At 39.6% G+C, this 144,179-nt stretch overlaps 1 protein-coding gene and 2 long non-coding RNA genes across 4 annotated transcripts in view; 2 read left to right on the forward strand and 1 right to left on the reverse strand.

The window, feature by feature from the left end:
• Nucleotides 1-43,851: 43,851 nt before the first annotated feature.
• Nucleotides 43,852-117,205, forward strand: klf7b (Kruppel like factor 7b). Its single transcript, XM_032529691.1, has 4 exons — nt 43,852-44,334; nt 93,351-94,002; nt 102,867-102,990; nt 108,822-117,205. Exons 1-4 carry the CDS (start codon nt 44,233-44,235, stop codon nt 108,871-108,873), a joined length of 930 nt encoding a protein of 309 aa, XP_032385582.1. The 5' UTR covers nt 43,852-44,232; the 3' UTR covers nt 108,874-117,205.
• Nucleotides 117,206-127,950: 10,745 nt separating this feature from the next.
• LOC116698352 (uncharacterized) lies at nt 127,951-135,211 on the reverse strand. Its single transcript, XR_004334195.1, has 3 exons — nt 135,200-135,211; nt 130,636-130,638; nt 127,951-128,205 (listed from the first exon to the last, which is right to left on the reverse strand). It is a non-coding gene; the product is annotated as an uncharacterized LOC116698352 (long non-coding RNA).
• A 5,804-nt stretch (nt 135,212-141,015) lies between these two features.
• The window catches only part of LOC116698354 (uncharacterized), a 7,756-nt gene continuing 4,592 nt past the window's right edge, over nt 141,016-144,179 (forward strand). Inside the window, exon 1 of one of the 2 annotated variants that reach the window (XR_004334198.1) lies at nt 141,016-141,038. This is a non-coding gene — a long non-coding RNA (uncharacterized LOC116698354). Of the gene's footprint in view, nt 141,039-142,611; nt 142,625-144,179 lie in introns of those variants that run through there. The other variant, XR_004334197.1, reaches the window with a different exon arrangement.

Consider the following 144,179-nt stretch of genomic DNA (forward strand, 5'->3'; position numbering starts at 1 on the left):
TCTTGCCATCGCTCTGCTTCCTCCAGACTTGTGTGTGTGTGTGTGTGTGTGTGTGTGTGTGTGTGTGTGTGTGTGTGTGTGTGTGTGTGTGTGTGTGTGTGTGTGTGTGTGTGTGTGTGTGTGTGTGTGTGTGTGCGTGTGTGTGTGTTTTGGTGTGGGCAAACTCACCTTCACCCATTTCCTTGACCCAGTTTCAGTGTTGTGTCTCCGCTGCACCTTTTTAAAGCTGAAGGAAAAGAAATCCCATTTAAATCCCCCCAACATGTCTGACCTTCTCTGCTGCCCCTCCATGCACACACACACACACACAGACACAGACACAGACACACACACACACACACACACACGCACGCACACAGCATGTTGTCCTCTTTCTGCCTGGCTTCACCACAGAATTTGGGAAGAACAGTTGAATTATTCAGTTTTACCGCTCCCGCCAAAACACACACACACACACACACACACACACACGCACACACACACACACTGTGTGACTGGAGTAGATTAAAGAAGAGGTGAAAATTACGTATCACCTCACAGATATTAGTACGTTCACTTCTTTTTCTTTCTTTTCGACCATACCAATATGTCTGTTTTAAGGATAACTCTTTATAAAACTAAAAGTAGCCTATATTATGTTTAATGGGTTAAAATGTGTTGTTGTGCTTACAGTAATACTATACTGTAATATTACAGTAGTACTATAGACAGAAGTAATTTTATACGTATTTATATGTATGCGTGTATACAAACTGTATATATACTGTGTATATATATATATTTGCATATTTTACTGGAACGCTAAATCCAATACAATGAATATTTAAGGTAAAAGGGGTTAATCATTGTGACGGCAGCTCCACCTGGCTGCGCTTGTTTTGGTTTGACAGGACATTTGTTTGGTTCAGTTTCAGTTCAGCATTTACTCTTGTATAAAGTACAGCTATGTATAAGCTTTGCTAAAGTAAAAGGTTCATATAATTAAGACCATGAATGAAAATTTAAAGTTTAAATCTCTCATAAAGTGATGCAAAATTATAGAGGGAGTGCAAACAATGTTTGTGTCTCCAATCTATAAAGCTGGATTTCTGAAGACTATGGTTACCTGCTCCTCAGGTCTCTGCAGGGTAAAACTAGAAAGCTAGCTAAACTCTCTGTCCAATCTGAGTTTTCTCTTGCACGACTAAAACAGCTTTTGAGCGTACATGTTCCACCAAAAAATGTTCCTTCTTAAGGCTATGTTGCAGCACCGTGCCTCCGTCCTCAAATGCAATCCTCTATGGAGGAAGATCTGGCAAAACTGGTCTTCCACTATTTTAGGTACCGAAGCATCAGAATGCATTACTGAGCAATAGTTGCGCCATTTCAGGCTTTTTTTTAGGTTTCTGATTGGGCAACATGGGTTTATGATTAGGGTTACATCACCGCCTGTTGGTTTGTCATGCTCTTGACAGCAGGTGTTTTATTTAGATAGAGATTTTAGAAACAAACTTTGACACGGTGTACTTTTGTTATATTTTTAGTGCTGTCAGTTAAACATGTTACTAACGGCGTTAACGCAAACCCAGTTGAATTTCTATTTTTTTTATCGCGAGATTAACGTTCTTTTTGGCCTGGCAACCTTTTTAGTTTTTTTCACATGCTGTTAAACCTAATCAACCCTTAACTATAGCGTTGGAAAATCTTAAACGATAATCTGCCTTTAGGGGGTTCGGATCAGAAAATGTGTATTTTCATATCATTTGGAAAACCTGTTGTCCAGGTGTGTTACAGCAGCCAGAGGCAATACGGTGTGCCAATGTCCACTTTGCATGTGAGTTTAGCCTCTCTCTCAAAGTTCATAAATTCACTGCAAATGTGTCTTAAATATGCTTGAAAAACACAAACAATGTTGGAAAACAGTTAAAATCACAAGGGAAATGTGAATAATGAAGAGCAGTCTTGAATATGTTTGAACATTTTTCAAATTCTCGAAATTCTTTTTTTGTTCAGAATTGAAATTCTTTTTATTTTTGTATGCATGACAATAAAAGCAAAATTATCTGAGCACTTCTGGACCTAACCTTCCTTCCACTGTTGTGCGGCCTTGTCATCTTTGTCCCTCGACTTGCTTTTTCTTTCTTGACAATGAAGCTCTCTCCATCTGCGGGTTGGTATTTTGGTTTGGTTTCTCCCCTGAGGCCAAGATTATCAGACAGACCCTGAAGTATTGACGCCAAAATCCCAGTCTAGTTTCTTGGCACTTCTCAGCAGGTGGCCACACACATACACACACACACATGTGTATATATATATATATATATACATATATACATATACACACACACACACACACACACACACACACACACATCAATGTGGATGTCCTGAGGGACAACAGCAAGGGAAAAATAATACCACTCCATGGAATTAAAGAGCATTCTGTCTACTGCTTCAGATTCTTCTTTAACCTCCAGCTATCCTTCCAACAAGACAGATTTTGTAGCCTGTGGTTCATCACAGCACACACACGCACACACACACACACACACACACACACACACACACACAAACACACACCTAATGGATGAATCTTTACCAAACACTGCAGGTGTCAACACTGGGCTGATGACATCCGGTCTGCCAGCTTAAAGCTCAAATATAATTACATTCACTGTATGACTATATATGTTGTTATCGTACTGTTGTACTGTAATTCTTAACACCTTTAGAGTAGCAAAACAACAGTAAAAAATGTAAATGCGAATATAATTACGTAAGTTGCATCTAAAGATACCACCTTTGTTGTACCTGCTGAACCAGAAACAACATGAGACACTATATAAATAAAATGTTTATCCAAGTGTGACGATATCTCAAAAGCAGATCAGAATCAGACTCAGCTTTATTTGCCAAGTATGAGGACACATACAAGGAATTTTGGTTTGGATCATATTTCTCACGATGTGCTTACTCATACAAAGCAAACAACAAATACAAACAATATATACACACTATAAACAGAAACAATGTAGACAGGTTGAGACAATAGTGCATTGAAGAGTGCAAAGAATGCAGGAGTAAATTACAATTATGTTATTATTTTATTTATGGTGCATAGTGGAAAGGGTGCTGGAATAAATAGTATGATGTTATTATTTAAGTATTATATTACAGTATGAACAGCTCTGAAATAGATATTGGGAATGATGAATAAATAATAAGTTGAACCGGTAAAAAGACTGATTAGAGACAGTGTTGCTGGGTTATTGCACCTGGCACTGTGAGTCAGAAGTGAGCTGTTCATCAGAGTAATGGCTTGGGGAAAGAAACTGTTCCTGAGTCTGTTGATTTTGGCGTATAGTGCTCTGTGGCGCAGAGGGGAGAAGCTGGAACAGGTTGTGTCTGGGGTGAGATGGGTCTGCAGTGAAGTTTCCTGCCCGTTTCCTGACTCTGGAGGAGTATAAGTCATGAACGGAGGGCAGGTTGCCACCGATGCTCTTTTCAGCAATCCTAACTGTCCGTTGTAGCCTGCTCCTGTCCTTTTTGGAGGTAGATCCAAACCAGACAGGGATTGACGTGCAGAGGACAGACTGGATGATTGCTGAGTGGAAGTGGATCAGCAGATACTTGTGATGATGGTGTCAGTCTTGGGCTCCCACTTTAGGTCCTGGGATACAGTGGATCCCAGAAACCTGAAGGATTCCACAGCAGACACAGGGCTGTTGAGTATAGTGATGGAGGGAAGAGTGGGAGGGCTCCTCCTGAAGTCCACGATTTGCCCTTTGACGACAATTCACCACTAATTCAAAAGGCTTTATAATTTTTACTGACTTGTATACGTCTTTGGTATTAGTAATCATAAAATGAAATGCAAGAAAATAAACCAATGCTGCCACACATGTTTGTGATGTACATGTGTGGCTACATGCATCAGAGTCAGAACAGCAGATGGTCATTTTATGACATGATAGAGTGTTCACACCTGAAGACAAAATCTAAAGACCTGTGGCAGATATTTAGGCAGGGACATAAAATATAAAAGCTAACTACCTGTGGCATTTATTCAAATGAACGACAGATGGTACAGAGCAGATAAAGGAGCAGCTGAAAGGAGAGATAAGGAAACTCCATGTGGAGTCTGTTTGGTGTCCTGATCTAAACAACCAGTGTGTTGGTGGACGGTTCAGAGGACATGAGCCACTGTCAATTTTCAGTACTGACAGAGTAGAGGAAAGAGTAACATCAATTTTTCTTTCTTTCTCTTTTTTTTTAAGGTATTATAACATTTTCATTATTTATTTACAATTAACAAAACAGCTCATACAGAAGAGTATTAAGCAGATAAATATCTTAAGATAAAATTTCAAAACTGAACTAAAACTTTACTGAACAAAGCAAGGAAGCTGAAGTGTTTGAAATGGCAAACATCTAATTACACAAGTTATGTTTTTTTCATTCAAGTACCACTATAGTCAGTGAAAAAAACACTTCCATCCAGCACAGAAAAAAATCACTGTTGTAATTTAAGATTTGCTTTTTAATCATGTATTGATAAAAAGTTAGATGAGTTTAAACATTTTAATAAGGATTTACCTAACCAAAGATGTACAAAATGAAGAAGAACAAAAAATATAAACGCAACACTTTTGTTTTTGCCCCCATTTTTCATGAGCTGAACAATCTGTACACAAAAGGCTTATTCCTCTCAAATATTGTTCACAAATCTGTCTATATTTGTGTTAGTGAGCACTTTTCCTTCTAATTCTAATCTATCTACCTCACAGGTGTGGCAAATCAAGATGCTGATTAAACAGCATGATTATTGCACTGGTGTGCCTTAGGCTGGCCACAATAAAAGGCCACTCCAAAATGTGCAGTTTTATTACACAGCACAGTGCCACAGATGTCGCAAGTTTGGAGGGAGTGTTTAATTTGCATGCTGACTGCGGGAATGTCCACCAGAACTGTTGCCCGTGAATCGAACGTTCATTTCTCTACCATAATCCGTCTCCAAAGGCGTTACAGAGAATTTGGCAGTACTTCCAACCGGCCTCACAACCGAAGACCACGTGTAACCACACCAGCCCAGGACCTCCACATCCAGCATCTGAGAGCAGCCACCCGGACAGCTGCTGCAACAATCTGTATGCATAACCAAAGAGCATGGGTGAAATGCTCTGGATCGGTGTATAAGACAGCGTGTTCCAGTTCCTGCCAGTATCCAGCAACTTTGCACAGCCATTGAAGAGGAGTGGACCAACATTCCACAGCCACAATCAACAACCTGGTCAACTCTATGCAAAGATGCACTGCGTGAGACAAATGATGGTCACACCAGGTACTGACTTGTTTTTGGACCCACCCCACATTTTTAGAGTAGCCTTTTATTGTGGCCAGCCTAATACACACCTGTCCAATAATCATGCATATGCATGCATATGGTTGTGAGGCCGGTTGGAAGTACTGCCAAATTCATTGAAATGCCTTTGGAGACGGATTATGGTAGAGAAATGAACGTTCAATTCACAGACACCAGCTGTGGTGGACATTCCTGCAGTCAACATGCCAATTAAACACTCCCTCAAAACTTCTGACATCCGTGGCACTGGGATAAAACTGCACATTTTCGAGTGGCCTTTCATTGTGGCCAGTATAAGGCACACATGTGCTATACTCATGTTGTGTAATCAGCATCTTGATGTGCCACACCTGTGAGGTGGATGGATTATCTCGGCAAAGGAGAAGTTCTCACTAATACAGATTTGTGAATAATTTTCGAGAGAAATAAGCCTTTTGTGTACATAAATAAAGTCTAAAATCTTTGAGTTCAGCTCATGAAAAACGGGGGCAAAATCACATTTATAATGTTACATGTATGTATAATATAATGTGTTAAATTTATAATTTTGGTCAGTATATTGTGATGGGTGCCAATAGGTGGTGAAAATGCTCCACATGTTTTTAAAAGTAAAAAGATAAAGAAGAATCATTTCTAGACAGTGCATAACGGCCAATCGCGTTTTAAGACAACACTACCCTTTTGAAATGTACGCAAGTGAGTACATAGGGTACAGTGTACTGCATGTAAGTGTACACAAAGAAGTATCCAAATTGAGACACAGCATTAGTCTTGTTAAGTGTGTGCGTGTATGGCTTGCTAACCACACTTTTAAGTAGCATTAATGTTTGCCACCCTCAAACTCTTTTACAACTAGACTCCTTCCTTTTCTCTTTACTTCCACATTTACCAAAAAGATGTACTAAAAGGCCACAACAGAGCTTTTAACAAAAAGTTAATCCCAAGGGAGACTCTCATGCACATCCCTCACAAAGCAACAGAAGAGACTATGTAAAAAGAGGAGGACAGATGAGAGATGGGTGGATTGAAAGACAGAAGGGAAGATGGAAGCATAGATGGAGATGGAATTCAGACAGGAGGTGAGGAGGCGGAAAGCAGTCTGAGAACTTTCCGCACAGCGTAGAGTTTCAGAGGGGCAACTAGGCATGTGTGTTCATGTCATGTCTGTTCATTTGGAAAACTCATAACTGGTGTGCGTCTGTGTGTGTGTGTTTGGGGGGGTGGAAACAGTATGCTACGATAAGGTTTCTGCTTCACAGAAGTTTGGAGAAAACCACCAGAAGCACAAATTACAAAAAACTGCAGTTTAGAGGATTTTGAAACTAAAATGTATGCTGTTTTTCACAACCACACACTCTCTGCTCTCTGCTTGCTTTCTGCTTCACATGACCTTCATTAAAGAGGGACGCAAAGTCTTCCAGTAACATGATGTCATCTCTGAATAAAACATGCAGTAGAGCAGGAGTTCTCTGTTGGAGGAATGATCTCATCCTTTTACAGGAAGTATCTTCTCCTGAGCACAAAACACTGAAATACCAGTGTCATCACCATATCACATCAGATTTAAAAATATACTGTGACGTCAAATAAATGGATGGGTATGTGAACTTGCACACCACACACACACACACACACACACACACACACACACACACACACACACCACACACACACACACACACGACTCACAACACATCATGAAATCTTAAAGATACACTCCCTGATTGTGTCAGATTGTTTAAGAGTTCTCAATAGCTGCACTCAATCCCTAAATTTCCTCTTACTGGTTAAGTTTCAAACCTGGCCATGCTGTTTTTTTCCACCTGTGTTTGCAGTCTTCATGCTAGGCCAAGCTAATGGCCGCCTGACTCCAGCTTCATATTGAACAGACAAAATTGAGAATGGTATTGATCATCTTATCTCACAAAGAAAGTGATTGTGCATATTTCCAATAATGTTGATCTATTCCTTTAGGGCACATTTTTAGATTGCATTCCTCTGTCCCCCCACTCCTAACGCTTTCTTCCATGGTTTGAAAATATCAACATTGAGCTGGGAGAAAATTTTGGATGCTGAAAATAAATCTATTTTGTTCCATGTAGTGTGAACTGAAATACAAAAAGCATGCAAAAAGCATGCTTTTTGCCTGCTTTTTGCATGCTTTGTGCTGGAAGAACTTTGAAAGTTGTTTGTTTGTTTGCCAGTGCCAAACACACACACACACACATACACACACACACAGGGAAATGCAATAATGACCATGGAAGCATAATGTTCAGCCAGCTCACTCATTTCGGTTTGGCACAAGAATAGCACCGTACAATTACAGAGTGATGTGAAATCACAGTCAAGGCCAAGCTGTGCAGGTGCAAAAGGATTGAAATGCTAACACCGCGTCATCAAAACAACCAAATGAGTTAAAGAAATATGGAAAAAATAAGAAGAAAAAAAGCCACTCAATCCTGGCAAACTGAGATCTGAACCTGCACAATCCATTTCACTGCTGTTTTAGTCAAGCAATCAAACTAATGAGAGCAAAGAGGAGAATTTGAACACGTAGTAATTACAGGAGTACATCACAACCTCCTGCTTACGTACAAGGCCTGCCCAAGAAGTGACACGTAAGAGAGCAGCCACTGGTTAATTACTATTGACCCTCCGCTGTTGTCCCACTGGGCGTCAGCCTCAGTCGCTCCTGATGCTAAAATAAAATAATTAATGCTGTCGCCGTCGTCCCCGGTCCCTGTAGCCATGGTGATGAGAAGACCCCCCTGGGTACCCCCGTGGTTGTCAAGCAGCAGTTAACCAATTAGAGTCTGTGTATGTGTGTGTGTGTGTGTGTGTGTGTGTGTTTGTGTGTGTGTGTGTGTGTGTGTGTGTGTTAAACAAAATGAAAATTAAAGTTAAATCAAATCATACTGTGGTTTTCAAGACTCAGGGATTTTCTTTTGACAACAGACGTTATTTGTGCTCCACACATTAACAAGCCTGTATTACTGTAACAAAAAAAAGTGCATTTAAATGTGCTAAAATATTCAATTAATTTTGGATGTATTCTGCAAAAGGGATGGTCATCAATAATACAGATAACATTTGAATTCATCCACAACATGTTCAAGGCTAATTTCCTTCAAAGTTTGGTTCTTTTGATGCAACCCGGTGCCCTAAAAATATTTTGAAGGAAACGTAATTGTTGCTTGGATTTTCTTAAGCGGATGTTGTAATAAATGAAGTTGTCAATGCACAATATGCAGATCATTTTTGCAATAATGACCTTGGAAGCATGATGTGCAGCCAGCTCACTCATTTCAGTTTGTGCTGTTGATATCCAGGAGACAGTGTGTTTCTTCAAAAATAAGAAGTAGAATACAAACCTAATTTTCAGGAGACAGGGTTTTTGGTGAAGTGTGTAAGCTGATGGTAAACTCAGGTGAGCTTCAGAAATATCTCCACCTTGAACACTGGTCTGGGTTTTCCACTCCACAAAAGGCTGAGCAACATGATAGGTGAAATGTGTCACAATATTGCCATCAGGATTTTCAAGGATAATTGGGACAACCAGAATCTAAACCAGAGGGCAAAGCTAGTCGAATATAACGAGATGCTTTTATTTTCTGTTTTCTATTAAAAAAAACAAACATGGGAAACTTAAGGTGTCTAAAGCTTCAATGATTGAATTTCCAAAACCTCCACAAATGTGTTTGTGCACCGTGAACACCTTGAACACTTTAAGTGCCACTCAGCACAAGTAGGTTTAAAGCTGCTGTGTGTGTGTGTGTGTGTGTGTGTGTGTGTGTGTGTGTGTGTGTGTGTGTGTGTGTGTGTGTGTGTGTGTGTGTGTGTGTGTGTGTGTGTGGCTTTCCTTTCTTAGTGGCTGCAGTCACCGTGAAGGTCCTGAAGCAGCTTTTGTGTCACTGCAACAGGCAGCTGAAATCAGAGTTCCAGTCTAGAGATGACAAATAGAATCAGATATAACAAAATCCTTTATTTTGTTCACAGCGGCCAATTAGTAGTTGTTATAAAATTACCTAAAATTAGAAATCTTTTCTGTGCTTCAGCCTTTTGGAAAGTATGAGTCTTACCCGGAGTCAGATGAGAATATCTTTTTAATCTTTGTGCATTCAGTAAAGAGTTGGGTCCACAATGTCTGTAACCTTTCCATAAAGAGAGTACTACACAAGTGAAATGTAGTTTGTTGCTGTAGTCCGGAAGGGACACACACAAGCACACTTCAGTATAGTCTAAAATATCTCTGTATCCTGTAGCATAAAGATTTTTTAGCAGCAGTTGTGTTCTGCCTGTGATCATCTTGCACTGTTTCATGTCACATTAATTTTTGTCACAGTAATTTCTTGCACTCTCCACATGTCTGTTGTCCTCTTCTTCCTTTGATTTCATATCTGTCAACTGAACTGGCTTTTGAGATTTTATCTAAATAAATGTGGGGGCCAAACAATTTGTGACTTGAAATGCACTTGAAAAGGATTATGGGATACTTGACAATTGTACGTGCCCGTGTGTGTTATGTGTGCATTCCCATTTGGATCCAAAGGTGTCCTGGTGGTCCTCGGTTTCCTGTTGGAGCTTCTAATCCTTTTAAATCAGCTTGGTTAATCCCACTTTCTTCTCACAGCTGCTGTGGCTTCATGCAGGCACATACAAGCATGCTTACTACTGTGCATGCGGGCTGTGTTTTCTGCCTGCTTTAAAGGAACACTGATATAAATTTGATTTAAATAGGCTTGTTTGCTTGCTTGCAAAGACAGAGTAAGATTATGAGATCAATATCAGTTTCCTCTGTGTGCATCCAGAGAGTTCAGAAACATTAAGTCCATTACCATTTGTCAAGAGGCAGTGTACACTTTGGACAGGTCAGGACAAGATAATGATCTTGTTATTCTGATTTTTATGAAAGTGGAAAACCTGTGGTGTGGTGCCTGATTTGACTTGAAAGTGTCTTTAAAAATACATAAGGTCTGTTGAATGAATACACTCCTCTTAAATACTTGATGAAGTGTAAAATCCCTAAATGTAAAAACAATGATTAAAGGGTAACTACCTTTTTTTTCAACTGGGACCAATTTCCCCATGCATTTGGGTCTAATAGACTAATGTGACCAAAAATATTTGCAATTGGTCAAGTATTGAGCGATATCGCAATGGGCCAGCGCGAACTGAGCTGCAATATAACCTAATGGGGCAAGCCTTGCTTTTTATCCACTAAAAGTAATTTTGTTGTTGTTGCTACTGACAGGCTCAGATTGTTACTAAAAGTATCTGACAACATCATCGATCCCAGGACGTGACTTTTTGTTGGAAGACAGCGGTGTGAAGAGTAAACGCCAGTCAAGACCTGGGGTCCAGGTTGAAAAAAAAGCGGTTACCCTTAAACTAAAGAAATGGAGAGAAAAGGAAGGATAAGTAGATGAGAGATATGAAAGCAAAGCAGCCACTTCTCTGCGCTACCACTGGGATTTCTTTTATGTTTTGCAACTTTGCCCTTTTTCTCCTTCACCTAATCTCTTTCAAATATTCTCTCCAACTCTCCCACCGCCCCACTTCCCAAAGATCTGTTTACGGAGGCAAAGGCTTTGAACCCTGACAGTCTTTATAGTTCAGAGGCTGTGAGGTGGCAGTTGCTAATGTCAATGCTAATGACTGTTCGCCAACCTGGTGAATGTTCAAAACACCTCTGCACCTCCAGCTTATAAAGGCCAAGGTGCCAAGAGCCCTGAATTCTAATTTCAAGTCAGATGCGATGATGGTTTTTGCAGAAGGGTGGTACTAAAAATGTTTTTTTCAATATAAGTGGCTCTATGAATGAAGTAATTGAAAACAAAGATAAATGGGACAAGCAACCCAGAATTGCTAAGCTTTCAAGTTATTGCAGAAGGGACTAGAGTGGCTGCATTCTTCAGCTATAGCATGTCAACACCAAATTAGCATCTGGAGTCCCCAGGGACAGAAACACTGGGAAGCCCCTGTTTCACCGCTACGGAAAACCTAAGGAGTGACACAAATGTGCAGGGAGAAAGACAAAGAGACAGATCATAATGAGGACTGCTCTTATACAGAGTGTCTGCAGCTGTGTCCCATTTCAAGCTCCTCCTCCCTTTACTCTCCGTCTTGCAAAGGATACAGCCTGTCCTTAAGAAGGCTGAAGGTCAGCGGGCTGAACCTGCACGTCCTCCCAAATTAAACAGTCTACAGAGGATTCAATGCCACCGTCAGATCATGCCATGAGCCCTCTAGACATAATCAGCGATGTGAGCGGTGCTCACCACAGGGTGGGGCACAGAGCACAGAGCAGACATAGGATTAGACTAGGTTTAAATCACCAATATGTTAAGGGCAGCAGGAAAGCACCTTTTGTAATCATTAATAAAAAAGCCGCTAGCCCAGTCTGACTGTTACGTTATATAGATCTGCTTGAAAGATCATGGTGCAGTATGATGTTAGGGTGGTTTTGTACCATTCTGTCGATAAAGTTGCTGAAACAAAGATAATTTGTTTTTGGTTTTATCATGGGTCACATTCAGACTGTATTGTACTGATTGTGCATTAATAGGTCAGCGTCGCCACTCTTTGCATCGGAAAACAATCACTTGAACCAAATCTGATCATCGGTGAGGGCTTCATGGTACTTTCACAGCACAGGTGGGCTATACTAGTTACTATCAAGTCAAGTCAACAAAGGATGCAGGCCTTGAACCACTCATCTACAGCAGCATCATCTACCTCAACTGGATGGTTGTGGCGGCCCAGCAGCCTTTTGCATTGCACTGGTTACTGAGCTCTGCGTTTGTTTCATTTCATTTTGGTGAACAAAGAACTGCAAACCACACCAAAATACTTCAGGAATGAGGGTTCTCATTCTCATTTACCCAGCCAGCTCATATTAGTAAAGACCCACCTTAATGTGATCATTTCCTATTGGTATACTTAACGAGATATGTTGCTGATTTAAATCCAGCTCTGTGTCATCTTTGTGTGGGCAGTGGGTTTAGATCAACGTTGTTTGGCTTCTCTCGCCTGGAAGGTCCAGGTTCCATACAAACACTGTTCATCTACACACTACCCACACAAAGATGACACAGAACTGGATTAAAATCAACAAAGTATTCCTTAATAAAATTATTTGGAAGTGCCTGAAACTATAGATGATTCATGTCAGCCAAAGTCCATTGTCCAAGTCTCAACCTACTGCTCTGATCGAAGGTAACATTGGTCCTTTATAGCATTCCAAAGATTAGTGAGACATTATTTCTTCTTCTTCTTCTTTATTTAATAGCTTAGAAATAGCTGTACTGTAGCTTTACTGTATAAATTAGTTGTAAACTAACATTGTTTAGTGGCTAAAAGGAGAATTGTACTATCCAGCCATCTTACTGCTGTGTCCTCTTCGTTGTAAACCTTTATTAATTAGAATCTCTGCATAATCCATGTCTTTTCACAGCTAACAAATAAAACACACGTTTACCACTTTTCTGTGTCATGCTGTTATTTCTTCCTCACACAGTGTCATTGTATTCCTCTCTTTTCAGCTGACTCAGTGATATGTTCACGGAGTTTTCCACCAAAACCTTTTTCTTAATGCCACTGTATAATTGGTGTCTTTTTATTTCAGGTTTCTAAATTCAACTCAACCACCCTGTGTGCATTTCTCACTCGTATTTATCTTCAGTCAATTTATGCCCAGATTTAACCTAGTTTTCAATTCCCCTGTTAGCTCTACTGTTCTTCACAATTAGCGTCCAACACTAACTGGCTCTTAGTTAGCAATTACTGTCCTCTCCCACAATAAAACACTTCAGTAATAACTGTAGGTCTCTTTCCTCCCATCGGAAAAATACATAAATACATCAAAGCAATTCAATTAGATGCCCACAAAACACAAATTATAATAGCAAATGAGGATGCATTGAGCAGCTAAACACAGATGAGTTCATTAGGAACAATCTGGATGTGCTGAAGGATTTGCCAGGAGAGGGCGCTGACTATGAATTGTAAGCTTTGATTAGGTGGCACCATAGTTAAAAAGTGTTTTAAAGAGAAACACTAAGATACAGTGCGGTATGTTAAACATAATGTAACACAGTAGCTACAAACTGTAAACATGTCATTTTAGAAGAAAAACCTTTTTTGAAAGTAATCATTGTAGGTAACCTTCCCTGTGAGCGAAACATTCACTGTTTCTCAGTTAAACACATTATGTGTATTATTGAGGTCTAACAAATGAAAAGCTGTGTTGTTTGACCACCAGTAGTGATATGGACTAATGCTTTTATGAGTTGGCCCTTGTTTTGTCTTTATCATGCAGCATGTGCAGCGAAGCAAAACAAATTCCTGCTCATGGTTTCAAATTATTGACAGTTGGTGGTGGTAAAGTGTAGCCCTGCAGCCACAAAGGCAGGAATTAAAGAACACTGGTAGCTAGGATACAATTGCGCGAGTTAAATGATAAAACATCAGTTGTACCAATGTGTCATGAGGAAGAAAAGCTTTTCAATGTGTCTTCAAAGGCTCAACATAGCAGACCAGTTGGACCGACTACTGGAACAAATGAACAAGGGATTATATTTTCCAAATAAGGAATGGATCATGAATGATTTTAACAAATGGTTACGATAAAAAAGGTTTTGCTCGTTTGTTTTTTTTGCAGTGTTTCTTACAAGAGTGGTCCTACTGAAACAGCAATTTTAAATTCAAAGTCAAAGTCAAAGAATAGACTCTTGCACATGTTCACATAGCCCACAGGCCATGTATTTTTCAGACAACACTGGCACTTGTGTGTGCACCACGCCTTAACAGATCTCACCCAGGAATTAACATGGAAAAGGAAAGTTACGGGTTATAACAGTGTTTGAAGGCTGGGTAACTAAGAAGAAAATGTCAACAGATTCACAGCCTCGGGGCGAAAAACCCAAATCAAAAACTACCATCTTTTTATCCTCCAGTGCAAAACTCAAGCACTGAAGCAGTTGGCAGTTGCATAGCAATTAGAGCTAGGATGAATCAATACCTCCCAGGATGTGACACAGTGAAAAGGCTTCCTTTCACACAAGCAATGAACTATTAAGCTCAGTAAATAAATATTTAAAAAAGTAATTGGAGATGGGAAAGAGATGAGAACTCTGACTTGGCTATGATGCTCTATAGGCAGCTCAGAGCCAATGATCACTGTCAATGCACTCAGCTGTATTTTTCAGTGTCAACATTCTGTTTGGATTCTTTTTAGTGACACTTTTCCTTTACCTGCCTGTAACTCTATGTATCTTCACTTGTTTAATTGTAATTGTATATACACTGTATTAATAATCCAATCCAATGATAGATAGATAGATTCGATGTAGAACAATAATTTACAAGTTGGGAATAAAAATAAACTATTATTGATAAATCTGTAGATAATGTAAATATTGTATTTAAATATTGTGCAAGGTGCACTTAGTGCAATCATGATGTCTGTGAGTCTTATCTACCACTCAGTGATGAAGTGTTAAAAAGTTGTATTGCCTTTGGTAGGAATGATTTCTTGTGGCGGTCTGTGCGACATCAAAGCTTATGGAGCCTCTTAGAGAAGCTGCTCCTCTGTTGGACCAGTGTGAGGTGGAGAGGGTGGTCAGGGTGATCCATGATAGACAACAGTTTGTTCAGTGACCTCCTCTCCATCCCAGCTTCAAAAGTGTCCTGTTTGCCGCCAATCATGGAACCAGCCTTTCTGATCAGTTTGTTCAGTCTGTTTGTGTCGCTGGCTCCGATGCTGCGGCCCCAGCAGATGGCGGAGGAGAACAGAGCGCCGGCCAAAAACAGACTGGTAGAAGATCTCCAACATTCTGCTGCACACATTAAAGGATCTCAGCTTCCACAAGAAATAGAGTCTGCTCATCCCTTTCTTGTAACTGCGGTGCTGTAGATCTTCCAGTTCAGCCTGTTGTCAATGTTGACACCCAGGTATCTGTACTCCTCAACAATGTCCACATCTTCTACCAGGATGCAAAGGGGCTGTGGAGCCGTTCCCTTCCTCCTAAAGTCAATCACCATCTCTCTGGTCTTATCCACATTCAGCAGCAGGTGATTCTAACCAGACCACTTCACAAAGTTGTCCACCAGCGCTCTGTACTTTCCTCCTGTCCATCCCTTATACACCCAACAACTGCAGAGTCATCAGAAAACATCTGTAGGTGACATGACTCTGAGTTGTATTGGAAGGTCTTTGTCTGTCTTCTTTTCTGTTCACCTCATACACCATGAGGTGAACAGAAAAGAAGACGGTACAGTCCCCTGTGGAGCCCCCGTGCCACTCACCACCACATCAGACAGAACACCATCCAGACGGACAAACTGTGGTCTGTCTGTCAGTAGTCAGTGATCCAGGAGACTGTGGACGCACAACACCCATCACCCGCAGCTTCTCACCTAGTAGCAGTGGCTGGATGGTGTTGAATGCACTGGAGAAATCAAAACGTGTGATTCTCACAGTGCCGCCACTGCCATCCATAGATGAAAGCATCGTTCACTCCCAGACGAGGTTGGTAGACAAACTGTGGAGGGTCCAGAGAAGATCTCACCTGCAGCCTCAGGCCAAGACCAGCCTTCCGCTCATACATGGGAGTAGAGCCACGGCGTATCCTTAAAGCCAGATGGGTCCACTCTTGGGCCGGACAGGCAGGACGTCTTTCACAACAAATCTCAAACACACAAAGTCTCCACAATGAGAGTAGTTGAAGTGATTTAATAACTTTAGATGAAATTAACTTTAAACTTCACTCAATGTATGTTAAACCTAATTGTTTTTTAATACAATTTGACCACACTAATTCTATGTCTCTTTTGGAAATGGTTACTTTCTGTTTTTCAGTGTAATGGTAAACAAACCGATCCACAACTCTGGCAAACTGTGAGCGTGTTCTCATCTTGCTTTTATCTAAACGTGGGGCATAAATGTGACAATCCGGGTGAAAATTGCTGCTTTTATCTCGTTGTCAAAGTCGCAGCCTCATTATAGGTATTTTTGCAAAAATTTGGCAACAGTTTGTCAATTAATGTGACTGAAAGCATAGCCTATAAATTGGGTGTTTGTGATGGAAGTAAGCGTGCAGATGTTTAGATCTTTCCACTGACTTTTTGGAGCCACATAAAAAGTCTGCACCTGGATGGAAAAGAAATTCCCATGTGGATCACGTTACCGCCCAGCCTTTATAAAACATTACATGACACAGACAACTGTGGAAAATGTGGGATTGAAGCAACACTATAAGGCAGCAATACAAGTGTTGTTGCCTTTCTTTAAGTTGGTCATCTGTGCCAGTAGAAATTCATTGATTCCATTAAACCAGAAGATGCGGTTTGATGTAAGCTGCATCCTTTGAAGCCAAATCCCTTTTTAACACACACCTGAGACATGCACACAGGCATGGCCTCATACATTGAAGACACTTAAAATAAAAACGTGGGCAAAAAAGATCTGTTGATCTTCACAATTTAATTCATTAAAATGAAAGACTACATGTTTATTTGTTCAACCTCACTTTCCTCATTTGCTGCACTTCACTTTTCATAATTTGTGAAACACTAATTAACATTATATGTTATCATAATTCTCATAGTAAGTGTTTTTTACTTCATTGCACTGATTTGTCAGTGTGGATTGACTGATTTTACTTAGCTCACCATATTGCAAGTGCTGGTTGTTGTTTATGTGGAGATATTTACCTACTACATAAACATTTAATTAGAACATCATGTTGATTAGTGGCAACCTAAAATGTCCTCTTACTTGCATATTGATTATTTTATGTAATTATGATGCCTATGAAAGAAGCAGTGACCTTCAAGTTACCGATACTGTATAGCCAGTAAAAACAATACAACATATTTACACAAAACTAGATAAAGCAATTAAGTTCACTGGCAACATTTACTGCCAGTGGAGAAGTAGTTTAACATTCATACAGTTATATGAACTTAATAATTAAAAAAAAAACTCATTCAAACACATCAAGCCATACCATTGCTCAAGGTCTGCATACTGTAATCAACATGGCCAGGTCAGTTTATTCTGAGTCAACTCTGCAACTAAACATTCAGTGTCTGGACAGTAGCTCTAAGTGAGCATGCTCTGGCATGTCATCCATATGTCACCCACCAGGGGCGTCGGACTGGGGGGGAAAATGGGACTAAGTACCTAGAGCCCTCATGTAAAGAGGGCCCCAAAAGAGTGGCCCATAGAAAATGCCATTCTACAGGGCCCAGAATTTTGTGCTATGTCCCTGTCACCCACTGCACATGTTTGGAATATTTTGTTTGGACAACAAGACGTTTATATGGCACTGAGAAATAAGATTATTCAGGATTTGGCTACACAGATGATACTTAGTATAATTAATTTATTGATGGTTTTAGTTTTTTCATGTGATTTGTTGACAGTTAGAAAAAGATATATTGAAGAATATTAAAATCCACTTTGCTTTTTTGACGTGAACGTCACTTCTTCTTCTTCTTCTTGATACTTAAAATTACATTTTGATGCTAAAAGTTGGATAATTTGCTTCTAATTTAGCATTTTTGCATTGCCATGTTGCTACTTTTTGGTGGGTGAAGGATGTGAACACTTGTTCAAATAGTCTCTCCTCTGCAAATAGTTTTTATACAACGTTGACCGTAAAGGTCTGAAAATAATGATCACCCTCTAAACATAGGCCAAATTAGCATCACATTAACCTTTGAGAATGTGTGTGTGTGTGTGTGTGTGTGTGTGTGTGGTGTGTGTGTGTGTGTGTGTGTGTGTGTGTGTGAGAGCCAGGGTTAGAGGAGAAAACGGTCAAGTTCTTTCTCTCCTCCCTCCATCTCTCTCGCTCTCTCTCACTCTCTGTAATTCCCTTGAAGTGGGTGTCATGTCCTCTCCCTCTTCTTCTGCTCCTCTCCTTCCTCATCTGTCTATCTTCTTTCATTTATCCGTCTTCTGGCACAAAAACACAATGGAAGAATATGACACTAGAAAACACTCTTCTCTGTCCGTCCTGTTTTCTTCTCTTTTCTTTCCTGCATTTATGTTGCATGTGTAGTTATGTTTTTTTCTCTTAAATGAAACTCATGCCATTCTGACATAATATTTGATATCACTTATGGTGGGTAACACTTTATAATAACCATCATTATAGATGGTAAATTGATAGGTAATTAATCTTTAGTTAATTATAATATAACTGTTAAGAAAACAGTCAGTTTACTGTTAACAAACAATTAAATTATAATAAAATGTTAATAATTGTAAATTAACAGTTTATTAATACCATTTAACTGTTGTTAACAGTAAACTGACTGTTTCCTAACAATTAAATTATAATTAATAATAAATTAATAATAAATAGTATTATTAATTAATAATAAATAAACCGTCTATAAACAGTGTCTGGATGTTATTATAAAGTTGCAACAGATAACTATAATACCTTGTTAAATGTTAATAAATACTTTATAAACCATCTATAAACATTATTTAGATAGATAATTATACTTTATTAAGGGTTTCTAGTTGTTCTGTAAACCGTCTATAAACAGTGTCTGGATGGTTATTATAAAGTTGCAACAGATGACTATAATACCTTGTTAAATAGTTAATAAATACTTTATAAACAGACTACAAACTTATTAGATAGATAATTAATATTTTATTAAGGGTTACTAGTTGTTCTGTAAACGTCTATAAACAGTGTCTGGATGGTTATTATAAAGTTGCAACAGATAACTATAATACCTTGTTAAATAGTTAATACTCTGTAAAACATCAATAAGAATTAGTTAATTATAAATAAGTGTATAAAGCATCAAGTAACTTTATTTAGTACACTTAAATCTTTTATTAGTGGTCCATAAAATAGTGATTATTTGTGCACTGATAATATAGTCTGATCAGTAAATTGAACAAATTTGTGAAGTATTTGTCATGCAACAATGTACAGCAGATGAACACGGGGAGACAATAACAAAGTTAGTACAAAAGATTTGCATACAAAACACAATCATCTATATACTGGGGTAGGGGTACTTTAGAGACCACAATAACAATAAAAGACACAAAGCGATTAACATTACAAGCTCCAGAAACCTGACACAATTTATTTCTATTTATATTGCTTAGCAATATCGTGGAGCAGTGTCCTAGTGGACCATTATGGTGTTTTTACCAACCATTCATTCCACTCGATCACAATAAAAATGGTCTCTGAGCAGATCCTCGTGCGATTCCCTCGGAGTCTACCAATTGTCTCCTTGTAGCTCCTCCAGGCCTCTCAATGTGTTGAGTGTGGCAGCCCGTTTCAGCATTGAAATATGCCACATGTGGTAACTGTGTAATGCCTGTATCCAAAGCCGGCAGAGCCTGACGGTAGGCCGCCACTCATCACTTAATATTGTGGATCCAGTACGAACGTGGTGGAGAATCAATGGGACCAGTTCTCGTTTGGTCCGTCTTGCCACCAGGCGGAGAACAGGCATGGTCCTCTGTGCTTCACGCCAAGCATCCCAAACACCCACTTCTTCCTTTTCCACCACAGCCATTCTTCCACGCCCGTACTGTCAAAATATAAAAATTGGACACATATTAGAAATGGCAATTATTCACATGGTGATGTATTACTCATATTTACTGTAATTATTTGACCATTGAAACACAGAATGCTGACAATTGATTAAATTTTTCTGAGTTATAAAATTATTGTATCCCCATAAGTATGGATTGATTTCAATACAGTCCTTTATAATTTGCTGTGACCATTTGTGACCCCTGGAGGAATAACTTTTGATATGTGGTAGGAATTACTGCATCTCCTTACAGCTATGCAGTGACGAAACCTAAAGATAAATCTATTCATGGACTATAGACTTGTCATGATGACCTAGTCGGAAATTTGAATTTTTTTCTTTTCTTTTGTTATGTTGTTCAACTGTATATCTGTAATCCATGACAGTTACAGGGAACAAAATGTAGGTAAATTACATTACTATTACTATGAAATCAAAAGGTTTGTAATTCTAAAGTTATAACACCCTGCCACACAAGTTGTGATTAATAAAAAAGTATAAAACTAATAATTGTACATTTATAATGCCGGAATGAATGCTGAGTAACCTTACAGCTGGCATGTAGGTAAGTAGCATGTAATTGTTTATGTTTTGTAACTGTTTCATTCATTCTGATTCCTTAATCTATTGTTATTACTTTGTGGGTCAAAGCAAAGCCTATAGTAATCAAATCATTCAGTATATACAAGAGGACATAAAAAATCCTCCTCCTGATAGAAGAATAAGTCACTATCAAAGCCAAGTCAAGCAAAAGAAAAAAAACAAATACACTGACATACCTTGAAACGGCTAGAGTTGCAAGTTCTGTCATAAATTAATTAATAGAATGGCTGGAAAGTATTGGCTTGGTGTGAGAATTCCCATAGAATGTTTAGCTGTATGGTTTTATATTAACCTTTCTTTTGTGTCTGAAGTGGCTTTCATCGATAACCACAAACTCTTTTCTGCCCTCCCAGCCTCTGTCTTTCTTCTTTTCTTCTCTCCATTGCCTCAACACGGGAATCTCGCAGCTTTTGCCATCTTTGACAGTGTGTTGTGCTGCAGCAATGTCATCAGTTATCATGTCAATTTGTCTTAATCGTAGGCCTTGTGCAAACCTGGAAATACACAAAATTAATGGTGAAAATGTTGTGGCCTTATGCAAACATTACTTCAGTAATTACACCTGCCACAGCATTGTTATGGGCATAAGAGTGATTCAAGATATCTAAAATTGGAGTAATACTAATAAAGTAGACATACTGTCCATTCACTGCCTAAAACAACAATTAACATGTGCTTTGCCATTTGCCACTAACTTGCACTTGTGCAAGCTATTGTGAAAAGCTATTACCATATGCACTATAAAGTAGCTTAGATTAATGGAACCCAGAAGGTGTGTTCAATTTATCCAATGCATATAAAAAGTGCCAGTATCTCTTTGGATGCAGCAACTCACTGTGATTTTCAAAGAGATGTCACTTGCCTTTAGAATCTTGCAGCAATAAAATTATGTATATTGACCTTCTATATTCTGTAGCCTACCACTGGTTTTAGTGTAATATATTATCTAAATTACAGGCACTTTGATTTATGTAGGTGTATAGCATGTTATTCTTGAACTTAAATTTGATTTCCATACCTGTACACAAATCGCATCCAGTTGAAAAGGGATATCTTGGATTGGCTAAATATTGACTGGTGTCGGATGGATTTTCTGACAACGGCTCTATGTTTGGCCCTCTGTTGACATACCCTATGGAACATGGCACAACTTGAGATCCAATGGAATTCAAAGATATACCATAATTGTTATGATCTCTGTTTAAATTGTTTTGCTTCAACGCAAGACCTTTTTTTTAAGAACAACAAATGTTTGAGATTGAACAAATGGCAAACATTTATATTGTCATTGTTTTGTTCAGTCTTTTGTCGGTGCGTCCTAAACCATGGACTGGAACCTTTGGGGTACTTCAGGGGTAACAAGTAAAATGAAGAATGCTTTTACTATTATACTCACCTAAATGCTACCATTGAAGTCTACCAGAGTTATGTAAGCTACACAGTCTTGTAACGTTATCTTTGCTATTTTTCCATTTACAACATTTTAGCGGTAAATGAAAGGTCTTATGGCCACTATTCATCTTGTAGTTGGTTGACTTGGTTCCAGGCTTAAAACTATGTAGGCTTCGGATTTACTGAAACCTTAATGGAGTAAATTAAATAGGGGAAATCACGTAGAAAAGTGGCCAGTCACTCTAAAAGCATCAGTAAAGAAATTTACCTAAGTAAACAGTAAAACATATACTAAATATACTGTTAAATAAATGCTATATATACAGTAAAAAATAAGAAAACTAGGCATATAGCTACAGTAACAAAACAAAAAATGATTTAGTAATATCAGACCTTTAGGCCATATATGCCCATATTAGTTAAGCCTACCACGACTGCAGGGCTTCATCTTCATTTTGTGGTGGCAAATGTTGCATTTCATTTCTGTTTCAGAAGTTGTCTTTTCTTTAGCCATTGTTTTAGGTGCTTATGGTGTTTTCTTTTCAATCGGCTACCTTCAATTAACTCCCTTAGTTCACTTGCTAAACCAGGCATTTTCCATCAAATGGGCTACACACGGAAAAGTTATGTAGACCAGACCTGTTAGAGCCAAAAGTGCGCCCAAACGCCCAAGCCCGCCCGCCACCGGTATGGCTGTAACCCGCCCCTACTGTGCCTCTGATTGGCTCTGACCGTACCAAACTATTTCACTTCTCATGCATATCGGACTCTGAAAATACCCAACCCAGAGTGACAGCTAGAGAAAGACACCCAACCTAACAAACCGAAGGTAATGACTACTAGCCAATCAGAGGCAGAGTAGGGCGGGTCTTAGTGTAACCAGAGAGCCTTAGCAACATTGCTAAAATCAGAGGTTTCAAACTAGCTAGCTACAGACTATCTGTACTGATATTTCTAACTGACCATGTCGCCAAAGAAAAGACATTTTACAAGATCTGGCAAAGCATTAAAAATGGATAACAAATTAGGGACACCAACGCGGTCGACGAAAGAAACAGCTGCACCTGATGTTACCATCAGCAGCATTGAGGATGCTAACATCGGTGAAGGGGCACATGGACCGCAAAACCTGGAGAACACCGCCGTTAGCAAAAACATTAATGCCAAAGTTACCAGCGATGAGGATTACCCCGCAAACAAGAAGTGTCAAGGTTTTGAGAGGGATAAATGCAGTATTTTATTTGAAACCAGCGATGACACAGACTGTGAACACCAATCTCTGAGTACAGGTGAGTTTGATAACGTTAACCTGTTGGCATGTAGCCTTCTTTAGTTATAGCTAGCCCCAGCTGCTAACAAAGATTTCTTAACAGTAACATTTTGGAAAAATATGGAATTTTATTTTAGTAATTTAAATGTCTGGATAGCATTGAACAATATTTGTGCTTCCAGGCTATTTCCCGTATTCTGTTTTCTTAAATATACAATTCTTAAATGTCTATATATAGATCATATAACATTAAGCACAGCTCATGGCGTTTTGTGTTAGAGTTCTGCTAACTTTTAATCTGTAACGTTACTACCTAGTGAGAGTGCGCGTTACCACTTAGTGAGTGCGCAGGGCAAGGCAAGAAGCGCATGCTTCCTAACACACACTCCTACGCAGAGCTGGCTCCGTGCCTGTTTGTCACAGTTCTGCTCCAAGTGACTTATAATTGATAACTACCAAATCTAGACATCCAAAACTAGATAACTGTGAAAAAATGTGGCAAATATTGTATCACTTATAACAAAATACCAAATATTAAGATTGTCTGAGTTATGTAGTGAAATAGTTATCATAAAATTAAATGGACTGTGTTTTTCTGGAAGGAAAGCATGAATTTATGTCTGCATAATCATGTAGACTGAATGGTTAAAATAAGTCAATGCTGTTTTTCTGAGGGCAAACTATTATAAATAAATAAATATGGTCTAAAATGATCTACTGAGAAGTTTAACATTTCTGAATTGTTCAGTGGAAATTGTGTTGGAACATTTATATTCACACAGACCTTGTTAAAAATCACCAGGTTTATTAACCAGCAGTTCACATAAAGAGGACATGTATTTAATGTTTGATTTTTAGATGCACTTAAGTTTGTTTCTCTTATTTCCAGCCATCGATATGTCTCCAACAGCATCAGTGCTGCTCCAAAAGGCGAAGATAAAAGAAGGCTTGCTGAAAAGACAAATCACGCAGTTGAAAAAGGACATGGACTTCCTTCACCAACAATTAGCAGGTGTTTTTCTTTCTATGCTGCATATTATATTTTGCTGTAGTGAGTAATTGCACACTAAAAAGATAATATTTTTTGAATTATTAAACTTTTGAAGCATTTGGCAGACTACATTAAAATATATCTGATCTCACAATAGCATTTTCACTTTCCTCCAAATTTAAATTTCTAATGCAACTTTTACTACTAGAATGGGCATTTTGTAGTTAACCCTAGTTAAGCTGTGAATGAATTTTGTTTTTTTTGTGTATGCTATTTGATGTAAACATTAACCCTATTATTTTAATTATACTATTTCCTTTTGGTTTAGCCAAGAATACTGCTGTAGGGACGGAGTCTAACCAAACTACATCGTCATCTGCATCTGCATCTGCCTCCTCATCCACCACCTCCTCTTCATCTGCCTCCCCCTCTTCATCTTCCTCCTCATCTTCATCTTCCTCCTCATCTTCAGAGGACAAGAAAAAGAGAAAACGGCAAAAAAAGAAGCATAACAAAAAGCAAACAAAAAAGAGATACATCCAAAAGGACAGAAAGAAAAGAAGACAAAAGAAGAAGGTGGCAAAACGAAGGACACCACTTGGCAAAAGAGGTGAATTAAGGGGCCGAAGTGTAATTACATTTATATAAATTGTGGTGAAACTTACAAATCTTAAACATTTCTACTTAGGTTTGAATTTTAGATTGGTTGCAAACCATTTTTATGTCCAAAGTGGTTTTACACAAAAAGATAAACATTTAAAATAAAGTTACCAAAACAAAAATACAACTAGATTGTTTTTACTCTTGGAGATTTAACCATAGAGAAATGGCATTTGGTTTGTTGCATAAAACATATTTTGGAAAACTCAACAGCAATGTTTCTTTCCAGAAATCATGACCGGTTAACACAGGATGCTATCAGATCTGGTTTGAGCAGTTGTATTGGGACATATTTTCCAATAAGCCAGCCATAATAGTTTTACATTAAACTATTCACAAGAGGTTATGGTATGTTAGTTATGTCATCTTTGAAAATAGGTTGGACAGACCTTACTAGAGTGCTGAACTGCAACTGTGAGATGGTCTGTCAGTCAGAATTACACAAACATTACCGGATTAACTCGTTGGAGGAGCTTTTATTTTCTATTCAGATTTGTGTAAGATTCACCTTGGAGCACATACTTTACCTAAATTACACCAAAGAAGGGCAGGAGTAAAGTTAATTTGATTTGCTTTAAAAGTGAAACGTACCCAATACTTGAGATGGTTTAAGACATCAGTCACATCTGTGAAGGAGAATTTCATATGGCAAGTTATTTGTTGTGTCATTATTTATGTTAAGGTTTGTGCCATATTTAGGTTTTATAGTATAATCTATCAAATCAGGGTTAACTGTTTTCGTTTGTCATAGAGATACATACCCCAATTATGTTGTATACTTATTTTAAGTTGTCAAATGATTGAAAAGTTTATCTTTATGAATTGTGTCTACTTTTGCAGTCAGAAGCCCAATAGGATCATCAAAAAATACAAGAGGGTGTTGAGGGCATACAACCATGGCATGAAATTTGGGAGAAGCATGTGCACATGTGGAGTGACGGAGTGACAGTAAGGTCAAAGCGGCGATTGCAGAGCTTGCCATATCTTCCCTCAAAAGTTTGAAGAACTAATGGCAGGATCAAACAAATACAAAGATAGCGATTCTCAGCAGATGTGAAGACTCATTAACAAGATCCACAAGTAAGGGCCACATAGCTAAAAATAAAGCGGGGGGTAAGCTCATACCCTACAATAAGAGGGAGCTAAGTAATCGTTTGGGAAGCTGACTGAAGGATGTTGAAATTTTAATGTTCAAAAGGACTGTGCAATGTAAAGGTTTGCATGTTCATTTATTTTTTATGTATGGTCATTGTTCGTTTTAAATTTTTGACCACACTGTAAAATTAGAGGAGCACCAATACCACTTTTTTTCAGTACAAGCATGGAAAACATACGGATAGCCCTTTGTTTGATGTTTAAAAAAATGTAAAGTTTCAGTAAGTAACTTTGATTACAATTTTTGTAATAAAGGTTTATTATGTAATTTTGTGTTTTTTTTAATATCCCACTCTGACTTGCAGGTACATTTTTCATTTATAGATTTGTTTTTTTGTATATAATGTAATGAAGGGCAAAACATTTCTCATTGCTTTACCAAGCACTTGCTAATAACTATGAAAAAAATCAGTCGCAAACTTATAATAACCTTCCAGACAACCCTTAACAAAGTATTAATTGCTAAATAATGTTTATAGATGGTTTATAAAGTATTATTAACTATTTAAACAAGGTATTATAGTTATCTGTTGCAACTTTAATAACCATCGACACTGTTTAGACAGTTTACAGAACAACTAGTAACCCTTAAAAGTATTAATTATCTATTAATATGTTTGTGTATGTTATAAAGTATTTATTAACTATTAACAAGGTATTATAGTATCTGTTGCAACTTATAATAACCTCCAGACAGTTATAGACGGTTACAGAACAACTAGTAACCTTAATAAGCACTTCTAATAATTAGTAATCATTATTAATTATAAATTAATTGTTAGGAAAAGTCAGTTTACTGTTAACAACAGTTAATGGTAATTAATAACTGTTAATTTACAATTATTAACATTATTATTATAATTTAAGTGTTTGTTAACATTTAACTAACTGTTCCTACAGTATATTTAAGTAACAAAGAATATTAACTATCAATTTACCATCTATAATGATGGGTTATTATAAAGTGTTACCAACTATCCCTTTGGGATGGGCATATTTTTTGTCTCACTCAAACCCCTCTTTATACACCCTCCCAGAAACTAATTGGAGTGGACCAAACCACTGAGGTGGAAGTTCCCAATATAGGTACTCAAAAACAGACACAATCAACGAACAGATATTTACAATTTGTCCAATTCTGTTCACAAATCACCCAGCAATTATAGAGCAAATGTAAATCTGATCACCAACTTCAGGAAAACATGTTTTATCTAAAACAGACAAAAAGTATGTCCCCCTCCTCTCCGCAAACATGGGGGAACCAGGAAGTATAAATACACAAGAGAACCTTTGCAGAACTTTTGCCTTAGGACCAGAAAACAGGCAAATAACAAGGTGAGATGACAATATTACAAATGTGTTAGCAGCCATGAAAATGTAGCTTTATTTGTATGCTTAGCATCGATCAAACAGAAGACAGTTTGTGGTACTGGCCTTACTGTTTTTCATGTTTTAGGCTGAGCTGTACATTGAATCCTCCCACGTTCAAATATGTATCAGTATAATAAGTATTTTAAGAACATATCCTAATTGTACAATACGCCCACATCATAGACTTAGGCATTGGACCAATAACTATCTAGTGTTGGAGGCTACTGTACATTCATGTAACAGGGAGAGGGAGAGGACACCCCAATGGTTTGACCTTATGTTTTGCTGGGGAGGAAATACCTAAAGAATATACCTCTGATTCATGGTTATAGTGTGCATGGACTTTATCACTTAATTATCTTTTATAGTTTAGAGTCCAATTTCTTCATTGTCTTTCTTTTCTATGTCCATATATATGAGGAAGCAAAGCATATAATATGTACAGATGGAAACTCCTCTATATTAAAAAAAAAAAAAACACGTGAGAAAAAGCGTGGCAGATAATAGCGTACCGACTGAATTATATGTCTAGAAATATACATTTATGAACTACGGCTCTCAACTTATACCATTCAATCAGTCACTTGTCATTTGAAAAAACAAACAATTTTACACTTTGCATTAAAAGCGAGCAGTGGAAGTTAATGACTCAGGAAATTTATATTTTAGCCCATGAGGGAGAGGGAGAAACGGAGTAAAAGAGATGTATGCGTCATATTCTAGCGTTGAAGAAAATTGATCTTCACTGAAAATTTCCTGAGTAACATTAGCCTCTGCTTACTTTTAAGGCAACGAGTATAACTGTTAATTTGTGCAAATGATTAGTAGCCCAATCCTTGAGTTGTATGATTATGATGGTTTCAGAGCAATGGTCATTAAATGTGTATTTTTAGGCTGATTACGCATTCAGTCGGTCCGCGATTGTCTGACACGTTTCCTCTCGTTTTATTACAGTTCTGCTTCTTTTTTACAAATAGTGTTTCACTTTATCATAGTTCCACAAGAAGCTGCTACTCACTCTGTATGAAGTATGTACAATGCATATTCTCCATTTTAGCATCAGTAAATCTGGGATTGACCTCGCGGCCTGTTAAAGAAAGCCGTGAACACGCATCAATCCAAATTACTTCAGCCCGGCTCGACCTAGTCGCTCCTCCTCAGCGAGGCTTGGCCTTTGTGAAATGCACCCAGCCTGGCTGCACAGATTAACCCTCATGTTGTCCTCGGGTCAAATTGACCAGTTTTCCTGTATCAATGTTTTTTGTAATTACCCAAAATAACATGATTTATTCCACACAACAACTTTGGCAAGTACAAATCTCTACTTTTATTAAATTTGGGGTGTCTTATTCAATTTTATAGCATTTGGAGAATAAAATGTAAGTGGTTTTGCGTAAAAGTTGACATATTCCAGTCTGTGATTATCCATCAACATACTTTCCTTTGATTTTCTTCTAAATAATTCCTAATCTCTGCTTTTCTAACTCAAACTTTAGGTATAATTTCCTAAAATATTAGGTCTATTGACCATAAATTCAAAAAAGAACTGTAAGACTAAAGTTGATAAATTTGTGTTACATAGTGTTGAAAATGTCTAAAAAAAGTGACAAACATCGGAAAAAAGCGTCAAAAGTGTTGAAAAAAGGGACAAAAACGTAAGAAAAAGTTAAAAACATCAATATGCAAAATGACAAAATAATGAACCAAAATGCTTCCCGAAAGTTGCTCCTACGCTCATGGATAGCTCCCACTCACGCTCTCCGTCTCTACACGATTCAGAATTATTGAGATTTCTTTTGGCACAGCTACCAGAAGACTTACAAATTTCAGACAGGCTGCCCACGACACATCTACGTCATCAAGCTCAGTTTGAGGCTGCGCAGTACGCTCAGCCATCACTGGAAAAGTGCTTCTAAGGGACGTCACTGGTCTCCGTTGAAGTCTGTGACGTCGCTGTGTCCATTTCTCATACTGTCTAGTCCAGCAACAGACGGGGTGTCCTGAACAAACCCGCCGTTTTTTTTCTGCCTCCACCTTCTTTAGAAACAAAACGTGTCCAGCCACATGCCAAGAATCAAAGACACACCTTCGATGTTCTGTGTGTGTGTTGCGTTTCCTGCGGCGTCGCTATGACGACCACCCATGCTTGCTTCACGCATGAAGCGGTACTAAATCTGCAATGGAAAATGAAGGACGGGGAACCACAGCCAAGTAGAGCTGGTACTAGAAGTGGGTAAGCACCAACAGAGGCGTGCCAGAGCAAGAGGAGGAGAGAGAGATCAAAGGGGGGAGAGAGCGCGATAAAATCAGCGGATGATTAATCTAATGTTACTGATCGGGCCGGTCAGATCTTACAAATTATTATTATGAATTAATAGTGGGCGGTTGAATTAATACGGGCCCTGGTCTGAACTAGTACTTTCTGGGGTGGCGTCATTTTAAAGGGGATTTTGTGGTTCAGGGAAAGGATGGGGGGAGGACTACTTGTGAAAAGAAGGGATGCAATGTAGATGGAGTCACATATTGTTTTGTGTCATTTTATGGATTTTAATTAATTGATGTAGTATGAGCGTTTGAAATATTGCTCATTTGTTTCTCTGCAGCTAAACAAACTTGTAACTCCATCCCAATTATTTTATGACTAAATCATAATGAACATGCAACTACCACTACTTGTCTTCATAGAATGACATGACATGTTTGTTGTCCCTCGTGCATGAGGTAAGGAACACTGCAAACAGGAAAAAAAAAACAATAACTGCAAACGCTCAACTGCAGTGAGCTCCAATGGCCCAATCTCCTCTTAAAGCTTAACCAAGCAGAAGTGTGTGTGTGTGTGGTGTGTGTGTGTGTGGTGTGTGTGTGTGTGTGTGTGTGTGTGTGTGGTGTGTGTGTGTGTGTGGTGTGTGTGTGTGGTGTGTGTGGTGTGTGTGTGTGTGTGTGTGTGTGTGTGTGTGTGTGGTGTGTGTGTGTACTCTCTCCTCCCTCCCAGTTTAAGCCAGTGCTGAGCCACTAATGGAGGACAAGCCTGTTAGAGCAACACGCTACGCTTTACTAGCGACACACACAAGAAAAACTGACACCTGCGTTCATGCAAAAGATGATACACAGAAATGCTCCAAAATCGAAGCACACACACACAGATGAATACTTGGGGAAACAACAAGCATTCAGTTCCATTATGGGCAATACACACACACTAAACACACCCTCACACACATCCCAGTAGAGTCCACCACCATAGCAACAGCCTGCAAACAGCTAATCTATTCAGTGATGCAGCAGTTGTCTCTCAGCGTGAGCAGAGCTTCCAATTATACCTTCATTTGTTTGTCAGTTGTTTTGAAGTCAAGATGAAAACCAGCAAAACGGCAGTGGATCAGACCTCAGTACCACATCTCAGACATCAGACAACATGGCTTTTATTCTTGGGTACAACAAAAGGCCAGTGGGATGGTATTATTGGGTCAGTGTTGGATCAAGAATACTTAAGGTGCCTACACACTGTATGATAAAAGTAATCCTGCAGCAGATTTATTGAATATGCGAGATGGGACTGATCAAATCTTTATCTGTGTCATACCGTGTGACATCAGTTTTGAAGCCTGCATGCCACATTGTGCTATGCTATGTAAATAAATGGAGCTACACATCATCAGCTGGCATCACATCAGCATCACCCTCATATTTAAAAAATTCATCAAAACAAAAACAAGCTTTGCCTTTTAATTTTAATCACAAATGTCACCTACAGTGTCACATAAAATGTTTTTCTTAAATGATTCTCCTCGCATTTCAATCATCTCTGCTAACATCCCCATTGACAAGCAGTTAAAATATTTAGGCATTGAGGTTTTCCCTTGCTTAAACCAGATAGTTAAGCATAACTATTCTGTTGCTCTGAACGTTTTTAAAAATATGGAAAGATGGATGGATGGGTCTTCCCATGTCTAGATGATCCGTCAGCCCTCCAGCTCTCTAAACCTCAAAAACGTGCTGTTTTTCTGAACTTACTGCGGCCAAGAGTAATCGCCCGTCCAAATACCCGTTGGAAACCACCTCATGACTTCTTTCCTTTTTGAATGTTTTTTATATATATATATATAATATATATATGGAACTCTCCATGGCTCTCATAAATGGACAGACTTGCTGAATCCTTGAAGTCCATGCTGTAGCCTTTTCTCTTCTATATGTGCGTGTATTTGGTTCATTTTTTCTTATACCAGTCTCCCTGTCAAGGCCTCTTGTTTGTTTGTGTGTTTGTCTGTTTCTGTGTATCTTGTTTTTGAGCTCCAGACATCGTTCTTGCTGTTGTTTTTGTTGTCTCTCTCCTTCTCTTTTTGTTTTGGTGTGGAAACATTTTGAATTGATTTGATTTAAGGAAGGAATGTGGAAAAAAGGCACTGTCTTCTTTGGTATGTGTAGGGTTCTTTTCTGTATTTTGTCATCTAGACCAATGTTTTGCACTTTTGCTTATTTGTTTGAATAAAAAATTGATCGCAAAAAGAAAAATGTTTTGTCACTGACAGGCTCAAATTCGTTTAAATTTCATCCATCCCTTTATCGTCCTTTGCTTATTCACGGGTGCAGCAGTTCCCACAGGGGACCCCAAACTTCCCTTTTCAAAGCCCCATTAGCCAACTCTGACTTGGGGATCCCGAGGTGTTTTCAGGCCAGGGTGACCTGGGAGCTGTATTTGAATTTCAGTTCAAAAATAAATTCCAAGTTTACTGATGCCAGGTCAACACAGTTACTTTAGCTAATAGCGTTAGCTTTCCTCTGCTCTGTCTGCAGCTCTCTACACTTGGACCAGCATGGTAGGAAAATGTGCTTTGGTAAAGGATTTCTTCTCCTTTTGGCTGGCAGTTGCCATCCATGATCAAAATGGTCACTGCATGCCCAATGGTCTGCAGATCTGTTTAGCACAACTAGTCTCAACTTCCTTCCAAAAGCCTTTCTAGCCTTTATCTTTTAGACAACACTAAGCTACGCTTTCTATAGCCTACTCAGACACAGCATACTCTTCCCACCTCTCTCCAATTCTCAAGCACTCCACACCAGTGTCTTCTGGCAACAAGTCATCTTGGAGATTTTGGAAATATGACATAGGCTGTTTTTGAGGGGGGAAATTAGTTGTTTCCCGCCTGGCCAAAATTTAAACCTGCACATGGCACTAGTTTTAACCATACTTACTTAAAAGTGATAAAGCAGGGCGAAGGAACAGGGTGTGAAGAAGGAAGGAGGGTTGCAGAGACATAGCAGTGTTAATGGGAACCAAGCATGGCAAATTGGACTGAATTATCCGCCTGTGTGATTTAAATACACAAATGCAGGCATACATAACCATTCTTAATAAGTGCCGGGCTAATGCGTTGTATAATCTCCTCTAAATTAATATGTTAGACACAATTGCCTGGTAATTAATTCCTGTCACAGTATATCCAAATGAGAAGATTTATTTGGTTCTGTCAATCACAAAACCCTGGAGCCTGAGGCAGATTATTGCCCAGCGACATGGCAGCGTAAGGATGATGTGCTTATGTGTGGTGGTTGTATGTGTCTGGTTTGTTTAAGTATCTATTTCCCAGCCTTTAAGAGCCAGTGATGAGAGCCAGTCATCAAACAAAGGTCATTGTGATGAAGGGAGAAGCCAGCCTTTTGTTTTACGGCTTCATAAAGAACATAATGTCTCCACGGCCTCTTCAACCATCCAACATCCAACCTCCATTCAGTATCATGGCTTTTCCTTTCCCACCCGTGCCTTTCTCCATCATTGAGTATGTTTACATGCACACCAATATTCCACTATGCTTCCTAATATAGCAAAATTTTGAATTTGATACAAGTCATATAAACAGTATATTCTGGTTGGACATTCCAAATAAGGCCTTTTTCCGAATGTAGCATTGTCCGATTTAAGATGTGGGATATTCCGGTATCATTTGGGTTCTAGAGGCATTCTCTGGACATTTGAAATGTGCGTCTGAATCAGGATTTTAGTCACAGTTTACGCCCAGTTTACCGCCTCTTTCTCTCTCCTACTTTTGGTCATCTCTGTGCGTTGCTATAGTTGATGTAAACAAACAAACCAGTCAATAGTTTGCAATACTGCAGACCCGATAAGAAGGAGAAACGCAGCTACTTTTAAACATTATCAAAAAACTTATCAGACTTGATAGCAACAGGTTTTGGGATATGCGCACACGTCGCTACGGCGACCTTTTCAAAAGCTGTTTGAAGGAATGAAAGAGGGTCGCTGTGTTCGCGTGCTCCAACAAGTCCAACACCTCTTGGAAACTCTGAAGAAATCATATTTTGCAATTTTAGTATGACATTCACTTTCATTAGCCATGTAAACAACTTACAAGGGCAAAAAACAGATTATGTCCAGGTAAGCATAGTCAATAGACTCGTTTGAGATTAGCCAGGTCTGCGCATTATCGATCAGCAGCGATCGCGGCCCAATGCATGCTGGTTAAATTTGTGTCCGACTTGATCCCGACTTGCTCTGATGTCAAGCACACGTAGGCAACGATAATCTCACAAGATGAAGGCAGCCGCAATTCTTAGACACAGGCAGCGCTTTTTTTTTGCTTGCAAGACCGAGGCAGACCTGGAGCATGGTGGGAAACGCCAGCCTCTCAGCTGATTTAACAGCTGATCGGTTCTGAATCGACTCAACAGAATGACGTTGTATATAAACTTTTTATTTATTTTGATTTGGAGGGATTTTAACTGCCAATTGTCTGATTTAAAGGCTAATTCTGTACAAGCCATGTTGTGTGGCTGATAGTTACGTTTAGAAATCAGAGGCTAAATCCATTCAGATTACGGATCATATATAGTCTGTTGTTTATTTAAATCAGAGACAAATTACATGTAGAGCATTTTGAGAGTGACTCTTTCATATTTAAAACAACTAGAGACTGTGTACCAGCTAATATATGGGTCTGTTAACATTTTATTAAATCCGAATTGGACCACAGTGTTTCTGTCACTTCCTGTTTAGCATGAAGGCTGCTGGAAACTGTCCGACTTGACAGCGGACTTTTGTCACCGCCCCCGGCTGCTGCCGCCTGCTCTCATCCACTTTACGGGCGGGGCGCAGTTCATCTCGGACAAGCCTATCGTGTCTCCTTTTTGGTGAAACTGCAGCTACATTCCTACAATCCACACAGTTTTAGGTAACACTTTCTATGAAGCCTATATCTTGATGCATTGTAAACACAGTTATAAGGGGGTGTATTCTGCTTACGATGCCCCATAAGTATAGTCATAGTTACTCCTGAATAATCATAATGCTTTATAACTATAATCACAACACATATTGCGTTTTTATAGTGACTTAAGGTCAAGTATTATAATACTCATTAACTAATTGATGTTCACTTTCTGTCTATAATGCATTATAAAGAATTTGTTATGAGTTTATAGTCTGTTTATAACGATATAGTATAGTATATAAGCACTCGTGAATAGTCATAATTCATTATGATAATAATTATAACATTATGAAGCATTGTATAATGACTTATAAGGTCAGTTATCATAATCTATTATTGTTCATTACTCCCTGACTACCATATTCTTTTCATGATCATAGTGTATTATAATTTTCATAATTTATCACATAATCATTTCATAATGCATAATAATCAGTGCTGTAAGGCATAATGTGTATATAAGTCATTTGTTGCTTTATGTAAAGTTAAAACATATTTAAGTCTATGCAAGAAGAACACAAAAAACTGTCAAATGTACTGTATTCATATGTTTAACTCGTCATAACAGAAATCAAATGCAATTTTAATTTTTGATGAACAACTGAATGAAGGCAATGTAAAGAATACTAGTTTTTCACTTTACTTAAAGCATCCAATGACCACACAGAGTAATTCATATCATATATCAAATCATATATAATGCCTTACAGCAATGATTATTATGAATTATAAAATGATTATAAAGTATTAAAAATAGGATAATTACAATACACAATGATCCTGGAAAGAATATATATAGTCCGTGAGTGATGAGCAATTTTAAAGTATTGTAATAGTTGAAATTGTAAGTCATTATAAAATGGTTTATAATATGTTATGATTATTGATGTTAAGCATTATAATTTCTCATGAGTGCTTAAAACTCTTCTTTGAAAGATCATTAAATGTTAACTAGCATGGAATAGATGGAGTTTACAAACACTGATATGTGCCGTTTTTCATATTATGTGCACATTTAAGAAAATACACACACACACACACACACACACACACACACACACACACAGAGGCCTGCAGGCGTGTTTTTTCTTTATTAAAAACCAGAAAGTGCAATTAGCTGCGGAATATGTTTAACCCCTGTATCGCTCCCTCAGCTCGAGGATATATTGCTTCTTTCTCTCCATTATTAAAAATATCACAGACATGAGAGGAGGAGGGTAGCAGACAGGAAATATCACAGTTACATGTTTACCAGGTGGAGGTTGAGGAAATGTGTTCTATTTAGTGGTGGAAAGACGAGTGTTACATAGTGTGTGTTTTAAGTGTGTTAATGGAAACTGGATTCATATCTGTCCATATGCTGTGTGTGATATTTTGGGATGTTCTTGATGTTGTGGAGGTGGTGCAACCTTTGACTGACTGACACACAACGCCGTAGTGATCAAACATTTTTCAACGTAACGGGGCATCCATGACAGTGGTAGAGGAAGACGTATTAGTAGATTGTGTTTGAATTATAACAAAATAATTTACTTGCATAAAAGTAGCAATACCACTATATACAAATACTCAATTACAAGTGAAAGTCCTGCAATTAAGTATTACTTTCATAAAAAGTACAGAAGTATTTGCAACATGTATTTAAAGTATCAAAAGTACAGAATTGTCCCTGTGAGTGTTAAACTGTATTATTGAATTACAGCAATGTATATGTAAGTGGCACTGTGCTTTTAATGTTGTAACCTTCTTATATTGTTGGAATGTTCTTAATCTGTAAAGTAATTGTAAAATAAATGTGGTGGAGTATAAAGTAAAACCTTTCTCTCTTGAATGTTGTGGAGTAGTAGTCTGGCTGTTACCAGACCAAGACAAGCTCAATAGATTTGAGATTAAGCACTGGTCTGGGAAGTCTGCTCTGTATTTTCTCTGCACAAGAGGCGTGACGGACTCTGGACACAATTGGAAAGTCCTTCAACCAATCAGACGAACCGTGTTACGTACTTTCCAGAACGAGCTTTTACCAAAGCCGGTCTGTAGTAAGGCAAGCACATCCTTCTTTTTCTTTATATTCTTCATTGATGGCCAATCCGTTGCATATATTCCAGGATTTGAAGATTAAAAAATATGTAAATAAACTAAATCAACTGTTATAATGTAATATTGTGTAAAATGTGTTAAGACACAAGCATTCCTTCTGATCAAGCATGAGTTAGTGTTTTTTATGTTTTCAGGAATCTCCAGATGGGCCAAAGACTTGTTACAGTCAGTGGTGTCTGTAAATCTGACCAAAATGTTTTCATCACCCACAAAAGCTTTGACTTCAATTTAATCATTATGTGAAGGTGAAAACTTTTTGCACTCAAAATCAGGACATTGTGAGAATTTTACGATTATAACACCCACTGAACACAATTCTGTTTTTTACACTGTAGATGCACAGTTGTTCCTGGGTTATTTTGAGGACTTTGATCCACCATGTTGCTCATGGTTCACAGCTTGTGGTTTCACCTCTGGTTCTCTCAGGCATACGGAAATGTTCTGCTACATCCTGATGTCCAGCTCAGTGATCCAACTCTGACTCTTGCAGCAGAAAATGGTGTCTGTGTCTTCTCCGCCTGGCCAGAGCAAGAGAGACCGAGGGAGTTTGTGTATTGTTTGTTGGGTTGTCCACCGTGATTGAGGTTTTCGTGCACTCGGTAGGGAGGAGGACTTTGAGTTTGTGATGTTCTCTGGAGGCAGGAGACAGCTCAGACCTTAGGGGTCCCACTCCGTTCAGTTGCTACAGTTTTGTTGTCTAAAAAACTTTTCCTTAGGCCTGCTAAAAGCCTAAAAAAGTCTTGAACTATGATTGCATTCTAGGGATCGAACAATATGGATTTTTTTAGTGCCAATGCCGATACCGATTCTTTTTTTCTTCAGCTTTAGTTGATGACCGATACTGGCTGCAGATTTTCTTGAGCCGATATTTGGAACCAGTACTGTTGTGATTTGGGGTTTTTGTTTGGGTTTATTTTTCCCGTTCTTTGGCCTCCCTGTGTTTTTCGTCTTAGTTTTCTCCCTGGTCTTGTGTTGCTGGTCCGGTCTTGTGTTCCCCGGTAAATGTTTGTTTGTTCTGCTTCCTGTTTTATGTTGATAGTCTGGTTTCCTGTTTTGTCTCGTCTTGCCCAGCTTTACTTTTGCCTGTCTGATTGTCCTGCCACGCCCTAATGTGATTCACCTGATGTCTCACCTGTTCCCCGTTACCTCGTTACCTCAACCCCTGTGTTCCTTTTATCTTGTGTCAGATCGTTTTGCCAGTTTTGTCGCCCTGTGAGTCTTCCAGTTTGCCTTTGTCTTGCTAGTTTGCCCAGCCTGTTGATCCTGTCAGCGCTACCCAGCCTGTGTGTTCCTGTTCGTCGTCCCCCATTTTCCCCAGTGAGTTTCTCTGTGTGGTTTTTGCCCTTTCTTTTCCCCCAGACTTTTTCCCATGTGTAGACGGAGGCTTGGGTTTTGGAGTGTTTTGTTTTGGATGACTCCCTTTGTTTGACGAACTGTTATAATAAACTCCTGTTTACACTCGCCTGCCTGCCGCTCTCATCTCTGCATTTGGGTCCTTCCTCCTCGTCCCATAACACAATACTGCTTTTGTTCTATCAATTTACATCACAAAAATGACACAATGATGACAAATGTTACAAGTCTCAATTTAAAAAGGAATATTTATTGAACTTAAAAAAACTAAAATTTAACATAGTAAAAACGTCTGAGGTAGAACAAGTTTTAAAAAAATAAATAAAAAAAAGTGCTGAAAATAATTATTGGGTTGGTGCAGCACTCTCAAATATTGCTGTGACGCGTTTGTCCCACTGAGTGAGACAGACGCACACATACACACACACACACACACCACACACACACACGTCACATCTACGTCATCAAGCTTAATTGAAGGCTGCGCAGTAACGCTCCGCCATAAATTGGAAATTCGAGGTAGGGAGAAATTTAAATAGGATTTGACCAACAAAACTTACTGTTCCAGTCTTGTTATTGTTAACAGTCTGCAAATAAAATTAGACAGTCTGCATGCTTGTAAGATGCTAATTGTTGGTGTTTTCATTCAGATGCTGCCGGTTTATCCCATTAAGAAACTAAATTTGTATAACTAGGAAAGTCATCACTGAGGATAAGTCTTTATGTGCTTTTATTAATACAAAAAAGAATCTTGAAGTAAATAGTTAATTTGTGTTGGGCATAGCAGTTTCCTTTCAAAAGTTAAATTAGAGCAAGATGTCTTGCTGCCGTCGTCAACATCTGTCACCATCCTGACTACGAAACACTCTGAACACCTCGGATGTCTTCAGTCAGCTCTCGCATATTGTATCTAAACACCCCGTTCCTCCAACTGTTAGCTTTCTTAAGATAGAAATAATTAAAAAAGAATGTGAGTAATTGAAACATTCACAAAGCCCGGAGCTCTGCATCAGCCAGTGGAGCTGAAAAAGGCTTGAGGGTGTGCATATGTGTTGAAGATTAAAAAAACTGATTTGGGTTGCACCTGCATAGATACTGCATCTGACATTGATCAGAACGCTGGATACGATGTTTACGTGCCTGTTTGTTTCTGAGTAACATGAGCCAGCATGTTTTTTTTTAAACGAGCAGAAGGGCTTGTTTGAGTTGCTGAAGCAAGAATATAATGATTATATGTGCAAACACAAATGGTACACTCTAAAAACTATTGTTCCCAGGATGATGTTAAGAGTGGATGGATGACTAGAAGCTTGTTGTAAATAATCATGTCATCCTGTGATTAGTTAACATTTATATGCTCCTAACTTTGTGTTGACTTTCACTGCCACTTTTTTATTTATTTTTCTACCATATGTACATAATTAAATGTGGTTCCATATTAACCAAACAAAAGACAAATAAGGGAATAGTTTTTTTGATGAATATAAAAAAACACATAAGATACAGTGTTCTTGAAAAGTAAAAACTAGAAATGTCCTCCTAATTTCCAGTTTAACATCCTGAAGTTCCAGCCCTGATTAGATGATGAAATAATTTTCCTCTCCTCCACCCTTCCTCTCCTTCTCTCTCCTTCCAGTCCTTCTCAGTGCCAAAACAACACATCACAATAATAAGATTACAACACTGAGTGTGTGTGGAGCTGGTACTGATGCCCAGATTTTAAAAGGTTTTGTGGGAGGTGCACAACCACACACCACACCACACACATAGACACACCACACCACACAAAGCTTTTATATTTTCTCCTCTTATGGTGTTTGGTGGTTTTAGCCAGAAACTGAGACCATGGTGTAATGGAGATATATTTTACTGTAAAATTCTTTTTACTTTCTCTCAATCCTCTTTGTGTTTTCTTAATAATTTCCCTTGCAACAACAGAGGAGACAGAAAGGAAAGAAAATCAGAGTCAAGGGTAAAAGAAAAACAAAGAGTTGATGTAGAATTGGTAATGGTTGTACTAATGGTAGTAGTATTGATGATAATAGCAGCAGAAGTAGTTATAGGGGAAAAAAGAGGACATGTTCATCATTTTACTAGTGATAATGATAGTGTAGCAGTTGTTGTCATTGTCATCTTAGCATTCATAATTTAAGCAGTAACAGCAGCAGAAAAACAGTCAGTTGTAGTGGTAAATGTAGTTTTAGCTGGAGTAGTTGTAGTAGCATTCATATTTGTTGTGTTTTAAGTCTACTTCCGTTCAAATATTGTATGGACTATTTGGTCAATCTTCTTCAAACTTCTTTTTGTCTGTCTGTAAGTGATGTTGTGTATTGTCCCAAACAAGTCTTTCTTGAGAAGGAGACCATTTGTCTGAATGAGATTACCTGTATAAATACAGGTTTAAAAAAAGTAAGGAGAGGTGAGTAGGACTGGGAGAATTATGAGGAGAAAGACTAAGACTAAAAATACTTAGGCGTAGTAGTAGTGGGAGGATACAAGGAGTCAAAGGACAGTTGTGCTACTAAAGGGTCCTCCTGCTTGTCGTAGTAGTGTAATGGTTAGAGTAGCACAATAATTGTTGGTGTAGTGATGTTGTAGTCTCACATTGCCAGACCTTCCTCCACAGTGCTACAAAGGATAGTCTGGCTAGTCCACACAGCATTCCGGTTTAGGAGAAAAACCTGCTCTGGTATTTCTTTAAACCAATCACAGTTGTCTTGGGCAGCGCTCAGCTCCGAGCGGCCACGGTGCCGCTGCAAAATAGCCTCAGGAAGGATCTTGTTTTTGTGGTACATGTGTACGTTCAAAGGTTGTGTTAGTCGTGCAATAGAAAACTCAGATTGGACAGATAGTCTGGCTAGCTGTCTGGTTTTACTCTGCAGAGATCTGAGGAACAGTTTATTCTGTTTTTTTTATAGTCTTCATAAATCGACCGAAGTTCAAAATTAAAACACAAAGATAGTGGAAGGTAACGGGACATCCGAAAACCAACATCTGAAAAAAGTGACATCTGGCAGTATTTCTGGCGGAACGAGAACGATTCGGGAAGTGTAACTTCGTGCATCAACACATTTTCCCTCTCATTGTGTAAAATACGGATACTTGGTCAGGTGCCTTTGGCGTTGTTATTGACGCTGAAACGATTGTGGATGGGCTTATAAAAGGTACGTTTCTGTGACACGTGGAATAAAAATGAAAAGTTGGGTTCAGGAAAAGAAGAACGCAACAGTTGAGTTCAGGAAAAGGACATGCTGAAGTGTGCTTTTTGCGTCGTATCTGAGGCTGACAGCCACCGCCCAAGCGTCCATGTTTTTAGAGTTTGGAGTGAGAATGGGTTGGGTGGATGCAGACTAGTGGTGTTACTACCCTGCCATTGGTAACTGTTGATAATAGTGAGGGTAGAGGCAGATACAGTAGTGATAGTAGGAGTAATGGTGGAGGTAGTAAAGTACTGTAGATAAAATAAGTAGGTGTAATATTAGGAGGGTGTTATGGTGAATAGTACTATTGGTGGGTCATAATGGAACCCACGGCACTTTTAGGCAAGTCCGCCCTTCAATAGCATTCACGTTCTACGATTGGCCAGGCGTCCATGCTCACGCGAGGTAACAGAACCCGATTTGTTCAGGTCCTATCCCCAGATTGATCGGCTATCCTAACCTTAACTACTAGTTAAGACTATTAGTCAATGCCTAACCCCAACCAATCAAGCTGCTTTGTAGGGCGGGTCTTGCCTAGAACTGTCGTGGGATCCATAATTACACAATACTGGTACTGAGTGACCTAAAATTATAAGAATAAAACATGATGATTGTTTTATACTTTAATGTTGAATCTCAAAAAGATGTTGCAAGTGTGTGCTAAGGGCCTCTTATAGGCACTCAGTATTAGTATTGATCCATACTTCTCAACCATCCACCCCCACAACAAACGCACTCACACACACACACACACACACTTTCGCCTTCTCCTTCCTGTCTCCCTCCTTCCTCTTCTCCTATCCTCCTGTTCCTCTAGTGGCAGACTGAGGTGTAAAAATCAATGGGGAAACTGTCGAGAAACAGACAATCTAGAAGCCATCTGGCCCTCGTTTTCCTCAGAGACCAACGGTGTCTCTCCCGGGGGACAAGACACAAGACAAGGGAGAGAGAGCACACACAACACAAAGCAAGTGTTAACTCAGTGACATGCAGATTGTCAGTGTTTTGCTACACATCATGTGGCTTTTAAATAAGAGACAGAAACGTGGAAGCGTACCGTAATTAGACAGGCTGATGGCACATGTTTTTTTGCATCGAGCCAGCTCAGCTTCCTATGGTTTAGATTCATACTTATGTAGATTAAAATAAGTAAGGATATTGAGGGCAGACAAAAACACCTAACAAACAAAGTTATCAACTCTCCAAAAACAAGGTCCTGTGTTCTTCCCCAGAAACTTCATCTCTTAACTATTATGTCTCTTGGATTACATTTTGAGCTTTTAACAAAAACTCCATCAGAAGAAGATTTTTGTTCAATGTTAAATCAAAATGTCAGAACGCATCACTGTCCAGGTTTTAGACAAAATCAAACCAGTGTTGTCTGGGACATCACCTTTTAAATTTCAGATTTTGACCCGCTGGGGTTGAAAAGCTCCACTGGCAGAGCTCGAAAGTATCAGAATAGATGTGTCATGTATTTAGATTAATTGATTAGCTAACTTCATTGTATCCTCATTAATCCAATAATGTAATCTGTAAGAGTGGCTGAATGTGTGGTTTGTGTCAGTCACACTGGTCAGGAGGAGGTAGGTTACAGAAACAAATACAAAATTATGATTAAAAAAAGAGAACTGAACAAAGAACAAAATAGTTTTTTTCTAGCAGACATAAATGAAAATTGAAGACAGAATGGAAAAAGTATACACACTATATAGGCTACAGGCCTAGAAATAATCATGTTTGGAGTGAGTAGCTCTTTGTAAGTTTACCCATTTTAAACTGCACAATTTCACATTGTCATTTCCTGCTATTTTGCTATCGTTATATTTGAAAATTAACGTAAATGTGTAACATTTGTAATTGATTTTACTTAGTGTGGTATATCTTGAGTATCTGTACTCTTCTTCCATCGCTGATGCACACATGGTGTGTTAGTTAACATTTGGCAACAGTGTGAGTTCAAGTTCAGAGAATATATTTTATAGTGAGGCAACAAAATATGCTAATGAATGTGAATGTATTTGTACTCCACAAATGAACAAAAGGAGAATCAAGTCTTATAAACTGAACAGGTGGGAGGATTCCTGTTGAGCTGTTCCCTCAACTGCACCCCTGCTCTCTGCACAGACATCACCACATGGTAACCACATGGAGGAGGCTCTGAGGTGAAGCTGTCACACCTCAGAAAAACAACACAGCATTCTATCTCCGACATCGCTGCTGCTTCTGATGCTCACATACTTTTTCCTGCACATTTATACACTGTTTACGTCTGTTTGTAATGTTTCCTCGCAGCAGCAGCGCTCGTGGTATGCTTCCTCTCTGCATGTGCAGCCTGTAATGACTGAGACATGAATGCTGCTGGTTTTATATAGGCCTCTAAAAATAACTCACCCCTCACTGCCATCTACGGCCGGACTGTCAGCCTCCTGCAGCCAATAGCGTCCCTGCATCCCTGAAAGCTCCGCCTGCTCACTCAGTTTCAGCGCCTCCTTAATTGGACGCCAGTGACATCATCAACCCTATTTACCTTATTAGGTCACGCATGAAATTGACTGGCAGGTGGCTCCTCCCCTGCCTCCCTCCCCTCTCGCGCCGGTCGCCTGGATTGCAGCGCGGTCCAGTCTGCTGCTGGAAGAGCAAACCTGGCAACCTGGCAGCTTGTCCGGACTGGAGACCGTTGGCAATCTGGCAATGCGGAAATAGATCTGGCACCCCCGAGCCCGGACCGAGGAGAGAGGCGTGACTGAGCGAGCAGAGAGGAGAGTGGATTGCATTGGCAAAGATAAAATAATAAACTATTTCTTTCTTGTTGGCTTTTTTCTTTTTAAAATAAAGTGCTCAGGTGCGCTCGTCTGCATCGGCTGGGATTTTTCCAGCACTTGTTTTTCAACCACGACAAGTCTGGGAAGAAGGAAAGAAGAAGTGCGTTTTTATCGTTTGGATTCCGGACTTCTTTACTGACTTTTCCTATTTTTGTATCGAGCATGGATGTGTTGGCGAATTACAGTATTTTCCAGGAACTCCAACTCGTTCATGACACTGGTTATTTCTCTGCGATGCCTTCCCTGGAGGAGAACTGGCAGCAGGTCAGATTCTGCGTTTTCTCTTCTTTTCCGGGAAATTGGGGGGGTTAGAAACTGGGATGAAGTGCCATGTGTGCGCTGGCTGGTGTTTTCGGTGTGTGGTTTTAGTGTTCTGCATCAGTAGAGCGCTCATAGAGCGGCAGCAGCAGCAGCCCCGTGTAGTTGCGTTAGTTTTTTTTGTCGCTCACATGGAGCACGGCGAGGTCCGCTGACAGAAGAACACACACACACACACACACACACACACACACACACATACACATACATACACATACACACACATACACACCCACACACAGAGAGAGAGAGAAAGGAGAAGATATAGACAGCGCATCAAGCACTATGGGCAAACAGCAGTTTAAAATGTGTACAAAAATTCGAAGAATATTTACATTTTCGCACACGCCCCTTTCTATGCACGAATGTTCCCTTAAATACACCTTAAACATACTTAAGGGTTTATTAAACCCCTTAGGCATTAGTGTAAACGCAGGAGCATGTCGCTGTTGTCCTGTGAAACCCCCCATGATGATATTTTGATTTTGACTCTAAACCTAAAAAGCATTTTAAATGCTGCTGGGGGAAGAAAAAAAACTCAGATGTCAAGCTGAAAGTGTTGTTTTTTTCAGAGGTTGGTAGTTTTATGGCTTGACTTTGGTCTGTCAATGATCAAATTCAGCTTGTTTACCACTTACTTATCCCACACATATTCACCCCAATGGTAACATGAAAGGCTGTTGGATAGAACTCTGCAATGGCAGGTACTGAAAATCCTGCTATCCTTTGAGAGAGAGAGAGAGAGAGAGAGAGAGAATCACATGCTTTGCTTTTCCTCTTGATCTACTGGATGAAGATACTGTAGACTTCATGATATATTTAAATAACAGCTGAGAACTGAGTGAGAGCTGACTGAAGATGACAGTGGAGTGATTTAGGTTTTTTTGTCCGACCTGGTGAAGAATGCACCCTTAAGTGTGACTGATTTAACCTATTGACCAGTCTGTCAGCCTGATAGGTTTGAATTATCACACACACACACACACACACACACACACACACACACACACACACACACACACACCACACACACACAGGCCATGAAAGATGGACTCATGCTTAATGGCTAGTGACTTGTTCTTAAATAATATATCCACATCTGCCACTGTTTGTTTGCAGATAATCCTGCTGAATTATACATTATCAACCACTATTGAACATACTGAGCATGAGAGCCCACAGCCTTATAACCTTTGTCTGACGTGTACACTATTAACTGTACTAATTATGGTGATTTTCTGTGTACGGCATACAACCATGTGGACGTTTTGTGGTCTGCGGAGATAAAAAAACATTGACATTGGCCTTTTTGTTTCCACAAATAGAGTAAAGGTTTCAAAATCTGAATGAGGAATAATTTTAGACTCTAAAGAGATAATTTAATAAGAGTATCAGGTGAGACTAATATTTTCCCTAAAGTTTCCCCCCTATGAACTTGAGAAATAAGATGTTAATTGGAAGCGACTTCAGCCTTGTGTGAGTGTGTTTTGCCACCATTATATGCCATTTAATGTTCAGTAAACCAAAGCCTCCCAATAGGTCCCTGTATGGACAAGATCCACTCAAATGGTTCTGGTTTGCTATTTAAAAGGGTTGGACCATGGGTGTTTATTAGGTATGGGCCGGTATGAGATTCTGATGGTTTGATTCAGCAAAAATTGAACACAATGGATTTTAATTTGAAACACACTGCACACTGGCAAGGAGTGGGATTTCTAAACGGCACTTTCTAAAGACTAAAACAGCTCATACCTTAGGAACGGAATGACAGAAAACCGTGACTTTTTCAGACCGCGGTATACCTTGAAACCGGTACCCGGCCCATGCCTAGTGTTTACAATCCTGAATGAGGCCCAGACTTCATCCCTCCTCCCTGACTGTCTTACTGACACAAATTCACTCTGCCTCCTCCTATTTTTAGTCCAAACAGCACGTAGGTTCATCCCCTGTAGCCTATTTTTCCTGTCTGTAATCATATTGTTAAATGATTGAGAGGTTTCATAGAGTTTCAGGTTTTGATGTCATGTCTCATTTTCCACAGAATGGCTGCAAAAGCTTTTAAATCGGTGCAGAGAGACAGGAATGTAGAGCTGGGGGGGGGGGGGGAGTAATTTCCACTCAGTTTATCCACACTTTTATTTGCTGCACATAGCTGCACATATTTTAGCCAAATCCAGTTAAAATAAGAGTACACTGTAAGGTATTGTTGGAAGTGTGACAGCTACTGTATGTGACACCGTGTTTTGGCACTTAAACCAAAAGGGAATGATAGCAGCTGTTTTATGTGATTGGCTGAAATTAGTTGTTTATTTGGATCCTCATTGGTAAATCCTGGACCTGTAAGAAGGCTTTGCTAATAACTAACTGTCAAGTTGTGTGCATCTTCTTCATGTGGAGTTCTTTTGCCCAAAACGGCCAGAAATAAATAAATTATTGTCAGACTTCTGGGTTAATGAGCAAATAGCTAATTTGAGCTGTTTCATGACCATGAACAGTTAGGTTCTTGGATGTATTGGTGGCTGATGCTTCCTAGCTAATAAGATGCAACAGGTAAAGACGAGCTGATGGAGCTTTCTTTGGAAGCTAGCAGTTTCCCCTTGCTTCCAGTCTTTGTGCTAAGCTAGGCTAACAACATTTGGCACTCGACATTTGGACGTATTCCATCATATTTGTAAATGTAGCTTCTAAGAAAATGTCCACATTACTCACACAAACTATTACACAAGTTTTTATACTCTCCAGAAAGGGCGGTTTTGATATAAACTCAGAGTGGAAAAATCTGTTTTTGTAGATGGAAAACTGATTATAAAAAAATATGTTTTGTCAATTTTATCTGCACTAGTGGGGCCAGTCTCAGAGAGAAGAGAGAAACAGACAGACAAACAGGCAGACACACTGGGACCAGGCATATTCACATTTTTTCCAATCTTGTTCCTTCTGTCTCCCTCTATCCCTTATTCACTGAATCACACACGCACACACACGGCTGGCATGCACTAATGGAAAGCTATGGCAGAGTCTGGCAGGACTCATCCCGCCACTTTCGACAGTAATTGGCCGTTTGCTGTCAGACAGACAGAGAAACACACACACACACGCACACACACACACTGAGTCACAAACACAGACAAACAAACAACCAGAATTATGTGTGTCATTTATCTTTCCTCTCTGTCCCTGCATCATGCTTCTTGTCTTTGTTTCCTTGTTCTGGCTTCTTTTATCAGCTGCTTTGCATCATGGCTGAACATGTGGAACAAACACACACACACACACACACACTCACAGACACACACACACAAATACACACACACATACACACACACACACACACACACACACACACACCCACTAGGGGTGGGGGAAAAAATCAATACAGCATAGTATCGCGATATTTTCTGTGACAGTCCCATTTTGCAGCAATAAAATTGAAGTGAGATGAACAAACAGAGAGAAATGTATCTGTTTAGATAAAACAGATGTTAACAAAGTTTCCTTTTGGGGACATCATTTGAAATTGGGGAAAAATTATAAGTATATTGCAGAATATTGCAACATGTTAAAAATTACAATAATATTGCATTGTGGCATAAGTATCTGGATGATATTGTATCGGGAGGCGTTGGGTGATTCCCACCTCTAACACACACACACTCTCTCCTCTCTCTCTCTCTCTCTCTTAGCCTTGTTGCCTCTGACAGTATGAGCCCATATTCTGCATATAATTGCTGCATCTTTACAGGTCAGGACTGATGTGATGGGCTTAAGGGATTTGTGTGTGTGTGTGTGTGTGTGTGTGCGTTTGCATGCGTGCATGGTCCAAGGATAAAATGGCAAACCCAGACTTCCCAATTAGATTTAATCCATTTATTTCAAAGCAGAGCCATGCCAAAGTCTGATGAGCTAAAGGGAAAAATAGACAGTGACTACAAATGGTTGATGGAGATGAAAACTGCAGCAGAGGTTTAGGTTTCATGTTGTTCTTGTGAATACAGTTATATCTGCATTAATAGACTCATAGGCAGCTTTTATTTTATTTGTATACTATACAGTAAATGGACACTGTATGTAGGTAAGCAGCCTCACTCAGAAGCCTAACAATGCTTTAAACCGTCTGAGTCTCTTTCTCATCTTGTCTCTTGGTTTATGTACTCTCTGTGTGTCTGTAGTTTTTTTTGGAGGTGATTGATTTATTTGCTGTGGTGTCGTTACAGCACTATGCTAGACCTACCAGCTCTCTGTTTGTGATATACAGTACAATGTCTCCATTAGGCCTGACAAGCCTACAACCCACAGCCCTGCGTCTTTCTCAAGAGTTCATTCTGGCAGTGTTGCACCTACTGCAGATTCAATCCAGTCGTGGTATGCAGTCCAATCCTCAGAGGTTCTGCAAAAGAAATACTGACAAACCTCACCAATCACTGCTGTTGTTTCAATTCAAATCGTCAAATTCACAACCAATGCTAATAGTCCAGGTCAAATACAGTGATGGTACTGGTTTTGTAATTTTTTACAAATTGATTCTGCTGGCATTCGTACATTTAGAAGTGGGGTGTATTTCATGTATTTAAAGTGGGTTTTGTTTTGTATTCAAACATTAAAAATGAGACCCAGTCCTACACAGAAAATTTTGACTGTCATAACATACTCAGCCAGCTGTGTAGCTTCTCATGTCCATTGTTTCCCCTTCATCTTTTCTCATTGGTAACCTGTTAACCCACTGCAAGGACCACTGCATGAACTTGTTTATTCTCAATGTCTCAGACTCCTTTTCTCTCGCTCTCTCTCTCTCTCTGTCTCTCTCTCTCTCTCTCTTCCCCCCCCCCCCCCCCCCCCCCCATGGCTTGAGGCTGGCCCTTGGAAATTTGACAAGATAATGAATTGCCATGCATGCTGCAGTTTTTCACATTTCACAGCCCAGTAACTCTGCATGTAGGGATGGAAGGGATGGGGGTGGGGGTGAGTGGATAAGTGGAGGAAAGAATGATGCAGAAAGGAAACACCAGTAGACACAATACATGAGGTAAGATGCATAAATGCAGGTAAATGTTAGTCAGGAAAGAGAAGACCTTTTATCACGCAAACTTCCTCTTGTCTATCTTGCCATCCGTTCTGCGTTAAGACAGACACGCACACACAGAGTTATGTAATTGTCTGTGGCGCACAGCTGCTTCCTCATAGTCATAGCGGATGAAAAAAAGAGGACGATGAGGGAGATAAACAAAAGAATGGAGAGAAAAGACGTCAAAAAAGTGAGGGAGCGACACAGAGAAAGAAGTGAAGAGAAGAAGGAATGTAGCTACTGCTTTTATAATCCAAGAAATACCAGAAGATTTGCCTTTTATAAAAAGCCAGATAAAACAGATTCATCATTTTTCTTGAATTCATCAACTGGAACTTTTACTACTTCCATTACTTTATTATTGTATGGCAGTATAACAATATATTTCTAGTGCAAAACAATGAACCAATTAATCAACCAATTTATTTTAATTTAAAAAACTTTTTTAAATTATTAAATTAATTGTAAAAATTGCAATAGGGTGGTTCCTGCTCTTAGGTTGGTTCATAAACAATGACGAAGCCTATTTTGGGCTTGCTATTTTCTCACTGTCCTCCACCTCTTGAGTGTTACCCCTACGTGGTCCCAAAGTTTACATACACATTGCTAATTTGACTAAAAGAGGAATAAAAATCCATGTTGGAATTTATTTAATACCTAATTAAAAAATGAGTAGAATCACCTTAGGGATCGATTGTGCTTTGTGAATGAGAAAAATATGTAAATAAGAAATGTCTATTAAAAATACAGGGGTAAGATCATATCCCGATGTTAAATCCCAGGAAGAGCAGGACTTTTTTATTAGGCAAGTTTTTTTCCTGGCATTCAGTGATAATAAGCATCCTATAAAGTTCCCTTGGCCTTGTGAATTAAATAGCCCCCATTCACATACTTCACCATGCTTGGAGATAGGCAAATGGGATACTTTGTAAAAATCATCTCAATGCAAATCAAAACCAGGATAAGTCTAAGGGAATAAAACCAGCCTATCTTAAGACATGGGAAGAGTATGTGATGATGGGCTATTTTAATCTAAAGCCAAGGAATCTTTATAAGATGCAATAACCGATCCATTTTAATGCCTTTAATAATACAATCTCTTGCCTTATGGGAATTTAAAATAGGGGTATGTATACTATGGCAAACCTGTATTTTAAATAAGAACATTTATTTATTTACAATAAGTTTTCATTCATAAAAAATTGTGTCCATTAAGTTGGATGTTCCTCATTTTTAATTTAGGTCATAAAATAAATTCCAAAACAGCATTTTTTGTTCCTCTTTTTAGTCAATTAGCATGTGTAAACTTTTGAGCACCACGTATAACATGGATTGCTATGAATTTTTTACACAATCGTTCATGTTCTTTATAGAATGAATCGTGTGACTTGATCATCTGTCCTTTGGTCTGGTATCGCCAAAAAACGTCCACTTGTCCAACACTAATGACTTACCGCTGCATCCGCTACAGACTTTAACAGTCACACCCGATTGATATAAATTAAGCAAAGATTAAGGCCCGTCCACACAAACACATTTATTTTCAAAACTGCAGCTCTTTTACGGTTAAGCCATTCGTCCACATGCAAACGCAGTATCAAGTCACTGAAACCAAAACTTTTTGAAAACTCCTGCCAGGTTGAAGATTTTTTGAAACGCCGGTTGCATTGGTACCGTGTAGCCAGTGAAAACAGTGATTTTTGGCTTGTGATTTTGGTCTGTGAAATTGCCAGGATACGGTTCATTAATAGAAACTCTAGTTTATCTTTATGTGTCAGCCCTGTGATTGACTGGCAACTTGTCCAGTGTGACCTGCCTCTTGCCCACTGCATGCTGGGACGAACCACAGCCCGCTGTGACTCTGAACAAGACAAGCTTTATAGAAAATAGATAGATGGAGATCCTAAAGCAAATAATCATGAGGCACTATTTCACTATCATAGCTACATAAAGATATCATAGTCCAGAGACAACCACAAACCAGAGAAAGAATGCAAAGCATTTGAAGCTGTAAAATAAGTTAAACCTGTAAAAACAGAAGCCTTTAGTCACAAACGTGCATCTTCACTTCTTACAGTGTGGGAGGGAGCTGGTGCCAATATTCTCAATATGAGCTAATCACTGCATTCATTCATTTTCTTTTTTATCGTTTTCCCAAACACACACACACACAGTTATTGTCTTCTCCTCATAATTTAAAATCACTCAAGTTAAACGCACACACTCACAAGTTAAACACACACACACTCTCACACACACACACACACACACACACACACTCGCCTGAGAACCCATAATTCAGTAAGTGAATAAGGCACTCAGTCTACGGTGGAAGAGATTAGATAAGAAAGTGAGCAGTCAGACTACAGCAGCAGGAAAGCAGAACAAATGAACTGCACTCGTGATAGAGAGAGCTTATACTGTGAAAGCCATAGCCCTGATCTTTCAAGATGAGTGTTTTTTTTTTTTTTTTATGGAGGGCAACTCTCCAGCTCTATTCACCACGGAGCTTGATTACTACAGTTTACAAGGAGATTTATCCATTCAACTCTCCATGCTTCAAGCACAGTATGGATATCAGCTGTTGAGTTTTTTTTTGTATTTATAAGGAATGTAAAGTCCAACATTTTAGGAAATGTGCTGGTATTACCTGCTGTCAGATGAGAAAACCAATATCAGTTTCCTCTCTGTGGCTTCGATAGAGTAAGGTGTTATACCCTAGCTTACCAAAGACTGTAAGCAGGGGCTGACTGCTGTCACAGCTCCAACAACTGCAGGGCTGTCTAATTTACATGATGCTTAGTTAGCAGTACTCACTGGATAAGGTGCTAGTATTTTTTAAGAGGCTAAGAGTATATTTGTGGTGGTTAAAGCTCCAAGGTGGAATTCCTGAGAGAGAGTAGATTTGCTGGCAGAAGTAACGTAAATCCACATTAAGCGTTCATATAAAGTTCAACTTTGGTGAACTAAGCTACAATGATCGGTCACTTAATCTGCAGGTGTTTTGATGGTTGATTAACCGTTTCAGTCATTCTCCAGATCCAGCTTCTCAAATTTGGATATTTCCTTCCCATTTTTTTCATTTCCCATTTTATATAATTGTAAATTGAATATATTGAAGTTGTGGGCCGCTGCTCGGACAAAGCAAAACAAGGGGTCGCCTTTGGCTCTGAGAAGTATGATGAGCATTTCTTTTCCCGCTGTTTTTTGTGCTAACCAGCTGGAGAGTCCAAGCTGTTTTCTTTCACCTTTTAATTTAATGTTACACTGCTCTGCAAGAGTATAAACTGTTCCACACAAAAAAAGCAACACAACCCGCAGTCAGTCCTTAGTGGTCCAAATAAGTTCCCTTGAATCAAGAGTGCTAGCTTTCCATCTGGTCAGTGACTGAGAGTGTGAGTAAGTACTTCATCACAAAGCGTCCATCATGGATGCTAAGTCATTTTCTTGTGTGACTGGGAACTTAGAGAAGTCCTATTTCAGCACCTGCACGTTAAGGCACACATCTTTCACTTCTTCCATTTATACCAAGTTATGAGACTGCACTTGCTGGTCAAACACACTTTTATTTGACAAGTTATTTCAAAGCGGAAAAGTCGAGAGTTTTTGATTTTATTCTTTTTTTTTAATCAAGAGAAATCCTTTTGGTGATCCCAGGCTAAGCTGTGTTTGCACACACACACACAGACACACACACACACACACACACAGACAGGTGTGTCGGGTACTCTGCGTTTGTGTCACTACATCCTGCTGAGCTGGTGTTTGCAGACCGATTGGCTCAGGGATAAAGACTTGTGACCTGGCATCCATCCAACCCTCCCATTCTCTGCTCACCAGCTCTCTCTCTGTCTGTTTTTCTTTTCTTCTCTCTCTCTCTTCTCCCTGCTTCCCTGCCCCCTGTTCTCCCACTAACATCCTTTTTTGTTTTTGCACATTTTCAGTTTGCTCATAAAACAACTGAAAAGGTAGGAATGGAAGAAAAAAAAGAAGTTTGCTCTGTTCTGAGTTTGAAAAGCTGATTAGTCAGCAAATAAAAGATAAATAATAATAAAAGCTGATGGAAACACATTTTTCAAATAAACAATGACATTGTAGGACCTGCTTCCTTTTATTACTGCTAGAGTAGAGAAAATGAAGGACAAAAAAGAGAAGCTGACAAAATCATGGTGTGTTTGGCCAGAGTAGACAGAATAATTCATTAAAATTACAAATACCAGCAGCATTAAGATGTCACGATGTACCAGAAAAGTTACTTTGGCTCTTTTCCATTAAGTTATGATCTCCTGAGAAAATTCTCACAGCTTAAGTAAAGGAACACACTATCACATTTTAATTTGTAGATTTATATAATATCTGCACATCTGGTTCAGAAATACACACTCTTCCTATCGTTATTAGCTTTTGTGTGTGTGTGTGTGTGTGTGTGGTGTGTGTGTGGTGTGTGTGTGTGTGTGTGTGGTGTGTGTGTGTGTGTGTGTGTGTGTGTGTGTGTGTGTTGTGTGTGTGTGTGTGTGTGTGTGTGTGTGTGTGTGTGGTGTGTGTGTGTGTGTGTGTGTGTGTGTGTGTGTGTGGGTGTGTGTGTGGTGTGGTGTGTGGGTGTGTGTGGTGAGGAGAGGCTTGGCAAGGCCTACAATTGGCAGTATACCATCCAGGATACATACACACACACATTTAACGCTGGTTTCTTAAAGCTGTAGTAGACTATAGTGCGGGAAAGTAATTAGACCTTGCTTAGTTTTTTTTTGTCAGGCTACTCTAAAGTAAGTCAGAAATATTTTAATAGTAATAAGTTCACCACCATGTCCCCAGGCTATCTCAATAACAACCAATGTCCCCTTCTCACAAAACAATAAAAACATGGCTCTATTTGTGGTTAGTTAACTATGTTGTGTCCATAGCTAGCAAAATGAGAAGACAAAGAAGCATGCTTCTGCTTCCCTAATCCCTGTAATTGTGCCAAACGTTTTCAGGTGATTGGTTTGAGGCTTTTCCCTTTATTGGTGACAGTGGGTGGACAGGAAAGAGGGAGAGAGATGGGGGATGCTAGCAGCAAAGGGCCGCAGGTCGGATTCGAGCCGCTGCAGGACTCAGTCTACATGGGCGCATGCTCTTACTGGGTGAGCTAGAGGCCGCCCCAATTGTGCCAAACTTGTGTATTCTGAAATTGATTTCAAAGGCAAACCATCTGTACCGGGGCGACAGGAGCCGAGCCTTTAAATGGAGCTCACAACATTTTCAGCAAGTTAAGACCACAGTATGCTAGCTGTTCCCCTTATAAAGAAATATTGTGAATTATTTCCTGCTGGTGTTCAGGTAGAGGAGAAGGGGAGACAATTAAATATATGAACATGTAAAGTGCATAGGCTTAACATATCTTTGAAAAAAATAACAAAAATGACTACACATATGAAGAACATTGTAAACACAGTCAGCCATGTGGTTTAGTTTGCATATAGTGTTCAAACTAACCATCATAGTTCTTATTAATTCAGTCCTACTTGATCAAAAGTCAAAAACAGTCATCTTTGTGCAGCCTCAGTGACAACTGCTTATTTTATCAGAGCTGTAGTCGGGATATACAGTGGCTTGAGAAAGTTTACACACCCATGCTAAAGTTGATTAAAAAGAGGAATAAAAAACATCTTTTGGAAATTGATCTTAATGCCTTTTTAGGAAAGTCCAACCTTTTAAGGCCACCAATTTTCTTTGTGAATGACTAATGTATTGTAAATATATAAATGTTCTTCCTTAAAATACAGGGGGCATTAGTACACACACCACTATTTAAATTTCCATCAAAGCAGGCAGATTTTTATTTTAAAAGGCCAGTTATTTCATGGATCCAGGTTACTATGCATCCTGATAAAGTTCCCTTGGTCTTTGGAATTAGATTAACCCCACATCATCACATACCCTTCACCATACCTAGAGATTAGCATGGGGAACTTTCCGTAAGATCATCTCTAAAGGCAAATCAAACCAGCTATTAAGCTAACTGAAATATAACTGAAATAACACCATGCCAATCTCTAGGTATGGTGAGGGGAATGTGATGATGTGGGGTTAGCTCTTTTTAATCAAGCATGGGTTAGAATGGGTGTGTAAACTTTCTAAAGCCACTGTATGGCTGAAATCAGTATTACAATGTTAATGTCTTTCCAAAATCTGTGTAAACAAAACCTCATTTTGTTTCTTGTCATGATTTTGCAACAATGTTGAACTGTCACTCAAGAGTCAGTCAAGTGCGTCTGTATTAAAACCAGCTCCTGCTAAGACTTTCATCAAGGATGTCACATTGTTTTGTGTGTGTGTGTGTGTGTGTGTGTGTGTGTGGGTGTGTGTGTGTGTGTGTGTGGGTGTGTGTGTGTGTGTGTGTGTGTGTGTGTGTGTGGTGTGTGTGTGTGTGTGTGGTGTGTGTGTGTGTGTGTGTGTGTGTGTGTGTGTGTGTGTGTGTGTGTGTGTGTGTGTGTGTGTGTGTGGTGTGTGGTGTGTGTGGTGTGTGGTGTGGTGTGTGCGTGTGCGCGCGCTGTGCGCGTCTGCATCTGAAACCCAACAACACACAGTGTGACAATGAGGATGGAGCGTACCAGTGTTGCAGTTTGCCTTTATGCATGTATGCATTGGTGTACGTGCGTGCCCAGAGTGGGACGCAGTAAATGGGTCATATGCAGTGGAGGAGGATGACCTTGGGAATTTGTCCTGTTTTTCTTTACGAGTCTGCAGACACAGTTCTCTGTCTCAGAGAGTAAGAGAGAGAGAGAGAGACAGAGAGAGAGAGAGAAAGGGGTCAATAGAAATACAAAGACCTGAAATTCACACTTACCCAAAGCTAGATTTGTTGACATTAAATGAAATGGTGTCCACCAAACTGTTACCAGACAGTATATATGCAATGTTGGTTGTAAAATTGTTTTTTTTAAATACTTAAAAGAGTAGTTTTTCAAATGTTTTTTTTTTTTTAAAGAGATACATTTAATAACCCTAACCTATTTGTTAGAACTCAGAGATACATTAATGTAAATATAATGTTTTTTATGTTTACAATAAAACTCCACAGGCAACCTTAAATTGTAAATTAGAAAACAAAACCCAGATCAAAAGTACACTGAAGTATGTGCACTTTTAATGTCATCTCTTTCAGCCAGCTGTCTTTGAAGTCATTGCAATAGTATGTGTTTGAAATGTTGAACACAAGCGTATTCTCCCTCCACCGGTTTTCCTTTCAAATTACAACTCCTCACATACGTATTTAGTTTGTTTTTGTTCATGTGAGGTCAAAACCCTTCGTATTTCATAGCTGTTCCATTGCAACTTCAGCTTAGTTGGCCCTGCCACGTTGTCATATTTTGCTTTCATCTTTTCCTCCAGCTCTCATTGGCTGGATCCACCTGATCTGGATATCAAACAGCAAATGACATGACAAAGAATGAACAGCTGCAGGACCAGAAATGTTAAATGTCTGAGTCACTAACTGAATCCACATTATGTAATTTCGTCTAATGTGTTTCCTGCAGCAGCTTTTAGTGATCTGCCTCAGTGTTTTGGATGACACTTAGTAAATTTGGAACTGAAATATCACTGATTGAATCATTAAGTTTTACTTAATAGAATGTTACCTATCTTACCTCTGAATAACTTCCTTGTAGCCGAACTTTCCTAATCCCTAATGTCCGAATACCACCCAATTTTTAATATTTCTCAGTAATTCTATTCATCATGAATGTGTGATGTGCTCACTGGGTCACCATTTTTCAATATTTGAAATAATTGCTAGATTTCTAAATCAGGCCAGCTGTGTGCTGTTGTATGTAGACAATGGTTGTAGTGTCTGGCCCAGCAGAGCCATGCCCACTAAACTGGGATATGTGGGTCGTCAGCTATTTTAATCCACAATGTTGCCAGTAGTACCAGAGGGAATAGTGTGTGTGTGTGTGTGTGTGTGTGTGTGTGTGTGTGTGTGTGTGTGTGTGTGTGTGTGGTGTGTGTGTGTGTGTGTGTGTGTGTGTGTGTGTGTGGTGTGTGTGTGTGTGTGTGTTGTGTGTGTGTGTGTGTGTGTGTGTGTGTGTGTGTGGGGTTTGTGTTGTGTGGTGTGTGGGTGTGTGTGGGTGTGTGTGGTGGGGGGCTTTCGCCCCGGTCCATGTGAACATAGACAAAGATTGTGTGTATCTGAGAAAAAGACAAGGAATTAGAACGTGTAGCCACAATAATGCAAGTTAATTTAATGTTGATTAAGTGTTAAGCAAGGTTGTCCTTTTCTAAAAGGACTGCTTAAACCTTCTCTTTTTCCTCCTTTTTTTAGATGTCAAACAACACCCTTGTGCATTACAGCCTTCATTCTGCTGCGTCTCTCTCTTATTTTAGTTGCATTGCAGCTAAACAAACAGTACATGCATTGTAATTAACATACTGTATATTTCTGCCATTTTATTTGCTAGATGATTGCACAAATATAAAGTAGTGATTAGATTAGGGGTCATAAATGCTACCTGTTAGCCAAGGCTAGTTTCTGGGATGCTGCATTGAGGCACTGGAGCAACTCACTTGTTTATATATTATAGGTGGAGAAGCATAAAAATAGAAATTATACCATTGGTTGTAAAGCAGAGACGGTTACTGTTTTGATAATCGATTAATTGTTTCAGTCATTCTTTAAGCAAAAATGGCAAACACTCTCTGAATTCAGCTTCTCAGATTTGACGATTAGCTGATTTTCTGTGTTTAAAGTAATAATGTGAATTAATTCCATTTTAGAGACATTATAAATCAATGAATAAAGAAAACAGTCGGCAGATTACTTGATCATAAAAATATTATAAATAATAGCCCTATTAATAATAGCCCCTTTGCAGACCTATTTTAAATCATTCAGTTTGCTGTCATGTGGAGTGTCGCCCCAGTCCACGTTACAACATGAGACCAGTGTGTCCACAGAGACACTGGCAGGGAGCACAAGGGAAAGACAAAAAGATGCCTTTTCAGATTGAAGGTGGACATGGCCTCAGTCTCAGCTGAATGAAAAGCCAACTTCATGTCGATGCCAATTCTAGACTGGGTGTGTGTGTGTGTGTGTGTGTGTGTGTGTGTGTGTGTGTGTGTGTGTGTGGGTGTGTGTGTGTGTGTGTGTGTGTGTGTGTGTGTGTGTGTGTGTGTGTGTGTGTGTGTGGTGTGTGTGTGTGTGTGTGTGCTCCGCTGGGGAAGAGGGGAGACATTTGAATTATTTAAGGATGAACTGCAGGACACAGCAAAGTGGGGGGGGGGGAGAGGGTGTTTCTCTTTTACCCTGAAGACAACTTTCTAATACAGAGAGGACTTCTTTTGGCCAGTCACACACACACACACACACACACAGAGGCATGTATGAGGCATGTGTTCACCGATTTGATTTCCAGCAAGGCCAATAAGATCAGTAGCTTCCTAAAAATACAACAAAACTCTGGAGAGAGAAAAGAGAGAATGACCCTAGAATAAAAAGAAAAGGTGTGATGACAGTAGAATACTCCCTGGAGTCACACATAAACACACACACACACCCCACACCACACACACACACAAACACACCACACATTCTTGGACATCTATCCATTAACTCCATTTCATATTGTTTGTCTTTTGTCATGCAGAGTAGCTGTTGTAGAGCAGAAGGTTTATGAGGATATATCCTCAGGTTATTTCTATATTTTCTATTTTCCCTCTCTCTTTCTCTCTCTCTCTCTCTTTCTCTCTCTCTCTCTTTCTCTCTCTCTCTCGTCTTTATTTAAATACAGTAAGTCCCATTAAACACCTATTACGCAAGGGAGACATGGCAAGGAATGTTAACAATAGAAACATAAAAAATAACTCAAAATCCAACAGTTTTACTGAAACAGGCCAAAAAGAGGAGTCATTTACCATTTAACACTTGTTTCAAATTACATGAGAGTTTCCAGCTTTCTTAAATAAGTTTCTTTATGAAGAATATTTCAAGTGGCCTGAGCAGAAAATGAAAACGTATACTAATAAATGTCTTGGTTGGGATGGTTCTGTTCTGGATGTCTGAGCTTCTTGACATCACAACAGTTGACACATCTTAAATTATTCAGTGTGATTAAGTTGGTTTGGAGCACAATGGTGCATTTAGTCTGTTAATTATGTTATTGTATTGTGTTTCCTCAAATAAGATTTGATAGATTAATTTTAACTCATGTGGATCCTAAACAACACGATGAACCACAAACAGACTCATTTTCTGAAAGTTTAAGATTGTATTGATAATTAGAATATACAGTACCAATGATAATCCTGATATGATTTGATGATTTGGCTCTTTTTGTTGAGTTCACATTCGTCTATTACAGACAATGACATTAATGAATTTAAACGAATGGAACATAAAGGAAAGGATCAGCTGGGGTTGGGTCTTAATGGAGTGTGTGTGGTGTGGTGTGTGTGTGTGTGTGTGTGTGTGTGTGTGTGTGTGTGTGTGTTGTGTGTGTGTGTGTGTGTGTGTGGTGTGTGTGTGTGTGTGTGTGTGTGTGTGTGTGTGTTGTGTGGATAAAGGAGGGGTGATGTGAGGGATTAGGTCATCATGTGGTGTGAGCATGCGTGACTCTGTGTGTGCATTTGTGTGAAACTAAGGCGGTTGGGACTGTGTGTATAAGTGATGACTTCACTCATCATGCATTTATTTATGATCATTGTTAAACCTCATGATGTGTGTCTGTCTGTCTGTCTGTCTGTCTGTCTGTCTGTCTGTCATCTTAAAGGAAAAAGACTGAAAAGAGAATTTCATTTTCTGATCTATTGCAGTGATTCTGGACAGTAAAGTCAGTGTCTGTAAACGCAAACAACTGTCTTTTCCATCAGAGCATCACGACTGGACCTCAGTATCTTAAAGGGACAGTCCAACATGTTTTTTACTCTCTGTGTGTGTCCTGTACAAAGATAAAGGACACCCCAGGACATGTTGAGCCTAGTTTATCGAAGCACATGGAAAAGGTAACCTACCATCAATAAATATACCTTCTAGTAACTGCAGTATGTAGTACCCCCATGTGGCCAACCGAAACAACATCTGTTTAAAGTTGAGGTTAATTGGGTAAAATTCCATTAACATACTGTTAATTGGCGTGACATTGTATCCATTGCAAAAGCAGTATGTGACACCAAACTAAGTGGTTGTTGTGATAAGATGGCCACAAATGGCATTTCATTCTTTTATATCTCGGTCTACATGTTGTTTGAGCAACTCTAACACAAAATGCACTCCTGAAAGAAAATTGCGTCAGATGTTTGTATAGTACGAGACAAAACATGTTGCAAGTTCAGGTTTTCTGAACAGCTTTATCAGTATGGTTTCAGCAAAGCTGTCTGAGTAACCTCATATTGTAAAACATTATTATCAAGAGCAATGCAACAGAAAAAAATTAAATTGGAACATAACATTTCTAATCTTTTATTTTTAACAACATACATTTGTTGTGCATTTTTATCAACATGCAACTGTGTGAGTTGATTGGAAAGTCTGTTTTTCCCCTGTTGTTGCAGAAGTCTCATGCATTTCTGCAGTCAGATTAATGCAGTCAGATTCACTGTGTTCCCTCGGAAGGAATCACTTTACATGGGCAGGCACGTATAATTACATTTTGAACATGTTTAGAGGCTAAAAACACATCTAAAACTTGCACTGTTCAAGCCTGTTGGGTGCTAACTCTAGTAGGAGGCTTACACGGTGTAGGCAGCACCGATTGGTTTCATTTTTCCCTCTACTGACAGCACTCCAAATTTACAAGCAACCGAGCTTTGTGTTGAAATCGACCGGGATTCTCCTTTAAGCATCTAGCAGCAGCATGTGTTTACCAGGTGATGTTGTGTAATGAAGCCTTGCACTGAGTCAGGACACAGATTTGTGCACAGTTCTGTTTTGTGGAGTTAGAATAAGTCACAGTTTTGCATACAATGGTAACATTTGCACATACTGAAGTAGTAATACGTGTGTTATGGCATCTAGGTTTTCTTGTTGTTCGTTGCCTCCAGAAATGTCTCCGGTGGTAAGACGTAGCACTGTGTTTGATTCCAATTTCCAGCTGCAAAAGAGCTGCAAACCCAGACCTTACTCTGCTCAAGTGTTGATTTAAAGCTGCTCTCTCTGCTTGTCTTTGGTCTATAAACAGCATCATCGGTCGGTCAGTGGTGTTGTTGACTCTCCGCCTCTGATACACATCAGCAGGTCCTCTGCCCACTCACCTTGTTAGCTCTGCTTTTTTTGTAAGTGGAAGAGAAGCTTTAGCAAGCAATAACAGAGAGAAACACTTTTGGAGCCCCCTGTGCATGCTGGGAAATACGGGTTTTATTGGTCTTTGGCTAGGGAGGAGGTTCTGCACACAAAGAACCCTCCCACAAGAGCATCGTTGATCTCTTTTGGGATCAATGATAGTGATAGATGCTTATGTGAGCACAATACAGGACCAAAGATGTTTCATTTTCTTTTCTTTTTTAAAATTACCTGCACTTAATTGGAGGAATGCCTTTGTGTTGCCTGAAGCGCTGCAGTGCATGCTGAGATACTGAGACACTCCTTAAATTCGAAAACAGTCTTTCGTCGCTCTGACTGCGGGCGGACCTTGTTGATGAACCACAGTTTGCAATTAAACAGTGGTTATACTTTTCCAATCTTGCTTGGAAACATAATTTCAATATTTCTTTGTGTGCTTCTCAGTAAGGGACAGTTTGGAAATCAGCTATAGGAAGCATGATAGAAAAATCAAGATGAGCGCTGGATAAATTGCATGTCATTGTTGCATCCCTGGGAATGCCATGTAGCCTACATTTGAAAACATTGACAGTGAACAACAAACTACAGTGTTAGAGTGCAACTCCCAAAAAGATGAGAGCACAGCTGTATGCACAAAACAATGGTTGTGCACATGAGTGTGCAGGGGAGATGGTGGACAGACAGGTGCAATAGGCATGCAAAAATCATAAATTGTGTATATGCCCGCCTGACATTGAAGTGAATTCTCCTGAACTGTCGCTAAGATGTTTACCTCCTTATATATATATATACCTTATATTGGTATTTTTTTTTTTTAATTTTACTGATGAATGACATTATTACAAAAGTTCCCTTAGACTTCTTCCTGTATGAGGAATAACCTCATCAGGGCTGTGTGCTGAGAAGAGTCATGATGAAACTGTTCTTTACAAAATCAGACATTTTTTTCTATAGTGTGAGATACAAGTTATGATGTTACCTGTTCTGACAGCGCGCCTGCACACACACATACACGCACCCACACTGTAACATACATAGTTGTTGATGTGACCTTGCACAGGAGAAAGGTGACGAGCCTCTACTTCTGCACTGTTATTGTTGGGGAGTGCGTCTGACTCTAACATCTTCTGAGTGTGTGTCTTTTTGTGTGTGTATGTGTGTTTCTCTCTGCCCTCTCTCGTCACTTCTTTGTCTCAGAGTTGTTCACTCTGTTGGCTACTTTTCTTTGGCCCTCTCATCGCCCTGAGCAATGAAGATTAGCTTGGTACATGACACACGGACACACACACGGACACACACACACACACACACACACACACACACTCCAGCATCTTATTGCAAGCTGTTAACCCCCGTTTACAAGTGCTACTTTTGAATCAGATAAGTGAAAGGGAGTGTTATCCCTGCCGGATTTAATGGTAATCTCCACGTCCTGATTAGATTACACACAAACACACACATTGTTGAGCACAACACTTCTAAAGGACTTAATTGATATCAAATTTTATTGAAATGAAGTCCCTTTTTCTCTTTTTACCCACCCATCTGTATTTTAGTTATTTACCTCTCTCTGTGTTTCTGGGTTATTCAGAGTTTTGGGTGTATGTTTTTCTTCTTCATGATCACACGCTGTCAGGATGGTCTACAAAGATTAACATAGATGGTGTCTTTTTATAGCAATTGTGCCTTCATGTTTTGGTAACTTGACAGTACAGAGTAAGCACCATCAATGCCTTTTATAAATTTGACATATTCAGCTTTTATTTTTAGAATTATTTTTAGCTCAATCTAAAATTCACCCACACCTTTTTTTATTTTTACTTTTAGAGTTTACAGTCTCTCTGAATTTGGACTTACAGTAAACCAAAATTGTACTCTCTACATTCACGCGGCCTTAAGGGTCTCCATGCAGCCCATAGATTATGGTTAGGGGACTTAACACGCATGTGGCCCCAAGAAGGCTCCTACAAAAGAAGATTTTTACCACAACACACAGCTTTGGTCAATCAGATAGGTGCAAGCCTACAATCCTGGTAGATAGATGAAAAGTGAACGTTCTACATTTGACCTTAACAATTGTCAAGATGGAGGACAGAATAATTCATATAAATATAAATTAGTTTTTGCGTCTTCAAACTCATGAATTTAAATATCAAACTACAGTTTTACGATTGTGTTAGCTGTAGAACCTGTACTCAACATCAACCCTTTTGAGTTTAGTCTTTTTAGTGTGGTCCAATTTTCGGTTTAATCACAACCTTATACTCGGATGGCTTTTATTCTTATTCTTTAATATACCAGTACTTTAATTTGATAGGTTCTTCCTGTTCATTTATGCAATGTACAAAGCTGCCTCATGCCACAAAAAGTGGAAAGTTTAATTTCTACTACTTAAAAACTAGTGCTGTCAATTAAAGTTGTTATTAACGGTGTTAACGCAAACTCATTTTAACAGCGTCAATTTTTTAACGCGAGATTAACGTTCTTTTTGGCCTAGCAAACTTTGTCATTTTTCACATGCTGTCGCAACAGCTAGTGACGTTAGAAAAACTACAACATCACACCGGATCTAGCTGGACCGGAAACAAAAGAACAGGCACGCCGTGCCCACTAGTCCGTAATCTCCGCCAAAATGACCGGCACCTTGCGGTGCTCAGTCCCCGGCTGAGAGTCTCCTACAGCGTTATCGGATAACTGAACGACCAGCTACCACTGACCTGAAGGAGCACCATGCGGGGCACCAGAGGCGGTGTTGAGGAACTTTTTTGCGACTCAGCACATCTACTAAATGCCGCTGATATGGCCGAGCTGTGACAGAGGTCTGTAGAGGTTTAAACAACTAGCAATCGCCGCTCTGTAACACGGAGCTCCTCTTCGACCTTTGTTTTAGCGCTAGTTACTACGAAGGAGCTTGCTACAGTTATGCTACATTCAAGGGACCATGGGATGTTAATGCACGTTATTCAGCAACAGTTGAAAATAGGGGCACGGTTGCACAATAATGTTAAAATGATTTGAATTTTTTTGTTAGGAACAAGTGAATTACCTGAATGTGTGAAAACAGCTTTATCTCACACATCCGTTTTGTTGTTGTTGAATATAGCCATAACGTTTAGAATAGGTAAATATTTGCGATTAATTGCAGGTTAACTATGACATTAATGCAATTAATTACGATTAAATATTTTATTTGTTTGACAGCACTATTAAAAACTATAATTTCTGAAATCATTCAAATGCCAACATCCAAAATGTTAATTGTTTGGTGGTTAAAGGTCTGTGGTTAAAGGTAAACTGATGTGTTATTATTATTCTAATGTATTTAACTGCTGTGTGTCTTCAATTTAATCTACTCCATCTGTTCTCGATAAAATATATGACCACGAGTCAAATGTTTTGTGCTCTGACCTCAACACATGGACCTCTTGACTCCAGTGAGCAGTAGGGAGTCTGTTGTTAGCACACCAACTGCTGACACACGAACACACACACGCACACACACAGACACACACACAAAATACCCAGGCCAGCGATCATTAAATGAATGTATTCTTCAGACTGCAGGCTGTCAGCAATATACAAGGAATACATCAGGGGGTAAAAGTCAGCATGTGTGCTGTAGTATGCAGCCTGTCTCACACACACACACACACACACACACACACACCAAACACAGCACCATGGTGCTGACATCATATATAAACACCATCATCATGCACAACATCATTTAACAGCTTGTGGTATCTCTTTTTATTCAGACTGATGTGTGGGTGATAAAATCCAGCTTGTTGTTCAGAAAAGCAGCGATTTAAACTAAATGATTGTCACCAACAATAACCTCATTTAACTGAATGAGAACTGTGCAATGAAAAACACCAAATTATAACTGCTCTGTGAGCTATTGAGCTCTCTGCAGGGGTTAAAACAGGAAGTTGGTGGTGCAACTATTAAACAAGGATTTAGAACATGCCGCTTCTCGGCCTTCTGGCTAAGATCAAGTGTGGAACATGTTGTTTTTTCTACTTATTGAGGGGTGTCCATATATATGTCACTAGCTACAGGTTAGAAATCCTCTTTGTAAATGTGCTCTGTTGCATTGGATAAGCAACATTCTCTAACTCTGAAAGGTGCTGTGCATATTCATGGTCCTCAGAGGATAATCCCTAGTGATTTGACAACCTCCTCTCTAGTACCATCACTATGTTGAAACATTCCCCTTTACTTTGGTCCATTATACTAACGGCTGGATTTCCTTGAATGTTGGATAGCAAAGTCCTGCTTAACTTTACTGAAACTTTAGTTGAGTCAGGCTTATAACAGAGACAGGCCTTTTTATAAGTACACTTTATTATATTTTAGGAAGAAACCCTTTTATATTCTGATCTCTTCCCCTTTAATTTGTTTATTCTAAATTTGAGCTTGTACTGTAAATCTAACCCCACATTCACACCACCGCATTTTTCAGCTGACCTTTTCTAGCATCTGGCCATAATTTCTTTTAGTGCTGGCTATTATTTAAGCCAGTATTGGAATACCAGATATTATGTGAGACTTCCCAGGAGTTCTATTAGTTGTAGTAGCTATTCCGAAGCTTTTGTTCTGCCCCTTAATACAGTAAAAAATGACCTAAACTGAGAATTTTTTAATCATTTACAGCTCCGTAGTTTTTTAAAGCCGTTCTTCCTTTTTGGGGATAGAGCATAAGTGGAGCACCAGTTACATGAATAGCTTATGTACCTGAACCTGGCATTCACAAAATCAGCAACTCTGGGAGCAGCAGGGTGGGTCGCTTATAGAATTAGGGTTACACTGTAAAGCTTTAGATAATGTAGCACTGGGTCCGCCCTCTGAAAACATCTGCTGGCCTTGGGTGGCATGCTTCCACTTTTTTTTTCCCGTGACACCAACACAACATAAGACATGTCTGTAAACTTGGTCACGCAATGCAGACCGCCCTGCTGGACCCTCCACAGGGGGCAGAATGCTAAAGGCTGTGCTCAAAAGAGGTTGACTGACCTTAAAAAAGCTTCTACTTACACACCCACACACATACACACACACACACACACACACACACACACACACGCACACACACACACAGAGTTATAGATGGGTTGTCATGTTGTCACACGCTGTAGAAAATGCAACCGTAAATCAGCATTTTCTGGATTGAAAAGAATCAAAGCAGTGCTACCTGCTGACAGCAGCTGGTACTAAAGTAAAGTGCACCTCATTCCACAAAGCACAACTATAAAAGTAATCAAATATGAATTTGCATTCTTATCATGATTGGACCAGCTGCCATGCACACACAGCGGTATGTCTTTCATGCACATAAATACAGCCAGAAACCCCCTGTGGATTTGGATGGAAGATATAAAGAGTGAGTGTGAAGAGTGTGAGTTTGTGTGCATGTACATTCACATGCATGCTATCTCCTCTCGGGCTAGCTGGCAGAATTGTAGTCTCCTATCTCAGCATTAACTTAATGTTCTACTTCAGTGGGTTCATTGGGTTTAGTGCAGTGTTGTTTAGTACTGCTGGTGGATATGTAAATGATCTCTGTAGAACATTTTCTTAATGTTTTGAAATTTGTTTATTTGATATACACACAGTATGTACTGCAATAATGATAATTTCCTTTGGAAATATTATAACTATATACACAAATATGCATTAAAGCAGCAGTTTTATTCTCTGAGCTTTTAGATTTCATGAGGGACATTTGTGAGTCATTCAGTAATGCAACTTTTATGAAGTTAAAATGCTTACCTTGATACATTATACATCCAACTCTATGTTGATCACTTTCATTGACATTAGATGTCCTTTACATTGAATAGAAGGTTTTTGTCTGCAGTGTTAGTCACATGAAAATACAGTAAAATGTATTTGAAGCAGTTCATCCAAAATTCCCTCTGTTTTGATAAAATCCAAGATTGTCGTCCGAGATATAGAACACAGTGGATTTGAACAAATCTTGTAGTGTGTATACTAAGAACAACGGTGTCTTTTTTTGTTTTTAATAATGTAAATCTGTTAATGTTAGTTCTAAGTGCAGGTCCTTTCAATGATTTGAATAGTGACCAGAATTCACCATTATTATTTGCTAAGATTACATAGATTAAAGTGAAAAATCTCCTTCAGGCTGTTTTTATTAAAGATACCCAGTCCCTTAGGGGGCAACTTTTATCTATCCATTCGGTCTGTCCAGCAGATAATTGGACATATTGATTTCTATGACATTTAAAACCAGCAGATGAGTATGAATGAAGCTTTAGGTTTTTATAATTATAATATCAAACTAATAAACTGTCAAAGTAGCCCGGCCACTACAAGTAAAATATGACTGGTTTCCGTTTTGCACCTCAACAATATTCGGCTTCAAGACATTTCCCCAAGCAATATTGTTGAACCTGTTTAGCAAATGGTGGAGCAGCACGAAGAGATCCATACCAGAGCAGAGCCAGAGGGCAGATTTCAGACTCGGTCCCAGAGTGTCTCGGCCCTGACAGACAGGGGAGGGGACAAATGAGACAGTGTCAATATTGAAGCAAGCTAATGGGCTAATGAATGTGGAGAGTTCTGCCTAATGTTCCCAACAGAGCTCCTAGCAAAACCATTAAAGCTCTTTTATATGACTAGACAGGCACAATGCAGTAACTCGATTTATGGGGTGCTTTCATGGTCAATTAGGAAGGGAGAGAGAGGCCTGATAGGTGTGTGTGTGTGTGTGTGTGTGTGTGTGTGTGGGGGGTTGTTATAAGCTTTAGACAGAGTTACGGCTGTTTTTGTCAATATTGTCCTGAGGTTCTTTTGATCGTGTCCTCCTGATCAGCAAGTACAGACTGAACAATGCACAATAAAAATGCTGTCAATCAAACATCATATTGGTCAAATACGAGGAGGACATACACGGCTGATTGGACATGACACGTAAAAGAGTAATATCGGTTCAAATAGTCACCTGGGTATCCTCCAGACCTCAGTATGTCAGACTGAATAATAAAGTTTGACGTTATTTTTATGAAAGCAGAAGCTCCCTATGGAACCATCTCATCACCTTCTTGATTAACTTTTACACAGCTGACTGCAGCTGTGGCCGAATGTCCTTTCATCTTAAAAAATGTCCAGATTACTTTGCCCTTGAGGGTCTTATATGAAATGGCAATAGATCAGACTTGCAGAAATAAAGTTGGCCACTTCAATCGCGACGCATGCAAAAGATTTCGTTATTGATCGAAAAGGAAATATCTGAGTGTTCTTGTTGACACGAAAAACTAGTCAAAAAACTGTGTGAAAAGGTTGCCGTGGTTACTATTTGATGGTTGTTTAGTCTTGTTTCATCTGACCCTGGTTGATTTTCCCCCTTGATTCGTTTGGGCAGGGCTGAACACAATGAAATTTAAGAGTGGACCAAAACAGCTGGTCCAAGACCCTTTAGAGGACGTGGTCTTGGTTTGTTTCACAAATTAATTCTGGAGTGATTCGCTTGGGGTGGAAACATGATCTGACCTCACTCTGACCCAACTGCAAGTTATTCTTTGCAAGTTTGACCTGAAACGGCTCCCATAGCCAGGTTAATGATGCATAGATGAGTGAAATCCAGCAGCTAGCCAGAGAATGAATCACAGTCTGACCGGGACCAGCAATAAAGCATGTTGGGCAGATAGGATCTTGTTCATGACCATCTTCCTGTGTTTATGTTGTCCCTCCCACCCCAGACTCGTCCACTGATTCAGACCAGAACAAACAAACAACATTTAAAAAAAAAGCCCTTAAGCTTTGCAGCCAGAGCCATGAGTTTAGTCCCTGACCATACAAACTCCTTCTCACACTCAAATGGGTGGTGCTGGAAGCTTGTGTGACTAATGGTCACTTGGTTGCTAACCGGACATTAATACAGTTTATTGAAAGGAATGTATCCACTGCTGTCTGAGGCCTGACTCCAGACCATGCCACATCTCTTTTGTTAAGCAGTTCATGGCAGGGTTATATTACATTGGAAGTTGAGATGCAGCTAACATAACATCTTTTATAATTTCTGACTCAAAAGGTCATTGCACTTGAACTCAATGCAAAAGCTCAAATTGACTTTGTCTCCGTCAGCAGATCCACCAATCCCAATGAAAAGAATGACTTTCCAACACAAATTGTGCTTTTTTACATTAACGTTGGTGTCATGGAGGCTTTGTGTTGTGGCCTCTCAGGGTAGCAGCATTTTAAACAGATTGGTTCTATAATTGGCATGACTCCTGATATAATATAAATTGTTTTGGAGAAAGAAGAACGAGAAGGAGGGTTCAGACTTCAGCGTAAATAGGCACTTGGTCTGGGAAAAGAAAGCGTGTTTATTGACTGAATAGATGACCAGATGCTCCACGAAATGCTTCGGCAAGTCCACTCTACCATTAAGTCAGTTGGGACACCTATGAATGGATTCTAATGTTAGATGTGTTTTTACTAGGGCTGTCTATCGATTAAAACAATTAACTAATTAATTGAAAAAATTGCTGTGATTAATCGCAATTAATCACTTTTTTAATTAAGACTGAATCTTGAAATATTGGATATTTCCATGCTAAATCACTTAACTTTGCAAATATGAAGAAAAAAATAAGGAAAGATTCTGCTAAGTTCAGAATGTTATCTTTCATATAACAACAACATGGAACAACAACAGCAAAACGTTTTGGCTTAGTCCTGCTTTACTTCAGCCAGTTACTGAGACAGACCAGTCTGTTAACATTATCAGGAAACAAAGCAGCTCTCTTCTTTTGGATGATGTGGCCTGAGAGTGAGAACAACCTCTCAAAAGGCACTGTGGTGGCAAGGGTTGACAGGTACTTGCGTGCAATGCGTGCCAGCCTGACATGTGCTCCTTCTCTCTTTGACCACTACTGTAGTGGACACTGCTCAATGTCCATTTTGGGCGCTGCTTTGTAGCGGTCCACACATTGTTCTGTGGACTCTTCCTCTTCATCTGTATTCGTATCTGAAGAACCCAGCAAGAAGACGGACATCCTTCTCCTATTTGGCGACTGTTTCTCTTTGTCTCTGAAGGTCGTTGTTGCGTAGGCCTCTCTCCCACCTCCAGGTTGCTTACTGAAACCCACACCTCCCTCCTTTCAGCTTTGGGGAGACACTTCAGGTCCTTAAACCTGGGGTCAAGTGCAGTAGCGATCTTTAGCCATGTGAGGTTGGCGATGTCCTTGCGTGTTGCTAGGTCTGTGGTAAAGAATGTCTTAAACCTCACTAAATAGACTGGATCATTGTCTGAGGGCTCCATAACTCTCAATAAGTGACACAAGTCTGGCAACACCCCGGAACAGGAGACATACTGCTCCCCCCAGCAGTTCAGTCACATATCTGCAATTGAAAGCACAAGATGTTTTAAACATGTCAGTAAATTGTTATTTATTACACAGAGAAAAACACTCACTACCTCCCTGTCCATATGCTACACATGCAGGCACACACAGAAGAAACAGGGAGAGAAAGAGAGCGAGGACACACACAGAAGACACAGCTGGAGAGATACACCACACAGCAAACACACACACAACACAGATGACACAAAAGGCGAGAAAAACGGCACACACACAAGGCACAGAGAGAGAGAAAACACACACACACATGACACAGAGGGAAAGAGAAAAAAAAACAGTACACACGGAAAACAGGGAGAGAGACTATAAAAGAAAAGATAGACGTACCTGCAAGGTTCAAGTAGTTCCTCCAGCGTTCACAGCTCCTGCGCAGTCATTATGGTAATCTTGCCATTTTGCTGAGCCAGGGTAGGGGTCAGTGGAGATTTGTTTTGCTGGATTCACTTGACCATCTCTATGGTAGAATTCCATCTCGTTGGAATGTCCTGAACGGGTGATTCTTCCATATGTCCAAGTGCTACTTTCGTTTGATGGGCTATGCTTAACCCTTGTATTGTCTTCCCTTACGGGACCCTCTCGTATCCCTTGGGTCAATTTGACCCGAGACTTATTTGGGGTTTAAAAAACAATGCTGAAATAAAATTTTACTTCGTAATCTATTTCCAAATATTGTCTTTATCTCAATTTCAAACAGCTGAGATAACACATGTTTAGGGAATGCAATCAGTCTCTACTAGAATACATAAAAAAATGAAAGTGTGAATCGTTTTTTGTCATGAAGTTATAATTCATGTTAAAAATCCACTATGGAAAAAACTTGGAAAAGTGTCATATCCAGAATAATGTTCTGAATTGAGTCAGGAATACATGTTTATCACAGAAAATAAGTTAAGAATGTTGATTTTCATGTATAAAAAATGTAACTTGTACCATTTTTCTTCTTTTAAAAATTTGAAATGGGTCAATTTGACCCGAATACCACACAAGGGTTAAAGGTTCCATGGCATGAAAATGTCACTTTATGAGTTTTTCTTTCTTCACATTAACATGAGTTCCCCCAGCCTGCCTATGGTCCTCCAGTGCTAGAAATGGTGCTAGGTGTAAACCGAGCCCTGGGTATCCTGCTCTGCCTGTGAGAAAATGAATGCTCAGATAGATCAATCTGGAATCTTGCCCCTTATGAGGTCATACGGGGCAACGTTACCTCCCATTTTTCTGCTTTGCTGCTCTGTTTCACACACAGAAACCCTCTACCTCTCCCTTACATTACTGAAGTTTCCCCTCAGAGACATGCTGCGGCAGGCAGAGTCTGCGTAGGATATATTTTTAGTTTACAGAAAAACAAAACAAATCAGGTAGTGGGACAGTTTCCCTCGTCTATTTCTGTGAAATGTTTCAGTGGTTAGAGCATCAGTTCAATGTGCAGCCTGAATGACTCAGAAAACCCTGGGGTGTAAATCATATTATAGCTCTGTCATGTCACGCCAGGCACGTAGCATACAAACAAAATTTTTACTATATAGCTCCAATATTTGTTAGTGTTAGAAGCAGCATTGTTTTGGTTTTGTTGGTCTAAAAGCTGCACAGAAATGCTTGGTGTGTTGATTAGATTTATTGGGATCTCCGTTAGCTGGGACCATAGGCACAGCTATTATTCCTGGAGTCCACCCAAAGCTTGTGCAGCTATACAATGTCGTGCATCATCATTACATTAAAAACAACCACTAAAAACAATATTCAATACATCACTGGAAGAAAAACATCCAAAATAATAACAAGACATAACATTCAACACAACAAAGGACAACAAAGGACCTACTTTAAATTATTCAGAATGTAGATATGAGAGTATGATATTGATCACTGATAATATGACCAAGCAAATGTACACATAACACCCTCAATGATACTAACCGCATTAATTAAGTATTAGCAAATACTTTGAATTGGGATTTTCTATGTTCTTGAAAGACAGGCAAAAAAAGATAGGCATTGCATTACAATGAATCATTGCTCCATTTATTACAGTGTTTTCCCTTTGTTTGTTCTTACCTTACATAATGTGAATCTGCCCTCCATAGCATGCCTAGTGCTATAGTCATGTTTATCAGAACTAAGACCCAGATGCTGATACAACACCCTCGGCTGTTTAGTCACTAAAATATTTCTAGTAAAGTTAAATAATGAGGTAGTTAATCTATTCCTTAATCTATTCCTATTCTATACCAGGATAGGCACCCATGCATTGCACCAACGTTTGATCTGAGTGGGCAGCTTAGCAAACAGCGTGCAACCTAATTCTGAGCAATTAGCAATTTCTTTATAGTTGATATGGCAGCACCTGACCAAACTCCTGAACAGTAGTCGTAATGAAAAATGTGAACATCTCCCTGTAACTGAGAGACCTCTACCCATTTTTTCACCACCCCATCAATGTGTTGTGCTGGATAGCAACTTTTCCACATAACTTACATCAACTTAATAAATTCAAAAGTATGTTGTTTTCCTATCATAATTTGATCTCTAATCAAAGTATATGATTGCATATTGCGTTATTTGTTTGGTACATTTTCTCCTTAAGTTCTCAGTAACGATCGCAGCACTGGCAATAAGTTTTACATATCCTGGAGTCATTTGATTTTATGTTGATAGGAAAAATGTTGTTAAATGCATCTTTAATGTACCAAACCTCGAGGCAGGGGCACAATTGTTAATTCAAAAGCCAGCAAATAAGTCTCTTTTTAAAACATATTTCTATTTGACATCATGAATAACGAATTTAAAATTGAATTGAATTATTACATGTTTGTTTTACTGTTACATAAATTATCAAAAAAAAGTATTTACAATATCAAACTGCAAGATGTTGTGGCTGAAATTATGAACAGACCTTCTCCAAGAGGCACATACTAACAAGCATATTTCTGCCAGCTGTGTGTTAATGATATGTGCGCCACCTGAAGGAAACATTTCATTTGTTTACAAGACAACATTTTGAGTCATGTGTTTTAAATGTTTTTGTTAAAAGGCTAAGATGTGAATTAGGGATGACTGCAGATACACAAATATTCTTTTCATTTTTGTTTACATTGCGAGATAGGGCAAGTTTCCTGGCTCACCTGATCGGTTTCCTTTGCTCTTCTATGTTGTAGAAGTACTGGAAACTGCTATCAACTTGTTGGTTAAATGCTCTGAGCAATATAATACAACACATCTTCTTTGTAGCGTCCCTGTTTCCACAGTACGACTTTTCGGAAGAATGTCTCCCAACTTGGGAAATGGAACCATCCAAGGAGCATGTGAATGCAGTTGGCCTTGGCGGAGGTCTGTGCTCTCCGAGTCCGGTTTACTCTCTTGATATGTGGTGCAGGTTGGCATTTGTAGAACTGGTGTGACGGAACAGATTCCCCTTGGGGAGAATCCGTAGCCTGCAAAATGTGAATCAGTGAGTTTGTGAATTACAGGCCAGTTCCACGAGATGTGTTTCATTCAAGCTGAACATCATCATGTAGCTTGTTAATGTCATTCCTTGTCCTCTATCAGGAATTTCATGAAGCTTTTAACAAAGGAGAAGTGTCTCTTTACCGCTTACATTTACCCTTACTTAAGTTTCAAAAGCAACGGTTTTACTAAAGTCAAGTGTTTAACAATCACTTTTAGTCTGTGACTCTCAAACTGTGATGTGAATGAAAGTGAACCAAAGCACTGGATGCTTCAAGTAGCTCAGATACACATTGACTGATACAAACTGTATTTACATTTGAAAAAAATATGACGAGATTTATTCAAACGCTTTATTGTCTCACTGAATAAGGCCAAGCTTTAATGATCCCTTTGGGGAAACAGATCTACTGCTGCGGAATACTGAAAGGAGATACAGCAAAAGCAGTAGACCATAAATAAGAATGTAGTTAATGATGGAATTTATTATATCACATTAAACTATTTAGACACAAAAACACTAACACACAAATTGATATCTTCCATTACAACAACAGTGTTCACACAATAACAGTAGGAATGTGAAAAAAACAAAAGAAAAGGAAATGTGTCTAAATGAAAATTATACTGTTTTCCGAAGCAAAGGTTAGATTGTAATAAAGAAGAGGTCATTTCTACAAGAAAAATAAACAGGAACATTAGTTTTATAGTATGAGGACCAGGTAATGTTTGAAATAATATTTCTGCAGGCTACTGAAAACGATACTAATACACGTATGCACTGTCTGAATGTAATGTGTAGACAGCGAGCCCATCAGTTTTTCAAGTCTGGACAAATGCCTCATGGTGGAGGATAGGCCGTCAGACATGACAAATGACAGAGAGAGAGAGAGAGAGAGACTTCATTAACAGAAAGCACAACAGACAGAGGAACAGATGATTCTGCCACAGATTTCAATCCCTCCAACTCAGCCAATTAATGAAATAGCTAGGACACACACACACCACACACACACACACACACACACACACACACACACACACACACAGAGGGACAAAGAGGGAGAGAATGGCCATAAGCCTGGTTAAGCAGTATTAAATTATTCCTCAAATTAAAAGGCCGTACCTGCCTTGTCTTTTAAGAGCCTCTCTGTGTGTGTGTGTGTGTGTGTGTGTGTGTGTGTGGTGTGTGCTGTGTGTGTGTTGCGTGCAAGTGAGTGATTAAGCTGTTAATTAATTTTATGTCCTTGTATTTAATAACCGTTGACAGTGAAGTGTGTGTGTGTGTGGTGTGTGTGTGTGTGTGTGTGGTGTGTGTGTGGTGAATGAGTGATTGTGTTTGGATAATGTCTCTGTTGTAAGAGCTTTGTCTGAAGAGGGAAGAAAAAGGAAGAGTAATTGAGTAAAAATCCACAGACTGGTTTCCTGAGCTTGTCTCACAGAAAAGATGTATTCACGTTTCTACAAATGTATCATAATGTGTGTTACATGTGTGAGGAGTGTCTATGATGTAATGGATAGCAGATGAGCACAGATCATTGCGCTGAACATTGGATTGATTATTTTATATATGATTTCTTTTATTTTTACTAATTTAAAATTGTGATAAATATTAATGTTGAAGTTACAATCTTGAACATCTTCATTCTCCTTAGCAGCACCTATGGTGATACGTGGTAATTGCAGATTTGTTTTTGGATTCACAATTTTTTTTGTTGTATGCCATAATCACCTTTTACTCCCAATGCTAGCTGAGAGCGGTAAAAACAATAGGCGTCTGAGCTGAAGAGCCTGCTGTAACATTAGCTCCGCCTACCCTTTTTGGCACACCAAACCACTGCTTGGTGATGGAAACGAATCACTAAATGTGTGCCGCTTGTGTTTATTCCCAGGAACAGACACCCAGTTCGTAACGCTACAAACGCTAAGGGATTTCATCAGTGGGCCAGACGCTCAATCACCATTGTGTTTTTTCATTCAGCAAAAGATGCATCAATTTAGAGGCAACAGTCCACATCAGTTGTGTCCTGGCTTGTGTATTCATTTGCTTTGCATTTGATTGTGATTTGGCATTCTGTGTGCAGCCAGAGTTTTCAAATGATGAGAAAGTAATAGAAACAGTGGTGAATGAGAAGGAGAAAGAGGAGCAGGTGACCTTTGCTTTGTGAATGAGGAAGTGAAATGTGTGCATTGAAGAGAAAAGAGGAGGTGTTTCTAGAGGTGAGAAGGAGGAGGAGGGGCTGTGCTGAAAGGCATGAAAGGATAGAGAGAAGATGGAGAGAGCAGTTACACAGCAGGAGAGTCTGAGTGCTCTCCTCTATCAGAGACTGTTGATTAAAATTTCATTGGCTGAGGCCGGAGGTCAGAGGTGATGCTGTGTGTGTGTGTGTGTGTGTGCGTGCGTGGGTGCGTGGACGTGAGCAATAAAAGCTCTGAGCCGGCTCTCTTCATGCACTCACTCACTCCTGTACTCTCACTCTTCTTGGCTAATTATCTTTCCTTGTCTCTTGAGTTCACTGCTTTCTAATTGGCTACTTGCTTTATGTCAATACTCACTATAGTTACTAGTTTAATTAACATGTGCATAAAGGCTACCCTATGTATCAGGCTTTAATTCTGAACTTTGGTTGGGCGTGTCTGTAGAAATGAATGTTTTCAGGTTCAATCGCGTGGAATGGACTGTTGTAAGACAAATAATTATCATTGATATCAAAATATTTGATAGCAAAAACATTTCCTAAATTTTTATTGTCCTCTGAATTTCAGTATTTACTTTTTTACGTAGTTTAATGTAAATAAGTTCAATTAAGGCTTGGTGTTATTTTAAAATGACCATACAAGTGTCAACACACATTTTAATAACCTTGCCAATACCGAAATGTAAAGAAAGAATATAAAGAAGTGAAGAAATGTAAAATTGTTATTGATTTCACAAAATATGCCAAAGTTCTCAAATGGCCTGTGCTGTTTAAACACAAGCAGCTGTACAAGAACTTTGTATAAATAAAACAATGTCCACATTTGCTAAATAATGGTTTCAATCAGGAAATATTGGATCTAATAAAAAGTAAAGGGAGGGGGGAGGAGTAGGCTTGAGCTGAACAGTTACACATCTGGCTCACTGCTGGCACAGGACCTTAACAGGTGTTGTGTCAGATTTGACAATCATAACTTCAGCAATACACATTCTGAACTCAGAAATAGTCTTCTGGCATCTCCCCCATGTATTGCTTCCTTTTAAAGGAGAATTACGGTCAATTTCAACACATAGCTCTGTTGTTTGGAAATTTGGAGTGCTGTCAGTAGCAACAAAAATGAAAACAATTGATGCTGCCTTCGTCGTGTTATCCTCCTGCTAACGTTAGCACCCACCAGGCATAAACAGGGCAAGTTTTAAATGTGTTTTTAGCCTCTAAACATGTTGATGTTGATACATTTTGATAAAAATGTCATTACAAGTGCCTATCCATGTGCAAGTATTCCTTCCGAGAGAACACAGCGAATCTGACTGCAGTAGATGTGACCGAAAGGCACAAACTTTGTGTTAATCCATACCTCTGTTTCTTTCCTGTTTTCCGGTGAAGGCCACACTAGTCGATAGTCGAACTCATACAATCCAATATTCCAAACTGTATTTTTTCTACAAAAAACGATTTGCCGTTGTTCTGTCCTTGATGATATATTCACCCTGAGAGTGCCGTCTCTATGGAAACAGTCTGTTGTGGTGCCTGTTGCCAAGGTTAACCACCCCCCAAACCCTAAATGATTTCTTCTTATAAAAGTGGATCTTCTTGCTAAGAAGGAACACCTTTTAGATCTATTTCAGTTTGCCTACAGGGCCAAGAGGGGAGTACAAGATACCACTATCCCCTTACTCAACCTGCTTATATAAGCATCTAGAGGGGAGTGGGAATCATGCCAGGCTACTTTTTGTTGATTTCTCATCTGCTTTCAATACCATACAACCTCATTTGCTAGAGGAGAAATTAGTCATTTTAACCTTGAACTGAGCTTGGTAGGCTGGATACTAGATTTTCTTACTCAGAGATGTCAGAGGGTTAGCTTTCCGGTGAGTTCATTTCATCCACTGGATCCCCACAGGGATGTGTCCTGTCCCCTCTGCTGTACATCCTATACACCAACTGTTGTAGCCATCATGACAAAAGGGACACTATTAAGTTTGCAGACAGCTTGGTTATTGTTAGCCTTCTCTGTTCACATGGAAATGCCCATGGTCTAGTGATTGTTGTGTTGTTTGGTGTGAGAATGCTTTCCTTCCTCAACATAAAAAAAAAAAACTAAGGATATGTCCATTGATCTCAGAAGTCATCCCAATGTCCCCTGTAGTAGTGTCATCAAGGGCCGGGTCACACATGGTGCCATATAAAAATTATCTGGGCACCTTAGTTGACAACCAGCTTAATTCCAACTGAACACTGCTTCTGTGTGCAAAAAAGGCCACCAAAGACTCTTTGCACTCAGAAAACTTGCTAAATTCCAGGTAGATAAAACATTAATGACTTTGTTCTACAGAGCTTTTATTGAGTTTGTTCAAGGCTAAAAATGTGCTTTTAAAAATTGGGAATGTGGCCGGCAAGATAGTGGGTGTGAAGTTCAATAGCCTTACGGACATTTTAACAAACAGATTTTTAAAAAAGCCATGTTTATTTGCAAGGACACTACTCACCCTATGTACAGAGAATACATACAGATGTTTTTACCATCTGCCTTACGTTTTAGCACCCCCTTGGCTCTTAAATCGAGATAGAAAAACACTATTATTCCTCGTTCTTTTCAGACACGCAACACAGCAAGGAGGAGGTGATAGCCCTTGCATATATTACTGACCCCTGTATTTATTTATTTATCTTTATTATCATTATCTATTGTTTGAGTTTTTGTAGTTCTTCTTTTAACTTTCATTATGACTCAAACACAACTCTGCAACTGTTGATTCTTAAACCCAGGCTGAAGCTAATGTCTTTATTGCTGCATTTATTGTATAAATTGTTGTGTGGTTTGTGTTGTATATTCTCATGTGGTGTCTTTGTGCTGCAAACAAATTGCCCTTCTGGGACAAAGAATAAACTGAACTGAACTTAACTGAATAATATTACAAATCCAAATGGACATCCTTCTTCTTTTTCTTGACTGTTGCTCAGACTAAGGCTGAATCTTATTTCTCCATCTTACCCTTCCCCCATCCCTTGGCCCTTGATACCGAGTGGTATAGGCCAGGGGTGAAAGCATACCCCTATGAAATTGGACACCACTTTGTTACGTCACCATACAGTATTGATCACAAACTTCCAAGATGCCGTCTGCAAGTGTGTCTGTCGATTGTGTGGGTTTTGACAACAGTGTCATATGCATTTATATATTTTATAGTTATTTTATGTTCACTTTGGTGATGCAGATGTTTGCAGTACATATTTGTATACACACAGCATGATGTGTTGTGTATCTGTTTCAGTTATCACCGTTTTGAATGACATTGATGTTCAGAAACATTTTCTTTGTTATTAAAAATCTGTCTTCATTGCCCAATAAATTAAATATAACAGGCAAAAACATTACGTATATCATATGTATACAATATATTATGTTACAGAACCATTAATGAACCATTTACAACTCTTGGAACCATAACTTACATGTTATAAACATATTAAAAAGGCACTCAAATGTAGAAAACTGAAAAAAAACACAAGACCACAAGCAAACTACAGCTATTCTGATATTTAAGACCAGTCTGATGTCTGATGCCTGTTGGCCTTTCCTCACATTTCTTTCATCGGTGTCCCATATCATAACCAACAGCAATGTACAAGTGCATGAACAGGAATTAATTACAAAGTGATTACATTAATACAGTACCAATAAAATAATGAATAGCTACAACATGAACACATGATTTAAGAAACTTCTGCTCGTTTTCAGTCCGAAAGTCGTTTAGCTGACGTGTGTCCTCCTGTGTCCCTGTGTGATACAAGACGGTATACATAAAGCATGTATCGATGTCTCTAAAGCAAGTAGTGTTGTACACTGATATGCAATGAAATTCTCTGTTAATGGTTAACACCGTAGACATGCATGGAGTCCATTAAAGGCAGAGAAATGCGGGACTGTTGTGCAAATCAGCAATGTTACGTTAATGTTAGCAGTTAGCATTACCATAGCAAGATATCACACAAAACAAGACTGTCGTAATGTTAAAATTAATAATTTAAGCCTAAAAAACGTACATTTGTGGATCTCTCTGGTTGATCTGGCTGCCATTATTGCCTGTTGCGCAATGTATATAGATACCGCTCAGTTTCAAGTAAGCTCACATTCTCCCTTGGTTTTAAGTGGTGTGTTATCCTTAGTCTTACCCCTAGCCCTCGATCAAAATGAGTATTGGGACAGCCCTTACTCTCGTGTGGACGTGCAAAACTAAGGGGAAGGGGTAAGACAGAAAAATTAGATCAGCCTAAGAAAGCCATTCGTAGACTTTTCTTCGGGCTCTAGCCACTAGAGGTTGATATTTGTCAGGATTTTTGACATTTGATGAAGTAAATGATTTATAAGTTAATTGCAGTTTTATTGCAACGCCACACTGCACGTACAGTTTTTCAGTTTTCAGTTAGAGCTGTCTGTTTCTTGTTTTTGTTTGTTTGTTTTTTTTTGGGGGGGGTGGAGGAAATGTGTCATTTGCGCAGAGGGTCTAGCTAGTCCACACAGTATTCCGGGATAGGAGAAAAACATGCTTTGGTTAATTGGCTTTTCGTTAAACCAATCACAATACTCTTTGGGCCCCGGCCAGAGCCAAGGTGCTGCTGCAAAATTGCCTCGGGAAGGAAATTGTTTTGGTGGGACATGTGTAGTTCAAAAGTTACAACACAAAGAAAGCGGAAGTTAACCAATACAAATTTGAAACTCTGGTGGCAACGGAGAAATCCCACAGGTGGAACGTTGTGGATATAGACTACTGTGTTACTAACCCTTTCCTTGATCCTTGCATCGTAGTGAAATGCAAAAACACAGAAAATCTTCACAGAATTTGAAAAGGCGAAGAGTGCTTTTACTTGCACAGAGAATATTGTTAAAGCAACACCAAAGTGCTTTTCCTCTTCGGCCCCCTTACAGGTTGCATGTGGAATTGTCCCATTATGTCTCATTTGAACTACATATCTTCTACCCGATCTTGCAAACTTGCATAGTGTGGTTATAGTCGGTAGAGAGCCGCAAAGCAAATGCAGTCATTCATCCTGTTACGAGTTGATGAACCATTGAAATTATTTTAGAAACATTATTTTAAGGTACAAGAGTGTCTTTGGTGTTGCTTTAAATGGCATGTCCATGGTGTACTTCTTTTTCCTTGTGAAAAATACAGCCTTGCAAGTTCAGTTTGATGTCAGCAAAGATAAAACAAGAGACTCTGATTCAGTATTAGCTTATCCAGGTTTTATCATTTACATGTTTCTTTCCAAAAACAGTACAGCTAAAGGGATTTTCTTACAGCAGCCAGCATCGCTATACAAACCTTTTACAGACAAAAACACTGATGCGTTGAAGCTCAACGGTTAAGAGACTGAGCTGTTAGCCTGCTGTTCAGTCAGCAATGTTCTTTGTAGCTCTGCCTAAGCAGCTGGTTTTATTGAGTCACACACCTTCAACCAGAGAAGGGAGCTGATCGTTGATGGAATAAACTGCTGAAGTTTGTTTGCAAAGCAGGTTCCAACCAAGCACAGCAGACAGCAGTTTATATTAGCAATTTGTATCTTTTTAACCATTGTGTAGGTAGGATATTGTCCCTGTAGCTTTAGCTTCAGTTTACAATTTTTACATTAAAGAAATAGAATAGAAAAATAGAAGGAAACAATTGAATAGCAAAGAAATGCAATAAAGATATACATGAAAATATACATACAGTATATGCTAAAAAAAACACGCCACAAACTAAGTTAATTTTGTATAATGTTGTCTTTAGAATATTTCAATTGTCAACTATTCAAGTTCCTATCGTTAAAGATTATTTAAAACTAAGAATAGTGGTGTTTTTATCGCATTTTCGAATTGGTTGGTCTATCAAATTTCAGATTAATTCAGTGAAACAACTATCATACACACATCAGAGTGCTGCAGGGGTTATAGTGGTACTGGCAGCAGCTATGGCAGTATTGGAAGCAGAGGCAGGTTGAGATTGTCACCATCCAGCACAAAGATATTGGCCGGTTACTGCAGCTGGCTCAGTGCAGTGGAGGCATGAGGAAGCTGGTGTCTCCAAAATGGCAGCAGTCATGCATAAGTGAGCTGAGGTTCAGGCTGCATGAGAGGATAGTTTATTTTCTGTAGTCTGCTGTGCTACACTAGAGGGCCCACACATTCATGTCCATATACGTTGGTAAAAACTGATATTTTCAACCATGATGAGGTTTCAACTTTGTAACAGGGCAAGATAGTCTCCTGTTTTAACATGGCAATGCTCCCGTGCACAAGGCCAGGTCCATAAAAAAATGTTTTTCCCAGTTTGGTGTGAGAGAACTTGACTCGCCTACACAGAGCCCTGAACTCATCCCCATCCAACACCTTAGGGATGAACTAGAACACCGACTGTGAGCCAGACCTCATCACCCCACATCAGTGTCTGATCAGTGCTCTGGTGGCTGAATAGGAGTAAATCCCTGCTGAAACCAGAAGGGTGGAGGATGATAAAGCAGCAGATTAATGGCATTGTTTAGAAATGACATTACAATCCCATAGATGGTTGTGTGAGTTGCTCTGGCATCTGTCTGGAAAGCTGCAGATCGGACTGCACTATACACCAAATAAAAGCAAACAGATGTTTCAGTACTCACCTTAAGTACAGAAACTGTTTGAGTAGTTATTCTCTTTTTCTGAGGGAGTTGGAGTCATCACCACACAAGCCTCTACATATTCATGCATTTACTTCTTTGCCTCGTTAAAGTAGAAGTCAAAAGAAATGTCACTGCTCTTAGCATTTCAAAATTCCTCTTAATTCTTACTCATCATGGAATTATCTGGTGTAAAAACATGAGGATTTAGGACATTAGAGGCAACAACATTTCTTGTGACTTCTAATGTGTAGCCTTCATTGAATTTGTAGTTTAAATGTGAGCTAAAAATGATTGAATAATGATGTGGCACTGCGAGGTAGAAGGAGGTGTGTGGTTGTAACTCAGTGTGGCTCGGCACAGACGTTGCTTCAGTAAGTCAAACAACATCATCACAGGCAGCTTCATACAAACTGCACTTTACTCTCTTAACAAAGCACCAAACCCACATCTACTCTGCAGCACTGATGCCTACTCAGACATAAAGGGAGGCAGGTCGCTGCCAATGGCACCGGTTTGATAGTGAGGCATTGCATATATTCACACACATCAGTTAAAAGTCATTATGCTCTTCTCACTCTTACAAACACACACATCTACCGTGTACACAGCCGCATAAGCAAATTAGCTGGATAAAGAGCCTATTTTTGCCTTTTCCTTTGAGTGGCTAATTAGCCATCAGAGCCCGCTGTGTGGAGAGAGAGAGATACATCAAGAGGTAAAGCTTCAAAGAACAGTTTATGGAAGCCAAAGCACTTTAATTAGGACCTATTTGTACGAGAAAGCGAGGAGAAAAACATAATTTGAAGCCAAAAGCTGTATAATGTTGAGGGAAAACACTCTCTAATGCACACATGAATAAAAAGAGAGACAGGAACAAACTGAAAGGATTAGACTCGAGGAGATGAGATCTTCTCAAGGAGGCTTTCTACAGCAGCTTGCAGGGAAAACTGATTCCTCATACTTGGACATCAGTTTTGTGTTGTAGTCAGTGAGGAGGTTTACATGAATGCAACTGTGACACAGCTATATTTACGAGGAATAAGAATAGTGTGCGGAAGATACAGTCATTACATTTACATGCACACCAATATTCCAATATTATTCCGAATATGACAGTATAACAAATTTGATACAGATCATGTAAACAGCATATTCCGATTGGATATTGCAAATAAGGCCTTTTTCCCAAGATAGCAGTTTCCAATTAAGACATGTATACGGCACATTCGGAATATGCATCTCAATCAGGGATTTCACCGCAGGCTTATGGTCAGCTCTGTGCGTTGCTATGGTTTCTGTAAACAAACTAACCAGCCAACACTTTGCAAGGCTGGAGACCCGATGAGGAGAAACACAGCTACTCTTAAACCTTATCGAAGACTTCGATTTCTGGAGTTCTGACCGCCATTTATTTAGATTTACTCTTCAGTGTAGTAGTAGTAGTAGTAGTAGTAGTAGTAGTAGTAGTAGTCGTAGTAGTAGTCGTAGTCGTAGTAGATAACTTTATTGTCTGTGATACCAACTCTGCTAGACACAGATTCACACAGTGTTTTAAAAAAGACAATCTGGAAAAACCCATGTGTAAAAGAAAACATAAGCAAACATTAAAAGCATCACCTCACTACCCAAACGGTTGGTTTTGTCAATCTGTCAAAATCAATTTTACTGGTTTACCAACTGAATATACTTTAGTTGTACATATATGTTGCTTTATAATGCAATGGTCTATTGACAACCCGGAGGGTTATTGATAGATCCATCAGGCTTGGACAAATTGCAGGAGCTGGACTGTTCTTTTTCCCCAGTAGTTTTCATTTTTCCAGACTGATCTGTGTCTGAAGTGTAAATGTACTAATGCTCAGCTTATCAAGCATTTCCATGAGCAAAATCCCCATCTGTGTGTATAAAAGGCTGTTTTTCCACTGTTAACGTATACCTGACATTTACATCACAATATTTCCACCATGTATCTCCTACTGGCCGAGCTGCTGCTGCTGCTTCTTCATCTGTCTGTCTGTCCGATGTTACAGAGACATTTTAATCTTAAGAGTATGGCAAGAAACTTGTTCCTAATTTGAAACTTTTATATCTCCATGTTTTTTTCTATTACAAACCAGGTTGAGGTGTAGTGGAAATACCGCATATCAAAACGCTAAATCTAAGAAAAATGCTCACAGCTCATATTAGCTCATATCAGAAATGCTGCCTTTAATTGAGCTGTTAGGACTTTTGTTTTTTAGTATCACAACTATACTATTCATAGGTAGAAAGTGCCACTACAGTGCCGTTACTGTCAATTCCAGCTCCCGGCTCTGCTGCAATGACGGTGCAGAAATGCCGAGTGCGCAGAAGCAGAAGACTCAGGAACGCTGACCAATCAGAGCAGACTGGGATTTTTACAGACAGACAGTATGATGACTATGACGCCTTAATGAACAGGTATCTACCGGACCGAATAGCAACTCGGATTTTGGTGCCACTGATATCAATCAATCAATCAGTCAATCAATCAATCCCAAAAAATTTTCATACATTTAAAATGTAGCACAAATGTTTTATAGTTAAAAGCAATTGACCCCATCACTTAAATGCATCCCCAGACACCCACAGACACAGACCCACCAACAACATCCACACACACACTCTCTCATAAATACAATAAAACTAACATGTGGCTGAGCACGGAAAAGCTAAGTTAAAAAGCTTCTCTCAACAGCAGAAGCATCTCTCAACAGAATCATCACTGTACGTGACGCTAGTTAACACTACACTCGACAGCAGCTAACATTAGCCTAGCGTTAGCTAGCATCTGAATTAAACACAGTTAAAATGCTATTAACAGTGTAAAGTGGGACTGTATTTCGCTCTAGAGGAAAACAATGTGACATGAAGCAGTGTGCAGCTGCCGTTGTTGGAAAAACAACACAGATGGTGCATTCACTTGAAATCGGTAGCCTTGCAGTGCATTGAAAGCTATTGTAAAATACTCTTTTCCCATCTGGTGGTTATTTTTGTCATTCAACAGCAATTTACCCGTGAAATACTGTACGCTATTGTTATAGTTATTACTATATTATTAAATCATTTAATTTTGACCAAATGGCCTTAGCAATAAACCATTCTTTAATTTTGCTGACTGTTTAGTACCCTTCTTTTTTTTTTCTTTTTTTACTTTCTTAAAAAGTATTGGTTGGTGGCTGTGTTAAAATATTGCAGAATGAAAGCTGTTGATGTTGCTCATGTTCTGTTCAGTCATTTCTCTAGCAACAAGCACATGTGATGCAGACCATTATAGGAAGTGTCACTTTACAGAATCATGTAAATGGCTTAATTTCACCATTGTCCTACACATAACTGTGTGCATGCAAACACAGATGGAGCATCTCCTGCTGAACCACCCACTTCAGTCTGTTTGCTGAGCTCCATCCTCAATGATCTTTTGTCTGTCAAAAGCTCTTAGCGCTTCCATCCAGAGAGCCCTCTGCTCTCTGCATTTATTATTAATGGACTTCAGCAGGCTGCGCGCATGCACACCCATGCAAGCACACACACACACGAACACACGCACACATGCACACGCACACACACACACACACACACACACAAACACACACACACACACACACACACACATACATACACAGAAAGGACCTTGCACGCCACCGGTAGCTATTTTAGATGAGATATAAATCAAACACTCAAAATATAAAGGGAAAGAAGCGTCCATTGAGGGAACAGAGTACGCAGAAGGACAAGATGGATCCTTTGTTTTTATCTTCAGCTCTGCGAGTCCCTCCAGAGTCGCTTGCTCTGGAGGGAACTACTAGAACTGTTGGTTCCTTGTAAATTACAGAGTGTGGTCTAGACCTACTCTATCTGTAATGTGTCTTGAAATAACTCTTGTTATGAATTGATACTATACATAAAACTGAATCAATTGAATTGTATGAAAGTGTGAAATAAATCCACAAATGGATCACAACCAAATATAGTATATGTAGAATCACTATATGAACCTGTAGTGCCTTCAGATAAAGGATATATGCTATGCTGTGGAGTGACATTTGCTTTTGATCTTGTTTGACATTGATCTTAATACAGCTACATAATTAAATCATGCAACATTGAAGACCATGAAATTATCACAGTGGACATAATTCTGTAAAATTAGTACATTAACTGCAACTGTCCTCTGCAATTTGTCTCTGTACATGTGCGCTGTCATATAAACACAGAGTAATAGTCTTTATTGGTGACTGATTTCTTACACAGATCAACCAATAGAAATGAGAGTAAAGTGGCAGAGCAGCTGGTTCTACATGTGTTTCCTCACTAGAAATTAAAACTCCATGTCATTTGAAATTCTGTCTTCAACACTTGACTCTCCCTGATGGTTTTACAATAATACAGAGTTTGGCTTTTAATCCTTTTTTTGCTTTGTATGTTAGGTATTAACACTAGAGTACCCATGAGCCTCAGTGGCTGTGAAGAAGCTTGCCAGCCAGTGAAATCACAGATTTGCCATATTCTGAACACTTCATCATTGCAATCAGGAACAAAACACTGAACCTCATGCCAAATTCAATTGGGAAATTTGGAATGTCTGGCAGCTACGTTATCTCCCAATTGTTGAAAACAACTACAGAAGTGTCAACAAACTGGAGGCCAAATGACTGCCAAGCCACCAATGCTGTCGGTTAAATCCAGATGAAATCCATTATTAACACACATACAGCTATGCAGTATGTATTTGTGGGTTTGCTTGTTCGTATGTGCATGTATCTGGTATGACTACAGGGCTAGCAAAAAGGTAACTATTTCAAAATAATGCAAACACACTCACAAGTCAGAATAATGGGATTTTTTTCCACTCATCCTATTCTGCCAAAGATGACGTGAATGCAGCATTAGTTTTTTTATTTCTCCTTTATTTTTCTACATAGATAAACCTCTAACTTCAGCCAGCCATTAGCTGCCAGCAACTGAATCGGAAGCTCTCTGATTGGATGTTTCTTGCTGCAGAGGGTCTCTATTGACTTCTGTCCGAAAACTGTTGTGTTCACTGTGTTGTAGATTTGACTTTTTTTCGGTAAAGCAAATCTTCTTCCTCAGTGTTTGTACTGATGATTTAAGGATATATTTGTGTCCATCCGTGTGTTGAAACGTTCTAACAGTCAGTCAACAAAATGTGTTTACGGGAATGAGTGTTACTGGCTGTGTGTGTTGTGTGGTGTGTGGTGTGTGTGTGTGTGTGTGTGTGTGTGTGTGTGTGTGTGTGTGTGTGTGTGTGTGTGTGTGTGTGTGTGTGTGTGTGTGTGTGTGTGTGTGTGGTGTGTGTGGTGTGTGTGTGTGTGTGTGTGTTGTGTGTGTGTGTGTGTCGATGTGACCTTTCTCCATACGGTGTGGGACTGAGCAGGGGGACAGGAGGTGAGCCCTACACATGCTATCAGTCTGAGCTGTTAGCCAACTGACAGACACACACACACACACACTCACACACTCATTGTTACCTGATATTCATTGTGTATAGGAGAAACAGACAAAGGAGAAGGTTATTCGTGTAATGTCAGAGGCGGTGTGTTCACTGCCATCCGTGGGTTTGATTGCCGCTCGCTCCTCTTCTACAGCCTCAGGCTCTCTCTACCCTCTGTCCTCCCCGCCCACCTCCCACAATCCCCAGCAACAGTCCAGCCCCCGCTAAGAGACACACAGACCTTTCTATTTTTGATTTCTAGTCCAAGGGATAAGAATGGTACAGTGTGCTGTCAGAAATCACTAATAGAGGCTTCAGTTACTGTATCAAAGAGAGCTGATATTTATGGAGCTGTAGTTGTATCTGACTATGATTTATTATGTTATCCATACAGTGCACTAGTAAAGTACTCCTTTTGATGACCTTTACATCCTCAGAGTATCTTGAATCTGTAGCTGTGTTAGGCAGATGGCCAAGTTACCCAGATGTACCTCAATGGTACACTTGTGACTTTTAATTTAATATACATCCCACATTGATTTACAACAGTTGACACCTACCATCCAATCAATAACAAGTACTTCTGCAAACATGATATTTTCTAAACCACTGATTGGGAGAGAGAATTTTAAATTTAAAACAAACCTAATGAGTTAAGTTTGATAAGTTAATCGTTGGTGGGGATAAACTTGGTTCAACATTAAACACTGTTCTTTTATAATACGGTGCATAATTGGAATGATAGCATTCATTGTATTAACTTTTTGAATGTTATTTGTTTGAAACCACATTTGTTTAGAGGCCTGCATGATTGGTTGGGTTTGTAATCTCTCTGAGACTCTGTTAATATAACTATGAGTGATCAAAGAGCAGCGTACTTATCATTCTACTATCCAAACCATGCAGCTAAGTTGCCCTGAAATAAAGCATTTGGCTGTTTAAGTTCCACTCTAGATAACCTGATGTCTGCTTGATAATCTACAATATTGGTTTCTAGATGCATTAGCAATGACTGATCTAATTTAAACAGATATAATAGCCTCCTTTAGCGCGCTTGATTAGATATTGTATTACACAGGACTACTCAAAGGAATACCAATGCTAACAAATTGTGGCAACAGTGGTCAAAAGGCTAACCCGAGAGTTTTCCTCAGGACTATGAGCTTTTGCAAAAGATATTGTTACTTGGCGTCATCTTTGCTTCTGTACACGTAGCTTCTCATTTTCAAGTTTCCTTATGAAACAGTGTTACCCTCCTAAAAAGATATTGTCAGTTTATATTCATATGCAAATGGATATTCTTAGGAAAAGAGATATTCTTTTAAAATGAAGAAGAAAGGGGGGGGGGAGAGGGAGAGCAAAGTTCAGCTTATCACCACTCAACAGAAGTTCAGACTAAATGTGTTGGTTTGTCTGTCTCGTCACTGAGGCTGAGCAGAGTAAAGCTCCAGTGTTGGCCGGTCTGAATGGACCAAGTCAACCAGATGTGGCTAAGAAAAAAGAAAAACAAAATTCTATAGTGTCTATAATTTGCTCCAGTAGCAGAGGTGGAAAGAGCTAAAGGATCAAGATGAGAACCCTCAGCTGCCAAAGGCCTTTGGCTACACAGAGGAAATAATTCAATTTCAAATAGATACAGCAAAGGCGGTATGCTGCAGGATAGTGCTCGAGCCAGGTAGCTTGCAAGAAAGTGCTGAGTGGACAGTCACAGAGCAGCCTGCTCTCTCTCTCTCTCTCTCTCTCTCCTCCTCTCTCTCTCCCCTCCTCTCTTTCTTCTCTCCTGACAAAAGAAACATCACAAAAACCAGAAGAGAATGTGTTTACTCAACTATAGATTTTAAAGATTACTACCCAAGAATTGAACACTGTTTTCCTGGAGAGGAAAATAATTCAAACACAACAACTTAGAACCTGTTTTACACAATCATCTGCTCTTCTGTATTTACATATGCTATATATTCTCTTAATGATAAAGTTCAAATATTTCTGACTGGTCAAACATTATAATGCCATTTCTATGGCTGGACCAGGAATAGTAGCACACTTGTTGGATATTTAGTCTTAAAATTACAGTGATTATCTTCACTGTTATCTTCAGTGTTCAATGCTGATCTGTTTTGTGATTTAAGGATCATGTTTGCTACTTAATGAACCACTTGCATAGTTTTGTTGATTTTGCCACACAACTGTAACTGTAAACCTAAAGTTGAAAGTTAAATCCAGTTGGATCACTACAGTGATGATATATCAAGGTTGGACAGTACGTAAACTATACGTTTGACAGTTGGCAACAACTTTAATGAGGTTTGGTGAAGATTTCATTATTATAGTACATACAAAAGTCTTTATTATGGGAACACACAGGCAGATCCACAAACATTTAAAATCCATGGACCCAACATATGTTTCTTCAAGGGAACAGGAGCAGATTTTGGTGAGAATTTTCATGAAATTCATCGCTACTCCTATTGGTCAGATTAGTGGTTAGCCTTGTCATTACAGGATGACATGTCATAATGGAAAATATGTCATTATTTTGGGGTTAACCATGAATTGATTAATGACACGTTATTTTGCCATAAGTTTTAACAGTTTCATTGTGTCCATATTTACTAAAACTGCTGCTCTAAAATCTGATGTTCCACCATCTGGTTTGCATCTGTTCCTTTGTAAAACCATTTAAACAATAAGAGGCACTCTTTGTACCCTTTAGTAGCATTAGATTTTTAGTCCACATTTGATATCATACAGCTGTGGAAACTTCACTTTTACTTCTTTTCATTACGATCAGCTATAACAGCTACATGTGTCTTATTTCCCCCGTGGAACAAGGCAGACAGGAGTTCAATAAAACCTGTGTTGCAGGTGTAAGAGATCAAAGCAGGAGCAGGCTCGACTAAAGTCCCATGTAGACCTCAGAAGTGCAGTTGGTGGTTCAAGTGAGAAGGGGCAGGAATTACAGAGGACATGAAAGTGTATATGTTTAGCCTTGAGGTTAGAAAATTAGGTTACTGACCTAAAGGTTTCTGGCTCAAATCCCTTGAGGTGATGATGCCAGTGCCCTTGACCAAGGCACTGAAGCCCCAGCAAATGAACAACTGTGGTGATGCTGCTCTGCCACCAGAACTGGAACTGGAACTGGATGAACAATGCAAAGATGTCTCTGTTGTCTCTGAGTCAAAAGGTTGAAAAAACAATTGTAGAATTACTCGATTGTTTCTTTCTCCCTTAGCTTATCTCATCTAGCTTCCTTCTCTTTTATTTCTTTGTTTGACTTTCCCTCCATCATCTCGCTCAACTTCCTTCCTCTATCTTGTGATATAACTTCCATGGCTGGATGATTTGGGTGAGCAGAGGGAAACAGGCAAGGCTTCCACAGTTCAGGGCTCCGGAGAGCTCGGCCAGGCAGCGGCAATCAATCACAGACTAAATCCCTCCTCTCTCCGGACTGCCATGTGCCAGGTGACATGGTCAACATCTGCAGAGAAATATAAAGCCTGCAGTGCGTATTAGAATTGAAATAGACTAGTAAATAGTGGCTCTGAACACACTGTAGTTGGGAGAAAACCCCTGAAAGAAATTACACTGATCTTTTGTTCAAACAATCCTACACTCGTCCTTAAATTGTGGATGGCTGTACACAAGGCATGTGACATTGACATGGGAGGCTGCTTTTGTTCCAGATCCTAGCATCCTGACTTATGATCAGATTTTGTTTCTTTTAACCACAACCATGGTCTTTCTCTATCTTTAAGGTTCCCTTTGGAGTTTTTGACCTCTAGTAGCGCTACGGAGCCAATTTCTAATGAGTGTGTCCCCATGACCAGGGTAGCCAATGGTTGAATGACTTGATTGATGAGCTCTGAACTAACACCTCCATTGAGTGATCAAAAACCATGGAAAGTCATGCAAGTTCAACAATGATAGAGAGGTACTGTCCTTGGCATTGCAGTGCAATTCAGTGTAGTCGATGCTGGATTACTGTTTCAGTCAGAGACACGTTAAGGAAGTGAACATTTATTTCCTCTTAAAGAATCTGAGCAGCAACAACAAATCCTCTAACATATTTGTTTTTACATACACAATGACGGTGTACTGAGATCAGAGATTGCTGTATACATGAACATTAAATAACAGCAAAGTCAACAATGCCAAAAAATAATCTATGTATGATCTATGATAGCTGAAGTAAATGGTGCTGGCACGAAGGTATCAGCAAACTAACAATACGATTGGTGACGTTATAAATTCCTCTACACATGTTTGAATATGATTGTATGTTAGTCAACGGGTGTTTATATAGCTGATGTGTATCGGGGTATATAAATAAAATGGACTTGCTGAAGCATGGATGAACCTGATGACTAAAGGCCATTTAGTCACCAACCTTGCAGTGAGACAGCATCTTGCATGTGTAGATGGTATGACTTCAGTTGCGAGAAATACCTATCTAAGATTTGTACAGTATGTTTAGGTCTCACTCATGTGCTTCCTTTTCTTGCAGACATGTCTTGAGTTGGAGCGGTATCTACAGACGGAGCCCAAGAGACTCTCAGAGCTCTTTGATGAGGAGCTGGACTGTCTCTTAACACCAACCTTCATACAGGGCGGTGACAGCGACGAGGACCTGATGGACCCCCTCCTCCCCAACCTCCCTGACCAGCCCAGCCCACCTCCACTACTGATAACCCTCCCCAAGGTCCAGGCCAAAATCCTCCAGGTGCCCAACCCCAGCAGGACCCAAGCAGAGGCAGGTACTGAAACCCTCACCCCAAAGGACCAAGTCCTCGCAGGAGTCAGTGCCGCACAGCTCAGTGCCGCTGTTACATCCCTTACACCGCCATCGTCACCAGAGCTCGGCCGCCACCTCATCAAGCCCACACAAACACTGACCGCGACTGCGGACGGTACACTAACGCTCAAATTTGTGGCAAAGAAAGTTGGGTTTGGAGCGGCTAAACTGGTGGCAGCACGAGCATTACCATCACCGCCAAGCCGTGGAGGAGCCCTCAGTGACAGCGAGCAGGGAGGAGGAGGAAGTCTTGGAGGAGACATACCAGAAAACAAAAAGAGAGTCCACCGATGCCAGTTTAATGGCTGCAGGAAAGTTTACACCAAGAGCTCCCATCTGAAGGCACATCAGAGGACTCACACAGGTAGGACCTTCATTACATTTATTACCACTTTTCAGCACAAGTACTATATGTTACATTATTTCAGCACATTGATTATGAGGTTACAGTGCTGACTTTAAGTTATATCTTCAGGGTATTCACATCAATATTATGTGACTACTGTAATATTTGTATCCCTTTGCATACATGGAGTCATTTTGACAAAGATTTGCAACATAAGATCTTGTCCTATCATTTTTTACATGTTTTACTAATAAAAAAGAATACTAAGTTCACCACCTTATGCATGAACATGCAATAAACCTGGAATCTTTATCTGTAATTTATTTAACAATCATTTGTGAAATATGACACCGCCACTGTCATTTCTGATCTTTGTGCTCAGTTGCTTGTGTGAAATAAGTCCAAGGTCCCCCAGCTATAGGGCAATCCAACAGGACAATATACGTACTGAACAACAAAGGAGTTTTATAGCCAAACATTGTGATGTTTTTGGTTGGCCAAGTGATCCAACTGATCATGTGTTTGAATGCTAAAGACCAGACTGCAGGCAAAGTGCCCCAAAAAAAAGAATCAAAGCTGGCTAGTACAGGCCTGACAGAGCTTCAGCTGGGAATATACCAAGTGTCTGATCATGTCTGTGAAACTTGGCAACAAATATAGAAAATAATGACTTTATTCAAGTGTATTCAACTTTTCCAGTTACTTAACTGTGCCCTTGAATTAGGAGACTATATATAGGAGTGAAAACAATTCCTACACCGTTAACACACTTAAAGTAAAGCTAGTATGTCTGCCTCATGGTCTGTTTATAGTCTTTTTCCACCCAATGTGCGGGAGTTCAGAACCAACACAAGGAAAAATGTGTCCATGTCCTAAAGAATTGTCTTAACCTATGTTAATTGTCTTAACCATGTTAAGACAATATGTCTTAACCTGGAGGTTTGAGTAAGGCTAAAACCCAGCACATGTACATAGCCCAAAAGATACTTTACCTTGTGAGTTGTTGAACTCATGGAGATATTTGCAAAGAAAACATCAGAAGGTGGAGTTGTTGTTTTTTTAAAAGGCTGTCTGCTCGTCTTCTTCTGCTTCTCAGGTGATCCTCTAGATTTATTAATTTCCTCGTGCTCCTACTCATGGCCAAAATGCCCTGCCTCAGTAATTGCCTGATGAGTGATAGACTGGTAGTACAGTGACATTGGTAATTCAGCCGTGTCCAACTGGGTCAGACATGCAGCTTAAGCTGCTAACTACAGCTGCCCTCTCAGTGACCCTCAGACAGAACACACACCAGGCTGATGTGTCCAAGGGCTGTTTGCTGTGAGCTCTGCAAGGTGTAAGCATTCGGGGACGAGTTTGGGGTTAATGTAGGAGACACATGAATGAAGATGGATTTGACTGATGCAGATAATGATGAATTCTTGGTTTAAACCACATTAAGTCACCTGAACCGCATGTTGTTGTTTTTTCTGAACAAGTTATCACTCATATGGAAGCTAAACTTTTCAATCAATTACACAATTAAGTCTGTATGCCAAACAGAAGATCTTGTTTCACAAACAATAAAAGTAATTGTGGAAAAAGTGCTCTGACTTTTCAACCAAAATTCACAAGTAAACCAACCTAAAAAAAAAAGTTGAGTCCTCAAAAAAAAGCAGCCCTGCATTAAGACACAAATAAATACAAAGAGCTGTGTTAGTAAGGGTGTTATGGGTTGGGTTTGGGTTCGGAGGCTAATCAGATGTCAGAACTCTCCACATTGTTTGACCATACTATGAGGAATGATTTTACTGTGGAGAGCACATGATTTAGAGAGTAATATTGTGTTTTTAGTTGAACCAAATAAAATAAAAACCTTATGAATTGTTTGTCGGAAAATGTATTCAGCAATCATTATTTGTAGAGGTTGTTTTGATTTACGATTGGCGCTCAGAGCTAGCTACATCCCTACTTTGCTAGTGACAGAAACTAGTGTAAACGCACATATTTACACATTCTTATAAATCCTTTTCTCTGTTGTCCAGTCAAAATAAATTCTAGATTTTAGTTGAGTAACTGAGTCTGAATCCATCACTTATCTGCAGCAAGAGGTCTGTGCAGACCTGCACCACCTGGAGCTAGCATTGTTCAACTTTAGCTTGGACCCCAGTGTCATTTACAGTATCTGGAGTGGTTCATGGCCTCCAGTTGTCATCATCCAGTGTTAGCAGTTTCCTTGGTGTTCATCAGGATTACAGTACATAGCCTGCAGACCTTTTACTGTATTAATACTGGCAACCTTGGCATCAATAATCCAGCGTGTTACAGGCTTATATGATCCCAGCAACCATCGCACAGCTTTAAGTGTAGCATTACATTCAAGGCCATCACCTAGCATAGCCGGGGGAACCCACAGCTGTAGCTTTATTATAGTTAATCCAGAATGGAGCAGCTAGCTTTTTAGGTAGCCTGGCCGCTAGCTGCAAAATCTGTAATCTTCTGATGATTCTACAGTGGAGTCATGCTAACCAAAGATGAGCTTTTAAAGGCCAAATCCTTCACTGAGGAAAAAAAAGATACCCTGGAGAAACCGCCACTTCTTTGGTGTGCGTGTGTGTGGTATAAATGTTGGGGGGGGGGGGTATATTCCCAACCAATGTGTTCACTACAAGCACAGCACTGTGGTTTAATTAGCTTAATCCTCTTTTTGGGTTATAATAACCATAAATCATTGGACATACATGTATTGGAGGGATTAACGTAGCAGAGACCACGGGGAGGAGCAACTGCAGAAAGCCTGCACAGTATCAATACACTTACTGTCACATTGTGCACACCAGAGGCCATTAGAAACATAATTATACTGAGGTTTGTCAGGAGTTTACTGTTACATGTGCAGCAATTCCACATAATGTTGGTAATAATATTCCTCTGTTCATATCCAAAACAATTTCTCTGAGCAGCAGCAATATGAAAATGTTCAGACAGGAAGAGTTGTAACATTAAAAGATGTACAAATTAATTCAGTAAATCTCTAAAGTACCCACTCAGAGCTGATCTGAGTCAGAGCCAGGTTTTTCTGGTTCTCTGATTGTTTTTCTCACTCACTTGGATCTGGTTTTATCTCTATAAACACTAATATTTGTATCGTCCTTGTTGTTCAAGCTGCAGTCAAAAACAGTATACTTAACTACATACTTGGCACCGGAAATAGTAAAGGAGTGGAAGAGTATTCGTCTATAGTACACAGGCAACAACTCAGTGTGCAAGCACCTGATACAATATTTCCATTTGCATATAATTGCAGATCACGGTTAAAATACACATAGCTGCTGTCAAATGATGATTTGCTTCCATTACAGAAACAAAACAGAGACAGTTATATAATTGTGAAGAACCAAGAGTGGAGACGGGGGGGGGGGGGGGGAACTGCAATCCTAGCTCCATCAGTGAAGAAACACCTTTCAACAACTCAGACAACAAGTTGTCTGGTTGTGTAAAAGTTGAATGGCAGTTCTATCTTACCCGGGAAAAACCCCCAAACAACCAGATAGACTCCAATCAGCAAATGAACGCCAGCTGACAGCAATACACCATACAGGCTTAATGGTTTAGTAAAATCACAATATTTTTAGAGTGATAGTCCTCAGTATGTGTAAATGTGTAAAACTGTTTAACCTTTTTTTTTTTTTTTTGAAGAGGCGTTAGTGCGAAATGACAGAAAAACAGAATCAAATGAAACAAAAAGCAGCTTTATCACAAGCAGATAACACTACACAAACACTGAAAACATGACTAGAAAAGAATGTCCTCATAAAGATAAAGAGCAAATGTCTGAACTTGATTGAAGTAACATTCTCCAAAGCCATTCAGTTAGCCACACATCGAAATTTAACCAACACACCCTAAATGACAAGAGAGATTCGATACACTGGTAGTATAAAAATTAATTAGCACATTGCTGAAACTTGCTTGAATTTTGCAGTGTAATTGTATCCATTATTAAAGAGCACTGATTCTGCATTGATTTTGTGAATGCTAATATTAAATGATAATGTAGATTAGGTGCGCATTCAAATGAAAAGTCTGCACTGCATAACCTTGCAATGAAAATGTCATTTTGACAACAATTAATGCAAGTTTTGTGTTCACATTTTATGGTTTATGTACTGTACAGTATGTGTCTAAAGCTTGTATAGCAAAACAAAAAAAGACATTCGGATTTAACACATAGTTTGCAATGTAAAGTATAATTATGTGATTTTTAGTTCACAGGTTAAAACATGAAAAAACACTCCAGCTTGAGTTTGACTTCCCAAGACCTCAACCACCCCTATACTATACTCTATACTCCTCGACTGAATCCAACGTCCAGCCCCCAACCTGCTCTCTCTCTCTCTCTCTCTCTTCTCTCTCTATCTATCTATCTATCTATCTATATATCTCTCTATCTATATATCTATCTATCTATCTATCTATCTTCCACTTGCTCATTCAGTTCGGGTTGCCAAGCAACTGCATCACACTCTTCCATAATTGGTTAGTGGCTGTTTGATTGTACATGCCTGTTAATCTCTCTCTCTCTCTCTCTCTCTCTCTCTCTCTCTCTCTCTCTCTCTCTCTCTCTCTCTCTCTCTCTCTCCCCCCCTTCTCTTTCTCTCAGTTGCTAGGTGACTTTTTCACACATCCTTGCCTTGCCGTGCTATAATTGGCTGGCGTCATGGTTGCTGTGGCGTCAGGCCCAAGCTGGCCTTGCTTCATTCCTTTGGTGTGTGTGTGTGTGTGTGTGTGTGTGGGGGGGGGGGGGGGGGGTCCTATTAAATGAAATGGGGTGCCCTGGCCAATTACAGAAGACGGGTGTGAAACGGCCGCCTGTCTGGCACCTGCGGCCCCCACTCATACCCCATAACACCACACACACACACACACACACACACACAGGTTGAGAGTGTAGCATTTCTCCAACAGGATAAGCTGCCAAGGGCTTTACTATTGTATGTTGAAAATATTGGTCCTGTATTCAGTCGTGAGCGAGGACTCTGTGGAGTGTGTGGGAGGATTCACACATTCAGATACTGCTGCTGAAGATTCAACATGGAGGATTGTTAGTTCTTTACAGAACAAGATGTGAATCTGTTGGAGAATCACATTTTTTCCCAGCTGTCTGAATGTGGACCTTTACAAAAATAGCTGTTGTACATTAAAAGTAAAAATGTAACTGGAAAAAGTCTTGCATTGGTTGCGACAGTCTTGAACTCTCCCATCTTAATTAATCTCTTTAAACAACATTTGTGGATGTGAATTAGAAGTAACAAGACTACAGAAAAAACAAAGATGAAATATTGACCATTAGAGCCAAACCAGCTTTACTAACAGATGATAGTTCATCATTTCAGTTAATTGTGCCACTCGCACTTTTTTTTTTTTTTTTTTTTTACATATGCAGGAGTGCTCCCAAGACCTGTAAACAGACTTTGATGTGTAGTATTTGTGGAGTTCACCTTCTAAGAATCAGCGCATGTGTTGTTCTATAAATGCAATGTAAAATGATTAGGTGCTCCACTTTACTGCTAGAACAGTAGATACTAATTTAGCTAGAATATTGGCAGAACACCTCCAAGAGCATGTTTCAGCTCTTCAAAAAGACCAATGAAAGTAACGCTTGATAGCAAAACCCAAATGAATGCAAAAGCTAGTGCACCAGAGGCTAGTTTGGAGAGGGAGGACGCTTTATATTTGGTCTGGTCCCCTAACAAATAAGAAACTCTAGATGAGGTGGCAGAGAAGGCCTGTCTCTAATAATGCACTATGGTGAGGCAGCAACAAAACCCAGATCCCTGTTGTGGAAATCAGCAATTGACTGCACAAGATTTGACTGGAGAATTTGAATATGCAAATCTTGGAGAGAGCAGCTCATGATCTGAAATAAATTCACTCCGAGAACAACTGCATCTTCTTGCAGCCACGTTGTGTCTGTGGATGAAATACAACTCTGATCAAAGAGACCATGGAACTGGGGGGGAAATAAAGTGGAAGAGGGGCATCTTTCACAGTTGGATGTTCCTGTAGTACGTAATCTTTTACTGGCCGTTGCATCACCTTGCTGTCAGAGCTGCTCTGTACCTCAGATATTAGTCCATGTGAAGGTCTACCTTCTATAGCTACTACTATTCTGGTACAATGGTTCAAGGTGGGGAATTAAGGCAATTAAAGTTCAGAAAATCCATGTCACAGTTATGGCGTTTTTCCATTAATGGTACCTGCTCGACCCGCCTCAACTCTACTCGCCTTTTTTGGTTTTCCATTATGAAAAAAGTCCCTGGTACCTGCTAACAGGTACTTTTTTTTAGTACCACCTCAGTCAAGGTTCCAAGTGAGCTGAGACAATACCAAAAGGAGACGTGAAAACCTGCAGACTACTGATTGGTTGCAGAGAATCATCACTATTCACTGCGTCATCATTGCTAGCGACAGACGGGTGTGTCCTGAACAAGCCCGCCGTGTTTAAATAGTCTATCCAGCGGGGGTGTTTTTTGCTGCCTCCAGCTTCTATTGAAACTAAGTTTGTCTTCTTGCAACAGCCCCATGCTGAGAATTAAAAACAACACACCTTCAACGTTCTGTGTGTGCCGAGTTAGGTCACGGCAGTTTCCTGCTATGACAACCAGCCACGCTCGCCTCACGCATGAGCCGAGTTGAGCAGGTACCATGCAATGGAAAAACGCCGTTAGTTCTCCTGTTGGTATGGAATAGAAAAGTGTGGTGAGGTTGGAGACTTTGGAGACTTCGGGGACAGGAAAATCAAAATAGGAAGCTGCATCTGTATATATGCATATATCAAAGCGAAAGAAAAACTTTCAACTAGCAATCAAATGTTTTTCAAGAAGGTGTAACAAGATCACATGCTAAAAAGTATTTTTTTGAAACAACAGTAACAGCAGATTTCTTTTTTCCACCGGAAGTGGCAGACGTGCTCATCAAACTGAGTTTCCATTTTGTTGCCACTATATTATTTATCTGTTGTCCATTTCAGAGGTTTTTCGTTGACGAATGGTTCCTGAGTTTCCTAACCAATCGCAAGCCGCTGACGCAACTTTGCCACCAACGTTTATCATTTCAGTTGCCACACGTGTGGCAATGCAGAGATCTGGAAACAGGTTATACTTATAGAAAATGAGTTTCTCTGTCAGGGTTTGCTGTCATTTTTCTTTCCAAAAAATCCTGCTGACAAACCAACATGCTTGGAAACACAAACTGATTATTTGCATCCAATTATGTTTTCACCATATTGTGAAATACTTTAGTTTTCACATTAGTGCTACTTTGTTTTGGATTGGTGTGTGCTGTGAAGGGAGTGGAGGGGCTGCTAGGACATCTGGCACACTGACTGTAAACTGCTGTATTACTTACCATTATGAGTCATTAGGACCCCAATTATAGTTACCACCCCCCAGTTCTCATACACACACACTGGTTTGGCCAGTTTGAGAGCATGCAGTGGAGAAAGGTCTGTGTTTTAAAGTGTTTCTTCTTTATTACTATTGCAGATATTTAACAATTATGTAATTTATTTGATTTTGGTTTGCTTGATGTTTGTGCAGTGTCAAAACCGCTTCCTCCCTTTTCATTTAAACGGGGCACCTGCGTTGAGGCAGTAGGAGTCCCAGAGGTCTCTGAAACAAAAATAAAACTGGATCGAACTTGATTCAACTTTTGCCTCAAAGCAATGCAACATCATCCTTTTTTTAAACCCAGAACCAATCTTACTCTTTCAGGTTTTGAACCAAAATGAATACCTCTGTATCATCCAAACACACCAATTATATGCACGAACAAGGTCATGCCAGGAAAGAAATTTTTCAAGGTGTCCTGTGAAGGCAGCAGGGGGTTGAATTCAGTGAAAAATGAAAATATAGTCTGTATGCACAGTTGTGCATGACAAACTCAATTTTATTGCAGTTTGAGATATTTGAAATGTGCTCATAACATTTTTGCTTGCATTGTTAAACAGTGTATTAATGAAACATAAAGGAAAATGTATTATTTGTTTTTATATATTTTTATTATTTACTTGTTTTCATTATTTTATTTTATATATTCTAACTTTTTGAGGTGGTATATTCTGATTTATCTGCAGACCCACATATACCCCAAACACACTCTTATACAGGCAGTCAGACTGCCTGTATAAGATCACGTCACATCTGAAGACAGGCGGCTCCTGAAAGACACACACACACACAAAACACACACACACACACACACCCACACACACACACACAACACACACACACACACACAGAGAGCTGGAAGGCTTTCTATCATAGAAAGATAACTACAGGCTGAGAACAATAGACAATCTCTTTTCCCATCTGGTGAAGTGTGGGGGATGAACTTCATTTACTTTTCAGATCCCACCACCTGGTGTGTGTGTGTGTGTGTTTGTGTGTGTGTGTGGTGTGTGTGTGTGTGTGTGTGTGTGGTGTGTGTGTGTGTGTGTGGTGTGTGTGTGGTGTGTGTGTGGTGTGTGTGTGTGTGTGTGTGTGTGTGTGTGTGGGGGGGGGGGGGGGGGGTGGACAAAATGAGATTCATTTCAGCGTGAATTTAGGATTATGATTAACACGCCACAGTACTGAAAGACTTAATTTACAGCTAATTGAGTGTATTGGCTCATTAAAAATGGCTGTTGTATTAAAACTGGTCTTCCTGCCCGGCCCCTGGCTTTGGGATCTGTTTGGGTCGGGAAAAAGCCAGGGGTTGTTACCTGTAAATTAGTGAACAGCTGTTGTTTAGATGCGTGAATTTAGATGTAGAAATTATAATAAAATGTGACACCTTCTCATATCTCTCTCTCTCTCTCTCTCTCTCTCTCTCTCTCTCTCTCTCTCTCTCTCTCTCCTCAGGTGAGAAACCCTATAAGTGCTCATGGGAAGGCTGCGAATGGCGTTTTGCCCGCAGTGATGAGTTGACACGACACTACCGCAAACACACCGGAGCGAAGCCATTCAAGTGCAACCACTGCGACAGGTAAACACACACACAGGCATCCGCTGGACACAAGAACTATGACAAACACTTTACATTTGCAGGACATTTATGCACTTTATCTGTCAAGGACTTGTGTTTAACCTGCATTTGTCCCCAATTTAGTCCTCCAAAAGTAGTACGCCTTCTTGTCAAGTCACATATTTGGGCCATTTTTGTCAACATTAGGGCTGCAACTAAGAATTGTAATTGTCAATAAGCCTTATTCTCATTTATTTGGTAAATAATAGAAATTAGAAATAGAAATTAACAATGGGTGATGGCCATCACAATTTCCCAAGACCAAAATCAAGTCTTCAGATGTCTTGTTTTGTGTTTCCAATTGTCCAAAACATAGACATGTTCAGATAAGAAATGTAAGACAGTGCATTTCTATTTGAATAGCTCTTCCAGGCTTCTCATTTAAATCAATAGAGGGATGGAAACGTTTGTACGTTGCCTGATAATGCAGCCAAACCAGTTGGTAGTTGGCCCTAAGGTTCAAAGGACAAATTATTCAGGTTTGCTCTACATGCTTCTCATGTAGTAGTTCAGTTTACATCTCTTACATATCTTCTTAAGCACAGGTAAATAAAAGTTCTTAAAGAAACATCTTTAGAGACCGAAAACTGCAAATGAGTCTTTTTGAAATGAGTCTGTTTAAAGCTTGAATGGACGTGAACATTTCCCTCCTTCAGCAGCTGCAGGAGCTCAGGTGAGCTCTTATCTGAACTCCTGGATAATAACGGTTCAAGACTGTTGTCAATTTAATGATAAGCAATGTTGTAATCTAAAATTCACTTACTAACGGATTCAGTTTTTTTGGCAGCCATACGAATGCATCTGCACATTGTTTTTGTTATTGGCTTATTATTATTAGCTTTCAATTCATGTTATCTGGCCAGTGGTGGAAGAATTAACTAGTCAATTCTGTAGTTTTTTTTTTTTTTTTTTTTACCGACTCCTTTCCTTTCTGTAGTTTGACCTTAGTGGAAAAGAAAGGTAGAACAACCATGATAGGTTTGTGTTTCAAAATAAAAGCAGAATAAATCTCCTTATGGACAAAAGCCAAGGAAGTCACATCATCATTTCTGTTTGGTGTTCCTCAAGGTCGTGTGTGTGGTGTGTGTGTGTGTGGTGTGTGTGTGTGTGTGTGTGTGTGTGTGTGTGTGTGTTGTGTGGTGGGTGTGTGTGGTGTGTGCGTGTGCGCGTGTGCGTGTGTTTGTGTGCCTACTCATGCCCCTTTGCTGGCAGTTAAATGGATTCTGGCTATTGGCAGACTAGTTGCAGCTAATTGAGTGGCACCACATGCCAGCTCCACTTTAACATACACTCTCTCTGTATGTGTGTGTGTACCTGCACTACCTTTCTGATGATCAACACACACACACACACACACACACACACACACACACACATTTGCCCTAGAGACAGTGTAATTGGCTGTTGTGGGTTCCCTCTAGTTTGGGTTTTAGACATAAAACCCTCCAGAAACCTGCTGGAAGCTTCTAATCCTGGCTGAGAGCTGGGACTGTATTAGCTCCTTCTTGGCACACACACACACACACACACACACACACACAACACATGCAAAATTCAAAGACGTTTAGATGCAAAGTCATATTAACACATGAACATTTAAAAGCCCAGACTTAACAACGACACACCTAAATACACAATGACACAGATAGTGTGTTGGTGACTGACAGTTGGAGTTCTCACAAAATTCTTCTGATTGAATCCTCACTGCAAAGGAGGAACATCTGTGTTGGAAAATATCTGCTGCTTTGATCAAAAGTCTGAAGAGAAGTAAAGCGTAACTATCAACATTTCATTAAGAAACATCCAATCAGAGAGCATGCATTCTGTTGTGAGTGGTAGTGACACCGACCTGGAGCTAAACCTTACACTATGATTTGACACAATATTTTCAAAATCGTTTTGAATTTGCTACAGGTCTGATTAAGGCCTCTGTCCGGCATCTTTGTTAAGCAACGGCCGCTGAGACTGATGAGTACTGTAGTATTAAGAATCATGCCGTACTTCACTGCACATGTTCTATACATCCTATTTTAATATTAAGCTACATGAGTTAAGTTTCCAATAAATTAATTATATGTTAGCTTTGAATTCCAGATTTTAAAAAATGACTTCTTTTTTTTTCTTTTTTACACAAAAAGAAAAAAATGATACTACCAAATAAGTAGATTCAGACGTGTCCCACCTCAGCCAAGAAGGGTTATATTGCAGTGTCATTCCATCGTTCCACCACTTTAGTCCAGACTGGAATATCTCAACAGGTATTGGATGGAATGCCATTAAATTTGGTGCAGACATTCATGATCTTCTTGAACTTTGGTGACTGGCTTTTCATGTTCTAATACTTTATTTTATTTATCTAAAAGTTTGATTTGAGAGAATTACAGCCTCACCGAGCGCTAGTGGGACTGTAGACTCATAAGATGCTTTCAGACAGCAAGTGGTTGTCGCCACCTCCCCGAATTTTTTCAATGTCAACACAGCGGCATGAGGTTGGCAGCCGCAAGCAGAGAGAGGGTGACGGCCTCTCTCTCTCTCTCTCACATAACCCTTTGCATGAGTTAATGATGGGTCAAGTTTCATAACTTCAAAGCTTCAAACTTTAGATGCATCCTGTCTGGGACAATAAGCAACGTTTCTGCTCCTGGTTATTAAAACTTTCTATATTAATTGTGTCATGTTTCTAACTATTACTTCTATTGTAATCTAAAACATAGTCAATGTAGCTGCATAATGAGATTACAGTAGGACCTACACAGGCATACACTTTGCATAGCTGTCTGAAAGCCCCTTTAGTTTTTACATTTCCAGTAATTTCCTTTTGGCTTTTTGATTCTCAAATTACAAAGTGGGTGGAAAGATGCTTTACATAACCAGGATGTTCCTCAGTCTTCCACAACACACACACACACACACACACACACACACACACACACACACACACACACATCTGTGGTGGGTGGAGCCCCTCGAATATTACCATGAGAAAAGCAAACAGTGGCAGCAATGGAGAGGTTAACATTAGATAGACTGTTCAATCTGACACACTTTCTCCTGAGGAAACACACACACACACACACACACACACACACACACTGCAGTCTGTCATTAATCCTGCCTAATCAAGCGGGGACCCCCCGATGTTTCCATGGAACTGGAAAGAAGGAGGAGTGATGAGGAGGAGAACAAAAAGAAGTGAAGAGGAGAAGGGAGAGTTTAGAGGAGGAGAAGTGGAGGATGGGAAGGAGCAGTGGGTTGCGTGTGTGTGGGTGGGGGGGTACCAGCTGGTCTGGCTGCTCCACACCCCAACAGTGACACAGTAACTGGCATGGCCATCTGTCCAGCCACGCACACACAAACACACACACACACAGATTGGTGAAGGTGTACAGTATTGACCACATGGCCAGCTAAGGGTTGAGGGGAGACACTAGATCACAGACAACAGAGATGAGAGCAAAGTTCAACTGTGCACTTCACAGTAATGTTTTGACATCTGAAAACGTATGCGAATTAACATAAATTAACTCAAGGTTCTGTTCACACTTGGTGTTTTCAACTACTTTTCCACTAAAATTGTCCCCCACTTAAAACTCAAAACGGCAAGAAAAACAGCTGAGTCTCTTCGTCTTGTTTTTCTGTTGCCAAAAATGTATATTTACAGCAGTTTTCAGATTACATTATGTGCTTACATAATTCCAAAAGGGTTTTCTAATGTTTTTATAATTAGTTTTTTTTTTTTTTAAATGATATCAGATTAGTAAACATTGGATGAATGGTTGCTGATAATGGGCAATGTAGATATTGCATTAAAGAGCAGCCACCCATTCAGATCAGCTGGTATTCTGTCTATAATGGAGTGGAATGGAAATTTGTAAGTGACCCCAGACTTTTGACCGGTAGTGTATATACGGAATATATCAGAATATACCACTCCCAGCTTTATGCACAGGACTGTAGTTTGACATTTTACAGACTTGCAGGCGGCTGGTCAGAGATGCTTAAATTGTAGATTTTTAACTGGTTTCTTATTTGGCTCAGTGTGAAGTTCCTAATTACTGAACTCTGGATGAGATTTAACTGCAGGATCTGCAGACTGACATTAAGAGAATGAATCACAGTGAAAGGTTTTGAGGGACAGCAGATTTTGCTGCGGCGTGAAAACTTTCTATTATACTTTTGAGGGTTCAGCTGGATAGAACAACAGCCTGCCTAAACACACACACACAGACACACACACATACACACATAGAACACATAGAATAGCCTTGACTAATTAATAATGAATAAAGCCTCTGGCAAATTGAATTTTTAATTTCTCATTTTATTCTTGCCCACATTTTGTTTTGGCTCTGCTCTACTCATATCATTTGTGATTCATTTTATTGTGGATGTTAAGCTTTAATGTCCTCACAATGGTTAATGAAATTAAAATACTCTTGATATTGGGATTCTTATATTATACATCATCAGCACCCGGTTTTATGTCTCTCTCACACCAGGTGCAGTCACTGCTGAGTTAAATTGCCCGGCATCAGAGTGCACTGCCGACCTGTCTTTATTAGTGTCCATGTTCACAATGCATATCTAATTAGTTTCTACAACAGGATTCTACTCGGAGCTTGACGACTGACTGCAGAGCTGTGGAGATGTGGCTGTGATTTATGATCGTGTTTGAGTCATATGCAGGAAATCACTGAGCCTGAATTGGCCCGTATTGTTCTCTATGTCTGAGTTTCATCGGTCTGACATGATGAAGTAAGACTATTGAAATTCACTGTGCATTTAAAATGAAGTGGTTGGGAGTCTCTGCAGTTCCCTGCATTAATACATTTGGGTGTTAAGCCGTGAGCTCTGGCTCATTCATGTTGAAATAATTCTCTTACCTTTTAGCTTTTCCGGTAGGCTATTTTCACTAAAGTATTACTTTATAAAAACATTTTTTGCAGTCATAGGAATGTCTTGTCAAGGTAGTATCTATCTGATTTTGACATGTTACCACTTGTTAGATAATTCAAAGGACCCCAGATGTATTTTTTGAGGGAGAATTTCAACATTTTCATCCACATCGCCCACTCAACACACTGGTCAAGTTAGCATCAGAGGCAGAGGTTAGCATGCCTAATATTAAAAGTTTATTCATTGTGGTTTGTTGCCATTTTAACCAAAAGGCTAGAAAGACATAAAGTAGCAAAGACAGTACACTTGGGTGTTTCATGTTCAATACTTACACACACACTGTGTTTTTTTTGGAATTTTCAACAAACCTAAGTAGTTAGCTTACGTAGCTAAAGTGTGCAACAGGTAACTTTGCTGTCCAACAAACATAATTTGAACTCTGCATGAAAATAAAGTTTCCACCACCTTCAAAGTACTGCATTAATGTTTACTGATGTTCAAACCAGTGTGCATGGTGGACAGTTCAGGGGGCTTGGGATTGATAAGAATTCCTAGAATACACAGAGCCAATGTGTGTATGGAGACTGAAAGCGTGAAACATTTTCAGCAAATACACATAGCCGGAGGGAGGTTCAAGGGGCCTAAGATTATGGAGAGTTCACAAGATCTACCAAGAACCAGAGGGTATTTCAGGGGCCCTGTTCACAACTAGTACTGTACATCACATGCTGTGTCCTGTTTTTCTTTGCTGCTGCGCTCACTCACTTTTCAAGCACTAATAGTTTCATCTTAACATTTTCCATCTCTAAATTTTACTGTATTTTTGCAAATATTTGATCCATATGTGGGATGTTTGCTTATTATTTCTGACACGGTTTCTTTTTTTCTCTCTGCAGGTGTTTCTCTCGGTCGGACCACCTGGCCCTGCACATGAAGAGGCACATCTGAGGGGAAAAAAGAAAAGGAGTGGGAGAGGAGAAGAAGCAAGAGGATAAACAGGAGGAGGAGGAGAAGAGATAGGAGGAGAGAGGGATGGGCAGTCGAGCTACCTACCGCCCTCCTCATTCGCCCCATCCATCGGCGGCCATGACGCCTGCAGGGCAGCGCATCCATCTGGGAGCGCCATAAAGATCAAATGGACGGCCCTCTGATTGGAGACAGGGATTAGAGGATTAGAGAGGTGTAGCTGGGTTGTTTTTTTTCTTTAAAATCACACACACTCACACACTTGCAATAGTGAACACTCATAACACCCGTCTTTGAATGCATCATCCCGGTGAACCCCGGCTGCTCTCATGCGGCTCTGGGGGCTTGGACACTGCCAAACAAACATATACTTAACTTGCTTGATGAAACATTACGCAGCCTTTTTTTATCTTTCTTTGTAGTCAGTGTGCTTAAACAGGAAAGTTACTTTAGGTGAGGAGATAGTTCAGTGGGGAAACTTTAAATATCCATGCAGTCAGTTGTAAGTGCTTTACCGGCTTTTGAAATCAAATACTCAACTTTTTTCATTGTTTTTTAATGTTTCTCATACATGGGACACGAAACCATTATCTGCCGCAGTCAGCTCCAGTAATCTATGTGAAGAAAACAACAACAAATCTGCTGGAGAGAGACTGTATGGATTGACTTCTAGCATAGCTGACAATCGAACCCAGGGCTCGGACACTGGGTGTTTCGGTGCACCCATGGGACCTCGGTCAGCGGGTGCTGCTGCAACTCTCAGGCTCTCCTCCAGTGGGTGTTTGCATCTCTCACCTTCACTGAGACACCTGCTGCCTCCGCAGGCTAACTGACAGAAATGCGCAGCGACACTTTCTTCCCTTTTTTTCTACTTAGAAGGCGATAATTCTTCTTATTGTTGTTACAAAGAATGACACTTTGCTCTTTTCTCGCTTGGAGAAAATGTCTTAAAAACCACTGAATTGTGTTTGAGAAAAAACTCAAAATCTAAGATGACTTCAACGGAATGTGTGGGATGAGAAGGAGAGCGTTGCTGGTCTTTTAATTCCCATGTGCACCGGATCTGCTTCTGCAGTCTGTGAGCAACCAGTGGATGAACAAAAAAACAGAATCATACTAACTCTCAGAAACGGAATTTGTATTTTTGTTGGACTAAAATAAAAGCAGAAAGCAGAGAGGTCTTCAGTTGTTTGTGCTGCTCTTTCTGCCCTGCGATTCACTCCAGCTGAAAAACACAACCCTTGCATGACCCTTCGTGGTCACTGCACTCTACCGGAGTCAGGCGGAGGACTCGCTAAAGGAAGGAAACTTGTTTTTTCTTCTTTCTTTGTTTTCTTGTTGATTCTGAGAGCCATCCTGGAGCTCTTTCACAGACTTTGAGTTCTCATCTCCCTGGCAGCACTACAGGGCATGAACGGAGGCTGAAGAGCTGCTTTTTGGTTACTCACTCAGCTTACTGGGACGCCAACCGACCCATGTGTTGTGGTGCCGAACAAACACGGTCACATTGCCCCGGTCAAATTTTGCCTGTTTTGTATCCATTGACTGCACTGACTTCTTTTCAATGTTATCTGTGCTTTTTTTTTTCAACAGCGATAAAAGGAACACAAAGAAAAAAAAATCATAAAAAGACTTGAAAAAATACGACACAAAAAAACAATTCTGTCTCGCTCTACACATTGTATACAGAACAAGCACACATATTCCATCAAACACACACACACACACACACACACACACACACACACACACACACACATACACACAGACTTACACTGCAGTTTCTTTGCTCACGGCTCCTCTTGAGATAAGACTAATAAGATTTAGGAAATAATTATTAAACTAATGAACAGAGTTGGAAAACAAAACACTGCATGGCAGGCTTTATTGCCAAACACATAACACACACACACACCACAGCACACACACAACACACACACCACACACACACACACACAACACACCACCCCCACACACACACACACACACACTTCCTTGAATTCTATGTTCTGCTCCCAGATCTTTTTTCACAGTAGGAATTTAGCAACTGTTGTTTAGTAGAAGAGGATCTTAGCTCTCGGCTGGAGGTAACCGACTATTTCAAATCTTTTGAAGTGAGAAATCAGCTTGTTCTTCTCAGTTCCAACAATCACCCACGTATCCCTCGCTACAGTTTGTGCCTCTCATCTAATCAGCGTTTTTAATTCAGAGACATGGTATGAAGTATTGTTTTCATCAAAATCAACGGAAGGAAAACAATTGCAGCAGGCCGTTTATCCAAACATGCTGACATGTCCATAATCCTCAAACATCTTTCTATCCTGCCTCTAATCTACAATGAAATTGAATGTCTTGACCCAAACAAAGATAGCAACCAGAATCATCATCACATTTGGTTACTTAAATCTGGTAAATCAGCTTTATCAATTATTGAAAGTCTAAATCGACTTAAACATAGTTATTTAACCTGGAAATCAGGTTTCATAAGCAAACTGTCATTGGGATCACAAGCTCCTTCAGCTTGTTTAATGTTGATGTCCCTATGACATATATTTTGTTAATAGAGGATTAAGTCTTGTGCTAAGACCAGCATTAATGTTGGTGATATTTTGCAAATATATCAATACATTTAAGTAGAATTAGCACAGTGAGAGTATTGACTCTGTGCTGAATTTAACTTTGACACACTAATTAGCTAAATAAAGAAGTAAATTAATGCAGTTTAATGGCCAAAGCATTTCTATTGGATTATATCCCATAACAGCTGTTTGCTAGCTCACTAGCTACTAATACAGCTAGAGGACTAGCTAGCTTGTGGCGGTGCTTACAACAAGAATAGCGTATGAAGGAATGTTGTTTTACCACTTCTTTCTGTGATCAAGTGCTTAGAGGTTTATGTGCATTACAGTATTCAAAGAACACACATCACCTGCTGGATTTTCAAAGCTATAATTGATAGATTTTTTTTATCTGCAACCTGAATGTAAACACTAACATCTCCATTGTAAAAAATGATGCATGAGAGGCACACACTGTAGCAAACACACATATCCACGCCTGCTTCCTTCGCTTAACGGTTGCAGAAAAAGAAAACTTGCCTTGTAATCAGGGCATTACTGATACACAACTGACACCACTGCTCCATCCACTCACCACCACCTATATGCCCCGTAGCACATGCAAACAGTCTAATTCTTGCTGCTGTTGACTGGTGTAGCTGGGTGAGGGTGCAAGGTTCCTGAAGCTGGCGGGGGATTTTACATCCCAGCGTGCCCAGTCAATGTGCCAGTCGGCCTTGCCAGCCTTCATTAGGTAGAAAGTGAAAACATTCCCCTCCAAGCGGGTTTATGGGGCAGCTTTGAACAATCAATACCAAAAACCTCCAGCGTGGAACTGCCCTTTAGCTACAGGCAGAGTCTCCCCGGTCAGGAGAGATCAGCAGGAGACCGCCTCCATATGAGGCCTCTGTATCCAGCGGCAGCTTTCTCTACTAACTCTCTGTTTCTGCTAAATACGACATAACCAACACATGTTTGAGATGAATCCAGTGTTTCACTTTTTTTTTTTGATTTCACTGTTAGGTTTCTGTTACAAAAAGCTATATTGATGGTTGTTTTCTTCAGCTTGGATGACGCAAAGTCATGCCAAAATGTTGAGGCCTGCAATGGGATGTAGGAGCCCTCCTATACAGGAAGTACAATCATAGAGGGATAGAGATAGTAGCACTTTTGAGGCTTTTGATGGCATGAATGTGTATATTTGTGTGTATGTGGCACCATTAGGCATACTGTGAGGGAAGCAGTGATTCAGCAAAGTGGTTGATAACAGATTTTAAACTGCTGGCCATGTGTGGGAAAAATACTGGTTGATAAATTTGCTGTTTGAAAATGCTTTTTAATCCAAGCAAAGGCTGACAATGTTTTTATTACGTTTATTTTTTTCTTTCCCTTCATTCGTTCAGAAATTCATTCATTCATTCATTCATAGTCATGAAGCTTGATGACTTGAGTCAAAGACATGCAAACTCGCACTTTGTTTTAAAGGATGCTAAAATCAGACTCCTCGCTGCCAGATTAGTTTAAATGGCAGTTATCTGAAGGACACTTATGGCTAATTATTTTTCTGTTTATTTTTCTCCTTCCCAAGAATCTCAAAACTGGTGAAGAAGAAACAATAATACAAATATCTGGATGTAAATAAGATCTTAAAAATAGCATTTGCAGCTCAAACACTGTAGTTTTACCATTTTGAATGAGCTGCTAATACCACAAGAGGACCTATTTTACAGAAAACAGTGGGGGTCAGTCAGTGTCTTCTTGCAGTAGCTTTTCATGCATGGTCACCCGAAACTAAAATTGAACAATGGTTTATCGGCTTTTAAAAAATAGTACAATTTGTTTAGGTGAAAATCAATAGACAATGAGAATGATGAACCTCAATTACACTCTAAAAATATTAGCACGTCTGTGTTGTTTTTTAAGATAACACATTGAACATTTGTGCCCCAAACTGCATAGACGTACCAAGTTGTTGAAGAATTTGTACACCAAATCAGAGCGTACATTTTCAAATATAAATTTATTGTAGTAAGTACTGATAATTGTAGTGGCGGCCAGCCAACAAATACAACTCATGGGTTTTCTCCTCTTTAATTAAAATCTGTCTTGACATCCGACAGATCTCTCAAGTCAATTCAGATACAACTTCACATTTTGGATCCATCGTGTTAAAGCGGTTTTCTGTCACAGTGTTGCTCCGGGTCTCCTGTCGTCTCTAAGGCTCCTCCAGGCCAGTTAGCAGCCGTACCACAGATCTGATTAGCATTAGCACTCTTCTCTAGTTGCAGTTCAGCTAATGAGATAGCTCTGGGTCACAGGGAAACTGAGTGGTCTGGAGATGAGAAAAAAACAAAACAACAGGGACCTTGAGCCCGACCGATTCCCGCTCTCCGTACCCAGTGGACAGATTTGATGTGAAACAAACTCCAGTTAGATCCCGTTAGCATTGAGAAATGCCAGGAGATAGGGAGATATTTGTCAAAGAGACTAAACTGTGATGAAAAAAAGGATTTAAAAAATAATTTACCCACATGAATGTCCAAATCATTAAATCAGCCCTTGCATTTTATCTTTTGGATTACAGATAAAATAAATTACCATTTATCAGCAAAGTCCCTACAGATATTTAATCCACTCTGTGTACCCCAACCCTCTCTCTTTCTTCACATGCTATTAACGTTTCCCTTCATCACCCATCTCTTCCTCTCTGTCCACAGCAGTTGTCCATGCACTATCAGCTGCAGGAATGCTGAATGCACACTTTACACATTTTGCCCAAAGATTTGCATATTTGCAAGTTAACTGCTGTGAATGTACTAGATTTAGACGAAAGAGTCGAGAGGCAGAGACGCAGAAAACGAGTGTTGGATGGAAGGAGGATTGTTTTTCTTACATGATCGTTCCATTAAATCTTAATTACCGGAATGCTCCAACTCTTCATGCTTCATGACATTTTCGGTCTACTGTTAGCTAGAGCTGAACTCATTGTTCACAAATGTAAAATAATGTTCTCATTGGAATTGAAAGGCATGAAGTGAAGAAGCTTCAATATGTTGGCTTCTTAGCCCACTGCAAATAATAATGTCAAGTCTAATATTTCAAATAAGTCACATGCTGGAATCCTTTGAAATGTTGAACTGTTGACTATCAAAACCAAATTTACCATTTCCATACATCAAATGGTTAAAGTTCATTGGAACTCCAGAAAAGAAGTTCAACACTTTACTAATGGCGCTTTTACACTGGCAGGTTAGTCCAATTATTGCAGTGGTTTGCCTAAAAATATGAAGTTTTGGGGGAAAATAAATTGCGCACTCACCTAAATGAGGTTGTCGCAAATCAGAGCCAGACAAACTGTATTACAGTTCATGTTCAGTCGGAAAGCAGTTTGTACCCCACCCCTACGAAAATCTTGTGAACATGTAACGGCAAAATTATTCTTGCAGAATTCCGACTCAAACCAACAATCCCAGTGGGAAAACATGCTTTAGACGTCGTCTTTGACCACAGCCAATTGTTTGGACACAGTCCTTTGAGGCTTTGAGGCACCAGGCTTCAGTTTCCAGTTTACTATCATATCACCCTGAAGAAGGATTATCACTTCTGGCAGCTTTTGTAAATAGCGTGAGATCTTACACACAGGCCGCTCTGTGTGAAATGAACCGTATGTGGCAACAGCCCCATCTCAGATATTTCAGCGTTTCTATAGATCTGCTTTAGTTTACGCAATCATTGCACTACATCATCATACTTAGCTATCGCACTCTCCATGTGCACGCACTGCTAGCTTAGTCTGTTGGAGCACTCTGTCAAATATCCACTTAACATTTGTTACACGTCCAGGATGCACCTTTCCACCAAGAACCATTTACTACAGGTCCACTTGCGATAGATCAGAGTGACACATCAACTTCAACCTCCAGTGAAATGCCTTTTTTTATCACCGTTATTACGGGGGAGTATGTTGAACTTTACTAACATTCAGTCATAGTCTGACTTGGTTGAACTTTCTTGGTATCAGTGGCATCCCGGAGTGACTGTCTATAACTACTGTGTTTGTCCATGCTTGATGTGTCCGTATATAAGAAATTCACAGATCTTTACCCCTTCCCTTTTGTCTGTAAATTTCACCTCACCCACGCCAAACCATCTCCACCAAAACAACAAGAAGTCAGAGCCCTCTGTGGCCGAACACATTCATAGTCTTCAGGTACTGGGAAGTATTCTTAAGAGCTACGTAGCTTGGGAGCTCCCAGCTGTTCTTTGGTGAGACTGAAATAATATCTCCACCTTACCAGCTACATGTCCAGTCGTTCTGTACTGTTTTAAGTTCACTTGACCCAGCCTTGTAGGTGTTCTGCCATCTCTGTTATTTTATCTGCTCAGTTAGACCCTAATGCCTGATGCATTCTTGTAGAGTACTTAGACATTGAGAACTATGTTGAGAACGTTTGCCCAGTCGTTTGACCCCTCTAAGTGAATGCAAAAAGGATTTGTTTCAAAAATGTTCTGTTTGTCTCTGGCATAGCTCCGTCAAACTTTACAGGACAGTTTCGTATCTAAGGATATTTACTGACTCAGTAATGGAATTTGGCATTACTTTTTTTGCTGATTAACTTGTTTCAATTCCTGTTACAACTGAACAAGCCCTGCTCAAGCTCTCACAGGATCAAAGATCTTCTGCATCTGAAAACGTGTTATTTCTGTCACATGTTTTAAATTTTACAATCCTCAACAAGTCTGAAAGTCTAAAACATCTTCTAGGGTGAAACTACGATTGTTCGTCCACCTACGTACCTGGATCTTTTACAGATTTAGAGAGATTACTTTTTTGTTGTTGGTAGAAACCAAAGAATCCCTCATATTGTCGATCAACGATGTTTTTTCCTCAGGCCTTCCTAAGTGATCGGCTGTCTACGGGATTCTTTATTTTCTTGAACAGGTTTCTGGATTTTTTTCTAATATGGGTCTTGTTTTCATACTTTCGCCCATTGTTTGATTGTGGCTGCCTACCAGCTGCTTTTCAGAGATCTTTGACATGATGGAAAAGACACAAAAGACGCAACTGATGAGTAAAAAAAAATATTTTATCAACAGGAACGATAAGAGAATAAGACCTATTTTAAAAGAAAAATGATTTGCCTTTAAGATAATAAATAATAGCAATCCATACTCACAACTAAATTCTGTTTGGAACAAAAATGATTTTGGTGCCGATCCTGATGCCATTTATTGGGGGAAAAGTGAGCAATCCAGTGTCGTTGTTTAGTGAAAGCTGTCTTTTAGCACCTTTATATCATCACAGTGAACTCAAACCATAACTGTTCCTGGGATGAGTTGACATGTAGAGAAAAGAGAAGACAGCAGGTGTGTTTTTACCATTACAACATCCCTCTCACCCATCGTACAGGGGCTCTGTTACTCTGATACCTTTCATATTAACCTTTGATCCATAAACCTTCACTCCACATCCGCTTTCCTCGCCTCTGTTACGTCACCTTCGTTGATTTTGTTTTGTTTTAAGTTCTCTTGTTTTATTTAAAAGATTTTGCTGTACAAAGTGTTTAAAATATTATTTGTATTATATGATGTTAGTATGGTAATGTTCTTTATTAAGGAAGAAGAAAATTTATTTTTGTTACTGGTCTGTTTCATAATTCTTTTCTAAATTGGTATTGTAAGATATCTATGCAAGAACTGTTAAGTGGAGCATTTTTATTTAAGAATGTAATATGTGTAATAAATGGTAGAATCTGGTCATGGCTCTCTTGTATTTTGTTCTTTTAAATGTTATTAAGAACCCTTACTTAGAGGAGATAACTTTGCCGATTTCAAACCAGCTCTGTGTCAACTTGGTGTGTGCAGGGTGTCTGGTTAAGGGGTATTTGGTGTCCAGAGCAGCGGATGTCTGCAGTGTTGTTTAGCATCTGGCAGATCCGTAGACCCTTGCGGCTCTTCTTCGCAGGGAGCTCCACAATGCCAACACTGCCATGACACAGAGCTGGATTTAAATCAGCAAAATACTGTATCTCTTTAATGCTTAACACATTTTAAAACCGCAAACTCACCGTTTGGTGCAGACTGAGATGCACTCTGTGAGCCATATGGAGAGGACATAGATGGGCTGACTGAGTGTATCTCAGACTACATTAACTTCTGTGTGGACTGCACTGTCCGAGCAAAGACTGTTCAGTGTTACCCAAACAACAAAACGTGGGTAACAAATGACATCAAGAACATCCTAAAGGCAAAGAGGAGGGCTTTCAGAGACGGGAATAGGGAGGAGCTGAGGGCTATTCAGGGGAACCTGAAGGTGAAGATCAGGGAGGCGAAGGAGAAGTACAGGAGGAACAACAACTTGAGCGGGGTCTGGAGCGGCATGAAGAATATCACTGGCTTCAGACCAACTGGGAGCAGAGGAATTGAAGGCAGCTTGGACAGGGCCAACCAACTTAATCTGTTCTTTAACAGATTTGATGCTCCTGCTCCTGCCCAACCCCCCATTAACCCAACTGCTGTCTCACCGCCAACCCCACTTTGCCCCCCAGCTATGTGGAGTCCTTCACCATGTCTTCAACCTAAGCCTTAGTCTCTGAGTCCCTGTGCAGTGGAAGATATCTTGCCTTGTTCCTGTGCCCAAGACGCCACGTCCCAGTGACTCCAAGGACTACAGACCCGTGGCACTGACCTCCCACATTATGAAGACCCTAGAGAGACTGGTTCTGGAACAGATGCGGCCCATGGTCAGACCTGTTCTGGACCCCCTCCAGTTTGCCTACCAGCCCTGGCTGGGAGTTGAGGACGTCATCATCTTCCTGCTCAACCGCATCTACGCCCATCTGGACAAGCCGGCGAGCACAACGAGGGTTATGTTTTTTGACTTCTCCAGTGCTTTTAACAACATCCGGACATGGTTTCAATCATGAAATATAAACTTCTGCAAACTCTCAACAGTACACGTGTGTTGCTCAAAGTAAGGTTCTACCTGAACAACAAGTTTCTTTTCCTTTCATTTTCATCTCAAGCGCACAGAGGCAGGCATAAAAATCTGAATGTAACCTTCTAAAAAATGGCAGAAATCCCCCCTGTAGGGTCACCCAGATGACTTTAATTATGAGTAACATGGTAGCACAGTATTCCTTCGTAATGGCCATTTAAGGCAGATGGACACATCCTGTCCAGCCGCTGGCATGAGTGCAGACGTACGGAAAACCAGCATCCCATTACTACAACAGAAACTCTCAAATTCTCAACACAGCTGGTAATTTAGATCTTTATTACAGATTAAAACAATCTCATGAATATCTAGAGCTCTCCCCTGCCTGTAAATGGCTTCTCCTAGGCTGCTTAGAGTCCTGGTCTTTAATTAGAGCTGGCTTGTCAATGACTGAGCTGACATACAAACCAATGACACGCAAACTAAATGAGGTAATCAAATGATTAATGGCTAATTGGGGATCAATTAAGCAGAAGTAAGGGAGCTCATATACGGTATCTGCTCTGTGAATTTGTCCTCTTACATAGAAATAGCTAATTAACAAATTTAAAAGGGACCAATCGTAATTGTATTCCTCTGGAAGGACAGGCTTGATATTTATTCCTCTGATTTAAATCATCTTAACTGGCCACTTGGCTTTTCTGTAAATACAGACTTCGCATTTCCACATATGCTATGTTTACTTTGCTTACAGAATGCTCAAGATGCTGGATGAAGACATTTCAGTATACCCAACGCAGAGGATTATTATTATTTCTCAGCAGTGGGCTGTGTTGGCCAGAAAATGGAAATATACAATGATTAGTGTGGGCATTTTGAGGGTTTTGCAAGCTAATTCAGTTCTTGTCAGAGGTAGAGAAGGAAGGCGAGTGAGCTGTTTATAATCTTATTCAGCAGCATTAGTCTGTGTAGTGTCGGTTAGTGTTTACAGAAACAACAACCGTCAGCTTTCCTTAACAGCAGGAATAAACAGAAATGTGGTGAGCTGCCCCATGGCATATTCTATTTATCTCCCAGAAGGACCATGTCAGCTCATTTGAGTGACCGCACTGTCCACCACCACCTACCCATATAATGCTGCTTTGTACTCAAAGATATGTCAAGACTGCTCTGCACAGAACAAAAGCAGCTTTAAAATGACTCATGATGACTATCTGTCTCTATAGCAGCTAAATGCTCTGCTTTGTTCACTAGTACACCAGGTAGTGTATAGAGGGGTTTTAGAGCTTTTTTGCAGCAAACAGCTGTCTTTTGCGCCTGCAAATGACGCTGTGAGAGCGGTGAGAGTAAACTAATATAGTGAAGTTGTGGTCCGGACAGCTAAACAATAAGCTGAAACTTCCTCCGTAAAGCCGACAGGAGCTGCGACCCTCTGTCGCATTGTTTAGTCATCTTGTCATTTTATTATAGCCACTTAGGGAAAGATTGTGGTTATGGATGAAGTATGGTTATGGTAAGTTTGGAGTTAGGCAACTAAGACACTTGGTTTAGGTTAAAAAGAGTAAAAAGTAAAAACACAACTGCAGGTGACCAGAGACAAATCATAGTTTTCTACATAAAACTCAGGCTACTGCTCCATCCACCACACCAACATCCACACCCATACTTTTTGCTTCCCTTCATTAAGGGCACACTTCTTCCTCTACTGGCACTGGACATAAATCATGAGGAACACAATTATTACCTTGCTTTATTTGAATTTTGAAGATGATTTTTTAAGGGGCATTTTAGGCCTTTTATTTCCACAGGACAGATGAAGACATGAAAGGGGGAGAGAAGGGGAACGACATGTAGCAAAACGCCACAGGTCGGAGTTGAACCTGCAGTCTCAGCATCGAGGAGTAAACCTCTAAATATGTGCACCTGCTCCACCAACTGAGCTAACCCAGCCGCACCTTGCTAGTTTAACTTCCATAAAAATCCCATGTCCTGTCTCTTGTTGGTTCATTGACCTTTTCTTGCCTTTGAAATCCACATTTCAAGGCAACTGCCTCGAGGAAGTCTGTCTGCTCCAAAATAAAAGAAATCCTCCCTGGAAGAATCATATAGAAGAGAAATGAGGTCTAGTTTGAATTCTAAGATGTTTAATAAATTTTGCTTTGGTATTGTAGCTACTTAGCAAAGTCTCTCATCAATCTGAGCTGTGTATGCGCACCGTAGTTGGCTTCCAGAGTTTATATCAAACACACTGATCTGAAAATATGAAACTATGTGCACAATCTCTCTCAGACACACACACACACACACACACACACACACACACACACACACACACAATCCACTACCTGCTTGTTTTATTAAGTGTTATTTTAGCAGTGAAGCTTTACAGCTTCTTGGTTTCAAAATGTGTCACAATAAGAAAGCCTGGTGTGAAATGTACCAGGGTGTGTGGAAATTGTGGGTGGTAAGAAGCATGACATTATTTGTGTTTGTTCATAAAAACAGCTTTGTTGACACTAAAGAACTAAAGAATATTATTTGATTGCTTTTTAGTTTTCTCACAACACATGAACAAAAAACATGCTGCATCTTTTTGTATGTATTATTTCACCATCAGAGTTCCTTTCTTTGTGCTCAGTTCAGAGGTCCACAATGTGTTTAGCCTGTTTACATCTAAACTAATGGTTCAGGGTAACTGCTTGCTGGCTGTAAAATTACCTTCCAAGAATTTCCAAAAATGCAATTTACATGACACATCTTATCAAGCAAGTCATCAATCAGGCTTTGTCTAGAATTTGGGATTTGTCCAGGGTAAGAGAGGAGCCCAAACCTGGCAACCACTTTTCTTTCGCTCACTGTAACTGGTCATTACAGCGAGCAGAAGTCTGATGTGTGTTACTGATGAAAAGAACATAACTGAGTCTTTCTTTAACTTGCGTCATGTTGTTTTTACTCTCAACGATCTCTACCACCATCAGCCACTTGTTGGAGAAAACACAAGCAGCCCAAACTAGGGATAGACCAATTATCGGCACTGTATGATTGTCAGGCCTTTTTTTGGCACTTTGCACATTATCTGTATCTGCGCTACTTTGGATTGGTTACAACTTTGTGTCTGTTCCTCCGCTTCGGTTTCACTCACCACTGAGTCTGACTTAATGTCCCAACCACAACACTATCTGACTATCTTCTACTGGATGTTATGTTGAAATTGTTTAGTAAATTGCTTAAAGCAATTTAACATAGTTTTATTATTAAATACATGTATTTTGAGCAAATGCTCTGCAGCCAGAAGCTTATTAATCCTTAAATATTCCGTCTTTTAAAGTAGCACCCGCTGAGGAGTTTGTTTGGATGCACTTGTCATGTGTTTGTGATGAATAGAAAAGAAACCTGAGCTCCCACTGTGTTGCTCTTGGACAGGTTTCTCTGCCATTGGTTGGTCGTTTCAGGCTGTCAAACTCAATACAGTCCTGCCAGCTTGTGGAGGTGGGAACCCTGATTGGTTGTGACTCTGTCTTTCTGCGTTTCAAACGCTATTGCTTCATGATAGACTCACTGTTGATAGCGTTTGCCTGCTCTCCTGAGCCAGAGTTCTGTTCCAGTCTTACTCAAAACTGTTCTATGTTTTACCACAAAACTAAATTCTTTAGTTTGTTTCTGTCTATATTGCAGTGCCCATATTGATACATTTTCTGGAGGGGCACAATTACTTCCAGCAGCCTCCAGCAGCTTAGTCTGCAAAGGGTCAAAGCTCAAGAGTGTGGACTCATGGGGTCACTGGAGCAAAGAGAAGCAGTCTGACTAACTTCTGTCTTTACATGATCAGATAAATGAACTAATTGCAGCGAGTGTCTGCGGAGGTCAACAGACAATCAAGTCTTTAGCTTATCTGCTGCTTACAGCCCCTCAAAGGTCAAACACATATTACCTTGCTATCCCCACTAATCTCTGTCTCCCTGCAGTCTCTGCTCCTGCCTTACAGGGACAAGCACAGGTATGGGCTATTGTTGCCCAGGTAACAGCCCGTTTGCCCTGATTGTCTTAGCTGCCCCTCTGGTGAAAGAGCCTAAATGAACTCCTTTTTTGTTATTGTGGCTGCAACAATAATACAATACGCCCAGTTACATCAAATTAAATTGCGACAGCATCCATCACTCTTTCCCTCAGTGATGCCCTCAGCCCCCAGCTGTGTGACTTTGTTTATATTCTCACACATGGAGCACCACATATGAAAGAGAGGTAATGCCAATTCCTTCTGCCTTCACATGAGTTTTGTGAAGTTAGGGATATGATGACATATGCCCTGTGAATAGTAAAAAAAAAAAAAAAAAATCCACTTGAGCTTTGAATAAAGTGCAGCTTCAGCTTGTAGCGTTTGCATCACGTCGCAAAGCATTGCCTTATATTTACATAAAATGCTACGCTATCAACCAAAGCTAATGATAGCCTATGTTGCTGCAGCAGGCTAACGTAGCCTCGTTACATCTGTTACATCAGTATGCATTCTGTAGAGAACCAAGAGGCTCAGGGATGGGATGGTTTGGGTTCTTGAATCATGCCAGGTTATACAGGACATTGTTTACAGTCAATATGTTAAGTGAGTTTTCAACCAACAATCAGATTTGATGTTAGTGAAAGTAAAAGGTACGTTATTTTGTTATGAAATGATAAATTAATGACCCAATTAGTAAATTTAATAAACTTTTCATTAAAAAACAAAAAACAAATGATAGCCTAATGTTAGTTTTGTGTGCTTAAGTATGCCTTAAGTAACAAAGACGATTGAAGAAAAGAGAAAAAGAGCTCAAAGGAGCAGCTAAAAGATTTGCAACTTTGCACAGCTGGATTAAAACTGCCAGCTGCAAAATAAGCATCTGATAATTTTAAGCAATCTACCTACATTAGTCATGTATTCATTTTCTTTAAGTTGGAGTAGGGTAATAACTCATTAAAACAAATGTTTCCTTTAATAATGAATGCACAGTAAATTGTGTCTGTGCCATGTGTGGCATTGTGAATTAGTTATTATTTTATGTATATCAAAAGTTCCAGTTCACAGAGCAGTTGAGAACCTGGGATCGGTAAAATACTTTTCCTAACTGTAGTTATGTTGTAATTTTTCTTTATATAAAAGCATACATAATATTTATGCTGCCAAATCATAGCATTCGTTATCTCAACCAGAATTACTGAGTTCAAAGCCAGTTCAACTGGCAGCATTAGTGTCAGTGTTCAGTTTTTCAGCAGTTAAAAATAGCCAACAGTACTGTATAAATTACTTTATTCAGATTATAATAATTCTATTGCCACAAGGCTACAGACCAGAGAGGGAGGGAGAGCATGCGGAGCATCACTTAACAAATCAGACAACTACGTAATGAGTGTGGTGAATGTTCCTATAAAAGGGCCATATCAGTAAAAGCGTGATAAGGAACAAGATAGAAGCCGTGGCCAATAGTATTTTTAATTTAAAGATACATTATAGAACTTATTCAGAATTATGTTTCTTTCGGAGACATATTCATCTTTGAAGCTTGGGGGAGGGGGGGTTGCCTTTTTTTCCAGATTAAAGCAATAGCCCCTCCAAATGCTGGTGCACATCCATGCTCCACTTCAATACCTCTTTCTCACAAACACACACAGTGAATTTAGTTACCTGCTTTGTGCAGTGAACTGATTTATTATACATCACGTAAACAAGAGAACATGTTTCCTTTACTCATGTTCAGACACATAACCACCTTTTAATGGGATTTGTTTGTGCATGACAAAACATCAGTAAGGGAAAGTACTTCTGCATCATTTTGGAAATTAACTGGAAACATCATTACTCATATTCAAAATAATGAAACTACAAACTGAGTCAAGTTGATTTTGAGTCAAGTTATACAACTGAAAATGTGACCGTAAAGGTGGGCTCTTCACTACAGTCCTCTTACGGCAGCAGCAGTCTAAATGCTCACAAATATCTCCATCCTAAGTCACTAATACACTTATATTAAGCCAGCCTTAAAGCGTAACTCTTGCCAAAACTCTTGTTTTTTTTTTTAGTATACTTGAGTCAAACTTTTCTTTAAAAGCACAATTAGGACGAAAACGCCACTTTTAAGACCTTTGTTTTTCGTAAACTCTGTGTACACAAACAATGCTTGTGTTCATGTGTAGAGCCCCTGGTGATAGCAAAGTCTCATCTTGTGTCGAGCCTTCTCAGTGTTAAATCTTGCGTTTTCGTCTTAATTATGCTTTTAAACAAACGTTTGACTCGGGTACATTCACAAAAAACCCTAGGTTGCATTCTGGCGAGTGATACGCTTGAAGAAATGTACAATGTGGTCATATGTTTAGAAACAAGTTGCAATGTTATCAGAATAAGGTCCAGAATGATGCTCCCACAATACATTTAGAAGTTTGTGAGAAAGATTTAACAATAAAATAAGAATGAAGTCTTAATGTATTAAAGGCTCAGCATCATTGTCATTGTGCAATACAGGATTGCACAATAAAACGCAGTTGTAGCCTCCTCCACACAGCACACACAGAAAATGTATACACAAATAACAAATGTTTCAATTAGAATAGAATGAAATAATGTAATAGAGCAAAAACATATCAAAGTAGCACTAAAGAGATAATCCAAATGATAATCGTATGATTTTAGTTTTCAATCCTCCCTAAACACCCTATTAATCGTAAATTGTGTGTAGGTGGTATCGGAGAACTCTGCTTACTGACCAGCTGCAGGTAAACGCAGGTTTACTGTTTCAATCTTACTTGAAACTTTCATTCCGCTGCAGTAACATGCTCTTGTAATATCAACAAGCTGTCACATACTATACAATCTTTCTGTGACCAGGCCCTCCCTGCATCTTGTCCCCACTGACACGGTGTACATTTTCTTGAATTTGAAATACACATATCAAAGTTCATCTTTCCAAGTAAACACTGACTCAAGGGGATTAATCCATAACCTTTCAAATGTAGGACGTTTTTTTCTAATTTTGCCATGTGTAAATTGCATGGCCGCATTCTCCTGCTGCTTGAGTCATTAAACTGCACTGGTGTTTGGTTTCACATTTTTGGCATGATCATACTGCCCTCATAAGCAAATAGCACTGCCAAGTCTTCCAAGACAAACACACACATGCAGACACACAGCTTAAGTAAGCTAAAGTGCCAGTCTCCCTGAATGACAACGTACAATTGAAATGTAATCAGGTGACATTACATCTTTATCTGGAACAGTAATCTGGCAAATCGTCCTCTTTGTTCAGACAAATGTTCTGCTTATCACCAAGAGTCAAATATCGAGCAGTGATATTTCTACCTACGTCTCCCTCTGTCTCAGTCAGAGCTTCTGCCATTTGGTTATCTTTATCACCGGCTGTACTGTAAAGCTTTAAATTATTCAGAGCACAGATAGAGAGAAAGAAAGTGGGAAAGGGGGGGAGACATTATCTTTGACAGCAGCCTCCATTTTCCAGCTCTTCTGTCTCACTGCACATCAGATCAGACAGTGTTTACCAGAATAAACCCTGTCCTCCTTCGTCTTCTTTGCTCTTCCTGTGGAGGCTCTCACAAGCTGAGTTTCCATCCACTTGTCAATTGAATTATCCGAAGTTCAGTAAAAAAAACTCATGCGGATAAAGCTGGTGAAAGTGTGTTTCCATCCAATGACTTTAAATCGAATAAAATAGTGCGTAATGATGTCACATGCTGTTTTGTGATCAAATTGGCAAATCGAATTGATTTCAGACATTTTAAGGTGTTTCCATTCATTTTCGCACTGTATCGCACAACATTCAAGCAAACTTTTGCGAACAAAGTTTTTCCAGACAAAATGGGTCGCACCGTCTACCAACACGTGATCAGTATTGTATGTTGTAGTGCTCATGTGCCAGCTAATCCGGCACCGCTGAGACAACTCTTTTTTGAGACATGTATCGCTGTTTGAGCGCTTTAGACTTGTCGTAACCTTTGTTGGCCATTTCCTTCGCGAGTTCCTGATAAATTAAACTCAAAAAGTGTCTCAACCATGAGCGGAAATGAACTAAAACAAATTCTTCGTTTTGTGGCGGGTTGCAACCATAAAATGATCTCAAACTTAATCACAATTAATTATTTATTCTGAAAATAAAGTTTCCATCAGCGATTATCACACATGCCAAATATCAATCAAGACAAAATCCGATGAGACCGAACGTACATCCTTTGAGTCGATATTTATGAAATTCCATCGAATTTTACTGTTTCCATAAGGCACTTTTCATTCAATATCACTTAACTTGGATAAAAATGTGTGGATGGAAACATGCACTTGTTTGCTGTGCAGTTATAACTGGACAGATGCATTAGGTTTACTCAGCAGTTGTATATCATCATCTACTGCACAGTGATCCTCATCCACCTTTGAGGCAGTGGAACATTCAGAAGCCCATTGTTGATGCACTGATACAACCAAAGACTCTGGTGCTGGGTCCCACTGACCAACAGCACCCCTTGCCTTACTCACCTAACGTAGGGTACACTGCAGTATAGAGTGTATCTTAACCTGTCCAACATCTGCTTCACCAAATTATTATTAGCTCACAATTTCGAGATTTCAAGTCTTATAACTGTCTGTTGTTATATAGTGTCCCAGAGGGATTTCTGTAGTGTATCGTAGTGTTATTGTCAAGTGCCCAGAAATGTTTTCTATAGTGTCTCATTCTCATATGGTGTCCTATAGTATTTTCTTCAGTGTTTTCTTATTTTGTCCTACAACGTTTTCTCTTGTGTTCTACAGTATTTTTTTTGTTGTTGTATTTATTACATGGGGAAAATAGAGACCCTGCTGGATCCAATTAATGGTTTGCATGGTGCTTGCTTTTATTCAGTGCACAGCAAGACGGCTTGAGAATGTAAAAATGTGAAGTTTGTCTTCAGGCAAGTATAATGAATGGAGGTTTAACATGAGCTTTTCTTACAAGGAAATTCCTCTTTTCCTTAGTACCAGATAATGTCCAGGAAACTTCTCTGGAATTTATGAAGAATTATATCCAAGATTACAGACTAAACTAAAGCATAACATAATGTTCGGTAGTGTAGTGTTGTTTTTATGACGTCTTAATTGGTAATATCCTAAAATGTCAAAACGTACAATCAAAATATGACAAAAAGTCAAAAACTGAACTCTAGATGGTTCAGCAACCGAAGAACTGTCACAGAAACCCTGCTTTAACTCCGAATGATGGCAGAGCATTTTGAGCTGGTTTGAGATCTATAAAGTTTCTGTTCATCAATGGAATCTCTCAGCTTCCAGAAACTACATTTAATTATAAAATGTGTGTTGAAAATCTCGATCCATCAAGAACCCAAACTCATTTTGGCTTCCCCGTTAAGGTCAGGAGCTGTGCGTGCAGTTGACTCACCTTTATAACCACAGCATGCACAAATGGGCATCACTTTTACGCATATTCAAACAGATATAGAGAGACATGAAAAAAAAAAATCTCTTGAAAAACCTCCTTGATGCGTACATCCCAGCTGCTGGAGCTCTGTCAGTAGTGGTTTTCTGACAGGGCTGTAGTCAAGTCCTCCTTTGTCGACTCCAAGACAAGGATAAGTCGGGCTGAGTCTAGACAAGTCCAAAGCGGTTCAAGTCCAAGTCTAGACCACGTCCCAAAAAGTTTGAGTCCAAGACAAGACCGAGTCCAAATTGGAGACAGTCAGTACCGAGACAGAAAAAAAAGAATCCTCTTCAAGACCACTTACTTACCTCTTCATAATTTATGTGATGTAAGAGACAGTATATCTTCTATTTTAAGATGATCATTTTGCCTTGTGACAATCAAAAAGCAAGTGCAGAGTAACACACTATAGGATCAAAGTAGGCCATATTGTTTACTTAAAAAATATAAAATGGAAATGTTCCCATTCTTGAACTTATTACTTGTCCTGAAGAATTCCTAGTACACAGTGCTCGCTGACATTGTACCTGTGGTCAAAATGAACGTGACTGATACCTGATGATTGAGGTAAATGATGCAGCCAGGTGTCTACCAAGCTACCAATCTCCGTACTGGTTTGTGCTTCATCAATGGTTTTGTTTTGAAGGAGGACATTACTTAAGAACAAAATCATTTAGTGCTGAACCCGGTCGAGACCAACTAGAATATGTGGCTAATCTGAGTCGGGACTCAAGTACTACAGCCCTGTTCTCTGATGCCTAAACACAGACCTGAGGTCAGGGTTTCTTTAAGCCCTGTAAGCAAAATGATCATAACCCAAAGGAATAATGGCCAAAACAACAAAATCAGACCCAGGTTGTTAAGAATAACATGGATTTTCCTTTAATCAAAAAAGCTATTGACTCTGCTTAGATGTAAGTTTGTAATGGAACTCCTGCCTTTGATAAGAGGCCTGAAAGAGCATCGTTGGATTCCTCCCGTCCATGGAGCTAAAAGCCTTGAGCTCTTTGTGTCCTTTCTGTCAGTCTGTAATCATCAAACATGAAACGGTATAAAAAAGAGTGAACGACAGAGCTGCTGAAGGGCCCGTTTCTCCTCGCAGGAAGATGGTTGAACAGAGCTTAGAGGAGAACAATGAGACCCTGTCCTAGCCGAGCCACTCTAGATTCTAGATATATTATTAACCACAAACCCCAGTTTCCCTTTTTTTTGAAAGAAACTGATTTAATTTTTCTGGTTGAGGACAAGGTCGTTTTTAAGAGAAATCCACCTGTCGACATTTCTAGGCTGCAGTTGTGTCGTGCTGTGACAGTTCACAGTGTCAATAACATGTCATTTAATTGCACCCTCCAGCATTTAATATTCGGCATAGACAGCGAGTATCCCTGAGGGTGCATGATTAATAAGATTTATTCAATATTGTGAGTCATTTTCAGCTCAATGATAATTGATGCAGATCGCTTCATATTTCATGTCATGTAATGTTGTGCTGTGATAGCCACACATTTCTTGCGTGCGTCGATACACAAGAGGAAAGCTACTCAATGTGCAGCAATGTGTTTAAAATAAAAACAGAAAGTTGAACATTCATGTAAAGTGGAATTAAGGAGGAGAAGAGCGACCGAGATGTACAGTACAGAAGCAGGGAAACTGTCATATTGGTAATTCATTCATTCTCTTGTGCATATCCTTCAGTTCTCTGTGTGTGTTTAGAGTACATTTGTGTGTTTTCTGCACCTGGTGCATCCTGCGGCAGCATAAGAGGAAAAGGAAGAGGAAGCCTGAGCTAACACTCACACACACACCCACACAGACACATGCAGCCTATTCACACTCACACACAATGAGTTTCTTCTGAGTCAAGGTCTCAGGTCATTGTTTGAGGATCTGCTCTGATAGAACTGGAACAAAGAGCACAGCAACAACAGTAGACTCCGTAACACAATACAGTGCCACAGTGTGTGTGATGACTGTATTTTTCCACGTTTATGTGTACACATGATAAACAATAAGGACTACTATGCATGCTTCATGATCATGTACTCAAAATGCTTCATGTGTAAATGTTAACTTATATTAATTGTAAAATGCACTCACATATTAAAATAAAAGCAGTTCTGCCAGGTCCATTAAAGCCAAGAACAACACAGACAATAAAATGCTTTAGGAATTTAATTGAAATAAAAAATAAAAAGTTAAAAAAAAAATGTAAATAAAAAAGCAGAGAGTCAGGGGACAGCAGCAGCAGCGTTAGGGGACGCTCACACAGTTTAAGACTGGGAGAGCTGAACAGTTCCTCCCAAATGAACAGAGCGGCAACGATGACATAGACACAAATGGCACGTTGTACACGACAAGGTGGAGCAGGGGAGAAGGTGGGTAGCACAGTTGCGAGTAGCAAGCAGTTACGAGCAAACTAGCAGCTTTAAGTATGGCGCCCTGTTTGAGTGTAGCCATTTAGCAGTGAGGGGAGTTGACCAGCTGATGGGTTGATGCAGATCAGCTGTTGCAGCTCAGCTGATGCAACAGTGTTGTTGGCCAATAGTTAGTAGTTGGTCTTGACCACTCCTTCCTTGTTCTGCCTGCCAGAACTGACACTGATGTTCAGTTAATTGTGGAGAATATTCCTCTTTAGAGGATCAATTTTTGATGTTTAAACCTCTTGAAGTACAATGAGATTGGTCTCCTCCCTCCTCTGTAGCTCGTCATGTCAAAACTAGTCTCTATCCTTGATATTCCACTTCCGGGATTGTTCCGTTGCCGTAGGAAATTCCAACGGTATATGTCCATTTCCTTTCACTTTCTTTGAGTTGGAATTTTAAACTCCGGTGGATATAAGGGAATACGGTTAACTGCTCTTCAGATCTCTGCAGAGTAAATTGAGACGGCTTACTAGACTATCTGTCCAATGTGAGTTTTTTCTCGCATTAACTAAAACAACTTCCTTCTTGAGGCTATTTTGCAGCGGCTCCATGCAAAGCTTGGTGCCGCCCATGTTAATTGTGATTGGTTTAAAGAAATGTCAATAACCCAGAGCTTGTTTCTCTCCCATCCAACACATCCAAATGTTAGATCTCTGATCTCAGGAGAAGTTTGGGTTTTCATCTAAAGCACTAAGCAGCACCTGGCCGCAAGGGTTTAAAAGTATTATAAAACAACACAAAAACAGGTTGTTATGTACTATTGGCTCATGAACATTATATAATACAAGCCAAAACACATTGTTTTATGACTTTATTGTTGGCAATTTTTCCATTACAGTAAATAAAGATCAGTTCAAGAGTTTTCAAGAGGTTCTCATACAATGCTTCATGAGACAGGTCCAACATAGCTACAGCTTTGAAAGGAAAATGTTTAAAGGTCAAGATTCTGAGACCTAAAAGACTCACAGTTTGCTCATAAAGACTTGATTTAAATGCAGTTCAGCAGCAGCAACCCCATCACACAGTGAGTCATTTGATTTAGTGAGTGTGTCAAAAAAAAGCACTTAATGGAGATTCAGCATTCTGAATGAAGTAACTCAGATACATTGTGTGTTTGTGTGTGTGTGTGTGTGTGTGTGTGCGTGTGTGTGTGTGTGTGTGTGTGTGCGCTCTGTCAGCCTGTCCTTGCTGTGTCCAGCGGTGACAGCAGAAGCTTTGGTCCTGTCACTGCTCATTGCTGCTTTACATCCACAGCGCTCACAACATGTCAGTGTTCCTGTTCCACATGGGGGCCAGTGGGGCATCATTACCATCTGGCTATAAGGCTATACTGATGTGAAATATAGGCCAGTGAACACACACAAACATACAATCACACACACTTACACACTGATCATCCACACAGTGTGCTGTTAGCACTTGGAGAGCAACAGAGGGAAGGAGGCGATGTGTGTGAGGCGAGCCGCTGTGACAGTCCGTCCAAAATGACCGCCAGCACTCTGGTGGCAGTTGGCCTGGTTCCTTCTCATTGCTCTGTGACATTCCCTCAATCAAAACTTTAACACACACACACACACACACACACACACCACACACACACACACACACACGCTCACACATGCAGAGTGAGATCCTCCAGTGACCATCATTGTCTCACTAGACTATCCATATGAGTCATTCTTCCCCTGGCTACAGCTTCCAGGAAAAATACACTCAAACACACACTAATTTGTCATTCTCCATTCAGCTACAATAAAGATCAACACATGTGGCCTGTTTCCAGGAAAAATAGTTCCTTTTTCAGCCCCTTTATAGAATAAATACTCCCCATATGGGGGAAGAGAAAAACTGTAATGTTCTGATAAAATAACTATCGGTAGCTAATTGATATTTGTAAATATCTGTTAGGAGCATTTATACTTGTGCTGTGTGCTGCTGGTGTGTCTGCGACGTTCTAGCGTATCTCTTCAAGAGAATACCAGAGCCGGTACATAGTGTGCGTGACTTAACCAAACAGTAATTTTTCCGCAAAACCAAAACTTTGAGTCAGAGGCTGAAAAGCCCCATAGAGCTGCAGATCTTTCTGATCATCATCTCTCTGGGTCGTCACAGTGAGCAACCACTTATTATTATATATGTGCTCACTGAAAGATATTGATTAGTGGAGCTTTCAAGTAAGAGTGCATTTGCATATTTTCTTAAGAAATTTAAATATTCTATGCACCCATCTATAAAGCTCAGTGCATTTTATTTTATGAAACCAAAGCAGGCTGAATGATGAACAATGACACATACATAGCAGGGTATCATTCTAAAAATAAACAGTCGTTGTCTGTGGTTTTTAATAGGCCTATATAAATTGTTTTTGCAGAACTGGTAGAAAAGAGCTGAATTATCTACAGCACTTATCCCTGGTGAGTTTCACCTTGCCCAGCAGCAGTCTTCTGAGAGCTGTTGGTCTCATTAATCTCTTGTTTTTTCTCCCCTCCCTGCTTTCTCTCTTTTTTTCTCCCTCATCCCTCGCTCCTCCTCTCTCCTTTCCAGACAATGATCCAATTAGCTGCTAGCTGCGGTGGCACCAGTTGCCTACAGATGTCAGATGTGTGTGTGTGTGTGTGTGTGTGTGTGTGTGTGTGTGTGTGTGTGTGTGTGTGTGTGTGTGTGTGTGGTGTGTGTGTGTGTGTGTGTGTGTGTTGTAACTGCCTCAGTAATTACCAGTCTGATACTACTGCAGCTCAGTAACCTTGCTCTGAGTTCTGACTCCATGCCTCACACTGCTGGGGTGCACCGCTCTTTAAAGGGTACATAGTGCTGGGAACAAGTTCTATCGCTTTAATCAACTGCACTGCTGTAGATGTCATGGATGAGCTCACACTGCAGTCATGGTAATATACCGTGTTATCACTAATGGGGTTACATTTATAAGCTCAGTTTATGTGTGTTTGTGCATTTCCATTTCAGTTTCTTAAAGCTCACCGTCCCCCTAGATGATCTGATCCGTCTAAAAGAGCTCCAAAATAAACATTTATATAGTTGTATACTAGTTTGCAACAAGAAATCAGAAGACAATTTTACAAATAAATTGTGAAATAATAGAAATGATAATAACAAAACAAAATACAAGAAACAGAAAAATATGCGATGCATCCTGAATTATGTTTTTCTTATTAATGAGGTAATTCAAAATTTCCAAATATTCACACTTAACACATCCATAAATGCTGATTGACAACACATTTCATTTGTGTTTCAGTGTTTCGCTTGTGGCAACTAAAGCATGACTCATGTTTTCATGATTAAGTTTGAACACTCATAGCACTTGGTTATGTTTCAGGAAGGTAACAGGAATCAAAAATTACATTTTCCTCCTTGCACATAAATGTAATGTAGAGCCAGACGTACCTGGGTCTGTACTGGGTTTACGCTCACTACTGTGTTGCCTGCGCATCTTTCCACACATTCTCATTCCCCAGCTGTCCTCCAAATGCCCTCAGTGTGCTCCCACCTAAGTCACCTGTCTGTACACCTGCTCCTCATTACTTCCAGTATAAATACCCGCTCTCTGGCCCCTGTGCCTTGTTGCTAGGTTGCTTCTGTTTTCTTGTTGCCATAACTTTCCAGACATTTCTGCTTGTCAGTTTCCTGTTCCCTGAACGGTAAACCTGCCTGTTGGATTTGTTTGCCTGCTTTGACTGTCTCAGATTGCCACTCTGACTTTCAACTCAGCATTCTGAAAATAAAGTCAAAACTCAGAATTCTGAGTTCAAAGTCCAAATTCTGAGAATAAAGTCAGATTTTGACTTTAAAGTTAGAATTCAGAGATTAAAGTTAGAATTCAGAGATTAAAGTTAGAATTCAGAGATTAAAGTCAGAATTCTGAGTTTAAAGTTAGAATTCTGAGAATAAAGTCAGAATTCTGAAATTAAGTCGATTCTGAATAAAATCAGAATTCTCAGATTAAAGTCAGAATTCTGAGTTTAAAGTAAGAATTTTGAGAATAAAGTCAGAACTCAGATAAAATTTTCCCCATTGGCCATAATCTTCTTCTTTACTTTTCGAATGTACCTGAACTGTGACACAATTATGTTTCCAGAGACATTGGTACATGCATACCTCATACACAATAATTTATTTAGCAAAATTTAAAACGCCATCCAGTCTTGTTTAAGATGTCTAAAATTATACATTATGTAAAAATACTCTTGACAATGGAACTCCCTAATCTATTATGTTTATATTTGATAATTCTACATTAGTGATTTACGTTCATGTAGCATGGCAAAAAGTAAAGTGGAGGCCTGGTTTCTATCTTGTCTGGTATGTTCATAGTCAATGTTTTTTGCTATAATATAACTGATCTAAAGCTTTACAGCCTTACAACTGTGTTTAAAAAAAAAAAGCTGTTTGCCACATAAAAGCAAGGCCATCCTTTTCTGTGTATTCAATGTGAACAGCATTTTTGAAAAGCGTGAGCGTGGAATCTACTGGCTGAGTGTTGATTGAAGGTCAAATCTAAGAGGAAAAATAATAATTTCAAAATGTGCCTGCATTATTGTGTATGAAAGAGGCGTCATGTATTTGTGTGTTTGAAGGTGCATTACTGATCTATTGTCCGTCAGTCTCCTCTCTCTTCCCTTTCCCTCCTTTGTCCTTTTCTCTCCATCCTTCAAGCCTGTTTCATCAAGGTCCTTAGGTCAAAGGGAGCAGCAGCTGCCTGAGGGTTTGACCTCTGACCTTTTGTGTTACAGCAACGTGCCCTCCATTTATACTCTATTTAACACAGCAATATGAGTAAAGAAAGAACAGGGCAGCGCAGGGCAGGATCAATGAGGGAGCATGCCTGGAATTCAGCAGCAGGGCTTCATCTTTGTACATGGGAGGAGGGGGGGAGGTTAGGTTGATGTACTGTATTGTGGAATTATATAAAATCATTGTATATACATGATTTATAATCTAATATAACTCCACATGGACAAGCCGTGTAGCATCAGTTGCTGACACAATTGCTTGATTAATTGATTATTGGAGTTATAGGAAATTAATTGGCCAAAATTTTGATTACTTCATCTTTCATTTATCATTTATTTCTTTCTCACATTTTTAGATTTGCGGTTTTTTCTCTGTTTTGTATGATTGTAAATTAGATATGTTTTGCTTTGGGACTGTTGGTTGGACAAAATAACAAATTTGAACATGTGTATTTTGTCTGTTTTCTGACATTTTATACATTACAAGATTAACTGAGAATGAAAACAAGAACACGAGTCTAGCAGCTCTGTGGGGCTGTACTTACAGCACCGGGGCAGTGCTAACATGTCCATCATGTTTTTTTTTTTAATCTTCCGTGTCCTCCTTGGCACCTTCCAATGGTTCTGGAGACATTTCACTCAAACCCACAAATCTTTAACTTGTGGCAATAGATGAAAAGTCAGTGGATCACCAAAGTCATTAGGATTTATTGGCTGGAAACCATGAATGGCTAGACAAAGATTTTGTGACAGTTCATTTTGTAGATGTTGAGATATTTTTTTGGTTGACTGAAAACTTTGACCTGCTGGTGCTAGATGGAAATAAGTGGGATCACCAAAATTACTATCATTCTTGGGCAATCCATACAATAGTTGTTGAGATATTTTAGTGTGGCGTGATGGATGGATTAGTCACCACATTCATGACTAAAAATTGTTACTTGCAGCCCAAGTACTGTCAATGCATTGTCCATATAACAGTGTAGCATATTACATAAAAGTGGCCAGGTTAAAGTGATGTTTTAGTCTGCAGATTATGTTGAAAAATATCTATCTATATTTATCAAGTAGTCTTGAACCAATTTGACTTTTTTGTGTGGAAATTCCCACTCCACAGGAAATTTGGATCTTTTCATCATTTTGGACCACAAATAACATTTTGGGCCATAAAAGTCCTGAAAGATTAAAAGCACAGGCGGAAAAACATCAACTTGAACTTAAAAAATTTAGAATCTAAAATATAAGTGTTACAAAAAACAAACCAGGAGTTGAGCCTGCATGTTAGGCATGTTTTTATCTCCAACGCGTGACCAGGTGCACCAACTCATATACATTGTTGTGTGTGTGTGTGTGTGTGTGTGTGTGGTGTGTGTGTGTGTGTGTGTGGTGTGTGTGTGTGGTGTGTGTGTGTGTGTGTGGGTGTGTGTGTGTGTTGTGTGTGGTGTGTGTGAGACCAGGTGTGGATCATGCAGAGACACAAGAAATGCAGAAACACAGACAGATGGCCAAAGTCTTTGATATGCACATGTGTTAACAGACACTATGCAGCAGGAATATAAAATATTGGAAAATATGGAATACTTTGTCATAGGTTGAAAAGCTCATAATCCTTTGGGCCTTTCGTATAGCCTAGTTGGTTCTGTCTCAGTTGAGAAAATCTTGGAAGATGAACCTTTCTCTACATAAATATATACAAATAGATTATCCTCATATTCTGACTTTCAACAATTATGGATTGTTTATTGATTTTGGTTTTCAACGAAACACTCTCTGATCTGTTTTTGTGTCGACATTGTCAGGTTTGGAATGGTTATTACTGCAACAAGTGAAGCTGTTGCCTAGTAACAGCTATGAAATCTAATTAAGGGCAATGATACAGGAGCATAGAAAAGTATTTTTATTATTTTATATATTTATTTCTGATTTGGTTTGTAGTTGTCTGTTAAAATCAGATATGTTCATAGTGGACACTGCTACCACTGATTTAAAGCAGTGTGCAAGGATTATGCAACAGCAGGTAACCATAGCAACAATAGGAATGCTTGATGCTATGTTCTGAAACTGAAAAACACAACTTAAACCGCTTGCAGGTCAACTTTAAACCTCGGATGGTGTTTGAACTGGCTGTGGTGTTTAGCCGTGGTACAGTAGTGACAAGGCCCGATCAGTCGTTGAGCTTTTTAGCAGCCTGGGGCTGCTGTTATTGTCTCATTGTCTATGTTTGGACTACATGTAAATGTGAATGTATGACTGCGTGAATGAATACTCTATCTTGTAGTAGAGTTTTGTTTGCTGTGAAACAGCAGATCAACAGTCAGACTTCAACAGTTCGTCATAAACAGGCCTGTAACCCTCAACAACAAGCTCTGATTGGTTCTCCCCGCTGTGGTCTAAAGTCTTTAATTAACATGTCTGTGTGACAGTGGAGCATGTGTGTATGTGTGTGTATTCTGGTAGACGAGTGTGAAATTGGCTAATTAACGTGACCTCCCTTTGATCTAGGGAGAACACACATATGACATCTGAATCGGGGTGAGCCTGAGGGATGGGATGGTTTTTGGAAAGTGTGTGTGTGTGTGTGTGTGTGTGTGTGTGTGTGTGTGTGTGTGTGTGTGTGTGGTGTGTGCGTGTGTGCGTGGTGTGTTCCCATGCTTGCCGCTGCTTTGAAAACTTGGTTCTACCCTGTGTTAACCCTTGAGCTGCAAAACACAGAAAAGAACAGAAGGGCAAGAGTTCAAGGTTCTTTTTGACTTTCATAAGTTATTTTATAAACCCACAAGTTAAGCAAAACATAAAATGAAAGTAAAACTGGCTCTCATTTGTGTACAAATTACGTTTGGTACACATGTACCCTTTGATGCCCTGATTGCCCTGAGCTATTCCTGACCCACGCCACTCCCATAACACCATGTTTCTATCCAAACCTTTTTATATGAATTAATTAGAAATTCTGGATGAAAGCATAACTTTCCCCTGAGCTGTCCAACACACTGCTGCACCTGTACGGGACACTCTTGAATCATGAGATTCATTACTGGCATCTCTCTGTCATCATTTTGCTTCGGAGAGCAACATATATGATCTCATATGAGCTGAAACCAAAGAAGCTGCTCAACGGCACTAAGATCTAAACAGCCAAGCTCAATGATTGTTTTTTTGTTCTGATATTGGAACCTTGTGCTCAGATAAACACTTTATCTACCTAGCGGATGAATACTCACCTAATTCACTTTCCATTTGTTGCCACATTTGTAATTTTCCTTGGTTTGCAAAATGATCACAGCCTCTTTAAATAATTGCAATCAGGTGATTATGTAGTAATTGCTGGCCTACCCACAGCCAGACCTAAGTGGTCATTACAGTAGTAAAAGTCAGAATTTAATAAAAAAACATTTTGGGTGTTCACTCTTAAATAGATGTGAGGAGAGAAGCACCATTGAATAAGAGGAAGAAATAAAATAGCAGTTCTGTTGCAGCATTGCTGCACCAGATGGAGGGAGTTAAACACAAAACAGATGGACAATGAACTGCTTCATCACACCAATATGTAAGAACCATATTCACTTCTGCAACGTGTGCCCTCAACCAAAGAAACAGAGCCCGACAGTAGTGATATCCAGAGAAAACACTATTAGTATCATTTTTATCATCTTATTTATTTTAGAGATAATGAATTTGTTTAAGAGTACCATGGTCAGTTAAGCAGGCCTTAAAGGGAAACTAATATGCTGGTTATGTCAGAAAAAATGTTTGCAACAGCATGTTTGCATTTTAACAGAAGCTCAGATCCTGAAAATGTAAACATCTGCAAAATCCATTCCTTCGTTAATTAGTGGCCTATTGGGCAAATGTGCTAAACATTTTTAAAAACATATAATAATATGCAGAGAAAATGTGTGAGGAGTATTAGCCTGTAATTGTGGGAGGACCATTTCCTCTAGCTAGAATGGTGTGTAACCGGGAAAGTTTAAATGTTTTATAACTACGAGTAACAAGAATAATATATTTCTATAGTGACTTTGTACTACAGCTGTCAATCAAATTTTTTTATCGCAATTAATCGCACGAGTGTCCAATTAACTTGCAATAATTGCGAATGAATGACATTTTTTCATCTGTATTTTAAAAAGGATATTTCTCAAGTGATATTTGAGCCTCAACTACTCCAGTGGTAACTCAATTCATATCGACAGTACATGCAAATAACTTTAGTCTTGTGGCGAGAACCATTGGGAAGGGGTTGGAAACTCAACTTTTTACTCAAAAGACCCTTTTCTTTATCTATTGTTGGTGAAGAAGCTTTGTTTCTGCTAGCCATCCACTCCCGTTCATGGATGGGTTATATGACCCTTAAGACCTGCTCCTAATCCTCCTCCTTGATCTTTAACCCCCCCCCCACACACACACACCCCACACACCACCACACACACACACACACACACACACACACACCCCACACACACCCTGCTGACTGCCTGCACAGTGCTACAGCGCAGGAAGACAGAGGTGGAGAAAGCATCATTGTGTAGTGTAAACCGAGGATCTGTGGACTGCATGCATGGGAATGAAATATCATTGAACATATTTATCGCTAAATGTGTCTGAAGTCTGAAGTCGCTAAGAGGGTCTGAAAAGTCGCTAAATCTAGCGAGAAAGTCACCAAGTTGGCAACACTGGCCCCAAAAATTACTGATGCAGCTTCCTGATTTCCCAAACTACAAAGTAAAATCCCAGAGCATGCGTTCATTTATCACACGGTAAAATAAAATTAGTGGCGTTAAAACTCGTCATTAACGTGTTCATTTTAAAAGCCCTATTTTGAACTAATATCCTGGCAGACTGAGGGCTGTAATTACTTAAAATGATTGACTAATTGATCACAAGAACTTCCGTTTAGTTGTGCATTTTAATTGAAGCTGTGAGTGCAGGCACTGTTTCACCCTCCATTTCATTAAGTAACTAAATGTGAGAGCTCACTGGGCGTCACAAATGTAGAGCAATATCAGCAGCAAAGCAATTTATAAGATACACAACCAAAATCAACTTACAATGCAACCAAAAGGAGCATGTAGACGGGAACTAAAACAGGTCCGCAAATTAAGCCCTGAGGAACTCCACAGCCAAAAGGAGGAAAATTCATTCAAAATTGTATGCATCTAAATATTTATTTATTTTAATTTCACTAATAATTATATTAGTTTAATAAAATTAGTTTGTCACCAGTAAAGCACTTTGAACTGCACTAACCCATGAAAGGTGAAATACAAATTAAGTTTCACTTATTGAGTGACTGATTGACTGACTAATTAGTTGTATCAAGAGCAGTATGTAATCAAGAGGAACATAAAAAGCAACTTCTTCATGATTTTGCCACTGAACTTTGCTGTTAACACCCTAAACTACAACTTACGGGGGTTGATGATGCTGTTTCTAAGCATTTGTCTACTTAGTTACTGGTCATAATACTTACCATTCACCTTTATTTTTTATCATGTATATCTACACTTGAATTACTAACAGGTTGTAGTTTTTTTATTTGTGTTTTCTTTATATAATATTCATTTTCAGCTTAAGGTTTTTAACATGTCACCGCTTTTTGTTTGAACACGAGACGTCCTCTGTTCGTCTACTTTTTATGTTTTACTTTACGTCACAGACTGTTGGACTGAAACTGCTCACCTTTCTTTCCTCCTCTCTACTTTCACTGTCCCTCATGGTTCCTCTTTGATCGCAGCCTGTCTGATCTCATCCTGTCTCTCTGTCTCTGTCACATCAGGGCCTTTCTGCAGTCTCTCAATGTCTCTTTCTGGTTTGTTCACCTGTGACTATGTCACACTGAGGTCTCTGCTTTTTCTGTCTCTTTTCTTTTTCTGTTTATCTCAACTGTTTTCTCCTCCTTTCCCCCCTCCTCTTCATCCTCCCCCTTCTCTATCTCTGTTCCCCTCCATCACCTCCTGGGTAACGACAGAGGGGACATGTGGATACCAAACCATCACTACCACCAGTCTGTGTATGTGTGTGTGTGTATGTGTGTGTGTGTGTGTGTGTGTGTGTGTGTGTGTGTGAGAGAGAGAGAGAGAGAGAGAGAGAGAGAAAGAAAGAGAGAGAGAATGACACAGACAAACACACACACACAGATGGTGATCAGGGGTCCCTGCCGGCCAGCCTGTCTGTCTGGTGATGGGGTGTTGTTGTTGTTGAGTGCACTCAGCCACACGTGATAAGCTAGACAAACACACGTACACACACACACACACACACACACACCACGCACGCACACACACACACTCTCTCACTCACTCACTCACTCACACACACACACACACACACCACACACACACACACACACACACACATGCGCACATGCATTCACTTCTACGTAGCACATATGGGGCTCAGCACCAAAACAAGTCACCTGCTATTCCAGTCACACACATACACACACACAAAAACACACACACAGGACAGAAAAAGGATCAAAGGGCTGTGGGACTGCCAGTACTGATCATGCATCATTTAGTTTTGTTTCTCTGTTTTATGTAACATTATCAATGTACTATTACAAAATGATGTTGACATTTTCTTACAGAAAACATCAGTAAACACTTTTTTTATAATCCGTATTTATACAATGGGCTAATAAGCATTTGTGGAGGAAAAACTAAATGACAGAGAAACGGCAATCAGTTTGTCACCTTCATACAACAACAACAATACAGGAGAAAACTGGCTTGGTGTAAAGATGAGGGAAAGTAATGAAGATACATGTACTTCGATATATTTGCTTTGCACTCCAACAATCGGCTCCATTGCATTTTTCCAAGCATCAATGATGCCAACACGCTTATCAGTGAAGTGTGTCAACTTCATGTCAAAACTTAATGTTTCTCACAAAGTAGAAGGCAGTGGTGGTCTAGAAATTAGACTCTGCATTTAAAGGGAAGCATGAACGTTATCTTGGGCACTCCCCAAGATAACACAGTGTTTATATTATAATTTTCCTTCTGAGCAATCAGTTCAAGAAAAATGTCACCAAACTCCCATCCCCCCTCCAAGATAATACTATTGTGTGTGTGTGTGTGTGTGTGTGTGTGTGTGTGTGTGTGTGTGTGTGTGTGTGTGTGTGTGTGTGTGTGTGTTGTGTGTGTGTGTGTGTGTGTGTGTTTGTCTGTGTATGTGTGTGTTTGTCTGTGTATGTGTGTGTGTGTGTGCCCTACCTGGGACGTAGTCTGTTCTTTAGAGCTCATTAACTTCCTTACACAGAATCTTTTCAAGAATTTTTCCTGATTAATTGGTGGCTGACATTGACACACATAGATTATTTTTTTTAAATCACTGCGCACACAGCAAACTGCAAATAAACTAGTAGTTAAGTTTAGAGTAGTTAAAATCAAAGTTTAGGTAATTTCATTTTTGAGACAACAGACAATCCCTCAGTTGGCATTTTAATGAGAAGATTTTAGTTTCAGCATGATTATTTAAAAAGAAGATGACAGAACAATCAATTAGTCAGTGTCTTCTTCCACCTTTCTGCATTTAGTAAAACATTCACAAATTATGAAATGTCTTTGGGACTGGGGGGACGCTGTAACATGACAATGTGTGTGTGTGTATGTGTGTGTTTGTGTGTGTGTGTGTGTGTGTGTGTGTGTGTGTGGTGTGTGTGTGTGTGTGTGTCGTGTGTGTGTGTGTGTGTCTGTTTGTGGCTCCTATCTCTTCTCTCCACACTACATCAGCAGGAGCTGTCAGATCAGCATCAGGCCTTGCCATTCAGATTAAGGATGTTATAGCAGCAGCATCCTGGCCAACAGCCGAGCGGCTGCAGATAGATTTCACATTCTCTGTTTATCTCTCCTCTGTCTCTGCCTCAGAGTCTGTCTCTCTGTCTTCTGTGTCTCTGCAGGACACTTTTGCTGCAGGCTCAGGTCCCAGGGTCGAATGGAGGTGAGCTGAGCTAAGTGGAGAGGTGAGTGGACAGGTGGCGCAACGCCACGGTTTCACCACAGCCACCAATGAATCATAGATCATGACGAGTCCCATTACAGGATAAAATAAATTAATAACGCTGTGCCAGGTGGTGCAATAGTGGAGGACACAGGGGATAGCCTATGCAGAGGAACTTGATACAACTTCAATATCCTATTTAACTGGTTTATTGCCTCTCATACAATCATGTTAATGCCCCATTTGTTGGGATTAATTAAGCACTAACTCTCTGACAGACACTGGTGGCTCCATCTTCCATCGACTATTACAAACAAAGTTTCCAAACGTACCAAACACATCAGGCTGTATGTTAGAGAAATGTGTCTAAAATTATGCACAAGACATTTAGAGTTACAGACACTCGTAAGGCGTAAAAGTGATGTCATGGCACCTTAGAGAAAAGGTGTACCAGGCCATAATCCTACTGACTATCACCGTGAATGATTTCACCAAGAAAGTTTCATTAATTTTACTTGTGTTTCTTACATTATTTAAAGGCTCTCAATGAGACAATCCTCCATCAGTGCCTCTAAAGATCACAAACATCTTGTTATTTATTCTGTATAAAAGTTGTAAGTTGTAGTGCATGATGAATGGATGAGGGAAGTGACTGTTTGCAAGAATCAGTGCCTTATGCGGTCTGTGATCATTACCCTTACAGTACCTCTGTAGTCTGGATAAAGTCTCCCAGTTCTGCACTGTACTTTTGTTTATTTTCATGACACAGGAGTATATTTGATACATCACATGAGCAGGCAGCCAATTTAAAACACATAGCCACTGCTGAACATCACTATCATGTGAGTTTGTACGACTTCAGTGTGTAACACAAAGCTGTCATTATTCTTGGATCTCCATCGTGTGGAAACATAATATTCTTGCCAGTCTGAAAGAGGAGGTATAGAGGGTTCCAGCACAGAGGGTTTTACTGGCGGTGACACAACCTTGTGAAGGTCACTCACCCGTGTAAATAATACGGCATTCGTGAACAAACACACACAGCGCAGGACAGTGATACAAAGACACAAGGATATCAGAGTATCAGATATTAATATGAATAAATCCATAATTGTGCTGTGAAACAGAGATGCACATACGACCCAAGAGAAACAGTTTATGGTCGAAAACAAAAACTGAAATCTAAATAAGGTACAAAAAAACACCCTCAAACGCAAATAACACATACA

The sequence above is a fragment of the Etheostoma spectabile genome, chromosome 11 (assembly GCF_008692095.1).
Source record: "Etheostoma spectabile isolate EspeVRDwgs_2016 chromosome 11, UIUC_Espe_1.0, whole genome shotgun sequence".
NCBI lineage: Eukaryota > Metazoa > Chordata > Actinopteri > Perciformes > Percidae > Etheostoma > Etheostoma spectabile.

What these genes read in the sequence shown, in the direction of transcription:
- klf7b (XM_032529691.1), top strand. Translation starts at nt 44,233, where the DNA reads ATGGATGTGTTGGCGAATTACAGTATTTTCCAGGAACTCCAACTCGTT. An exon ending in TGGAGGAGAACTGGCAGCAG is followed by an intron (nt 44,335 to 93,350) that starts GTCAGATTCTGC and finishes CTTTTCTTGCAG; the next exon opens with ACATGTCTTGAGTTGGAGCG. An exon ending in AAGTGCAACCACTGCGACAG is followed by an intron (nt 102,991 to 108,821) that starts GTAAACACACAC and finishes TTCTCTCTGCAG; the next exon opens with GTGTTTCTCTCGGTCGGACC.